General features: G+C 44.7%; 1 protein-coding gene and 1 pseudogene across 3 annotated transcripts; one reads left to right on the top strand and one right to left on the bottom strand.

The window, feature by feature from the left end:
* Nucleotides 1-3,563: 3,563 nt before the first annotated feature.
* LOC104301330 (elongation factor 2-like) lies at nt 3,564-19,028 on the bottom strand (annotated as a pseudogene).
* A 5,294-nt stretch (nt 19,029-24,322) lies between these two features.
* ST8SIA5 (ST8 alpha-N-acetyl-neuraminide alpha-2,8-sialyltransferase 5) lies at nt 24,323-130,514 on the top strand. 3 transcript variants are annotated; one of them, XM_054178415.1, is made up of 9 exons: nt 24,323-24,499; nt 71,761-72,469; nt 91,682-91,789; nt 108,903-108,995; nt 112,938-113,024; nt 116,206-116,350; nt 119,256-119,368; nt 125,110-125,202; nt 127,054-130,514. In XM_054178415.1, exons 2-9 carry the CDS (start codon nt 72,339-72,341, stop codon nt 127,520-127,522), a joined length of 1,239 nt encoding a protein of 412 aa, XP_054034390.1. In that variant the 5' UTR covers nt 24,323-24,499; nt 71,761-72,338; the 3' UTR covers nt 127,523-130,514. The 3 variants fall into 3 exon arrangements, with proteins under 3 accessions (XP_054034390.1, XP_054034392.1, XP_054034391.1); XM_054178416.1 differs by lacking the exon at nt 24,323-24,499 and adding an exon at nt 55,419-55,517; XM_054178417.1 differs by lacking the exon at nt 91,682-91,789.
* The last annotated feature ends 6,471 nt before the right edge of the window (nt 130,515-136,985 follow it).

The raw sequence follows: 136,985 nt of genomic DNA, 5'->3' as shown, positions 1-136,985 counted from the left end.
ACCCAGGTAACCAGAGTTGTGTTTAGGGTCCACTGGTGCTCTCATAACCACAGCTATTTTAATGCCATGGAGTAATTTTCTCCTGTGTCAGTGCTCTGACTGATGCTTTGCTGTGTACAATACCACGTACCTGTAAGGATCACCTCTGCAGTACTGTATGTGGCAGATATTGCAGCCCAGGAAGATCAAGTCTTTTCCATACAGCTGGAGTAGTGGTGGTATCTACATCTGTTGTTGACATAGCAGCTTTCCCAAGCTTTGTTTCTGCTGAGTAACTGTATTTGAGATTATTCCTTCCCTAACTGCTAGCTTTCATTTTGCCTAGTTTTGTGTTCTTTTATTTCTCTAGTTGGATGTCTGCTGCATTTTGCCTTCTATTACTGTTACAGTATTTGAACAATGTATGTGGATAGGAAATATTGAAGCAGGATGTATTGCAGCTCGTCTGCCCTGTACTCCCACCTTTAGTGCTGCATTACTCCTCATTGCCTTTTTTTTGTATGATCTTTCACAGCATTCTTCAGTTCATATATTGGTCTTAAGAAGACAGACTGTATGCAACATTATCTGATGAATTTCATTTGTACCTGTGAAAGGATCAGGTTTCAGTGTGATTTTTATTTCCAGCAAAGCAATGCTACTTATGAATTTTGTTCCTAATGGCCTGCAGCAGATCAGTGCTTTCTGCATCACAATTGCACAGTGACTTGAACTATAAATAGAATGTGGAGAGAGGTTCCAGAGTTGTTATGAATAAAGTGTTTTGAACTGGTATTGGTTGCTGAAGGTGCTGTTTGTACTCCTGATACTGAACCGAAGGACTTGGGTGATTGGTGAACTGACTGAAGGGATGGAAACATCTCACTCGTAAGGATGAGTGCTAGTGCCATTTTTAGGACATGGTCTCATAAAACAGGGCTGAAATTTTGTTAAGTAGCTACTAAATTGGGCACAATATTTAGCAGGGCTGGGTAGGGTTGTGTTCTCCAGCTGCTTTGGACAGGAATTTGGCTGCTGCCTTTTAGCTTTAAACAGTCTAGACCTGGGATGGCATTGCTAAATGCAAACTTAAAGCATCTGAGCCTTACCTGGATTGTTGCAGGCCATGCTGTTCAGGTGAACAAGGTAGTGTGATGTTCACACAAGTAATTACTAGGCTGGTGTAATGCCTACATCCTTTTATTCTCTGTGGGTCACAGAATGTCAGGGGCTGGACAGGACCTCGAAAGATCATCCAGTCCAAGCCACCTGCCAGAGCAGGATCATCTATACAAGGTCACACAGGAATGCATCCAGGCAGGTCTTCCTATGTCTCCACTTTCACCCATTGTCCCTTGTCCTGTCATTAGGCATCATGGAGAAGAGCCTGGCTTCATCTGCTTGGCACTCGCCCTTTACATATTTGTAAACATTTATGAGGTCACCTCTCAGTCTCCTATTCTGTAAGCTAAAGAGCCCCAGCTCCTTCAGTCTCTCCTTGTAAGGAAGATGTTCCACTCCCTTAATCATTTTTGTGGCTCTAGGCTGGACTCTTTCAAGCAGTTCCCTGTGCTTCTTGAACTGAGGGACCCAGAGCTGGACACAATATTCCAGATACAGCCTGGAACAACCAGGACAGAGTAGAGGGGGAGGAGAACCTCTTTCAACCTACTAATCACAGCCCTTCTAATCCACCCAAGAATGGTATTGGCCTTCTTGGCCAGAGGAGCACATTGCTGGCTCATGGTCAACCTTCTATCCACTAGGACCCCCAGGTCCTTTTCCCCTTCACTGCTCTCCCAACAGGTCAAGAGGTTGGAGTGGTGCAAGTGCAGTCATGTCACCCCTTTGTTACACCTTTCAGAAGACAACAAAGATTTCACTCAAACAGTGGGTAGAGAGAGGACTGGAGGCTGTGTATTTAATCAAGGCCTGTGTCACTTTAGAAGAGAATAGAATTAGAATAGAACAGAATTAAGCAGGTTGGAAAACACCTTTGAGATCATCAAGTCCAACCTATCATCCAACACTAATCAACTAAACCATGGCTCCAAGTGCCCCATCCAGTCTCAGACATCTCCAGTGATGGTGACGCCACCACCTCCCTGGGCAGCACATTCCAATGGCCAATCTCTCTCTCTCTGTGCTTCTTAGCTTCTTCCTAACATCCAGCCTAAACTTCCCCTGGCACAGGTTGAGACTGTGTCCTCTTGTTCTGGTGCTGCTTGCCTGGGAGAAGAGACCAATGAAAGACTTGTGTCCTCTGCATGAAAAGAGAAAACCTTACAGTTCAACAAGAACTTCTGCATGGGACAAAGGCTGCTGCTTCCTAGGTTAAAAGACAATTGCTGATTGAAAAAAGAGCTCCATTAGTCCTATGCAACTGATTTGATTGATTATTACTTTGTGTGTTAGACACAGACAACAGTGATCCCCAATTAGCATGCCACTTTGTTGTTGTTATCGTAGTAATGATTGTGCCATCATCACAACCTGTTAAACCTCTGTGTGTATTCAGTGTGACACCTATAAACTGCTTTTAAGAGGAAACTATCAGGACTAAACTTTGCAGTGCATCACACAACCTGAAACAGAAGGGATTGTAACTGATCTAGGAAGTTACCCAGATGTGAAATACTCTCTTTGTAACTGATCTTGAGAGAGCCACAGTACTGGCAGAAGGGCTCTGCACCATGCTGAAAAGTAGAAGTTTCAGAGGCACATATGAGGGATCAGATGATTAAAGGCAGCCTCAAGATTGGCCAGAGGGAGTAATGCCATTTTAGCTGCTCAGGCTGGCACTCTGTCCTTATTTCAAAGGTTCAAATCAGCATCAATTTTTCTAGGTTGCTGCCAGTGCAAGACCAATTCTTCCTTCCAGGCTTGCTTCAAATAAGGCCTTGATTTAAAATGATGGAAACTGAATTGGGTGTATGCTGAAAAGTCTTCATGTGCAGAAGCACATGGCACCTTCAGCTGGCAAGAAAGGCCAGTGAAGTAGGCTGCCAGGAAAAAGGAGTAAACTGATCTGAAGATTCAAATTGAGAGCAGGAAGGAGCTTGGAGCTAATAAAATGGGAGTTCTTAAGTCTCTTTGATCCTGCTGAGGCCTTTACTTAATTGCATGTGGGTAACTGGCATCATCTTGCCAAATGACTCATTTGCAGATAGACACATCTTGACCACAAACATTGGAGTTCCTGCCACTGGGGATTCTTCTAAAATACATCCCCTTTGCCTCTTCACACCACAGATCCCACTTGTTCTGGGTGCTGTAAGAAAACTTTGCATGAAGTGACATCCAAGGGGAAGATCACCAGTGATCAAACACAGCCAGGCACCATTAGGAAATCGATTCACCAAGACAGCTCCTCAGTGTTTTTCTCATGATGGCTCCTCACTCAGAGAAATGTGTAACAAGTGGCTTCACTCTCACTTTCAAGGGTGCAGGCAGCCAGTGGTACATCACAGCCTAGAGACTGTCATGCATATTGTCATGCAAACTCATTTCAACACACAGAACAACAGATGCCCAAATAAACCTTTTGGACAGCATGTAGAAGGCTATTATCTAGGAGTGCAATGTCAAACATTGTGACAGTGTGCCAGTTTAACACAGCCTTTTCCCTAAAACACAGAAGTGAGGGAAAAGTAACACACAAAAAACCTCCAGGTTGAGATAAAGAGTTAAGAGTTTCCTGAATGAATGAGACAACAATAAGCACCTTAGCCATTTTGGAGGAGCAGCAAGAAAGCAGCAGGAAGCAGAAGCAAGTGAGCTAAAAACCCAAGCCAGAGAGCTACTTTCCCATCCCTCCCTGTCTGCTGCCATCTCAGTGGAAGAGAGCCAACACCTGAAACCCCAGAACCCCAAAGCGGCAACATGAACAGGAAGCCTCTCATGTGACAATCTGAACTTCAAGCCCCACAATACTTTGCTCCAGCCACCACTTTCATTTTGAAGCTGGTATGAGGCAGGATGTATAATTACAGCAGCAAACACTCAGTTTCAACCATGCCAGACAGCCATTTAAAATTTCTCTCTGATGACTTAAATCCTGTTAAAGGCTATGACAAAACACTTGTCTAGAACAAGCAATTAGACCTTGTGTTTGAATTACTGAAAACCAGCACTTACCAAATTATTTTCTCCCTAAGGCCAGTGAAGAGGAAGCTTTAGATTGGATACTAGGAAAAAAAAATCTTTACTCAAAGGAGTGATTAGGCACTGGAACAGTGTGCTCAGGAAAGTGGGGAAGTTGCCATTCCTGAGGGTGTTCAAAAAACATCTAGACATGGCCCTTTGGCACATGGATTAATGGCCATGGTGAAGTAAAAAGGCCAAGTCACCTTAAGAAGGGGTTCTCCCTCTTCATCTCAGTTTTCAATGTCTAGTCTGGTATCAGGCTTCTCCATCAGTCTGACTTCCTTCTCTTTCTTAAAATTCATATGGCATCAAAGATCTGAAACGAGATCACAGCAACTGGAGTAAGTAATGTAACAGAGACAAGTTTTGCTGACCATTTAAAAATCAATCTTACTATTCTATGATTTCTTATCTCTGTTTACTCCAGGCTGATACATTAGAATAGACTAGACTAGACTAGACTAGACCAGGTTGGAAGAGACCTTCAAGATCATCGTGTCCAACCTATCATCCAACACCACCTGAAACCCCTCTGGTTACTCTGCTCTGGGCTTTCGCTTGACATAAACTATTCACAAGGATTATAGAGCTCTGTAAGGAGTTAAGTTTGTTTTCCTCATGTTGGCCTCAACATTGTTTGTCCCAAGGTGTTTTCACACCATTGCCCCAGGAAGATAGATGGTTATCTACAAGCTCTGCATTATAGCTCCTGATAGCCAGACAAGGCCACAGGTTCCACAATGGAGTGTTGGGATGCAATCTAGGGCTCACTGTGACAGCTTTTTGATGGAGAGGACCCAGAGAGATAACTGATGCAGCACTTTAGAACCAAAAGAGCATGCAACTTATGGTAGTACCAGGGCTGACACATGTAAGTAACTGTGGCACAGGTGCTGACACCCATCAAACATGCTCTAGATATGGCAACAGAATGAGGAACTGTGACCACATATGGGATTAGAACAGGTGTAAAACCTCAAAGGTAGGAGGGAAATTTGGAGTTCCTCCACTGATCAAAGCCTTCAGGACCAGCAAGACATCATCTGTGGTGGAAAGTATCTCTGTTGCTTTTGCTCTCTCTTGTTTTTTTTCCCCCCTCCTTTTCTGTATTTCTAACTTTTCCCCCTGCACATGTAAGGAGAAAAACAATAAATAACAAATTCGAGTGCTTTTCCCAACCAACTACTCAGTTCCTTCCTGGTTTCACTCAGGGGACCCACAAAAGGACCATCTTCTCTGCAAAAGTGGACTGAGACAAGCTCCAGATCCACAAATTATATAGAAAGTTTCTGATTCCAAAGGAAACTCCAAACTCCTGGCAGAAGAGGCTCACACACAGGACACAAATCTTTAATCTGGTTAGGCCACACCTTGACACACATCCTGTGTCCAGTTCTGGGTCCCTCAGTTTAGGAAAGATGTTGAGTTGCTGGAAGGTGTCCAGAGAAGGGCAACAAAGCTGGGGAGGGGCTTGGAACACATCCTTGTGAGGAGAGGCTGAGGGAGCTAGGGTTGCTTAGCCTGGAGAAGAGGAGGCTCAGGGGAGACCTTCTTGCTCTCTACAACTCCCTGAAGGGAGGTTGTAGACAGGAGGGGGTTGGTCTCTTCTCCCAGGCAACCAGCACCAGAACAAGAGGACACAGTCTCAAGCTGTGCCAGGGGAGATTCAGGCTGGATGTTAGGAAGAAGTTCTTCCCAGCAAGAGAGATTGCCCATTGGAATGTGCTGCCCAGGCAGGTGGTGGAGTCACCATCCCTGGAGGTGTTAGGAAGAGCCTGGATGGGGTGCTTGGTGCCATGGTTTAGTTGATTAGATGGTGTTGGATGATAGGTTGGACGCGATGATCCCAAAGGTCTCTTCCAACCTGGTTAATTCTATGCTATTCTATGAACACTGATCATTCAGATTTGCTGCCTTCCATTTCCATTCCACCTTTTTCACACTGCTCTTAAACTGTGGAGTTCTAGCCTTCACAGAAAGTAAAGATGAGGGATGGCTTTCCTAAGAGCTAACCTGCCAAACTGAAATAAACCAAAAAAAAATCTGCTACTACAACCTTGCAATCAAATCAAGACAAAATATTGCTTTATCTTAAAGACAGAATCCAGAGTAGCTGGCAAAATGTCCTTAGCAACTTCCTTCCACTTGGGCTGGTGGCTGACACACTGAATTCTCCAGTTGCTGGATCAGAATAACTAAGTATGTTTATTTTAACTTGTGCAGTTTGAGGCTGAGGAGCATCCACTTTTCCTACAAATTCCACTCTGTCATTTTTTAGCAGAACTGTTTAAAAACATTCACATTTCAGCAGAGATTAAACCTGTCAGAATGGCAGATCCTTAATCAAATGGAGCAATAACTGTTAGATGTTTAAGAAAGCAAAGGATGTAGCTTTTTGTTTGTTTATGCTTCTGAAATTGTTTACTTCACTAAAAAACACTGACTTCAATGTGCATTTTAGGCTTTCACAGGGAACTAGGCACTGTAAGCAAACCTGTTGCCAAGAATTCTCTTCCTTCACCTTGTTATCTATAACTGTCTTTTGAAGCCTTGCTAAAATAATTCAGCTAACACACCAGATAAATCTTGGAGTGCCCTGATGAGTGAGATCAGTCAAGGCAGGTTAACTTATTTTAAGGCACCAGAAGACAAGCAAATATATTGAGCTTTCACAAATGGATAAAGCATTCAGTGAACAACAGCAAGTTGGGTACACATCAAACACAAAATTAACTCCACCATTTCGAGATGCAATTTCAGGTTCATTAAATTCACAGAATCCACAGACTGGATTTGGTCCACAGCCTTTTAACCTGTGCAGTTCAGTCAAAGCTTTTATGTTCTTAAGTTCTGAGAGTGAATCTTCTCTCGGTGCTCTTATGGGGGAGGTTATCAGAACTCACCACAGAAGGCACACACAGCGTATCTGCATCACAAGCAACTGCCTTTATCAGATACATCAATATTTCTGCTGTAAGAGTCACAAACTCATGTCTCTAAAGAGAGGGCAGCTTTCTAAGCTGCCTGTGAAAGCATGGTGTTACAGAATCACAAACTCAACAGGCACTGGTATGCATCCCTGATATCCTTAGTGTGTCACTGTGGTATCTGAGCACATAATCTATATTCATTCCATGTGTACTGTGTTACCTTCTTATCACCCCAGAGTCTTTTCATCTTCCACTTTCTTTGCATGCTTAACTGGAGCAACTGGAGCTTTTTTCACCTGTGGCAGCAAGTTTAGTTACGTGCATCTCAGCAAACTGCTTTGGAGCAAACACCCAGTCATACAGATCGGAGCAAAACCCAGCAGTACTGATAATGGAATCAACCTTTGAAAGAGTTAAAAACGTGAATGCATTTGACAAAACATCAACCTGAAATGTAGAAACTGCTCTCAATGGCAAGTGAGATCAGTAAAGATGCCAGACAGTTTCTGGAACATAGAAAAAGGAAGTACTTCCCCTAAAGTGATCCACTAAATGTTACTTTGAAGAATCTTACTTTGTCCTACACAGTGGGAATATTGATGACAAAAGGTAAAACAAAACCTTCAGAAATACTTTTGTAAAGGCCTAAGCAGGATTAGGTATCATAGTATCAGTCAGGGTTGGAAGGGACCACAAGGATCATCTAGTTCCAACCCCCCTGCCATGGGCAGGGACACCCCACACTACATCAGGCTGGCCACAGCCTCATCCAGCCTGGCCTTAAACACCTCCAGGGACGGCACCCCAACCACCTCCTTGGACAACCCATTCCAGGGCTTCACCACTCTCATGGGGAAGAACTTCCTCCTCACCTCCAGCCTCAATCTCCCCACCTCCAGCTTCATTCCATTCCCCCTAGTCCTATCACTACCTGAGATCCTGAGCAGTCCCTCCCCAGCCTTCTTGTAGCCCCCTTCAGACACTGGAAGGCCACAATGAGGTCACCTCAGAGCCTTCTCTTCTCCAGACTGAACAGCCTCAACTCCTTCAGTCTGTCCTCACAGGAGAGGTGCTCCAGCCCTCTGCTCATCCTCGTGGCCCTTCTCTAGACACCTTCCAGCACCTCCAGATCCCTCTGGTAACAGGGGCTCCAGACAGTACTCCAGGTGGGGTCTCAGCAGAGCTGAGCAGAGGGGGAGAATCCCCTCCCTTGCCCTGCTGGCCACACTTCTCTTGCTGCAGCCCAGGATCTGATTGGCTTTCTGGGCTGCAGGTGCACACTGAGAGCTCCTGTTGAGCTTCTCCTCCCCCAGCACCCCCAAGTCTCTCTCCTCAGGGCTGCTTTCCAGCCAGTCCCTGCCCAGCCTGGATTTGTGCCTGGGATTGCCTCGACCCAGCTGCAGGAGCCTGCACTTGGTCTTGTTGAACCTCATAAGGTTGGCTTGTGCCCATCTCTCCATCCTGTCCAGGTCCCTCTGGATGGATCCTTTCCCTCCAGTGAGTCTGCTGTGCCACACAGCTTGGTGTCATCAGCAAACCTGCTGAGGGTGCACTCAATGCCACTGTCCATGGCACCCACAAAGATGTTGAACAAGCCTGGTCCCAGGACTGATCCCTGAGGGACTACACTTGGCCTCCCCTGGGACATGGACAAAGGTGAATTATGACTTTGTAAGTAACGTCAATGGAATTGTTAGTGAACTTTCCCTGAAGACTGAAATCTAGGTGGCTTATCCCTGCCACAGGTAAAACTGATCAGACGTAATGGCTGAGATTCATGAAAGGTAAGAATCAAGTGTACAGTCCTAGCCACGAGCACCTTGTTCCAGTAAGTAGATTAAGCTGCAGTCAGTTTCAGTCATAAAACAAACCAGTGCACTATGAACTCATTTAGACAAAGGAAACCAGGTCTGAAAACTTTGGTGGGATGGTCAGTTTTGTAGCTGTTTGGTGAGAAAAGCAGTATCTGAAGCAGCTCAGTTCTGACAATTCCCTACTCTAACAGCTGGAGCATCACAGAAGACTTGCAGTTGACTTTAATATTTTACCTACCTCAGCTCCAATATAAGAATTATTAGTTATCTTTCTAGTTTCAAACCATCCTTCCAGAGATATCCACATGGCCATGGGAGCAGATGGGATCCATCCTAGGGTGAGGAGAGAGCTGGCAGAAGAGCTGCCAAGCCACTCTCCATCATTTTTCACCAGTCCTGGCTCACTGGAGAGGTCCCAGAAGACTGGAAGCTGGCAACGTGGTGCCCATCCACAAGCAGGGCCGGTTGGATGAGCCAGGGAATTCCAGGCCTGTCAGCCTGACCTCAGTGCCAGGCAAGATCATGGAACAGGTCATCCTGAGTGCAATCACACAGCACTTACAGGATGGCCAAGCCAGCATGGATTTAGGAAGGGCAGGTCCTGCCTGACCAACCTGATCTCCTTCTATGATCAGGTGACTGCCTGGTGGATGTGGGACAGGCTGTGGATGTAGTCTGCCTGGACCTCAGCAAGGCCTTTGACACCGTTCCCCATAGCAAACTCCTGGCCAAGCTGTCAGCCCATGGCTTGGACAGCAGCACTCTGAGCTGGGTTAGGAAGTGGCTGGAGGCTGAGCCCAGAAAGTGGTGGTGAATGGTGCCACATCCAGCTGGCAGCCAGGCAAGAGTGGTGTGTCCCAGGGATCAGTGCTGGGCCCCATGCTCTTTAACATCTTTATTGATGATCTGGATGAGGGCATTGAGTCCATCATCAGTTAAGTTTGCAGATGACACCAAGCTGGGGGCAGGAGTTGATCTGTTGGATGGTAGAGAGGCTCATTCTGCCCCTGTACACTGCACTGGTTAGGCCACACCTCGAGTACTGTGTCCAGTTCTGGGCCCCTCAGTTTAGGAAGGAGGTTGACTTGCTGGAACAAGTCCAGAGAAGGGCAACAAAGTTGGTGAGGGGTTTGGAGCACAGCCCTGTGAGGAGAGGCTGAGGGAGCTGGGGTTGCTTAGCCTGGAGAGAAGGAGACTCAGGGGTGACCTTATTACTCTCTCCAGCTCCCTGAAGGGAGGTTGTATCCAGGCAGAGGTTGGTCTCTTCTCCCAGGCAACCAGCACTAGAACAAGAGGACACAGTCTCAGGCTGTGCCAGAGGAGGTTTAGGCTGGAGGTTACGAGGAAGCTCTACACAGAGAGAGTGATTGCCCATTGGAATGGGCTGCCCAAGGAGGTGTGGAGTCACCATCATTGGAGGTGTTCAGGAGGAGACTTGACAGGGTGCTTGGTGCCATGGTTTAGTTGATTAGGTGGTGTTGGATGATAGGTTGGATGCGATGCTATTGAGGGTCTCTTCCAACCTGTTCTGTTCTGTTCTGTTCTGTTCTGTTCTGTTCTATTCTATTCTATTCTATTCTATTCTATTCTGTTCTGGTATAATTACTGGCAGATACCATGGACTTACCAAATTCAACGCCCTATCAATTGTCAAGAGCAGAAAAGCCATGTTCCTTGTCATGTAAGTGAGTAAAGTCAGGCACAGAATCTTCTGGCTTCTGGTCCTTTGCTTTAGATGTCAAACCCTAACTTCCCTTCAGCAGTTTGCCCCAGGCAAATGTCTGTTGTTTTATGTTTGAATGACACTGAGCAACTGGCTTGAGGTTACATGTTTTGTGAGGAATTGCCATTAGAGGATGGTCTGCTTTGTGAATTCTGCCTTCTCTCCTTGTTGCTGTCACTCTCCAGTTGAAAATATCCCCAAAATAAAAAGTATGAATCACATGAGGTGGAAGGGGACTAAGTATGGCTCCTTCGGGTTGGTCAGAGAGCTGAACTGCCCTAAATGTATACAACTGTTCCTTGTCAAGGCTGGTATGCTCCAAATCAGTAATTCAACCACAGCAAAATTTCAAACCTTTCTTTACCATATTATGCTTTGGTCCTGTTTCACCCTCCTCGCAGGTGGAAACATTGACATTTTCCACAATACACTCAAATGTCTGATAAAATCCCTCAGGCTCCAGCTGCAATTTCAGCAAAGCACAATCCATTTTGTTCATCATCAATACTGGTTTGGTAACCTCTGCAAGAGCCTGCCACAGAACAGTCTGTGTCTATACACAAACCCCTTAAAAAACAAAAGCACAATTTAAACATGCATTATTTATATGGGCAAGGTCTCTAATCTTCTTTGTAAGGCAGACTGGGAAATTCAAACTGGGAGCCTGGTGGTAGTCTCAGCACTCCCTGAATGGTGGTAACTCAGTTGAATGCATTGCTCCATTTTTCCAGGTGGTGGAGTTGCTCTTTAAGAGAGCAAATGGAATGTATCGAGCCCTGCTTTTGGGAAGTGGAAGGAATCGAACGTGTGTGGGCAAGAACTAAGGGACAGGCTAATAAGGGTGCCAGTGTAGTGGGTGTTTACTAGAGGCCACTTCATCAGGCCTTCTATAGACAGCTTAAAGTAGTCTCATGATCACATTCCCTGGTATCAATGGGGGACTTCAACCACCCTGATACTTGCTGGAAATGTAGCAAGGCACAAAACAGTCCAGGAGGTTCCTGCGGTGAACTGATGATAACTTCTTTGACATAGGTGGTGGAGGACTCTGTGAGGAGAGGTGTGTGCTGCTGGACCTTGTGCCAACATAGAAAGTCTGGCTGGGGATGTAAAGGTTGGAGGCAACCTTCTCTGCAGTGACTATGGGATGGTGTTCAGGATCACATCAGGAAGTAGCAGGGTAGCAAATAGGATTGCATCCCTGGACTTTCAGAGAGACTACTTTGACATCTTCAGACACCTACTTGGAGGAATCCCCTGTGTTAGTGCTCCAGAAGTAAAAAGGGTGAAGAGAGCTGGTTAACAATGAGGTGCACTAAGAAGAGTGCAGCCAGCAGGTGAAGCAAGGGTCTCTGCTTCTGCTCTGCCCTGGTCAGGCCACACCTGAGTATTACGTCCAGGTCCAGGCTCCCTAGTCCAACAGGGAGAAGAAATACTGGAGAATCCAACAGAGGGCCACAGAAATGATTAGGGGAATGAAGCATCCAACCTGGTCTATTCTAATTCTATTCTATCATAGACAATGAGAGACCTAGGGCTCTTTAGCCTGGAAAAGAGAATACTTGAGAGGGGATCTTACAAATGTGTATCCATATCTACTAAAGGGCAGAGGTCAGGAGGCTGGGCTGAGCTCTTCTCAGTGGTGTCCATCAACAGGAGACGGGGCAATGGGTACTCATTAAAACACAGGAAGTTTCACTTGAACTTAGGGAGAAGTTTCTCTCCTTTCAGTGTGACAGAACATTGGAACAGGCTGACCAGAGAGGCTGCAGAATCTCCCTCTGTGGGGTCTTTCAAAACATGCCTGGATGTGTCCCTTTGCAATCTATCTAGGCAAACCTGAGTAAGCATGGGTGTTGAACTAGATAATCTCCAGTGGTCCCTTCTAACCCCTAGCATTCTCTGAGTGATTCTGTGATTATACCTGAAAGAGGAGAAGAATGACAGGCAGCTTCACTCTCTAGTATTTTACTGGAAGATTGACTTTATTTTCTCAGTTACTCCATCTTCAACCCACAAGCTGAATACAAAGTGGGTATGATGCTGTAAGACACATGAAAGGCCAGGGGCTAAGACTGCAAATCAGAGTTCACACCACTGGAAATGAAACTTTCAGAGAAAGAGGTGTCTTCCATCACTCATCTTTTGGGGTTTTGTTCGGTATTTTTTCCTAAAGTGAAGAAAATAAAATACACTGAGGTCATTCTTATTCAAGAGCATGCTTACCTGAAACAGAGTCAACCACAGCAAGGACATCATCAGTGATGCAGAGAGCTGCTGTAACTTCAGAGGAGAACTCAGTATGTCCAGGAGTGTTAATTAAGTTAATAAGAAAACCTGAGCTATCCCTACACTGTTTGGTGACTGCTAAGTCATTGTCTGGTGTGGTGGTTTGGCTCTGGCCTGGAGGCCAGATACCCACCAAGCCGCCCTATCACTCCCACTCTTAAGTGAACAGGGGAAGAAGGGAAAGAAAATATAAACAGAAGCCAGGGACAAGATAGGAACAATTTAGTAACACTAATAAGCAAACAGCAATAGACCATGTGGAAGCAAAAAGCAGAGAAAGAGAGGTTAGTCTCTGCTTCCCATCAGCAGGACGGTGGTCGGTCTCGGGAAGCAGGGCTCTCTAAGCTTGGGGGTTCCTTGGGAGGATAAAAGCCATGGATGAATCCCCACACTTGCTTCTTTCACTTCATTCTTATACCTGAGCTGACCTCATATGGTATGGAAGACCTCTTTGGCCAGTCTGGGTCAGCTGGCTCAGCTGTGTCCCCTCCCAGGATCTTGCCCACCCCTCAATGTACTCCTGGGGCAGGGAAATGTTGGAAGCACACAGCCTGGATACTGGATTCAGCCGTAGCCAGCACACTGCTGTGTTATCGACTACTGCTGCAAAACCCACAGCACTAGAACGATGCGGTGAGGAGAATTAACTCCAGCTCAGTTCAACCCAATACATCTGGGAATTCGGAACATATACAAATTGCTCTGTAAGAGAAGACAATTAATTTTAACAACTTTGTAATATTTCATCATTTGCTGATTTTTGAAGCTTGCATTGGTCATGCAACTATAACTGCTCTGTTACAGTATGTCTCAACATACTTAGGGGAAAAAACTTCCAATATTTCAACTTCTGAGGTTCTGATGACCTAAAATGCTGTCGTGGGTTGGGAGACCAATTCTCTCACCACAGGCAAAAGAAAAGACTCAGACAAATGGGTTGCAAAAATGGTGGAAAGTTTAAATGGAAAAACAAAAAACCAAACACCAGTGAAAGTTTCACAGAGAACCACAATCACCATGACACCATTTTCCTCCAGTCCTGGCTCACTGGAGAGGTCCCAGATGACTGGAAACTGGCCAATGTGGTCCCCATCCACAAGAAGGGATGGATGGAGGAACCTGGAAACTCCAGGCCAGTCAGCCTGACCTCAGTGCCAGGGAAAGTGATGGAGCAGATTATCCGGGCGGCAGTAACTGCGCACCTGAAGGATGGCCAAGGGCTCAGGTCCAGCCAACATGGATTTAGGAAGGGCAGGTCCTGCCTCTCCAACCTGATCTCCTTCCATGATCAGGTGACCCATCTGGTGGACATGGGGAGGCCTGTGGATGTGGTCTACCTGGACTTCAGCAAGGCCTTTGACACTGTCCCCCACAGTAAGCTGCTGGCTAAGCTGTCAGCTCGTGGTTTGGACCACAACACTCTGTGCTGGGTTAGGAACTGGCTGGAGGGCCGAGCCCAGAGAGTGGTGGTGAATGGTGCCACATCCAGCTGGCAGCCAGTCACCAGTGGCGTCCCCCAGGGATCAGTGCTGGGCCCCATCCTCTTTAACATCTTCATTGATGATCTGGATGAGGGGGTTGAGTCAGTCATCAGCAAGTTTGCAGATGACACCAAGTTGGGAGCAGATGTTGGTCAGTTAGAGGGTAGAAAGGCTCTGCAGAGGGACCTCGACCAACTGGACAGATGGGCAGAGTCCAATGGGATGGCATTTAACAAGTCCAAGTGCTGGGTGCTGCACTTTGGCCACGGCAACCCCATGCAGAGCTACAGGCTGGGGTCAGAGTGGCTGGAGAGCTGCCAAACGGAGAGGGACCTGGGGGTGCTGATTGACAGCCGCCTAAACATGAGCCAGCAGTGTGCCCAGGTGGCCAAGAAGGCCAATGGCATCCTGGCCTGCATTAGGAATAGTGTGGCCAGCAGGAGCAGGGAGGTCATTGTGCCCCTGTACTCTGCATTGGTTAGGCCACACCTTGAGTACTGTGTCCAGTTCTGGGCCCCTCAGTTTAGGAAGGACATTGAGACACTTGAACGTGTCCAGAGAAGGGCAACAAGGCTGGGGAGAGGCCTTGAGCACAGCCCTGTGAGGAGAGGCTGAGGGAGCTGGGATTGTTTAGCCTGGAGAAGAGAAGGATCAGGGGTGACCTCATTGCCCTCTACAACTACCTGAAAGGAGGTTGTAGACAGGAGGGGGTTGGTCTCTTCTCCCAGGCAACCAGCACCAGAACAAGGGGACACAGTCTCAAGTTGTGCCAGGGGAGGTTTAGACTCGAGGTGAGGAAAAAGTTCTTCACTGAGCGAGTCATTCATCACTGGAATGTGCTGCCCAGGGAGGTGGTGGTGTCGCCGTCCCTGGAGGTGTTCAAGGGGAGATTGGACGTGGCACTTGGTGCCATGGTCTAGTCGTGAGGTCTGTTGGAACAGGTTGGACTTGATGATCCTTGGGGTCTCTTCCAACCTTAGTTACTGTGATACTGTGATACAAAAGAGACAGATGCCAGAACATACCCAAGAAACATCCCATCCCCACCTGAGGGTACACCCAAGACCCCCAGGGCTCCTTCTTCCCCCCTCTTTCCACCCCACTGCTAGGCTAGTCTCAGCTGGCCAGATCTGAGACTGCCCATCCCCCCGTCTTGGGCCTACCCAGGCCCAAGGCCAGGAGACATCTCCCCCAGTTACCAGGTGCTGGTGAGGGAAGAAAGAGAAAGTGCCAGACCCTGCACTGGATCTTACATGCACAGAATACATAGAATAAACCAGGTTGGAAGAGACCTTCAAGATCATCGTGTCCAATCCACCAACCAATCCAACACCACCTAAACAACTAACCCATGGCACCAAGCACCCCATCAAGTCTCCTCCTGATGGTGACTCCACCACCTCCCTGGGCAGCCCGTTCCAATGGGCAATCACTCTCTCTGTATAGAACTTCTTCCTAACATCCAGCCTAAACCTCCCCTGGTGCAGCTTGAGACTGTGTCCTCTTGTTCTGGTACTGGCTGCCTGGGAGAAGAGACCATCATCCGCCTGTCCACAACCTCCCTTCAGGTAGTTGTAGAGAGTGATAAGGTCACCCTTATAGTGGTGCAGGGAATTATGGGATGAAAATACCTGGTTTCCTGTGTCCACCCCTCTGGGCTGGACTTTAGGACACAGGAAGTACACCTCGTATAAACACAGCAGAGGGCACCCAGCCTAAACTGCTACAACTGCTGATTTGAGTGTAATTAATTTTTATTCTTTTTCAAAATCAACACCTGCATCTGGGTCAGGCAATCCAAGCACCACTATAAGCTGGGCAGTGACTGGCTTGAGAGCAGCCTTGAAGAAAAGGGAAGGGACAAGAAGCCCAACATGAGTCATCAGTGAGCACTTTGCAGCCCAGGATACACTTGGCTTTCTGGGCTGCAGCAAGAGAAGTGTGGCCAGCAGGTCGAGGGAGACGATTCTGCCCCTCTACTCCACTCTGCTGAGACCACACCTGGAGCACTGCATCCAATTCTGGAGCCCCTGTTACAAGAAAGATATGGACATGCTGGAAGGTGTCCAGAGAAGGGCCACATTGATCAGAGGGCTGGAGCTCCTCTCCTGTGAGGACAGACTGAGGGAGCTGGGGTTGTTCAGTCTGGAGAAGGCTCTGAGGAAACCTTATCATGGCCTTCCAGTATCTAAGGGGGGGGCTACAAGAAAGATGGGGAGGGACTTTTGAGGGTGTCAGGGAGTGACAGTACTAGAGGCAATGGAGCAAAACTAGAAATGGGTAGATTCAGATTGGATGTTAGGAAGCTCTTCACCATGAGGGTGGTGAGAGACTGGCACAGGTGGCTCTGAGCATCACGATCTAGTGATTCTATGACCCCTTCTTTCTTTCTGCCCCTGTACACTGCACTGGTTAGGCCACACCTTGACTACTGTGTCCAGTTCTGGGCCCCTCAGTTTAGGAAGGAGGCTGACTTGCTGGAACGAGTCCAGAGAAGGGCAACGAAGTTGGTGAGGGGTTTGGAACACAAGCCCTGTCAGGAGAGGCTGAGGGAGCTGGGGTTGCTTAGCCTGGAGAGAAGGAGACTCAGGGGTGACCTTATTACTCTCTACAACTACCTGAAGGGAGGTTGTAGACAGGCAGACGTTGGTCTCTTCTCCCAGGCAGCCAGTACCAGAACAAGAGGACACAGTCTCAGGCTGCGCCAGGGGAGGTTTAGGTTGGATGTGAGGAAGAAGTTCTATACAGAGAGAGTGATTGCCCATTGGAATGGGCTGCCTGGGGAGGTGGTGGAGTCGCTGTCATTGGAGGTTTTCAGGAGGAGACTTGATGGGGTGCTTGGTTGCATGGTTTAGTTGATTAGGTGGGTTGGATTGGTTGAGGGGTTGGACACGATGATCTTGAAGGTCTCTTCCAACCTGGTCTATTCTGTTCTATTCTATGACCTCAAGATAGCAGTCACTGTGTAACACCACTGTCAGAAACTTGTGGAGTTATGTTCCAAATCACTCTACAACTTGTTAACTTTGCAGCTGCAGGCATTAAATGCAAAAATAACAAGACTACCCACCACAGTGGTTTGGAGGAACAGGGTATGGGTCTGTCAGCAATCCAATAAAACTGAAGGTTACTAATAAGAATCTTTCTGAAAGCATCTCTCTCTGTAGTGCGAAGCAGGTTAAGAATGGTTACTTGATACCACGTAAAAGCTCAACTCCAATACTGCCCAGCTTGCACTCTGAAGACTGTGAATTTCTGGAATGCACATATTGCTTCACATGTCAGCTCAAAAAAGATCTGACAATATGCAAGGGTTTCAGAAAATAATTTTTCTGTCTTCAGATGAAAAAGCTTAACAAAAAAAGGAAAGAGACTTAGATAAGTGAAACTGTTTGAGTAAATGCTTAGAATAGAATAGAATAGACCAGACCAGGTTGGAAGAGACCTTTGAGATTATCGTGTCCAACCTATCATCCAACACCACCTAATCAACTAAACCATGGCACCAAGCACCCTGTCAAGTCTCCTCCTGAACACCTCCAATGATGGTGATTCCACCACCTCCCCGGGCAGCCCATTCCAATGGGCAATCACTCTCTCTGTGTAGAATTTCTTCTGAAACTCCAGCCTAAACCTCCCCTGGTGCAGCCTGAGACTGTGTCCTCTTGTTCTGGTGCTGCTTGCCTGGGAGAAGAGACCAACCTCTGCCTGTCTACAACCTCCCTTCACGTAGTTGTAGAGAGCAATAAGGTTACCCCTGAGCCTCCTCTTCTCCAGGCTAAGAAACCCCAGCTCCCACAGTCTCACTTAGGTTACAGTGATGCTGTTTAAGTTAGGGCTGAATACTCCGCATTAGTTTTCTAAGGAGGACCATTGATCAGGGGCTTTATTGCATAAAGCTCATTACCTTGTATAGACAAGGCATGCAGAGCTAGGGACTATATCCTTGAGGATATGAAAGATGCCCATTAATTTCCAAAGTAAAATTAAAGGCTGCCAGAAGACACCAAGAACATCAAGACCTAAAGAAACAAGAACTTGTCAACAGAAGAAACTTTTTCTCAGCAAACTGTGAAGATGTTGCAACACATGTTCCTAATGAGTGAACTTTATTCATTAACACATTAACACACCCTCCTGAGCTGAGATATGCCTTGCCTTCAAGACCACCTCTCTCAGAGCATGCATTATTAATTTTGCAGATATTCCTGTGCTAATTGAGGGTGAAGAAGTTGTAAATCAGTCAAGAGGCAGAAAACCAGCAAATATGCATAGGTGTAAGGACTATGTTCATCAGACTTCTACAAATGTGTGACACCTTATAATTAGTTTGTGCTGACTTTGTGGGATACAAGATTTGCTGTGTGCAAATCTAAGATCAGTTAAACACCCCTGCTTTGTGTGTATACTGGTGTGTTGCACACCAGGTGAAAGAACCCACTCCTGGGACAAGTTCTTATGTAGACTTGGTTGTGGTACACCTTTCTTGCTCATCTTTCCATCTGTCTGTGAATTGTGTTTCTCCAGCTGCAGCTATCATGTCTGCTTTGCCCACCAAGGAGCTGGTCAAGGTTGATTTCCCATGCTCAACATGAGCAATCATAAACATATCCCTGTTATTTGACTTCTTGTCCATGATTGCTTGGATCTGTTCTACTGTGAAAATTCACCTGAACAGAGGAGAAACACAAAAATAAAACCAGATATTGCTTCCTTTTACTAAAGAAGAAATGAAGTTACTCACATTTTTAAGCTTAGTTTTACAGAAAGTAGTTTCTGTGACTTTTTTTAAGCATGAAGAGTGGAGGTACAACTTAAAATACAGTTCAGATTTCATATCACAAAATGTCATCTAGCACAAAAATGAAGAATGACAGAACAGCTCATCCCTGCCAAATGTTACATGAGAGTTTGTGCACGTAAGTGCAAGCTGCAGGTTCTGCATACATCTCTCCTCTCCTCCCACTGCTGACCCTTACTTAGCCAATTCTTCCTCCCACACCTGCTCTCTGTCTCTCAGGGCTTTTCAGGCAAGCTGCTCTCCCAGAAGAGGCTGGGTCTTACCCTTCTGCAGCCAGCAGCAAGCTCTAGGACATGGTGGTCAAGCTCAGTCAAAGTGGTGTTTAAAGACTTAAATTAGACAAGTGCAAAGATTTTAGGGCTTCTCTCACAAATGAAGTTCCAGAAATATATTTTTCTTATTTCCATAATTAATCTATCTCTTGCTAAGAACAATTCCTCTCCTTCAATTAGCAGAAAAAAACCCATCTTGACCCTCAGAAGACCTGGTAATTATCTATTAAACACATGACAACTAAGGAAAGGAGGATGAGACCTCACTAATCTCAGTCTGTTTCATTCTGTACCTGTAGGTCACAGGAGTGCAGTTAATGTGGTTATTTTTGCAAATCCCTTTAATGCATGAAGTGCTTTGCAGGGATATAGAAAAAGGCAAAACTGGAAGGAAAAAATAAGAGGGAATGTTAAACAAACAACACACAAAAATCACATACCACATCAATAGTTTGTATTAGCTGCTCAAATTAAGGAAAATATACTGTAAGAAACACTTCAATAGGTTCCACATCTGTGTTTGAATTGCTAATGACACAGAAATAATGAAATAACAATGAAGGTTTCTAACAAAGTCTGGGTCTTAATGAATGAATCTGAACACACAAAAAAAGCCCCCAAGACAATCCAGTCCAGCTCAAAATATATGTAGGAGACAAAACACGGGGTTTGTTTTACATGATCAGATACACTTCTGATTTACATCTTATTACTGCGTATTTTCATACTAACTTTTGATCTTCAGTTCAATTTCTTCATGACACATTTTCTCATGAAAGCAGTTCTTTCTCAAAAGAGGAATACTTCTGATTAAAATATCAAAGTTCTTTTTAGAGATGAGTAATATCCAGACGAAGCAACAGCCTGGCCTCTTCTAAGATGTGTTACTTCCCCACTCTCCCCTACAGTTAAACTTTTTTTCCTAACTCAAAAGTCTGCAATGGAGAAACCAACCCACCTCCTTCCTTTTTCTTTTCTTCCTGCTAAGGAAAATTTAGTACACACAAGAAAATGGTTAGAATATGCTTGCAGTTTCGTCAGTGATCTACCTCAAATGAAGGCACTTCACTTTTGAATTTTTCTGTTAGGTTACTCTTCAGTTTAATAAAAACCTGTGATATTTATTTTCTAGAACATTCTAGGCTGTCCTGGCATCCAAAGTTCCATGCTGAGCCATACAGATACTTCTTCTGAGATCCTGAAATGTTTATGTTCCATTTAAACACCACCACTGCTTTTCCTGCCTACTTTTGTAATTTCCAGTTTTTAAAGGGAAAGGGGGAAAAAAAAAATCAGTATTTTTATCGAGAAGTATAGTGCTAGGGCTGCTCTATATAGACTTGTTTAATAATCTAAGTAAACATTTAAATGCTGAAAAATAGAACTAAGTGCTCTTCATATTTGCTAATTATACACTTTCTTAAGGGAACAAGTGAAATCTACTTAGGACAAATATTTAACTAGCACAGGTACCCCATTTTGAACTGAAACCTGTATTTTTATCCTTGTCTCCAAGTTTCCAACTCACTTATATACACAGGCTACACTGTAGTTTTCTTCTGGGGCAAGGAGCAGAGATGACCATAAAAGTTCATTTCTTCCTCATATTTTAAGCATACAGGCTTCCTATGCACGTTCACTTAGTTAATTAACTTGATGCGTGTTTCCTTCCAATAGGCCTGGATGTTCTCCTGTGGACTGTTCAAGCTATTCATATAATCTGATACAGGATGGTAGTGGAGTTGTAAAAACCTTGATTTTTGACTAAAGTAATGAAGCCTTTGTCTCCAGCTGGGATAATTATATCCCACTGTTACAAAAGCAGAATGAAAATGGATACATGTGGTGACAATTACATTAAGACAGGTTAGTTTTATGGGTTTATTTGCTTGGTGTTTCAGTAAGTCATTAACATATTACCATAACTATCATTTAGACAATGGTTGGACTCTAAAATCTTAAAGATCTTTTCCAACCAAAATTATTCTAAGATCCTATGATTCTATTACTTTGTGATGGACCTGGAGAAAATCAGGTTTGAGACGGAAAGGAATCACTACAGAAGCATAATGCAAGAGCATGGGGAGGCAGCACGAGGAGAGAAGGTGGCAGGTAAGGCAAAGGACAAAGAAAATTACTACAAAGTTTAAGGGCTTAGACAGACTTTGGGACTCAAAGCTCTACAGTATCATTCTTCAAAAGATGTCCTCACAGTAAAGAGGCAGGCCTCAATTAAGTGATGCCAAAGCTTCTGCTGATGAGTCTCAGGGCAAGCTAGTGCCAACAACATGTTTTTATTTCAAACTTTTCACCTCTCTGCTCAACTACAAGACTGCATCCCTTCCCAGAAACTGAGGGCCCAGTGTGTTAGGTATTGCCAGGTCTACAACAGTAGAGCACACCTGGGTATGAAGCTTTCAGGTGTAGGAAGTTCATACTGACAGCCAAGTTTTGGTAAGTGGCACTTCTTAGTGTTTGGCTCAGCCCTTGGCCTAAATCAGTATTCTTAAGTACTTAACACTGCTGGTTCACTTTTAATTTACTTTGTTATATCATAGCAGATGTTTTTGATTATGTAACTAGATAAAGCATTCTTAGCTTTCTCCTAATTAGCCTGTTAATAAAATATAGTACAATAGTAAAGACAAAGAGCCCAGTTCAAGCATTAATATTAATGTCTTACCAGGCCTTCTGGCAAAAACTTTAGGATTATGTATTAATAAATTCTACCCACTTCCAAACATTTTACTTACCATTTCATTTAAACAAATGCCAAAACAGCTACCATATGTGCTCTTCTGTAACAGGGAGAGGCACTGGCATCATAATTTTTTGGTAATAATTACAACTGAAAACACAAAGCCTGATTAAAAATTAACAGTAATTTTAATTTTAAATGTTTTTCATTAAAGAGCTGTCACTGAGTTTCTGTTCTGCTGTGACAGACTGCAAACAGATCAGTTATTTCGCTGCGAAAAGCTTGCTGCACAGGGGTGAAGGTTTTCCATGTGCAACAGCATGCAAAAAATGGAGAGGAAAGCAGTGTTTGTAGAATGGAGAAACGCTACCTTTCCACTACAAACAGGACATTACTTTTGCCAAAACTTTCAAGTTTCATGGCCACTACTGTCTGAAAATGACCTTGCTCTTTTTAACAACTGCATTACATCACCTGGCTTGCCCCTACTACAGAGTCGCTTATCCCTGGCTGTCAGTAATGCCTCCAGGGCAGATCGCCTTCCTCTCTGGCAGGACATTTCTTCCTAAAGATGTTTAAATTCTTATTGCAATGAACGAATTACGTAGCTTAAATTCTGACACATGTATTCTAAAATCAAAGAAAAATGAGAACACTTACAGAACCTGACACGTGTAACCAGAACGTCCATTTCAGTAAACAGCAAAAGATTACAACAATAAATAGTAAGGGGGGAAAAAAGGAGAGTTCCAATGGCATTCATTATCAAGACATTAAAAGATGCTCAAGCATCTGTTCATCACAGAAACAAGCTCGTAAATTCTGATTCACTAGACTGAAAAGAGACTGAAACCAGGTGAAACACATTACCAGAACTGCAGTAATTTAAAATAATAGGGCAGGCTTGGTAAAGGGAAGAAAATAAATTAAACCCCAAACAACCTACCCTGCAGTGTTTCTAACAGATTGATCTCCCTGAGGAAATGCTGGTGACCCGATTCAGGTCAGAGCACTCCTCCTCAGGATTAGTAGAGTGCAGCACCGTATGTGCACACGTACGTGTAGCCTTTCCCAAGCCGCACTGGAAGCAATGCTTTTATCTCCGTAACGCTGACGATCGGGATTTAATCTCGAAGCTTTTATTCAATTTATTACACATATTGGTGGGAAAACCTACAGAAACGCTCGAAGCCGTGACCTATGTTGATGAGGTGCACTCTTCACACCTGCAGGCGAAGGAAAGCAGCAGCAGCAGCAGCATCCTTAACCATGCACCTGGCACCTTTCTAATAAAAGTGGATAAAAACAAGTGAAAAAAGCTCAGCCGCGCTCCAGGGCTGCAGCTGGGCCAAAAAGGGACGTGGCCAAGCACCGCCTCAGAGGTACCATACTCCGGCGGCCCCCCTGGACTCTGGAGAGGGAGGGTGGCAACCGCCTCCTCCCCTCCTCGACCAACACACAGAGCTGCGAAAGGAGAAACTCCTAAGGAGTACCATGCTCCGGCGAGGGCCAGCTGGGCTTCTCCGACCCGCCACCTCCTTCCCACCCCGCTGCGCCTAGCGGGCACGGCAAGAAAGATGGCGGCCGCGCCCCCCCACCTCCTGCAGTGCCCTCTGCTGAGAGCAGGCTGAACCTGGCTGCCTCGCAGCACGCTGCGGGTCGGGGGCTTGGTCTCCTCCCCGAGGGAGCACTCACCGCCCTGCTGTGTGGCTCCAGGTCCCACCTGCCGCCGCTATCTCAGCCGGGCTGCGGGAGGCGGGAACGAGGCGAGATCAGCTGTTGCCAAGCCCTAGCATTCCTCCCGCTTCCCCCAACGAGCGCTCCTCAGCTCGGCTGGTGCCTGAGGTGTGCTGGGGGGCGGACGGGCTCCGCTCACGGCGGCGGGACCGCGGCGGGGAGGGGTTGTCTCTGCCCCGCTTGGTTGCCGCCTGCTCTCGCTGCGACCCTTCTCTGGAGGTGAGCTGACTGCCCCCACTGCGACTCTCGCCGGTGGCCCTAGTACCTGACGCCGCCATGAGACCCTCCTGACATTGCCCAGCTCTCAGAGGGGCGGTGGGTCCCGGGCTAGCGGGAGGGGAGGGAAGCGGGAGGGCGCGGCGAGGCGGTAGCAGGCTGGCCGCCACCACCAGGGACTTATGGTGTCCCTATGGGTTCGTTAATCTTCCCGGGGCTGTGAACTCCAGGTTACTGCGTGTTGTGTGGAGAGGGAAGGCAGTCCCGGCTCCCGCGGCGCCCTCATCCTCCGTCGCTGCCAGCTCTCAGGGAGTCGTTAGGTGGAGCCCGGCCCCTTCCCCTCAGCCAGACCGGCGGGCGGGAAGCCGAGGCGGCCGTGCTGATCGCCGCACTGTGGCTCCGAGGACGTCCCGGTAGGTTTCCCTCTCCGAGGATGGTTTGATCGCTTGTTTGAAGAGGTAGTCAGGCTCAGTGCCATAACCTCTTATTAGTTACTTTTAAAAATAGGTTAAATGACTGATCGGTTACCTGTTGAAGTGCGAAGATGGTATCTCATCCCTTTAAAAATAACTTGCTGTCACGAAAGACACTGAAGTAGTAACAGCACTTCACATTTTTAATGCAGACTTCCACCCGAAAATGTCATTTAGACATATTAGGTAATTAAATTGTCATGCACATTGTGAGCGCATTCATGCTTTTCGCTGAAAGCACCAACTTCTGGGATCAAACTGAAGGGAAACTTGCTTTCAGAGTAATAGTTCCTAAGAACTGAAGATGAGAAAACCATGAAACTGTTATGCAAGAGTCACCCATGCCTGGGGGTCTGAAAGAGCTGGAAATGTGTTGCTGAGGGACAGGGTTTAATGGTGACTTGGCAGTGTTGGGCTTGACCTTTTCCAACCAAAATGAGTCTCTCATTCTCTTTCATATAAAGCAGTATGGATCAAATAAATAGAAACCTTCCAGCCTCAGAGGTCAAAAAATTCTGTCCTGATATTTTCAAGAGAGTTTCTGCCCAAAAAGAACTTGCAGGATTTTACTCCAATCAGATACTATGTTCAGTGCAATCAAATACATTTAAGATACCAAAATATCAAGAGTAAGCAGTCAGAAAGGAGTAGAAAGTGGGAATGTGACCAAGGAATTCTGACCTGCAGGTATTTTTTTTGTTGCTGCTGTTAAACAGCAGTTTCAGTGGTCATAAATACCTAGCAGTACAGAATCACATGTTGCCTCTAAAACATTTTATTAAAGAGCAGGTGTTAGTTGTACCATACTCTTCAAAACAGTAGTACAGCAGAGAAAAAGCTCAATCTGAGAGCTCCAGACCTTCTTTAGTCAGATGCTTAGCGAATTCATGCTGAATAGGCTGCAAGTCAAATATGCTTGCTGCCTTGTCAGTACCTGTATTTTAAACAAAATAATATATTTGGCTGAAGTCCAAATATATTAAAAAAGGAAAAAAAAAAAAAAAAAAAGACCAGAGCTTCTTGCCATTCAGCCCCTGTGTGTTACATGTGCTGTTTTATTAATCTGCTTTCCATGAACAAAAGGAAATGTTCACCAGATACTTTACTGGCTAGACTTTTCTCCCCAAAGGCTCAGTTTTCTTTTAGCATCTCTTCCAGGGCTGCAAAGCAGACATAGATTATTTCCTTTAGTCAATATGGTTCTGTCACAACAGAGGAAAAACACTTTTATTCTGAGGAGCTGGGCAGCACTTCTGTGGACTTGCTTACGCATACTGAACTTTAGCTGTGTGCAGAGTTCTTTGTCAACATGGAGAGTTCTTTCTGAAGACTTGATGGCTGTTTACAAAACCGGCTTTTCCCTGTGCCTGTGTGCATGCCCGCCTACAATTCAAAGGCCATTCTGCACAGCTGGTCCTCAGCCATGATCCTGTAAATACCCTTAACTTTATTTTGCTCCGTCTTTCACTGCATTCCAACCTTACAAAACTGTTGAAAAGTTTCCAAATTAGCAGGCTCCTTGTGAAAAAAACAAACCCCTTGGTGTTTACTGGCTTCGTGGGTATTTTATTGTTTGTATGATCTCCTTTTCATTTAAAAATGACAATTCTTACACAAAGTATCTTTCACTCTGTATACTGCCTACAAAAATCTCCTTACAGGTGCTAACCATTTGTCTTTCCTGCTTTTTCTTTACTAAGAGCACAGCTTTCTTTTGCAATTCTGGAGCAATTTCTGTTCTTACTCTCTCCTCCACAGCATCACCTTCAGCCATGCAGAGTGTTCTACTAACCCCCTTCTGATTGTATCTTTAGTAAAAAGCAATCAGTAGAGTCAATTAAAGTGTGCATGAAGAATGAAAGGTGTGCCTAATACCTGTGTGCCATTCAGGACTCATTTTAAGAGTATAAGTGAAGTGAAACATGCTTTTTGTATCAGCTGTCTGCACTGATGTGAATTTATTTTTATATGCTCTGATATACCTAGGAAAACTTAAAATTATTTAATGGAAGTGATCAATTGTTCTGTGTTTAGAGCAGTGTATATAAAAGCAAATTTTGGAGTTTGGGAAAACTTTGAAAAGAGAGGTTTGTAGAAGTGTAGCTGAGGCTTCATAGAAATAAGTTGATCCAAACTAACCAGCTTCACTGCTGTAATGAGAGTACAAATTAGACATAGTCCTTATTGAGTAAGATGTCAGTACCTGTCAGGAAAAGACCTGATGGAACAGAAATCATATCTTGATTGTAGCAATTCTCAGAGGTTTTAATCCATTTTCAGTTGGCATCTTTTGTTAGGATCCACTCTTTCTTGTGCATATGCATAAGTTTTTCCTATGTGGTGCCCAATACTTTGGTCTAGATTCTGTTTTCTGTTGGATTCAGCTAGATTTGGCTTCCTTTGTAGTGAATCATAGAATGAATCATAGGATGCACTGGGTTAGAAGGGACCATTAAAGGTCATCTAGTCCAACCCCCCCGCAGTAAGCAGAGACATCATCAACTAGATGAGGTAGCACAGAGCCCCATCAAGCATGACGCTGAGTGTCTCCAGGGATGGGGCCACCACCACCTCCCTGAGCAACCTGCTGTAGTGTTCCACCACCCTCGTAGCAGAAAAGTCCTTCTAATGTTCAACCCTGCTCTAGTTTAAAACTAGATTTACCCTGCTCTAGTTTAAAACTATTTCCTCTTGTCCTAGTGCTACATGCTCTTGCAAACAGTCCCAGCTTTCCCACAGGCCTCCTCCAGGTAGTGGAAGGCCACTACAAAGTTCCCCCTGGGCCGCCTTTTCTCCAGGCTGAGCAACCCTAAGTCTCTGTCTTCATAGTGGGGGTGTTCCAGGCCTCTGATCACTTCGTGGCCTTTCTCTGGACATAATCCATCAGGTCCATGTCCTGCTTGTGTTGAGGGCCCCAGAGCTGGACCCCCTACTCGAGTGCAGTGTCACCAGAACAGAGCGACACCACTGCCACTGTCGGTCTGCTGTCTGCATGTCTTTTTAAGCAGTTCAGGATGTGATTTACCTTCTCTGGCTGCAAGTGCATGCTACTGGCTCATGTCCAGCTTTTTGTCTGGTGGTACCCCCAAGTCCTTCGCTGGAGGGCTGCTCTCTATCTCATCATCTCCCAGCCTGTATTGATATGGAGGACTGTCCCCACCTAGGTGCAGGACCTTGCACTTGCCCTTGTTGTACCTCATGAGGTTCAATAATACATAGAATAGACCAGGTCGGAAGAGACCTTCAAGATTATCGTGTCCAACCCATCAACCAATCCAACCCACCTAATCAACTAACCCATGGCACCAAGCACCCCATCAAGTCTCCTCCTGAACACCCCCAGTGATGGTGACTCCACCACCTCCCTGGGCAGCCCGTTCCAATGGGCAATCACTCTCTCTGTGTAGAACTTCTTCCTAACATCCAGCCTAAACCTCCCCTGGTGCAGCTTGAGACTGTGTCCTCTTGTTCTGGTACTGGCTGCCTGGGAGAAGAGACCAACCCCCACCTGGCTACAACCTCCCTTCAGGTAGTTGTAGAGAGTTATAGAGGTTCACCTGGACCTCCTTCTCCAGCTAGTCCAGGTCCCTCTGGATGACATCCCAACCACTGCTCTGCTTGATGTCATCTGCAAACTTGCTGAGGGTGTACCTGATCCCACTGCCTAGATCATTGATGATGTGAAACACCACTGATCCCTGTGCGGACCTCTGGGGAGTACCGCTTGTCTGAAGACAGCAGGTTTACCCATGTTTCAGTAGATTGCCTCTTTGAATATGATTCCTAGTAATGATACGTAATAATAGTAAAAAGAAACAAGTTTATTACTAAGTCGCTGTATGATAAAAGCTTTCATACCTGTAAGATGCCTGATGAGGCAACTGTTCCTTTTACAACTGATGATTCACATAGTTTTTGGACTGGTAGCAAGGACTGGTCCTGCAAATTGCTCATCAAGTAGGCAGTGCACTATTTACCTTGATGTACTACTGTGAATCTTCTGCTGTACAGTACCTCTGTGTGAATAAAAGCCTGTGATGGATACACTTACTACAGCAAAAAGGTACCTGAGTAATTTAGTATTAGATAATCTATAGACTAATGCCAGTAAACTGTGTAAAGAACAGAAAAAAAATTGATTTTTCAGGACTGTTAGTTGTAAGTTGAAAATGTATGGCAGTACTTTGAAAGGCAGTGTGTAATTTCACTACTAGCTTTTGGGGTTTTCCAGGGTAGAATTGCTTTTAAAGCTGTGATTTCCTTAATCTGTTGCCATAGGGTTTTTTTAAACCTTGTAACCTCTCATCTCAAGCAGCCTGTGGGTTTGAACTTATGACTATCTCACTAGATGTCATCTCAAAATTCAGATAATTGAGAGTGTATAGATACATAGTAGGTGTGACTTTAACTTCTCTCTCCCCCACAGGCTTTTTCCTAGCAGCATGTAGTTCCTTTAAAAACCATTAATCAGGAAGCTGATGACTTGTTCTGGTGTTTTAAAAAGATATATTTTGTTACACACTGCCTGTAATCAAGCACTCTCTTCCAGTTTTGCTTGCACTTCAAAAATGCATGTGTCCACCTCACAAAATATTAGGCATTTAACAGAGACACCTACATTGGAGGCCTTACTTAGGGATGAAGAGAGACAGGTACTTCAGGAGGGCATTTCAGCTTTTTTGTTTGCCTGTGATTTTTTGTGACTGAATGACTTACAGACTTATGACATGTATTATTCCTGCTCATTCACTGGATGGTTTATAAGAGTATCTGGTGTTAGTGCTAACTCTTAAAAGCAGCACATAGGACTTTCAAAATCTCTGCCCCTCTCTTGCCATTACGCTGTTCTCCTTAGCTGGATTGCTGCTGTCATTGGTTCAAAATAGTTTGCCCCCAGATGGCTGTTTCTGGAAGCTCAAACTGTAAAAATGAGCATTTTGTGAAGACTAGTGTGTGTAAATTTGAAGTGGATCTTGTGGTAATTTCTTCTAGTAAAACACACTTGCATAGATAGATCAAAATGACAAGAACAAAACTGAACCAAGTTCTTTGACAGTTGCAGGCTGATGTCATAAAGCACCTGACTTGGTCTGGGAAATGGATGAAAGACATTGCTGGAAAATTACATATTTATTTTTTCCCCCATGAGGTTTGTGCTTTTGAATGAAATGAATAATTGCTTCCCTGCCCGGTAGTAATTTATTGTTACGGCTATAATTAAGTATGATTTTAAATTATATTACCATATTGAACTTTGTGATATGGATGTGTTGTTTTATCAAAGATTCTTTGATGCAAGAAGGTTTAGTTGTAGTGTTTCAAAACAGAATGTAAAGGAAGGGGAGGTGGATTGACTGAAGTGTTGTTCTGCTTCAGGAATAATGCAGGCAGATTTTCTACAGTGAATTAAATAGGGGCTACCACTCAGCTTTCTGGTAATTTTGCTACACTGAGAACATCTGCCAAATTGCACTGAAAAGGTCACATCTGTTTCATCTGGGAGAGGGATATGATGGAAAAGAATGGCACAGGCCAAGTGGCAGTGCAATAAAGCTGTCCTGAGCAAAACTGAAGTGGAAGCAAACACCATTTCAAGAAGCTCTGTCAGGAATGAACAGTCTCGGTGAACCCACATGTACAGGGTTTGAAATCTGTGAGGAGTCTTTGGATCTTTATCACTCAGGAAGTGAACAGATTAAGACTGAAAACTCCCAGACTGAGCCAGATCCAGCAGCAAAGTTCTCTCATTGGTTAAACTGCTGTGAGCACTTTCTGGTCTGGGAAGGAGGAGTTGAAACTTCAAAGCTCAGTGGGGTCAGCTGCCTACGGCATTCAAACTTTATCCCTGGCTACAGCCTGCCCCTTTGGGGCAATGAGTATCACAGGGATAAAGTGCATTGTGAGACAGACAGAGGAAAGGTACCCTCAGTGAAGTGGGGTGGCTGTGAAGCAAACCTCCACGATGATCATGTTAATCCAGACTGCTGCAGCAACTCCAGCATTTCACCATCATCTGTCATACCACAACTGTGGTGAGGCTTGTAATACTCATTTACACACTTTTTGGGAAAGGTGACTCAGTATAACTTTCTTCAAGCAGAAAATATCCAAGATGGCTCTTACAGGTACTGTTGGGAGGTGAAAAGCATTACTGCTACAGTAACACCACTGTCAAGTATTTCTGCTTATCTGAATGATGATAGGAAAGTTACAAGAGCTTCTTGCATAGCATCTCATTCTTCCAGGAACTCCCATCTTCTGACATCTCCTTCCTTCATTTAGCAGCAGTTGTGGGCAGTTTAATGATGAATGTGTTCACAGTAAAAAAATGGTACAAAACTGGACTGTGATTGGGGTTAAAGCATCTCTTTTGGTACTGAACATTTATTCATGGTCAGTTTCTTTGCAAAAGAAACTGTATTTTTCATTATACAATCAGAAGGATGATTTCTATCATGTCTGTTATACTCTTTAGTGTTCTTGACATAATTGTGAGGCATCAGGTTTCTTCAGAGCTGACAATTTTGTCAGTGATGTGTAAGACAAATTAGCATCCAACCCATTCTTTCAAGTTTTTATTTGGTCATAATGCCAGCATTTCAATGGACCTGTTTCTGTTGTGAGCCGGAACAGAGAGGAACTACTTTTATGCATGTTTCATAATCAAATGTTCCCTTAAAGTTGGAAAATCACACTGAAATTGAAAGAAAGTGGAAGAAGTGATCTCTTAGGCGTTGCCATATGTCTTTCCAGGTGGAAATACAACAGGGTGCAGTAAAGCAAGGATCGTGGAGAGATTCTGTTGTGCTTGGCTTTTGAAAGCATATGGTACAGTAATATTCCAGCTCTGACTGTGAATTTTCCTTCTCTGGCAAATAAGATCATTCTAATATATATTCAGCTATTCTGTTTGTGCTTAGGAATAGAGCAGTACTCCATCTTCAAAAATACTTACTAGATCAGGTCCCACTTCAGAGAGAGCTCCAGAAGAAACAGAGAAGAAGTATGAAAAAGTAACTCACTGATTGTCTGAATCATCCTTATAATGTAGAAGAGCATTTGGGGCTTGGATTTCAGTGGCCTTGGAGGTTTTAGTATGCTGGAATTCCATGACAAGGAGACTCTCCCCAGCTTGAAGTGGCAGCTGCTTCAAAGGAAAGCAGTGCTGGTCCTCAGGCAATTTTTGTGCCCCTGCAGTGATGCTGAGCTGTGGTTACAGTACTTTGGTCTCAGTGCTTCTTTCCTGGCCTTGAACGTGGCTGCGTGGAAAGCATTGCATTTCAGGACTTGTTATTTATGGTTTAACTTTTCTACTGCACTCTTCAGGCCACGATGCTGCGAAGTGTTAGCAAAACCTGAGTTGCTGTCATCCTATTATCTTGTTCCTCTGCTGCCTAGGATTATACAGTGAGCTTTGCATGTCCAAGCTTTGCCTTCCTTTTTGTGAATCTAATGAAATGCTTCAGATACACGTGTAATTAGCAAGTGCAGCAAAATGTAGAAGTAGTTTCATTTGTTTCAGTATCATTTTTTGATATCAAGTCAGCATACAATATGGTTCCTGAGTGATGCTGTTGCTGACAGCTTCTGAAGAAAAAGGTGTAAATCTTGGGCGCTTGAAAGCCCATTGTTACAGGGTACTCCAAACCCCCCTTCCCCCACCTCCAACAGTGGAAGTTTACTGTGGGAAGACAAAGGCAAGAAATTGCCTTCCCCTCCCCCTGGGGGACAGGTATGACAGTATCACCAAGGTTGGAAGAGACCTTGAGGATCATCGAGTCCAACCTGTCACCACAGACCTCATGACTAGACCATGGCACCAAGTGCCACGTCCAGTCTCCTCTTGAACACCTCCAGGGACGGTGACTCCACCACCTCCCTGGGCAGCACATTCCAATGACGAACGACTCTCTCAGTGAAGAACTTTCTCCTCACCTCCAGCCTAAACCTCCCCTGGTGCAGCTTGAGACTGTGTCCTCTTGTTCTGCTGCTGGTTGCCTGGGAGAAGAGACCAATCCCTTCCTGTCTACAACCACCTTTCAGGTAGTTGTAGAGGGCAATGAGGTCACCGCTGAGCCTCCTCTTCTCCAGGCTAAACAACCCCAGCTCCCTCAGCCTCTCCTCACAGGGCTGTGGTCAAGGCCTCTCCCCAGCCTTGTTGCCCTTCTCTGGATACGTTCAAGTGTCTTGATGTCCTTCCTAAACTGATGGGCCTAGAACTGGACTCAAGGTGCAGCCTAACCAGTGCAGAGTCCAGGGGCACAATGACTTCCCTGCTCAAGGTAGAAAGGCTCCATTCTTCCTGCCGGGAGCTGAAGCCCCTCGCATGTATTCACCCATGGGAGGAAGCCCGCTCTGGGCTTTGGAACTGTGCTGGGTTCTTCACACCCAGGATGTATTGGCACTGGATGCATTGGCTAGGGAAATCTTAGAGTGACTAGAAAGCAGTCTGCACTCTCATTTTGGCAGTTTTGGTGCTCACTTTGGGCTCGCTCTGGATTCGTGGTGAAATTGTAGAGATCATCTTTGGGACCTGGCTTCTCCCTGGACCTGCCTACCCTGGGGCCCAGCTCCCTGCCTTGCGCTGGAGTGACCCTGCCTGCCGTAACGCTGCGGCTGTCGGCTGGTGCAGGCCGGCAGTGCAGCTTCGCTGGCACTGCTCAGACACTGCTGCTGCTCGAGTTCTGCCTCGTGGCAGCTGTGTCTGAGGACGCTTTGGTTTTGGTGTGTCCCCTTTCCTTTGGATTTGTGCAGCGTTATCCACAAATTGGATTATAAATTTGCAGTTCTGGAGCATGCCTCTGAAGAGAGATCTGGGGACTATCTCCAAATTCCTGCTCCTTTCTCCTGAGTACAACCTGGCATTCTCATTGGCTTGCCCTAAGGTTCCTGGCTGGCCTCTGTGTTATCAGTGGCATGAAGTTATTTTGTGGCTTAGCCTTTTCCATTTTCTGAATTCTGCAAAATGTACTAAAGTTGCCCAGAAGCATCCTGACAGAATTGGCAACCGAATAGAACCTGTAAGTTTATCAGCTTTGTACCTGGTTTTGGGCTGGGGTTTTCTAACTGTATTTTTATAATTCCCTCCTCATTAATTTAAACCCAATCAAAACAGAATAGAATAAACCACGTTGGAAGAGACCTTTGAGAGCATCGTGTCCAACCCATTATCCAACACCATCTACACCAACTCCCTGTGGAAAGGGAGAGGGAATAATAGAGAGCTTGTGTCTACAACTACCTGAAGGGAGGTTGTAGCCAGGTGGGGGTTGGTCTCTTCTCCCAGGCAGCCAGTACCAGAACAAGAGGACACAGTCTCAGGCTGCGCCAGGGGAGGTTTAGGTTGGATGTTAGGAAGAAATTCTATACAGAGAGAGTGATTGCCCATTGGAATGGGCTGCTGGGGAGGTGGTGGAGTCACCATCACTGGTGGTGTTCAGGAGGAGACTTGATGGGGTGCTTGCTGCCACAGCTTAGTTGATTAGGTGGGTTGGATTGGTTGATGGGTTGGATGTGATGATCTTGAAGGTTTCTTCTAACCTGGTTTATTCTATGTATGTGCTGGTTGCCTTGGGAGAAGAGACCAACCCCCACCTGGCTACAACCTCCCTTCAGGTAGTTGCAGACAGCAATAAGGTCTCCCTTGAGCCTCCTCTTCTCCAGGCTAAGCAACCCCAGCTCCCTTAGCCTCTCCTCACAGGGCTGTGCTTCAGACCCCTCCCCAGCTTTGTTGCCCTTCTCTGGACACCTTTCAGCAGCTCAACATCTTTCCTAAACTGAGGGGCCCAGAACTGGACACAGGACTCAAGCTGTCACCTAACCAGTCCTGAGTACAGGGAAGAATGACCTCCCTGCTCCTGCTAGCCACACTATTCCTGATGCAGGCCAGGATACCATTGGCCTTCTTGGCCACCTGGGCACACTGCTGGCTCATGTTCAGCCCACTCTCAACCAGTACCCCCAGGTCCCTCTCTGCCTAGCTGCTCTCCAGCCACTCTGACCCCAGCCTGTAGCTCTGCATGGGGTTGTTGTGGCCAAAGTGCAGCACCTGGCACTTGGACTTGTTGAATGCCATCCTGTTGGACTCTGCCCATCTGTCCAGCCTGGCAAGGTCTCTCTGCAGAGCTCTCCTACCCTCTCATAGATCAACTCCTGCCCCCAGCTTGGTGTCATCTGCAAATTTACTGATGATGGACTCAATCACTCATCCAGATCATCAGTAAAGATATTGAACAGGATGGGGCCCAGCACTGATCCGTGGGGGACACCACTGGTGCCTGGCTGCCAGCTGGATGTGGCACCATTCACCACCACTCTCTGGGCTCAGCCTCCAGCCACTTCCTAACCCAGCTCAGAGTGCTGCTGTGCAAGCCATGGGCTGACAGCTTGGCCAAGAGTTTGCTGTGGGGGACGGTGTCAAAGGCCTTGCTGAAGTCCAGGCAGACTACATCCCCAGCCTGCCCCACATGCACCAGACAGTCACCTGATCATAGAATGAGATCAGGTTGGTCAGGCAGGACCTGCCATTCCTAAATCCCTGCTGGCTGAGCCTGATCCCTTGGCCATCCTGTAACACCCATGCTGGGAAGTTTCTTTGTAATCATAAGGAGTTTAATGGCTGGCTTCTATGCTGAAGCTGAAGTGAGTTTTATGTCTCCTAAAACATCATTACTGTCTCTAGAGCGATTATCTCTAATGCATCTGTGGGTATTTGCATTGCCCAATACTTTAAAAAAGTCCTGTTAGGCTTTTGGTCTGTCATTTCTATCTGCACAAATTCCCTTAGAGCTAAGTTAAGCACTTAAGTTCCCTGCACATGGACCACTGAAGGTGTTTCTAAAGTGCAGGCTTTCTGTGTTGTAGTGTCCAAAAGCTGTTTCTGTGGCTGAAAGGAAGTGCTGGATCCACATTTGTGCAAGGCTGTAATCTGCTAGCCCTACAGTGCAATTGTAGTCCAACTCTAAGTAACAGGGCTGAAATACTGAGTTCCTCATACCTACTGTGCCTTGTGAACATCATCTGATGTGTCCTGGCAGGGGGATGCAGAGCATTGGTCAGGTTGTTTATCTGCTCTGCTGCAGCGTCACTATTGACACCTGTATGTGCTGGCTCAATGAAATGGGCATTGTCATTGCTGCTGTGTTTTACACAAACTACTTTCTTTTAGTTCACAAATGTTGAGCAGAATACATGGAAATGTCATTTGTGAGATGAGCAGCAAAAGGGCAGTGCTATCTTGCTTTCCCAGCAAGTGCATGCCCTGTTAGCACTCTCCATCTCTGAGTTTTTAATTCCACTCTGCTCTAATAATTTCCTCCGTGGTCAGGGTACTGATCCACAACCAAAGGAAAAGAAGGTACAAAATTTTCTAATGGTCACAGTGAACACTGCCATGTTGATAATGATACCCCTTGGCAGCTGTAGGACCCTAGCATCATAGAATAGAATCATAGGCTGGAGGTAAGGAGGAAGTTTTACACAGAGAGAGTGATTGCCCATTGGAATGGGCTGCCTGGGGAGGTGGTGGGGTCGCCGTCTTTGGGTTTGTTCAGGACGAGGCTTGACAGGATGCTTGGTTGCATGGTTTAGTTGATTAGGTGGTGTTGGATGATAGGTTGGACACGATGATCTTGAAGGTCTCTGCCAACCTGGTCTATTCTATTCTATTCTGTTCTATTCTATTCAAATGGTTGGGGCTGCAAGGCATCTTTAAAGATTATCTAATCCAACCCCTCTGCAGTCAGCAGGGATGTCTTCAACTAGATGAGGTTGATCTGAGCCCCATGCAACCTCACCTAGAATGTTTCCAGTCACAAGGCTTTTACCACCTCTCTGGGCAACCTGTGCCAGTGTTTCATCAACCTCATTGTAAATAATTTCGTCCTTATATCTGGTCTAAATCTCTCCTCTTTTAGTTAAAAACCTTTAGGCCCTGTCTTGTCACTACAAGTCCCAATAAAAGGATTGTCCTAATCTTACTTATAATCCCCTTTCCTCCTTTTAAGTACTGGAAAGATACAATAAGGTCTCCCCACAGCCTACTCTTCTCCAGGCTGAACAACCTGAACTGAACAACACCAACTATCCAACACTATCCTAATAGTAAAGTTCCATCCTTCTGATGTTTTTTTTTTGTGGCCACACATGGATTCCTTCCAGCCAGGTCCATGTCTTTCCTGGGCTGAGAAGTCCAGAGCTGGACACAGCACTGCAGGTGGAGAGCTGGACACAGCACTGCAGGTGGAGCCTCATGAGAGTGGAGTGGAGGGGCAGAATCTCCTCCCTTGACCTGCTGCCAGGCTGCTTTTGATACAGCACAGGATAGTGCTGGCCTTGCAGGGTGCAAGTGCACATTATTGGCTCACGTTGAGTTTTTCGTCCAAGTACCTCCAAGTCCTTCTCTGCAGGGCTTCTCTCTCTTCATCCCCGATCCTGTCTTGATTCTGGGGATTATCCCAACCCAGGTGCAGGACCTTGCACTTGGTGTTGTTGCACCTCATGAGGTTCCCACAGGCTCACTTCTGGAGCTTATCCAGTTCCATCTAGATGACATCCTGTCCCTCGTATGTGTCAACTACACCATGCAGCTTGGTGTCATCTGCAAGCTTGCTGAGCCTGTACTCTTATCCCTGCTCATAGGCATCACATCTGTTCAGCAGCCTGTGTGTGCATCAGTTTGATGTCTTTTATTTTTCATTGCTCCTTTGACAGACATCTCTGTGTGAGTAATCACTCTTAAGATACTTAGTCTGAATTTACTAACTATCCTTGCTTCTTGGGATCTGATGACAACATTTTTCTCCCCTTCTGTTTTACTACTTTTTCTGTGGAAGAAAATAAAATTCTGAAAATTTCAGAAATGCCACCTTAAAGAAGTGTATAATCCTTGCTATCTCCTGCTGGCCCACTGCTATCTGTAGTGATAGTGAAGTCATGTTTGTGTAAGTCTAAACACAGGAGTAAAAGAATAGAATAGAATAGACCAGGTTGGAAGAGACCTTTGAGATCATCATGTCCAACCTATCATCCAACACCACCTAATCAACTAAACCATGCAACCAAGCATCCTGTCAAGCCTCGCCCTGAACACCCCCAGTGACAGCGACCCCACCACCTCCTCGGGCAGCCCATTCCAATGGGCCATCACTCTCTCTGTGTAAAACTTCCTCCTAACCTCCAGCCTAAACCTCCAGCCTAAACCACAGCCTGAGACTGTGTCCTCTTGTTCTGGTACTGGTTGCCTGGGAGAAGAGACCAACCTCTGCCTCACTACAACCCCCCTTCAGGTAGTTGTAGAGAGCAATAAGGAACACATGCATAAGAAACCTTCACAATGCTGATGAAAAAACCCAAGTCTTTCATGAGAAGTTTTGAGAAGCAATCCTATGAACTGTAGAGCTCTGAGGTACCAGAACAAGAGGACACAGTCTCAGACTGCAGAAGGGGAGGTTTAGGTTGGATGTCAGGTAGAAGTTTTATACAGAGAGAGTGATTGCCCATTGGGATGGGCTGCTGGGGAGGTGGTGGAGTCGCCGTCATTGGAGGTGCTCAGGAGGAGACTTGATGGGGTGCTTGGTGCCATGGGTTAGTTGATTAGGTGGGTTGGATTGGTTGATGGGTTGGACACGATGATCTTGAAGGTCTCTTCCAACCTGGTTTTTTATTATTATTATTATTATTATTATTATTATTATTATTATTATTATTATTATTATTATCTCAAAGGTTTCTTCCAACCTGTTCTGTTCTGTTCTATTCTATGCTATTCTATTCTATGCTCTTCTATTCTATTCTATTCTACTCTATTCTCCTGAGCAACCCGCTGTTGCTGCAATTACTCTGATCAGGGGCTTGGACTAGATGATCTCAAGAGATGTCTTCCCACCTCAGGCAGTCTTTGATTCTCAGAATATTAAGGAAAAAGATTCACATTTACCAGTTGTGTCAAGGCTAAATATAACATTAAGCTCATTTCAGCTATACAAATACAGAATTTGGATTTGGAATCTTAGGTCATAAAACTGATAATAAGTTGGTCATTTTAAATGAAGAGAAGTCTTCAGTGATCGCATTGCATATTTGCTAGCCAACAGAAGTGTACATCTGAAAGAAAAACACCATTTCTTTTTACATACCTTGTTTTCCCAGCACATGAAGTGCTGTGCCAAGAAATTCTCCATTTTCAAATCAAAGAAACAGGTTTGCAACATGGATTCTGGATTTCTCTCTGCATATTGCTGTAATAATGTTGATGGCTATGACCCCTTTTCCTGTCAATCTTTATTTTCATATGGCAATTGAATGACTGTCACATTTCCTACAGTTCCTTTTATATTTCCTCAATTATCCAAGCTTTAAACCCATGTAAGGTTATTAAAAAACAGTATGACAATAATGCAAATAAAGCATGCAGCTGTTAGCAAGCATATGAGAGAGACCTTATTGCTGTCTACAACTACCTGAAGGGAGGTTGTAGCCAGGTGGGGCTTGGTCTCTTCTCCCAGGCAACCAGCGCCAGAACAAGAGGACACAGTCTCAAGCTATGCCAGGAGAAGTTTAGGCTGGAGGTGAGGAGAAAGTTTGTCACAGAGTAATTTGCCATTGGAATGTGCTGCCCAGGGAGATGGTGGAGTCACTGTCCCTGGAGGTGTTCTAGAGGGGATTGGACATGGTACTTGAAGCCATGGTTTAGTTAGCCCTGAGGTGTTGGGTCGTAGGTTGGACTTGATGATCTCTGAGGTCTTTTCCAACCTCGTTGATTCTATGATTCCATGTGGAGCATAAGGTTCTGGATGCTCCTTATGACTATTGACCTTCTATCAAGTGCATACCTGGGTGGCAGAGAAACATGTTATCCCTCCTATATTCTTCTCCCAGGGAATCCTGTGAATGTATTTGTGTTGGAATTTTGTTATACTTTGAGGCTGGATGCTTTTAAGAGCCACAGAGCTGAGGACATCCACGAGGACCAGGAAGGTCCAGGGATGGACCAGAAAGTGTAATCTTTTGTTATTTAGTATAGAATAGAATAGAATTAACCAGGTTGGAAAAGACCTTTGAGATCATTGAGTCCAACCTATCACCCAGCACCATCTAATCAATAAAACCATGGCACGAAGTGCCTCATCCAGGTTCTTCCTAAACACCTCCAGGGATGTTGACTCCACCACCTCCCTGGGCAGTGCATTCCAATGGTCAGTCTCTCTTTCTATGAAGAATTTCTTCCTAAGCCTTGCCACCCTTTATACTCAGGCATTTGTAACTGTTCTGCCATTTTTCCTCTCTCTCTCTTCTTCTGTATTTGTGGAGGCCTGATCTCTGGTTGTGTGGAGGAGGTTTGCAGCCTGACTCTGGCCTTGGCTGAGCTAATTTTTACTGTATCATTCAGGTCTGGGTAGTGAGGTATGGGGGGATGACAGTGGAGGCCTTGGGACTTTGAGGCCTGGGGTATGAGGCCTTGTGGTGGGAAGGTTTTGGGAAGGTGATGATCTGGTGAGGTTTTTGGAGAAGCCCAAACTGCAGAGCTGGGCTGAATATGAATTGTTAGTGTATTTTATATGCTTTTGTGCTGTTACATGTACTTATGAATAGTACTTCCATTATTGAATTTGCAATTCTTTCCAATCCTGTGTGGAGCATTTTTCTTTTAATTCCTTTGAGAAGGGTTAAAGAGCATCTGTCTGCTCTTAAAATGAAGACAGAGTTCTAGTCCACCAACAGGAAAGATGGAGTATGGTATGGTCATTAATTTCTGTGTGTTACACTGCAGATTTAGTGGTGGTGTGTTTTAAAGAGAATGAGTTGCCCAGAGCTTGGGGAAAGCACTTTCTGAGTGGGAATGTCAAGTAAACTTACATGTTATGACAGAATTGCAGAGATCACAAATTGTAACAGAAATGGAGAAGTCCTGCAATGTAACTTCTTTCCCATGCCTGTATGACTGTATCTAACCAGGCTCTCACATTTATCCAGCTTTTAAACTTCAAGCCTGATTTGAGGTGTAAAATGTGATGGAGAGTTGATAAGGCAGGAACATTGTTCTGGATGTCATCAGCAGTCTGTTGTTATTGTTCAGCCTTGCTGGAGATCTACCTGGAGGCTTTTAGCAGGAGAAGAAAGCTGCTTTTTTCTGCGTGTGAAATTAACAGTAGCAGGCAGTCCTGGCCTCAATCAACTGTTAATCTAACAGCCCAGATTCTGCAAATTTTAACCAATTTTGTGTTATTATACTCAAGTGAATGGCCCCAAACAGATCAGTGTTTCAGTCAAGTTACTCATGAGACAGTTTCCAGGATTAATCTGTAGATTCAATATTTTACTCAGGAAGTCAAGTCTTCTGCCCCCTTTCTTGCTTCTCAGCACTCAAACCTATAAAAAGTTGCATTGATTTACAGTTTTTAGAATCTTCTTCATGTTTTAAGAGAAACAAACTTTTGTTTCAAAGACAGTCTAAATGCTTGTTTTAGAAACCAAAGTAATGCTTCATAGTAGAAATGCTGCCTAGAAGTTTTATTGATTCTAGGGGATTTCAGTATCACTGGAAAGACTGAAAGGTCTGTGTCCAGGAAAGGCAGGGGTTTAGCTCAAGAAAGAGGCTTCCCCCACCACAATCAGTTGTTTGTCACGTAAGAGAGAAAAGCTGCACAAGGACATAAAGAATGGGGTGAGTAGAATTGCCACTCCCCTGCAAACATCCTGTAGCGTGTCTGGAGCAGAGGAGGACTTTCCAGCTCATGACGCAAGAGCCAAGGCAGGGGGTGGGTTTTGTGGGCTGGGCTGGAGTTTGACATCGGGAGGAAATTGAAACCAGGCATTGGTGGAAGCTGTCTGTGATGCAGAGGTGAATGCTGGATCTGGCTTGACGCTTAGGAGAGGTGAAAGGGGGGACTGCTTGTGATTCAAAGAGTGAAAGAAGCAGGAGTTCATGAGTGGCAGTGGAGGATGAACAGAGAGGAAGGGGCAATCTGGCGTGATAGGAGGGCAGCCGCAGCATGCGTGGAAGGTAACTGAGTAATCCTCGTAAATTAAGGGGCAGTTTGATTGGAAAACATCTGGTTGCTGCTCCTCTCCTGGTTTGGCTGGGTTTCTCACGCATGGTATGTGCTGTTCTCTCTACAGCACGTTTCTGATACATTTGTCCAAAGTTTTACAAGAAAGCTAGCTCCAGAGTGATCTGCTTTAATCTCAAGCTTTGTTAGAAACTGTCGACCAACTCCAAATACAGAATAATTAGTTTTCAAATGGTGATTTTATAAGTGAAACACATTTGTAGAGAAGAAAATGAGAGTTCAGACAGGCTTGGCAAAACCATTAAGATGCCCGTGTGTTGTGGGGGTGGGGAGGATTGCAAGCTAAAGATCATTTGTAATTAGACACTGAACTTCATGTGTGCTTCCTTTAGATGTGTTAGCAAGCTGTTAACACCTGCACTGAATGTAGTTGCCAAAAAACCCTGGAATGTCTAACTAATTCTAATAATAATTTCATATGCTAATACAATGGTGCAGAATTATAGAATTAGGAAATAAAGAGGGATCATAATGGAAACTGACTGTGTGATGAAGTGTAAACAAATCAGAAGTCAAATTAAGTCCTATTAAATCTAATTCAGATGCCATTTGACTCTACTTGACTTCTCTGGGGTTGCAGTGTGGTTTTTGCTGTGCTACCTAAATAGTTTTTGAGCAATGTGCAGATGCTGCCAAGTTAATCAAATGAACAGTCATTTGAGCATGAGTTTTAGGGATGAGTGATCAGGGCATTTGTTGATGCTGCAGGTCATATGGGACCCCTTTAAACAGTAGTGCAGATAGTCTTGTGTGTGGATGGGAGAAGAAAGAAACCTGTGTCTTAGCATCTGACCCTGCAAATGTTGCATTGGCTCTGCCCTTGAAGAAAGAGATTTAAGATCTTATTTCCTGTTTGCAAGTAAATCTCTTATCTCACATCTAGTATCCACTATCCATCAGTATGGTGAGAGTTTGCAACAGGGGAGGCTGGTAGCAGCACTGCACCTCTCTGACATTACATGCTCTAATTACTTGCAAGATTTTCAGGAGTGCTAAACCATCACAGAAAAAGATAAAAGCCAAGATTTCAAAAAGTGACAGCCTGGGACATGTCAGATCAACTCAAACGGAGAAAATGCAGCTTGTTTCAAGTGGAAACAGTTGTTTCAGAGGGGGAAAAAAAACCAGAATACCTACCTATTTGTGCAGGACAAAAGCCACAAACACAGGCTGCAGTAGTTGCAATAAACTGCTCTGCAGAGAGAGGATGCATCATCCACCTCCCACTGCAGCTTTTCTTTGAAGAACTGAATGACTCTCCAGCCTCCCCTTGTGCCCTGTGCTCTGTACTGTTTTGTGCTGGGCAGAAGGCCAGGATGCATATGTACATAGCTACTTTCTTGAAAGACTATTCCGTAGGTAGATCAGAGTGAGGTATTTAATGGGGTAGTTACATGTAGTATTTAAATTAACAGTGACCAAACAACTTGATTTTCACTAGAAAATGGTCCAAATTCTGTAGTGGGCAGGGCCAAAGATAAGCTTGCTTTAGGTTCAATGTGCAGAAGCACCTAAAACTGTTTCTAGAATAATTTTAAGTTTTCTGAAACATAGGAATATGTGAACACATCGTGGTTTTGAATGACTGCAACTTTTTTTGACTAAAGTTTTTGAAGGCTACAGGTATCTCTGACCACTGCTGATGGTTTCCTCCAGTTCCAAATCTCTGCTTTTACAGACTGATGTTTTTGTTCTTGGCTGTTTTTCTAGTTACTGTAATATTGACCTTATTTGTTGCAAAGTTGCTGGGTTGCCTTTAGAGCTCAAGTCTTGCATCAGTACAGCTGGGTTACTATAGACAGCATTGGTATGAGATTTAATTAGAATAATCCCTTTTTATTGAATTCAGGGAATTTCAGTTTGCTAATTTTACCTCTAGCTCCCTCTCAAACCAGCTTTTACTTAGAAAATATTTTTTAAATGGGGATGTGGGAGGCTCTGAAAGTGACAGACTAGAGATTTAATCCATAGTTTATTGTTGGGAAGGTGGGTGCTGGAGAAGGTGTTGCAAGTCTGGGGAGTTGCTCTAGCAGGTCTCAGAGTCACAGACCAAGAAAATGATTGCATTTGCTCATCCTCATCAGTTATAGCCCTAGATGTTAATTTATCAACTTTCCAATGATCCCCCAAAGAATTGGGATGCCTCACAAAACTCTCAAGAGTGTGATTCTTACTCTGTGGGTATTAATTTATTGCTTAGAACTGTCAATACAATCTGTGTTAGGAAAATTAACTTTAATTAGTACAGGAGAAATAGCTTACTGAAAATCTGACTGGATCTTTCTGGGCATTACCAGTGAGGGTGTAGGCCCACTGAAGAGATTTTGGCTCACTTTTTAAAGGACAGAAGGAGAAGTACAACCTCAGAAGTAAATCTCACCCTACCATCTTTGCCCTTCAATGCTAAGTTAGAAGAGCATCTTTTGATCTGCATGAGGGTAGGGAGGCTCTACAGAGGGACTTAAATTGGATCGATGGGCCAACTGCCAGGTCCTGCACTTGGGTCACAACAACCCCAGGAAGTGCTACAGGCTTGGGGCAGTGTGGCTGGAAAGCTGTCTGGCAGAAAGGGACCTGGGGGTTCTAATTGACAGGCAACTGAATATGAGCCAGCAGTGTGCCCAGGTGGCTAAGAAAGCCAATGGCTTCCTGGCTTGTATCAGAAATGCTGTGTCCAGCTGGGGCTGTGTCCCCTTGTGCTCAGCTCTGGTGAGGCCACACATCCAGTGTTGAGTTCAGTTTTGGGCACCTCAGTACAGGAGAGATGTGGAGGTGCTGTGGAGCCAGTGCAGAGGAGGGCAAGGAAGCTGGGGAATGGCCTGGAGAATAAATCCTATGAAGAGTGACTGAAGAAGCTGGGGATGGTTAGTGTGGAAAAGAGGAGGCTGAGGGGAGGCCTCATTGCCGTCTACAACTACCTGAGAGGACATTGTAGAGAGGCTGGTGCTGGGCTCTTCTCACAGGTAACTAGAACAAGAGGGAATGGCCTCAAGCTGTGGCTGGGTAGGTTTAGACTGGACATTAGGGAAACATTTTTTCAGGGCAAGAGTGGTCAGGGATTGGAATGTGCTGCCCAGGGAGGTGGTGGAGTCACCAACCCTGGATGTAGTCAGCGGTCACTTGGATGTGGTGCTTGGGGATATGGTTTAGGGGTGAACCTTGTAGAGTAAGGTCAAGGGTTGGACTTGGTGATCCTGAGGTTCTGTTCCAACCTGAATGTTTCTTTTATTCTGTGATTTTTGTGAGAGAAGTTTAAACAATGACAGTATTTCTGCATCATTGGCTACTTGTGTGGGTTTACCAAAATGCTTTGACACCAGGCAAATCAGCAGTTCCAGTTTGTGAACTCAGTTACATATATCCTGACATGAGATCTAAGAAGGAAATAGCTGCTGGCCTGCTGTTTTTATTGGCAACATGAGACCTATGTGCTCAGGTTATCAGCACTGCTTTAATGTTGCTCCTGTCAGCATCTTGTAAGAGGTTTTATGTGTGAAAATTGGGTGATCATCTTTGCTGGGGAACTGTGTGTTCCATGTGATCCTGGCAAGCATTCAGTATTTTCTGCTTCTCAAACTATTAATTGTGATCTCCTTTTTTAAAGCAGTTTCTTATTTTCCAGTGGTATTTACTTTCCAGTTAACTTAAAAATTCTGTCAATTTTAGTGTTTCAATTTCTGTGTTGTTTTTTTTCAGTGTCCTAATCAGGGCCTTAATCTATCAATGTTTTTCCTGTGCTCAGGTTGTGTAGTTTATGTGTCTTCTAGAACGCGACATTCCGTTCTGAATAGAGAAGCAAGCATCCTTTGATATTAGTCAGTATCTATGTTTGTACTTATTGATGTAAAGATAACCATATACATATTAAGAACCTCCAGTTCAATGGATATGTAATTTCTTAAAATGAAACTACAGTCAATGGGATTTTCTTAGCATGGCCAGCTTCCTAGATCTGCAGTATGTGTATATATATATATACACACATATATAAATGTATCTATATCTATCTATCTATCTATCTATCTTTTCCAGTTGGGCAGGTATAGTAAATACCAGCTTCAAAGACTAGATTGAAAGCACTGTAGATATTGATCCCCTTCACACTTCAGTAGACCTATCCTGCAGTAGTATCATAGTATCAATCAGGGTTGGAAGGGACCACAAGGATCATCTAGTTCCAACCCCCCTGCCATGGGCAGGGACACCCCACACTACATCAGGCTGGCCAGAGCCTCATCCAGCCTGGGCTTAAACACCTCCAGGGACGAGGCCTCAACCACCTCCCTGGACAACCCATTCCAGGGCTTCACCACTCTCATGGGGAAGAACTTCCTGCTCACCTCCAGCCTCAATCTCCCCACCTCCAGCTTCATTCCATTCCCCCTAGTCCTAGCACTACCTGAGATCCTGAGCAGTCCCTCCCCAGCCTTCTTGTAGGCCCCCTTCAGATACTGGAAGGCCACGATTAGGTCACCTCGGAGCCTTCTCTTCTCCAGACTGAACAGCCCCAACTCCTTCAGTCTGTCCTCATAGGAGAGGTGCTTCAGCCCTCTGCTCATCCTTGTGGCCCTTCTCTGGACACCTTCCAGCACCTCCAGATCCCTCTTGTAATAGGGGCTCTAGAACGGGAGGCAGTACTCCAGGTGGGGTCTCAGCAGAGCTAAGTAGAGGGGGAGAATCCCCTCCCTTGCCCTGCTGGCCACACTTCTCTTGCTGCAGCCCAGGATCTGATTGGCTTTCTGGGCTGCAAGTGCACACTGAGAGCCCCTGTTGAGCCTCTCATCCCCCAGCACCCCCAAGTCTGTCTCCTCAGGGCTGCTTTCCAGCCAGTCACTGCCCAGCCTGGATCTGTGCCTGGCATTGCCTCGACCCAGCTGCAGGAGCCTGCCCTTGGTCTTGTTGAACCTCATGAGGTTGGCTTGTGCCCACCTCTCCAGCCTGTCAAGGTCCTCTGGATGGATCCCTTCCCTCTAGCTGTCAGCTGCACCACACAGCTTGGTGTCATCAGCAAACTTGCTGAGGGTGCACTCAATGCCACTGTCCATGGCACCCACAAAGATGTGGAACAAGCCTGGTCCCAGGACTGATCCCTGAGGGACTGCGCTTGTCCCTGGCCTCCCCTGGGACATGGACCCATGGACAGCCACTCTTTGGGTGCAGCCATCAAGCCAGTTCTGTATCCATCTAGTGGTCACCCATCACACCCATGTGTCACCAGCTTGGAGACCAGGATGTGGTGTGGGACAGTGTCGAAGGCTTTGCTCAGGTCCAGTATTTTTTACAAGCAAGTATTTTTTATCTTCTATGATGAACCACCAAAGTATTGTTGTGTTATATATTGGAATAATCATCAGCTTTTAGAGGCCTATGGTATTAAAATCACATGAAAAGGAAGAGTATTGTTTCTTGCAAAACATCTTGAGCCCAGGAAAGGTGGCATAGCTCCTACTGTTTTTCATCTAAGCTTTTGACATCTCCTAAGGCTTAGAACAGAATGATAGCTATTATTAGTTAGGTAAATTAATCCCACCTACAATGCTTTTCATTCTGAGACACCAAAAAGATTTATTTCAGTTAGGGGTGAAAGCAAAATAATGGTGGTCTTAGACCTTGAAGCACGTCAGGTTTTCTAGGCTATATAGCAAATTGTTTCTTAAGACTTTTTTCCAAGATTGGTTCATTTTTGGCAGCACTGCATCAGTAAGGGGGGAAGAAAACCTGTCCTGAGGAGAAAAATTCCTAAAATTCTGTAGAATTTCAAAGTGAATTTAGCAAGTGGACTCCTAGGAGCATTCATTCAAACATTGCAGGAGGCTACAATGAGAGACACTGGGATCTCTATCTTTGGGATACTCAAAACTTCACTGGCGGAAGCCCAGTTCCAGAGCAGGCCTTGTTCTGAGTGGCACGTTGGACTGGAACACTAGAAGTTTGTATCTCAGTGTCTCGGTCCGGAGAGGGAAGGAGACTCAGTTCTTTTGAATATTTCCATGTTGTGAAATGAGAGGCACAAGCGAGGCCAAAATATCAACAGCTAGGCTATTTATTACATAAATAAAATGGAAATAAGAAAGGGAGAGGGAGAAAATAGAGAGGGAGGGAGAGAAGAGAGAGAGAGAGAAGAAGAAAGGAATTATATTACCACACCCCTCACCGTCCCCAAGACAGTTTGAGTCTGTGGAGGAAAGGTGCTGCAGTAGATGCTGGGTTTGTAGAGAAAGGGTGCTGAAGCTTTGGCTGGAGAAAAGATGTGGTCCTCTGGGCAGCTTCTTCAGCTCCATGAGTGGCAGCAAGCGGGACTTAGGACACGGAGAGAGGGTTCAGTCTGCTTCTCCCTGGCTCCACAGCCTCTTTTCTCTGACGCAGCCTTGGCCTGGGCTTTTCCTTCCTCCTCAGCGGCATGGTCGTCCTTCTGCGTTTTTCCTCTCCTAAGCCAGTAGTGGTCAAGTCTTTTATACAGTTTTTAGTCCTTAGGTATGTGTCCAAGCATTGTCCCTCAGGAATTCAGGGGCCAGGAAATCCTCCTTAGGTAAATATTCAGGTATCGTTCCCCAGGAAATCTTTCTGTGCCTTTCTCTGTGTGTGGGCAGGAGTCTAGATGGAGGAGGGAGGGGGGCTCCACCCCCTCGTCTCCATCTACCTGCCCACACACTCATTACACATCAGGAAACAGGTGGTGAGTCCATTGTCTCCCCATCCTCCCTTCCTGGGGGTATCTGATAGCTGGAAATGATCTTGTCCTGAAGGCGTGATGGCTGGGTCCTTGGGCCATTGTTGTAGGCCAGCTGCAGTCAGTGTTATCATGCAATACAGGCAATGGCAAGGTGATTTGCATCCAGGATTGGTCTTTGCACCTTCTTTCCAGTGGCTCTGCCCAACAACATATTGTCTGGGCAAGCAGCAAGTGATTTTATCTTTGTTGAGTCACACAAGGAGTTTGGACTCTCACACTCAGTAAATTAATCTGTAATTGTTGGAGTTTTCTGCTCTATGAATGCAGGAGTTCAATCCCAGTCTAGCCATTGGAATCTCATAGTTTGGGCTAAGTAGATGTGTCACCCTGATCTTAGTTCCCATTATGTATTCAAAGCCAATATTGATGCTCCTGGTCTGTTTTCCTGTGTTCATAATTCATTCTATGAAGCTTCTTCAACTGATATATTTCCTTTCTTCCAAGAATTTTTATGATTAAATTTTAAATTATGGCATTTCAATTAAATTATGACAGATGAAAACATCCTGTTTTTGTGGTTTCTCTCCCTACCAGTAACAACTAGAATGTTTTTTAAAGAGGAAAGAGAGTAAAACAGGGAGGTGGTGGAGTCACCATCCCTGGAGGTGTTCAGGAGGAGACTTGATGGGGTGCTTGGTGCCATGGGTTAGTTGTTTAGGTGGTATTGGATTGATTGATGGGTTGGACGTGATGATCTTGAAGGTCTCTTCCAACCTGGTTTATTCTATGTATTCTAAAACAAAGGTACAATAAGGAAGGAAGGCAGTTTAGTGGATGGGTGACAATGTCATCAGTGCACTGAGTTTAACCCATGTTAGCTGTTTTAGTATTGGTTCTGCCATGTCTTCATTATGGGATCTTGAAAAAGTCACTGTCTCTGGACTCATCAATTTGCCCATGGTTTGGGAACAAAGCTTTCTACAGATAAAACTGTGATGGGGACACCAAGCCAGCATGGAGGTCAGCAGCATGGAAGTTCACATACTGGAGGACTTAGTTCAGCTCAACCATCAGGCCACAAAGGTGCAGGAGGGCTGAGGTGAACCATGGCACAGAGTGATTTAGGAGGCTGCTATGTATTTATTTTTTTCTTTCTTTCTATCTATCTATCTGCCTTAAGCTATATAGATATCTGCTCTTCTGCATCATTGTGTAAACTGTTATGACAGGGCAAGGGATAATGATTTAAAAGAGGGGAGATTCAGGCTATAGATAATAAGGGAAAAGTTATTTACAGTGAGGGTGGTGAAACACTGCCACAGGCTACCCTGAGAGGTGGTAGAAGCCTCATTCCTGGAAACATTCAAGGTCAGGCTGGACAGGGCTCAGAGCAACCTGATATAGTTGAGTATGTCCCTGCTCACTGCAGAGCAATGGAACTTGATGACCTTTAAATGTTCCTTCCAGCCCCAGCCATTCTATGACTAATCTCAGTTTTCACAGAATCACAGAATGGTCTGGGTTGGAAGGGACCTCTGAAGGTCATCTAGTCCAGCCCCCTCTGCATTAAACACAGGCATCCTCAACTAGATCAGATTTAGTTCATCTAAATTTAGAGCTCATCCTAGCTGGTCATCTAAACAATTTTCCTGTAGTCAGTGAGGGGAGAGAAGCACACTGAGTGATTGATTTTGGCCATCTATCTTACAAAGCAGTGAAACATCTCTGGAGACACCAGTTTTCATCTGTGTCTGTAGCAGGAGTTTGCTAACAGCTCTTCTGGAGATCTGTCGTGGGACAGCCAACGTTCAATCAAATGAATTTTGCATTTCACATACCACATGTGTGTTCTGAGCAGACCTATAGCAAGAACTTTTCTTCCAGAAAGAAAGCTGGATTTAATAGAAAAAACAAAGGAAAAAAGAAAATAAGTTTAGAAGCAGCACACTATATAGCCTTAATTAGGTGTGTATGTAATTAATGCTATCAAGACTGGGCATGAGCAGATGTTTTATTTGCCACTTCTAATACAATATGGTGGGCTTCCCCCCCCCTTTCTGAATAATGTGCACCCAGAAAATTCAGTTGCTATTATAACAGAGTAAAGACCCATAGGTAAAGCAGTCTTGTGCCTGAACTCTAGAATTTTGACATGTAAAAAGAGGACACTTAGGAGTTTGGGTATGTTTGGGTCTAGGTAGTATGGTCTTGGTGTGTACTGCTTGGTGTACAGAAAGTCTCAGCATACTACTTACAGTTCAGATATCTGAGTGAATGGACACTGCATTACTATTTTCTGTCAAGAACTAGCTGTATAAAGAAAAAATAGGGCTTTTAGTTCTCCTTTATCTGCATGTGGGATGTTCATTGGTTCCCAGGGAAACCGTTAAGGTAGGATTTGAAGAATTCAAATGAGAAAATAGGATAAAGCAAAGTTGGAGGCAGAATCTCTTACAAAAGCCTCCAGGAGTGAGTGAGTAACCCTAACCATTAACGAGATTTGAGGTGGAGGTTTCCATTAGTGAATGAGAACCTAAGAATTGATCCTTACAGTATGAGAGGCATAAAATCATACACAGCAAAGTAATTTTAGAGATGTGACGTGGTGTTTTCAGCCTACATAATACTTTAATCCTCAGACCTGGTATTCTAAAGCCATCAGCTGGGGTCAGTCAGGAATGTTTACAGCAGTGGGTAACGTGGCCAGTTCACTTCTTTTTTCCAATCACATTTTGCTCTCAACTGCACTGCTATCCTCTATGCTTGTGGAAGTGGACATCATTTGAATCTTTTCACTGCAAGACAAATAAAAAATTGCATTTGACTCACTATAAAGTGAATATTTGCTGTGTTTGAATGCTCTCTCTAGACATTTGCTACTCTGTAATAAAGCCTCTTAGTTTTTAAGTGTTTTTAAATGTGTTCTCAATGTGTTTTTAAGATATCTGGACAAAGTTTTGAGTCATTGTTCCTAACCTGGTCCTGTACTGGAGATGCTCCTTAGGATGAGGCTATTTCAGTCTGTCTGGTTTGTACCGTTTAGCTGGTGCCTTTGACTTCCAGATACCGTCCTAGCTTCTTAAACCTACTTCCTTGGACATTTCCTTACGCAAGGCCAGAAGGAACAAACCGGGCTGCTAGCTTAATCCCTCCTGGGGACAAACAGGAAGGCAGGTGGTGGTACACATGCCAAGTGACACAATTTCATCACCACCCTCTTTAGCTATGGGGAAGCTACATGTGGTGATTCTCACCATCCTTTCTGAGTCAGATTAACTCTTTCCTTGAGGCTGAAAGGAGCTGCCCAAGCATCAAAACGGGCAGAGTGCATGACTTTCTCAATAGTTTGGCTGTAGTTTAGCTCTTTTTGCACACGATAGTTGACTCTCCAGACTGTGAAAGAGCAGTTCCCTCTGATACTAGGCCAGCACTTGAGCAATAGGTGAAGTCTGAGGCTGTAGGTTTCTGTGTGAAGTTCTTTTCAAATCAGGCAATGTGAGTTATCTTTCCTGGGAAGGAACAAATGGTAATAACGTGCCATAGCCAGTGCTGGCCATTACAGAACTGCACTGAAAGTTATCATTGAAAGGATGGATTGAAAAGTCTTAAGATTGATACTAACTTCTGGTGTTGAAAGTTTTCCCATCTGGAGCTGACAGGTCTGATCCTCTCTCTGTGCATGGGTAATATGCAGGATGCTGCTGGCTACCTCTTCTTTTGTGCTAGTACATCCCTCCCTGACCCTTGCTGAAAATCTTTGTTGCACACTGGCATGTTGTGAGCTCCCTGGTGGCTTGTGTGCACTTCTCCACATGCAGTGATGGCCGGCAGACAGGCAGGAGCTGCAGTGCAGTATGGCTTTGCAGTGGGTGGGGATCACAGAGTGTTACTCTGAAGGTTTTCAGGAATTGAAGTGTCATGGCTGAATTCTTCATCCACTTCCAGCAGGTGCTATTTCGTTTATCTTCAGAAATACTTGCTTTTCAAGTGTTGATTCCTTTTCAGCCTGTGGTGGAAGACTTAAATAATAAAAATCACATCTTGTTACCTTATTGTCATATTGAGAACTCGTTCTCTGAAACCCATAGTTCTTGTTTTGTCTGAATCTCACATTGCAAAATACAGAAGAGTTTGTGTCCTTCGGTGTCCTTCAGACTGGCCTTAAATGGCAGTAGCATGAAGCAAGCAATCAGATGCCATTAGCAGCCTTCTGCTGGATTAATGGCCAGTGAAATCTGGTGAAGGTGCCTGGAGCTTTCTAGCCTCACTGTTGTGATTTTTGTACATAATTGCCCACAAGCAGCTACCCAGCGTCCAGCTCAGCCACACAACATCTACATCAGCCACGGCATCCTGCTGTCGGGCTTGTGCACCCACACATCCCTCCCCACCAGCTTTCCAGCTAAGGAAAATTGAGGCCAAGCACCTCTGCCAAGGTTACACAGAGAAGCAGTAGCTCTCCTGCATTTAGAAATCTCCCATCTGTATATGGCTCTGGGGCATTTTGTCCTGGCCACTGGTGTGACACATCTCTTTATTCTCCTGTCCACTTGAACAGAGGCATGATACAATGTTGTCTGAAGATTTCATCAGGGCTTGCTTGAGAATGCCACAAGTCACTTTGTGGCCATCACTTTGCAAACACTTTCAGCTGACAAAAGCCTGCACAGCTGCCAGAAGAGTCTATTCTTAACCCTTCTCTCCAGCTTCCCTGCTCATACCTTCTGTATAGCCTTCCCTCTTCTGTTTTTTGGAAGTGTTTATGTGCTGGACTGGGATGCTGATCCACAAGAAAAGTAACCTTTTAAATTATTTTTCTTCCTGATTTGTTCTAAACTGTATTCCCTCACTGATAGTCATGGCACATCCATGCAAGCACTAATTCTGTACCTACCTTTGTTTACAGTGCAACAGAATAGACAGGTGGCTAACAGCAGGGCAGGTTTGCTTTGAGTACCAGTTTAGGCCAAGCTGTAGTCATACTGCAGCTTCATGCTCCAGCCATTAAAAAGCCCATACTGTCCTGTCACACCATGAACATTTCCATAGAATAATGTAGTCTGTAACAGCTAGTTGTAAGTGCTCAAGGGAGCAATATTTTTTGGTTTTGTTTTTAATCAGGGGCTGTTAAACCAGATGCTGCGCTTTCATTATGTGACTGTGCGAGTCTCAGAGAATCAAAGAAAACCCTTTCTGTACCCAAAATAGATGTATTTTAGTCTCTTTCAGATTGAGGAGATGCTGTATTGCCCCAGGATAGCATGCAGGCAGTAACACAGTGCACAGACCAGGCTGTGGATGCAGAAATTGCGAGGGGAGGAGAAAAGGCCTTTGACAGCCTCCCCAAGCTGGGAGGCAGAGGTCAGAGAGGGGAAGGGAGCTGTTGTGCTTTGGATGTTCGACTTGTCAGAATTTGTTTAGTGAAAAAACAGAAATGTTTCCCAGAGCTCTTTTTCTGAGCTCTGAGCACATCTGTTACATGTTCAGAAAAAGAGCTGAAATAACAGGGAAAAAAGATAACTCCCTAGCATGGAGAAGGAAAGATACCCATTTCTGGCTATCCAGTTCCAGCTGTGAGGTGGGGAAGCTTTACTATCCCAAAAGAGTTTGAGACAAAAAGGTTCCTGGTATCATATTCAGGATGTTAATGCTATCATGGATCCCCTGGAGAGCATGAGCTGACCTGAGAATGCCTTATACCCAGCTCAGTGCCTATTATATCATTGTAGCTCATTGTTAACATGGGCAGAATTTTCAAGGGGAAATAGAGGTTTTTGGCAGCACTAGTCTGTTTGGAACCAGTGAAGTAACAGAATCATAGAATGCACTGGGTTGGAAGGGACCCCTAGAGGTCATCTAGTCAAGACCCCCCTGCAGCAGGCAGAGACATCAGCAACTAGATGGGGTTGCACAGAGCCCCATCAAGCATGACCTTGAGTGTTTTCAGGGATGTGGTCTCTACCACCTCCGTAAGCAATCTGTTGCAGTGTTCCAGCACCCTCATAGTAAAGAACTTCTTCCTAACATACAACCTAGATCTACCCTTCTCTAATTTAAAATCATTGCCATGTGTCCTATCACTAACAACAGTCCCTATGCAATTTTTTTGTAGGCCCCTTTCAGTTACTGGGAGGCCACTGTATGATGTTCCCAGAGCTGAACAAACCCAACTCTCCCAGCCTGTCTTTGTAGCAGAGGTGTTTCAGTACTTGTCCACTCTTGTGGACATTCTTCATCCAGTCCATGTCTTTCTTGTGTTGAGGGCCCCAGAGGTGGACCAGGTCTCACCAGAGAGGAGTAGAGTAGCAGAATCACCTCTCTCAATCTACTGGCCGTGCTTCTTTGATGCAGCCCAGTATGTGATTTGTCTTGAGGGGTGTATGTATATATTGTTGACTCATGTCAAGCTTTTTGTCCACCAGTAACCCCTTCTCTGCAGGGCTGCTCTCTGTCACATCATCTCCTAGCCTGTATTGATAATGAAGATAGTTCTGACCCAGGTGCAGTACTTTGTGCTTGTCTGGTGGTGTTGGATGACAGGTTGGATGCGATGATCTCGAAGGTCTCTTCCGGTCTGGTCCATTCCATTCCATTCCATTCCATTCCATTCCATTCCATTCCATTCCATTCCATTCCATTCCATTCCATTCCATTCCATCTCACAAGGTTCACCCAGGCCCACTTCTCCAGTTTGTTCACATCCTTCTGCATGAGATGACTTTAGCATATTGACTGCACCACTAAGTGTGGTACCATCTGCAAGCTCAAGATCTCAAATCACCTTTCATCTTACTTTCCACCAAACATCTATAAAAGGCCGGAGTCCAAACAAAATGAGTCAGAACATGTGGGGTTTATGGTACCAACAGAGCCTTTGAAATGGTCTGGAACAGGAATTGGGATAGGGAAAACATGATGATGTCACTTGGAGCCAAGGAAAAATTCACCTACACTTAAAAATGTCTCCTAAAGAGCACAGTCTCTTTTCCATGCTTGCTGCCAATTGTACTTGATTAATCAGGTTTCTGTGGGGGTGTCTTCCTTCACTCTGTTCCCAACAGCATATTTTTCATAAGGGATCTTAATCTGTTGCAGATCATTCTTTGCCTGGAAGAAGACAGTTTTCCCAAAGAGTTGCAGTATTTTGTCCTCAGAAATGAATACAGTTCTTGCTGGAAAGCCATAAATGCCTTCCCAGGGCATCAGCCCCACAAAGGTGTTTCTTCTTTTAAATAATTGTGTGTTGTCTTCCTTGCAAAAGAAAGAGTGATGAGAGTACAGCTGGCTTTAATCCTGAGGAGCTGAAGTTTTCCTGGTAGAGACTATTAGATAGTTTCAGAGCAGGGAGCATTTATGTGCCATACACCTGTTTCCAATAGCTCCCCCACTTCCATAAAGGCAGCTGCAGCTGAAAGTCCTGTTCAACCTGGGGAAAACACATTTTGTAATGATTTTCCACCCTGAATCTAGATGGGGTCAAACTGAGGCAGCTGCCATCCATATCCCATGAGAAATACTACAAATGGTGCAATTAAAATAATTAGTTAATGCCTTTTTTTATGCGTCATGGGGGAAAAAAAGCTTGGAATGGCTACTCTGCATATTGGTCTAATATGATAGTGGATAATTCCCAGGATTGCTGTAAGCTTTCCCTAGGGCTTTAAAAGAGCTTGTGGGTGCTTGGCCAGGTGCAGAATTAAGGATTTCTATTATTGGTGGTAAAGGGGTAGTTTAAAACCATTTGTGCAGTAGATTTTCCTGTGAGAACCACAAAAAAGGAATCTGAACTGATAATAAAGTGGTTTGGATTCTGCATTCTTCCTTGGGAATCAAAATTGCCTCCCATTGATTTAAGCATGTACTGGCTTAGGTTCTGATTAAGCAGAATTTGCTTGATGATTCAACTTTATGGGGGATGTACAAATGAAAACTACATGGCCAAATACGCCCCTGGCACAACTCACTGAAGTCTGGCATAGACTCAGTCGTTAGTTGCTTGTTGTTTGAGGGTTTCTCTGCAACCTTCAAAGGGTGCAGCAAGTGAAGATTTCTTTTGAAGGTATTTTAGCTCCTTCTCCTGAAATGTTCACAACAAACTAAGAACCACACCTGGAACTCTATCCCCGGTATTTGTTAGTGCCATAGCAGGTGGTATTTAGTCTACAACCAAGTGACAAAAGGGTGAGCTACATCTAAAACCCAGGACAGATTCTCTTAACGATCATTAGCTTCCCTGATTTCACTCCCTGATTCCATCCAGGGGCTGCTGCTATCTTCCACCTTCCTGACGTGATTACAGAATAGCCTAGCTGAGGAGGTTCTGAGTGGCTCACACAGTGATTCTGGGATTTAAGTACACATTCTGTGAAGCTTTCAATGCTTTTGCCTGAATCCTCAAAGGAGTTTTTAAGTCTTAATGGGATCATGTGGTAGGGACTTCAAAAGCTGCATGCTATGTAACTGGGCATTTCCATTTTAGTAGTTTTAAACTATTTGTGTTGATTTCTAAATTCTTCCAGTTCAGGAATAAATGGTGTTTTAGGGTATCTGATTTTATTATGTTGTATAGAAATGTAAGGCCAGACCATTTTTAAATGCTACTGGAGGGGAGAGGAAGTATTGTGATCCCCCAGACTTCACTTCTTTTTAACTGTGAGAGGAGAGTTAATAGTACAAGTGGGAAGAAGGGTTAGCAAAGGGGAGTGCTAGTCATGTGAACAGAATGCCAGCAGCAAAGCTGGCACATGTTGTTTCATTTGCATGAAAGTATGTTTTATTCATCTGCTGATGGTTGTCTACTGTATCTATAAGAGAGGAAAAGAAAAGGACCAGAATATTACTGGAAGTGCAGGTGAAATTCTGTAGCTTTGTCCCCCTTCAGTGGTAGCTGGCTGTAGGAAATACAAACTAAAAATTTCCCTGAAATTAATACAGGTATCATTCAGTGGATTAACTATTAAGGGGGAAACATTCATAGCTTATTTCCTTGTGTTAGTGACTTGGCATTCGCTTCAACTTGTTTTCATGCTGTTTTCACACCACCTCTCTCACCAGCGTTTAGGCATCCAGCGTGCAGATACCTGCAACAGAGCTGGTCATGCCAAGCTCCCATTACAGTCAGAAAAGACAAATGCATTTTTAGGTTGTGATTCATCTGACATAGCTTAGAAATTTAGTTTGGGATGAAAAGAATGACTAGACTCTGTGGAGTGTATTGGCTAAATCTCAGCTTACTGCATGGAGGGTTTCAGCAGGCTGTGGGTACATCCTTTTATGGTGGGAGTCAGGTACATCTATGTTTAGTGCTGTTCATGACTAGACTTCCTGTTTCTCACAAGCTGTGTGTGATACTTGTCTTAACCAGATGATCCTGGAGCACGTCGAGTAGTTCAAGATGGCAATGTTTAGAGAATTGAGTCCTGTGCTCAGTCAGGTGAACCCTGCTTTGCAGTCCCCAGACTGACAAAATCATACATTAAAAGGCAGAAGAGTCTTTTTCCTTAGGCAGTAAGTGGAAAGCTTCGTACAGTTGCCCTTGCTACTCCTGCAATGATCTGCCTGCATGGCCAAGAAATGCCATGATTGCTAGTTCAGAATGAGGGAGGAGATGCTATGGAGGATCAAGCTACTCATCTGCAGGGCAGATGGAGTGTTAGGTGAGGTGAGTAGGTGGCAGATTACTCCAATGCACCATGCAGAAATCCCAGTTCAAGTGGTGGAAGGAGCCATGCTTTCATAAAAGTACCATTTTGCCTTCTCAGTGCATCTTGGAGAGCTCAGCACTGCAGTGTAGCACTTTCTGAAGTCATGAAGGAAACCTGATGACACATGGAGCTGAACCTAAACCTCCTTCCAATTAGTAAATGATAGTTAGGGCTTTTGTCTCCCCGAGGATGAAGATAAGGATGAACTTGTCTTTTGGCCTGCTGGGAGGAAGTTTATGTTAAGAAAGCACTGGGTAGTTCTTCAAAAATAGTAAACTAGGGATTAGTTAATGATTTTTTAAATTGATTCTCTTACTCTTAATAACCTGTTAAAACCAATGGGCTATGAAACACTTGGAGCTGATGTTTGAAGTCAGCTCGGATGAATATTATTGAACTGTAACTCTTTTGTAGCTCTGTAACTTTTCACTGGCTGCTGGGAAAATAATCCTTTTGGCAAGAGTATGTAAGTTCTGGAGCACAGAATTGCCTTAATGGCAGAGTGGGGAAGGGCAGCAGACGTGAATGAGGTGTTAACAGCTTTTCTGCATGTTTTAGGGAAGGATAATGTGCTGGTTCCGGGCAGTAGCTAGTGAACTCAGGTACAAATTTAACATGCAAAGTCAAGCTCTACTCTGTGCAGAATTTGCAGGGACTTACCAAGTGTGTGGCTAAGAGCAAGATACAAATCTTGTGAAGCTGGTGACCATCTAAACTGAGATCATGTGACACAGCACAGTGTTTATTTTGAAAGTACTGATTTTTGCAGTGACAGCCAATTCCCCTGCTTCATCAGCTAGAAGAAGCAAACCTTTGTCCTCACTTTGTCCAGAGCAGATGGATGCTGTATGTTTAAACTTCATTGGATTTCCAGGACAAACCTGTAATAGCATCAAAGGCAAGCACCTGAACAGGAGGGAAATTGATGATCATGCCACAGTGTACTCTGTGCTGAAAGGCCTTAATATCACTGTTGCTTTGTATTTGATACTGTATGTTTTCCCAGATGGGAAAAATGAATGAAGGAACTCGGGGCAATGTGTTGTGAGGATTGGTTCCAGACCTGAAAGAGAAAAAGCAAGAGAAAGTGGGAAGCTAGAAAGCTGTGAATTAAGACATAATGACAGTATGCACCAGTATAGCATATATCCTGCATGATCACAGTAAAAAAAAAAGGGGAATTTAGTGTGGTTAAGTCCCATTTTATTAAGCAAATACTCTGCCTGTGATTCCAGTGGAGCTGAACTCAGCAGTCTTCTTGTTTGCCTGCTACTCTCATTTACCCACAAACAGTGCTAGTTACGATTTTTGTGATCACATCAGGGAAGAGCTTTCCTCATCAGTTAGCTGTGAAACTTTCAGTGTGAATCTGGCACAGTGGTTCATGTTTTTAAAGTGCCTCATGGGTTACAAAGGAGGAATACTGATTTAACTGTTCCTGTCTAATCCACAGCTGTGAAATGGAAGCCATGATAATGTCACAAAACGAAAATCCAAAATGATTTAGAAACTCTATTGGATTTAGAATAAACCAGGTTGGAAGAGACCTTCAAGATCATCACGTCCAACCCATCAACCAATCCAACACCACCTAAACAACTAACCCATGGCACCAAGCACCCCATCAAGTCTCCTCCTGAACACCTCCAATGACGGCGACTCCACCGCCTCCCCGGGCAGCCCATTCCAATGGGCAATCACTCTCTCTGTATAGAACTGCTTCCTAACATCCAACCTAAACCTCTCCTGGCGCAGCCTGAGACTGTGTCCTCTTCTGGTACTGGCTGCCTGGGAGAAGAGACCATCATCCGCCTGTCTACAACCTCCCTTCAGGTAGTTGTAGAGAGTGATAAGGTCACCCCTGCGCCTCCTCTTCTCCAGGCTAAGCAACCCCAGCTCCCTCAGTCTCTCCCCATAGGGCTTGTCTTCCAAACCCCTCACCAACTTTGTTGCCCTTCTCTGGACTCGTTCCAGCAAGTCAACCTCCTTCCTAAACTGAGGGGCCCAGAACTGGACATAGGACTCAAGGTGTGGCCTAACCAGTGCAGTGTACAATGCAGATACAGTATTTCATTTAAAACTGATTCTGGAAAGAAAGAAAGCAACCATCTGATACAGCATATCTTAAATGTTGACTTTTTGCTGGTCTGAATCACAATTGTCATCAGCAAATTTGCAGATGACAGCATGCTGGGAGCAGATGTAGATCTGTTAGAGGGCAGAAGGGCTCTGCAGAGGGACCTCGACTGACTGGACAGAGTCCAACAGGATGGCATTCAACAAATCCAAGTGCCAGGTGCTGCATTTTGGCCACAACAACCCCATGCTGTGCTACAGGCTGGGGTCAGAGTGGCTGGAGAGCAGCCAGGCAGAAAGGGACTGGGGTTGCTGATTGTGAGTAGGCTGAACATGAGCCAGCAGTGTGCCCAGGTGGCCAAGAAAGCCAACAGCATCCTGCCCTAGATCATGAATAGTGTGGCCAGCAGGAGCAGGTAAGTCATTGTGCCCCTGTACTCAGCACTGGTTAGGCCACATCTTGAGTCCTGTGTCCAGTTCTGGGCTCCTCAGTTTAGGAAAGATGTTGAGATGCTGGAATGTGTCCAGAGAAGGGCAATGAGGCTGGTAAGGGGCCTCAAGCACAAGTCCTATGAGGAGTGGCTGATGGAGCTGGGGTTGCTTATGCTGGAGAAGAGGAGGCTCAGGGGAGACCTTATTGCTGTCTGCAACTACCTGAATGGACGTTGTAGTCAGGAGGGAGTTGGTCTCTTCTCCCAGGCAACCAGCACCAGAACAAGAGGACACAGTCTCAAGCTGTGCCAGGGGAAATTTAGGTTCGAGGTGAGGGGAAAGTTCTTCACAGAGAGTTGTTCGTCATTGGAATGTGCTGCCCAGAGAGGTGGTGGAGTCACCATCCCTGGAGGAGTTCAAGAGGGTGTTGGATGTGGCACTTGGTGCCATGGTTTAGTCATGAGGTCTGTGGTGACAGGTTGGACTTGATCTTTGAAGTCTCTTCCAGCCTTGGTGATTCTGTGATTCTGTGAAAGTTAGATGTATTGAAGTATGAGTTTGCAGACTCTGAGCCCAAATAGTCAGGTGTTTACTGTGCTTGAGCTCCAGATTTATCTTCCTCCTTCACCCAGGTCCAAAGCCTTACTCTTTTCATTGCCACAATATGCTTTGTTGCTGCTGTTCACTCATGCAGATCTTACTTATTGTCATTTGACAGAAACCGAAAATGCTTTACCAAGAACAATTTGTTCCCAGCAAGACCTTTCTACACAGTAATGTGAAAGCATCAAAGTGCCAGGAGAACTTTTCAAAAATAAACTGCCCTGATGCTAAAATAAGCTTTAATTGATTGAGAAATGCTCTGAGCCTGACAATCTGAACCATTTATTATTATTTTTCCTTTCAAGCTTCAGCTTCATATGGTTTCAAGTGACTGAATTGCAGTTCCCACATACCTTCCTACCCACACTGCATGAATAAACCCCCCACACAAACTTCTTAGCTCCAGTGGAGCTGCTGGATGCACCTGGAAGAAAATAAAAAGCTGATTGAAAGTGAGGTTTAAATAAAGGTGATGATGATGGCAATGTTCTGCAAAAAAATCCTATTCTGACTAAATGCCATGCTGTTCTTACTTCTCAGAAGAGAGCTGTCTTGGGAATCTCTCTCCCTTGTAAAAGGGATTTCTTTAACGCTGCCTTCTAGAGCACTAAATCCTGTAGGCCAGATGCTGTCACAGTTCCCTACTAGGAGATGAATAACAGGCTGTGGATAAACTACCACTCTGTCTTCTCCATTTCAGGATTTTAAGGAAAAAACACAACTTCATGGCTGTCCTTGGCTGCTTAAATAACCCATTGCAGGGTTTCTAGCAAAAGGTCAACACCCCCACCAAAGACTGCTGACAAATTTGCAAAACTTCCTGGCCAGTGGAATGGAAACTGTAGCAGCAGTCCTGTGCTAGAGACAAGTAAGCATTGGAAGTAGGTGGAATACCTTATGGGGCCATTTATGACGTTTCTTCTTGGCAATATGTTGTGGAGGATGGCAGTCTGGGCAGATATTCATTAGTGATAACTAGTGGTACTTTTAAAAGTATGTCAGCTGTGCCCATGGCATGTTTGCGTGTGTGAGCAGGCAAAGCAGGGATGACTGCATTCAGCCTGGTGAATCATGCTGGGATGATTGGGCTCATGGGTCATAGGCAGAATCATAGAATGGTCTGGGTTGGAAAGGACCTCCAAAGGTCATCTTGTCCAAGCCCCTCTGCAGTAAGCAGGGACATCCTGAACTAGATCAGGTTGCCCAGAGCCCTGCTGAGCCTCACCTTGAATATTGGCAGGGATGGAGCCTCAACCACCTCCCTGGGTAACCTGTTCCAGTGTTCCACTACCCTTAAGGTAAAGAACCTGTTCCTAACATCCAATCTAAATCTGCTCTTGTCTTCTTTGAAGCCATTGCTCCTCTTCCTATCCCTACAGGCCTTTGTAAACAGTCTCTCTCCATCCTTCTTGTAGGCCCCTTTCAGGTACTGGAAAACCACTATTATGTCTCCTCAGAGCCTTCTCCAGGCTGAACACCCCCAGCTCCCTCAGCCTGTCTTCACAGCAGAGGTGCTCCAAACCCCTGATCATTTTCATGGCCCTCCTCTGGACCTGCTCCATCAGCTCTGTGTCCTTCCCATATTGGGGGCTCTGGGCCTGGATGCAGTACTCCAGGCAAGGTCTCACCAGAGCAGAGCAAAGTGTCAGAATCATCTCACTCTGCACTTCTTTTGGTGCAGCCCAGGATGTGATTGGTCTTCTGGGCTGTAAGCACACACTGTCTGCTCATGTCCAGCTTCTTGTCCATCAGCACCCCCAAGTCTATTTCCACCAGGCTGCTTTCTATCACCTCATTCCCTACTCTGTATTGATAATGAGGGTTGTCCTAGCCCACCTTCAAATGCTCCAAGGGCTGTGCTGTGTTCAAGTCAGAACAACTTCCAGGCTAGCTGCAAGCTTCAGCCAAGTTTAAGATCTCACTATAAGACCTTATCTGAACGGTAGCCTTGGACAACTCACTGCAGCCAAGAGGAAAAAGAGAATTTTCATGTAGCTCCCAGAATTTCAAGAGGTAAATGGTGCTTAAGTATCCTTTTGGCTGCAGCCTTCAATCTGCCTGTTTTAGTGCTGTGACATCTATGCCCACGGAGTTAGCAAAGCTCAAACTGCTGGTAGAGGTTCCTGGTGATCCAGGCCCTATCTACAGAGGAGTGTCTCTGTCTGTGTGGTAGCCTGTCCCTTTAGGACTCTTAGACTTGTTTGTCAGCAAAATGCACCGTCACTGCCATGGGTTTGCAACCTAGGATGTATTTGCAAGCTAAGCAAGTTGCATGCTATCACACATTACCTCCAAGCTGCAATTCCTTCTCTGTGTGAATAGGGCTGATAAATCTCTCTCTCACCTTTTCTTCTTGATTGCTTAAACTATAAATCCTCATGGCAAGAATTGGCTCTGCTAACACTCAGCTGCAGCTTCTAACACAGTGGCCCCTGTTTGCTATCCTAATACGGATAAGCATGACCCAAGAATTCACAGCAGGTTGCAGAACCAAGGGAAGGAATTTGAAAGGGTCAACCAGGTTTATTAATAGCCATCTCTGTGACCACATGCAGGTCAGACCGGACACTGTGCAGAGCTTGAAAGTTGAATCCATGCTACCACAGGAGGGGCAGAAAGATGTGCCTGGTCACACCACTGCAGGAAGAGAGAATTCTCTTAGGATTGATTGTGCAGATTTGCAGTGAGCACTTCCCCAGTGCCAGGAAAGTGAAATATTTCAGGATGACTGGGGACTTTGGAAGAGGGCAGGAGCCAGTTGGATTTTGTTTTTATTTATCCTTATTGTCATGGACTGAAATGAAAATTGACTACTGTAATGGGTTGGGACAAATCCCCTCCCCACCACACACAGAAATAACGACTCAAACAGATTGCAAAAGTGATGGAAAGTTTAAATAGAGAACAGTGAGTGCATGCAGAAAGCTAGAAACACAGTGACCAGAGAGACCCCAAAACACTCCCAGAAAGATCCCATCCCCACCTGAGGGTGCACCCAAAAGCCCCAGGGCTCCTCCTTCCCCCCACACTGCTAGGCTCGCCTCAGCTGGCCAGATCTGAGACTGCCCATCCCCCCGTGACCTTGGGCCTAGCCAGGCCCATGGCCGGGAGATTTCTCCCCCAGTTACCGGGTGGCAGAGAGGAAGGAAAAGAGAGAGTGCCAGACCCCGCCGTAAAATTTATAGTGGTGCAAGAGATTATGGTAGAAATACCTAATTTCCTGTGTCCACCCACTGGGCTGGACTTCTGGACACAGGAAACACCCCTGTAGCAGAGGGCACCCAGCCCAAACTACGACAATTACTTAAAAAACATGATGTACCTGAAAACATACTGGTTTGCCTACAAGAATGACTCAGGTGAACAGACTACCCAAGGCAACACTTGTTGCCTGCAGTATGTAGTTGGTAATGTAACCAGTGCTGTAGGAGAACATAATGAAAAATGATTTGGAAGCTAAGTGTCTGAACTGCTTGAAAGTTTTTATAATTGAAGCTGATGGTTAATTCAGGAGCAACATTCTTCATTCCTTCAAATGCAAAGTCAATGCAGAACTGTGGTACAAAAGCATGGGTTTTCTCTTCTACATCTTGGTTATAAGCATAGTGTAAATTTTAAGTACTTAATTAGCTAATTATTCTGAGGAATAATTTCTTTTTCATGTTTTTCCCATTCTGATTAGTACCAGTCACTGGCATAACAAGATGTATTCCAAGATCAGATTCACTGTCTTTGAATGATATCTAACTTCATATGTTGTATTCTAGTTCTTAAATACCTGGCATTAACATTTAAAATAGAATAGAATACAAGTAACCAGGTTGTAAGAGACCTCAGAGATCATCAACTCCAACCTATCATCCAGCACCATCTAATCAACTAAACCATGGCACCAAGTGCCTCCTCCAGGCTCTTCCTAAACACCTCCAGTGATGGTGACTCCACCACCTCCCTGGGCAGCACATCCCAATGGCCAATCTCTCTTGCTGGGAAGAACTTCTTCCTAACATCCAGCCTGAACCTCCCCTGGCACAGCTTCAGACTGTGTCCTCTTGTTCTGGTGCTGCTTGCCTGGGAGAAGAGACCAACCCCCACCTGGCTACAACCTCCCTTCAGGGAGTTGTAGACAGCAAGAAGGTCTCCCTTGAGCCTCCTTTTCTCCAGGCTAAGCAACCCCAGCTCCCTCAGCCTCTCCTCACAGGGCTGTGCTCCAGACCCCTCCCAGCTTTGTTGCCCTTCTCTGGACACTTTCCAGCAGCTCAACATCTTCCCTAAACTGAGGAGCCCAGAACTGGACACAAGACTCAAGGTGTGGCCTAACCAGTCCTGAGCACAGGGCAGAATGACCTCTCTGTTCCTGCTGGCCACACTGTTCCTGATACAGGCCCAGGATGCCTTTGGCCTTCTTGGCCTCCTGGGCACACTGCTGGCTCGTGTTCAGCCTAGTCTCAGCCCGTACTCCCAGGTCCCTTTCTGTTTGGCTGCTCACCAGCCACTCTGACGCCAGCCTGTAGCATTGCCTGGGGTTGCTGTGGCCAATGTGTATTTAGATTTAGACTGGGTATTAGGAAGAGATTCTTTACTGTGAGGGTGGTGAGACACTGGGACTGGCTGCCCAGGGAAGCTGTGGATGCCCCTTCCTTGCAGGTGTTTGAGACCAGTTTGGACAGGGCCTTGAGCAGCTTGGTCTAGTGGAAGGTTCCTTTGCTCATGGCATGGAGGCTATAACTAGAAGATTTTTAAGGTCTCTTTTAACCCAAACCATGCTATGAATCTATGATTTTTATTTTTGCTGTAAAAATGTGTTGTTGAAACAGTGAAGTACTTTTCAGTTGGGTTTTACAGCTTAGGTAATGTGTGATCCTTATTCTGGCTATGGGAAATTCGTTGCAGTATTAATGATAACATATTTTCAGCAAAAGGAAGTATCTAAAGTTTCAGCTGTCATTAAACTTAGTTAGTGCCACTGACTCCAACTCTTTCCAGGCTTTCACTAGAAGGCTTTAAATGTGGTTCTGATGACCTAGGTGGGAGTTATGAGTAGCTTCAGATAGGGCGTTCCTTTTCTGAGGACTAGAGACTCTTGGACCCCTCAGTGGTTCTGCCAGCCTCTCAGTCCTCTTGATTTGGTGCTAAATTCAGGGCTCCCATGCAGTGCTCTGCAATCAAACTAATGTTTTTAGCAGATGATTCCTGTGAAAGCAGTTTTGTCCAGTTTCCTTCTCCTTGTGGAGAAACTAATCTTCTACCATGCTCTATTATTTTCAGGGTTGTTGTCAGCCTGTACAGGGTCATAACAACCACACAGAACTTCCTGTTTTTTCTACGAATCTGGAAACACCCCTGGGAAAGCTAGGCTGTCCCTAGCATTGAGCTCAGTTTTGCACTTTTCTCTATGTTTTGGCAAGCTTTGCTGTAAGGAACTGTTTGCAGTAAATGTGCAGCCATGGAAGCCTCTGCATTAGAGCTCTCTTCCAGCAGGAAGACTTCATTCCTTTTCCAACAGAGATGGTGTCAGCAGTGTAGAAAAGGGGTATGCCAGGGCCTAATCAACACATAATTTGAAGGATACTGGTCATGATTCAATAGATGATGTAATGTATATCTGGTGTACAGACCATATGTTATCTTTAGGACACTTGCTCCAGTTAAGGCGACTCCACAGGTAGGAGGCCTGGTGCCAAATTAGCCCTTGTCATCTCATGGCTTAGCCCAAGCCAGAAAGAAAGAAATATTTACATCTTAGCTGAATTCATAGAATCACAGAATTGTAGGTTGCAAAGGACTTTGGGAGATCATCTAGCCCAACTCCCCTGCTAACACCTAGATCAGTTTGAACAGGAACACATTCAGGTGGGTTTTGAAAGTCTTCGGAGACAAGACAAGAAGACTCCACAACGTCTCTGGGCAGCCCATTCTAGTGTTCTGTCACACTCACAGTAAAGAAGTTTATCCTTAGGTTCAAGTGAAACCTCCTGTGTTCTAGCTGAGGCCTATTGCCACTTGTCCTATCACTGGCCACCACTGAAAAGAGACCAGTTCTTTTCTCTTTTCCTCCACCCTTTAGATATTGATAAGCATTGGTAAGGTCTCCTCTCAGTCTTGTCTTTTCTAGGGTAAAGAGCCTCAGGTCTCTTAGTCTCTGTAAGAATTGCTCCAGTCCTCCAGTCATCCTCCTCACCCTCTTTTGGGCTCTCGCCAGTATTTTCCTGTCCATCTTGAACTGAAGAACCGAAAACTGGACACAAGACTCCGGCTGTGGCCTCACCAGGGCAGAGTAGAGGGGGAGGAGAACCTTCATAACCATGCTGGCCACATTCTTCTTAATGCACCCCAGAATACTGTTGCCCTTTTTGGCCACAGCAGGAGATTTCTAGCTCATGGTGAACCTGTGGTCCACCGGCACTCCCAGGTCCTTCTAGACAGAGCTGCTTTCCAGCAGGTCAACCCCTAACCTGTACTGGTGGACAGGGTTATTCCTCCCCAGACAGTGATGGGTGATTAGACATTGTGTTAATAATTAGATTAGGCTAATAAATTTGTGTTTAATATGTACAGTGATTTAAACAACCAGTAGACAAATGCTGTCCAGGACACCAAGTATCCTTGCTTTTATCCAAAATTAGAATGTATAAGCAGTCAAACACTGATTGAAATGACAGGTTCCATGAAAGGCACGTATGGAAATTCCCAGTCAGACTTGCCTAACAGATGTGAACTTTTCTGTTTCATTCACATTAAAAAATGCAGGTTAGAATTAATGGCTGTACATTGTCCTTTCTTGCAGAGACAGATGTGCTTGTTCCCTCACGAAAGAAGTAAGAGTCTGACAAGGACCAGGGGGTGCTGGTGGATGAGAAGCTCAACATGAGCCAGCAGTGAGCACTTGGAGCCCAGAAAGCCAATCCCATTCTGGGTGCAACAACAGAAGCATAGCCAGCAGGTCAAGGGAGGTGATTCTCCCCTTCTGCTCCACTCTGCTGAGACCCCCACCTCTGCTGGAGTACTGTGTCCAGTTCTGGAGCCTCTGTTACAGGAGGGATCTGGAGGTGCTGGAAGGTGTCCAGAGAAAGGCCACAAGGATGAGCAGAGGGCTGGAGCGCCTCTCCTATGAGGACAGACTGAGAGAGGTGGGGTCATTGGTCTTGAGAAGGCTGCAAGAAGACCTAATTGTGGCTTTCCAGTATCTTAAGGGGGCCTAAAAGAAAGCTGGGGAGGGACTTCTTAAGGTGTCAGGGAGTGATAGGACTGGAGGGAATGGAAAGAAACTAGACATGGGTAGATTCAGATTGGATGTTAAGAAGTTCTTCCCCATGAATCTGGCACAGGTTGCCCAGGGAGGTGGTGGCAGCCCCAGTTGCTGGAGGTTTTGAAGGCCAGGCTGGATGTGGTTCTGAGCAACCTGTTCTGGTGTGAGGTATCCCTGCCCATTGGCAGGGGGATTGGAACTGGATGCTCCTTGAGGTCCCTTCCAACCCTAACAATTCCATGACTCTGTGACTCCTGCCAAGTTTTGTCTTTTTTGCTAATTCAGCTTTCCTTGTCTGGAGCTTCAGAAACATGGCCTTGGTGGCTAGCCAAGGTTTCTTTGTCTTTGAGATTCAATGTGAACTTTTCTTTCTTTCCCCCCCCCCCTTTTTTTCTTGTTCTTTTTCTTTTTTAATTCAGTTCTGCTTCATTTGGACTTCAGTGCAAACACTGAGCTCCCTTTGGAGGGTATCACTGTCTGGAGCACATTCATGTTTGTGTTAGAGGTCTCAGAGTCTCACTGCTCAGACTGGAGGAGTTTCTTGTTATAGATTATCTCTGATGATGTTTAGCAGGCAGCTCACATATGAAAAATAAAGGCCAGGAATGTGTAAGACAGACTGCTGCTGGCAGATTCATATTATGATAGTCTATAAGCAGCTCCATTTTGCCACTTTTGCTTTACCTTCTCAAGTACATTCTCCAAGAAATGATACAGGAATACCTTTTCTGAGCTTGTGCATGTCATGCAGCTTATCCATCTCTCCCTCAACAGCTCCTAAGAGGTATTTTGAGTAGCTGGTCCTAGTTAAGTGATACTTGATCCTCTGGTGAAGGAAGAGATCCTATTTACTGATTCCTGTGCTCTGGCATGGCACTGACTGGAGTGTCATCTCTTGTGGTCTAGACTCCCTGTGCCATTGTAGCTACATTACCTGTTGCAGGATCAATGCCTGCGTTGCTAGCAGTTGGTGCTGTACACAGTCCTCTGTCACACTCAGCAAATCTATGTTTGCAACACAACTTAATGCAGTGTCCTTTCCCCCTTCTCAGATCTTGGAGGGGCTCTTTTGTTGCCCATTGCTTGCTTAAATGCAGGATGCAAGGTCATTAAAAAAATTAATTTGCTCTCTGCAGAGGCCTGATGCTTTCAGTGAGGCCTGTAGTTGATAAGTCAGACTCTCAAAGGGCCTCCTGGAATGAGTGCTTCCATTGCTCACTCAGCCCTTCTGCATGCCCTATATGACTGTTTTCACTCACAATGAATATTGCAGGTAACCTTGAGCTTCCTCTGAACATCTGTTGACAGACACCCTATTTCTTATGCTTGTGGAGAACTGCTCTGCTTCCAGTTCTGCAGCACTGTTGCAGTACTGGGCTGAAGGTAGCAAACAGATTTCTCGAACATTTGACATCAAGAATGGTATCTGTGCAAGGTCTGGCACAGAAAACCCTCTCCACTTACAAAAAATATCTCTGTATTTTGCTTTTTGCCATATGTGTGTAGCTTTCCTGCATGTAGGCCTCTCAGGTGCTGTATCTTCTGGCCAGCTCTGATATAGCAGAGAAGGATACAGGACACACAAATCCAAAGACCTGCTGAGAGTATGTGATGCTTCCAGGATGCTTACTGCAGGTCAGGCTGCTCAGGAGAAGGAGTAGCTGCTAAGCTTATGAGTTTGGTACACTAGAGTAATGGAAATGTGCTTGTATTATATGGGCTTACATGAACTGATGGTTAGAAGAAACATCTTTACCCCCAGAGCTTGTGACTTTGATGAGAGGGATTCAAACTGCTTTTCGATTTAATTTGCAGTCCCCTGGTATGTGTATTGTTCCCAGTACAGTACAAATGAGTGCAGCCAGCTCAGTTATTTTTCTTCTCCCAGTTCAAGAAGACCCTGAACTACAAAATCACAGAATGCTTTGGGTTGGAAAGGACCTTTAAAGGTCATTTAGTTCAGTCTCCCTGCAGTAAGCAGGGACATCTGCAACTAGATCAGGTTGTGTAGAGCCCCATCTAACCTGACCTTGAATGTTACCAGGCATGGGGCATCTACCACCTCTCTGGGCAACCTGTGCCAGTGTTTTATCATGCTCTTGTTTATCTCCGGTTTTAGTGTATCAGTATGTGCTTGCCCTTCTCTTCTACTTTTCTCTGTGCATCCATTGCTGGCCAGTAGCAGGGACAAAGCACAGGGCTGGGTAATTTTGATGTGACCTGGGATCATTACTCTTATATATGCACAGGTGATAACTGAAGGATTTAGTGAAGTTCACAAAGGCATTTGTGGGAGCTTTGGGAGAGACTGAAGAAGGATGTATCAGAGAATAGATTCCTAAAGCCTCATCTGCAGAGTCAAGGGTACCTAAAGGGCTGGTCTGTGGGTTTTGGCTGCAGGAATTCAGGGTGAGCAGGTTCCTAAACATTCTTGTTACTTTCCTTGCTTAAAATTAGGTAAGGGAAGGCCTGCTTTAGCCCCTGATTATCTCACTGAAATTGCCATGGGTCATTCTGAGGACTATCTCTGGTGTCAGGATCTGAGTTCAAAAGTTTGCATGAAGTTACCTCTGGCCCTTTTCCCTGTGTAGCACCAATTACAGCTAAGCAAAGTCCAGAAGCAGTCCCTGTTTGCTATTTCACACAGCTGGGCTGCTGGCACACCAGAACATTTTGTATATGCTGATTTAAGTGGTGGAAAAATTATTTGCACAAAAATCTTCCCTTTCTCGTAGACAAAGGATTTTTCTCCCCACATTTTGTTGTCACAGTCCTGTTCCCATCTGTGACTGGGCCAAAACATTCTCCTAGTCAGAACATTTTTCAGTCATGGATAAAGCTTTCATTGGAACTTACTTTAAGAAGCTCAGTGTTAAGGGCACGTTTTGGTCCCAGTTAAATTAGTGAAAAAAACTCCCACTGATTTGCCTGTAAGATGAACTGAGCCTTGGGTGACAATGGGGAGATTCTTAGAGGGGTTATGATGACCATGGAGAAGGTTTTGTTTCTTTCACCTTTCAAAAGAGAACTGTTTTTGGTGGATGAACAATCAGAATATTTGTCTCTTTAAACAAATGGCTCTTGGAGCCTGCACTGAGAGGCAGTCTCCCTCGCTGCGGCTGTGAGGCTACTCAGAGCCTCCAATAAATCAGCATGCAGGAACTGAGAGCTCTGTCCTTGAAGAGATGCACAGTGACCTTGCTTATGCTTACTCTGGAGGAATAACCAGAGGAAATGCAGGAGCCCAAATAGTGAGTGGTGTATGACTAAAGGCACTGCATTCTGCATGCAAATGCTACCGTACTGAAGGCGCGGTACGACTGGCACGCTGCTACATAAAAAGCAGCTTTCCTGCTAGCCTGACCAGATTGCTGCTGTTGTTTTTTTTTTTGCAGGGGACTGAATGAAATCCTCATGATCGTTACATGCTCGTTCAATAATAGCACACCCCAGTCACGTCTCCTTGCAAGCACATTTTGTTGGAATCACTGAGCAGAAGCAAAGAAGAGCTGACGACTATGTGTTTCCAATGCAGGTTGCCGGAGCCCTCTCTTTGCCATTGGCTGCAGTTTTCTGGTTTATTTGCAGCTTCCCCCATCTGGAATATGAAAATGGGATTGAAGTAGATAATTGCTAGCAGCGGGTTTTCAAGAGAGGCTTAGAGGGAACAGAATGCCTCTCACACAGCACAGGCTGCCGGCACTGAAAGAGCTCTGAGAGATGATTTTAGATGTTACCCACGTCTGAATCTCCTGGAAACTTTACCATGGAAGCGAGCAATTGCGCACAATCCTGGAGCTAACATCCAGAAGGGGCAAGGAAGGGGCAGCAGGGCCAAACAATGGGATACCTTGTCCTTGGATTGTTCACAGAAAAGCCAGCAAGCGTTCCCCTCCACTTCCCAGCAAAAAGGGCATGAAGGCGACAATGAACTGATTTTTCCTCAGTGGAGCTTCAGTGGCTGTTGAGAAGAATGGGATACACTGACCCCTCGTCGAGCAGGGATTTGCTGGGGAACAGAACTTTGTTCTTCATATTCATCTGCGCCTTTGCCGTGGTCACCTTGCTGCAGCAGATTCTCTACGGGAGAAACTATCTCAAAAGGTAAGGGGGATTTGAGGGAGTAGGAAAAGTTGTTTGATCAGACTGAATGGAGACAGAGACCCAGCCATACCATTGTAACAGTTCAAAGCACTTCTCCCTGTTGACAATTTTAATACCTTGTCAATCCAGGAAGGTGCATCCAGCATCTGTAATGCCTGTTAGATTGTTAACAAAGTAGAATGTTAGGCAGAATGTTTTGATGTATGTGTTTGTTAGATTGTGTTTTAGTATCAGCTTTGTAAAAATCTGGATCTTTCTTAACTTAAACTAGACTGACTTGTACCATCCCAGTATTTACCTCTGATCGAACCCTGCCATATAGGCTTTTCACCCTCTGTAAGTTCAAGCTGAAATGGCTTGAGAGCTTGAATTAAGGTAGCACACTCATCACCTAAACTTTAACATCTTTAGAAACAAACATGTGGATGCAGTTCCTAAAAGGAAAGTGGCAATATTTGTAGTCCAAATAACAGAGAGAGCACTTCATTTTTCACTGATGTATTCTCATGAATTACTGCTGAGACTGCTTTGGTGTAGAGCACATCAGTCTTTGATCTCAAAGTGGTACTGCTCTTTTTACAGCAAACATCAGTGGGGATCTTCAAGTGTTTAACCTTGACCTATGCAGAGTTTATTTTACTTTAATCTAGCTGGAGGTGTTATGGCTTGTATGATTTTATGGAGGGTAAAGTCTCTCTTACATACTTTGAGGTAAGTGGATTTCAGTAGTGTAGGCAGCTGCTGTGGAATTTTATACTGTAATTTAGCAGCATTTTACCAGAAGAGATCAGTGGTTTGTTTCCTGTCTGTTTTGCAGCTCATGTAGTTCTTTGCCTTGTGCCAAGAGCAAGCAAAATGCTGACATATCAGGAAGTGTTTTTGCTGGGGGTGGGGGTAACAGCAAGCATGATATTAATATGCATAGACAGGAGTGTTGTAGTTTATTCACAGAGCAATTTGTGTGCCTTGCCTAGCAGTGAGGCCTTGGATGGGGGACTCTGATTTTGGGTACCTCACTTCCAGAAAGATGTGGCTTAGCAGGAAAAAGCCAAGGGAAAGCATCAGGCATGTGCAAGGGTGCAGCAAACTTGTGTTTGTTTGGCTTGGAGAAAATTGAGGAGGAAACTGTCTTGAAATACCCAAAACTGCTTCTGACAAGAGAAGGGTGAAAAACATATCTCTTGTATAGACTCATGACACAACAAGAATCCATGGACTCAAGCTGCAACAGGAAAGATTTTAATTTTAGTGTGAAAGGAAACTTTTAAAGGAAAAGGCTACCCTGGGAGGTATAAAATTTCCATCTTTGGGTGCTTCAGGAACCTGGTAGGTAGACAAAGGGTAGCACTGAGCTGCCTCAGTGTTGAGAGGGTAACTTTATGACCAGCTGTTTTCATTGTCCCTTCCTTTCTCAGGTTTTCCCATTTGTCCTGGAGGCCTTGCAGCCCTGCCAGTGCTTGGTTTTCTAAGTTGAAATGACTGCAACAGGATTAGAGAAATGAAAAATAAATCCCTAGTGTAAAATTGAAATGAAAAATAGCAATGCAAAGATAAAATGATGAGAAGATACAATTATAACTCATCCAGAGAGTGAGGAGTGAAAAGAGGATGATGTCCAATTCTCAGGCTTGCTAGGACTGCTTGTGAGCACTCTCCCTTCCAAGGGGCTCAAGCTAGGAGATGCATTTTATCACTTTCACTGGAAGACATTGAGTGATTTTGGGTTTTTTTGTTATTATTAATTCCAGCTTGTAATGTTTTATTTATGTTTCTTTTTTTCTTTAAATCAAATGAAAGAGTCTCCAAGAGGATTTTCCTCCCCACTCACTGCACTGTAAAAGGATTTGTCTCCTTTCTGCTGGCAAGAGGTAGTTCCTATCTTCCGTGGAATAAAAAGTTCAGGATGTGCCAGTCTCAGGCTATCAGTTATTAATGACAGAAAGTTGATTTACATAACAACCTACACTGCTGCCATAATATTATGCTAAGGATACTTTTTCACATTTTCTTTCCTACTCTCTTGCCCCTGCAGTAGATTACATTAACCATTCCTGGGTAGTTTGACTCCGCTTTGCTCTGTGCAGGGGTAGTTGTGACCTTTCATTACTCTTTCCTTTCACAAACCTCCAGAGTTAAATCTCATGTTAGAAGCTGATGCTGTCTGTGAGGTTCCTTGAACACCTCATCGCTCAGATCTCCAGAGACCATGGTGGAGCTGCTGGTTTTGGAGAGCATCCTTGCAGAAGAGAAGAGGGATATTTATAGCTTTGGTGCTGCTTGCCAAGCTGGAGCTTGGGGATGCTACCTAAAGCTAACGCCATTTACTTGCTGGGATTCAACATGCTGCTTGTTTTGTGGTAGCCTTTGCTTGCCTCCCAACACCTGCAACAGTAATGGGCTGCTGAGCCTCTTCCCAGGACAGCAGGAAGAAATTCCCTGGTGTATTTAGAGAAACATGAAAATTGTCCTGAAGTACCTTTCCAGTAAATGTACAATGCTTTTAAGGCTAAATATAACACAGAGATAGCATGTTTCTTTCTGAGAAAATAGTGGAAATGGGCAAAGGCCAGCAAGGCGGGGGGATCTGACCTAAAACAAGCAGCTTGGGCACAACACAGGGGACAGCATAGACTAGGGACTGTTCTAACAAGTGGTGTGGACAAGGGCATCCTTTTCTGGGAAGAAGGTGGAAAAGCTGGCTGGCTGTAAGGTGTGCCATGCCACTTCCTCTTACAAGCATGAAATGGGCAGTTTTGTTGCCATAAAGCCCTCCATGGCGGGTGCCCTGGAGACTCATCATCCTTTATTTGCCCACAGTCATGCTTCTAAATCCTGGCTGTGGGGATAGCCAGACTGCAGACAGGAGAGTATGCTCCAGGAAACAAATTCTGCTCAGTGAAATTTGATAACAGGGCCAGGCTTCGATCAAGTCTTCTCCTTCTCCTGAATGAGATATTAGTGAGCTCCTGGCATTGCTGGAAGAAGGGGAGAATACAGAGATTGAATTATCCTGGTGCTCACATGTTTTTCAACCACCATATAAACTTTTCTTCTTCTTCCCTTGCTATTTTGTACCATGTCATTGGAAAGCAGAATCCTGTCCTGCTTCTCTTCCCTCTTTCAGTTTTTCCCCCAAGTGTGATGGATGGGGCCAATGGTTCGTACCCATAGCAGCTAAAGCCCTAGTGAGAGAGTTAAACTGAGTGCTGGAGAGTGATGTTGGGAAGCTCTGGTCTCTGTGGCTGCTGATCCTGAGTAAAAAAGGATGATGAAATGAGATATAATTAAGAGACTTTAATACGAATCTCTGGGGTAATTATTTTTATTTTAGGATTAATGTGATGATTAAAAATCTGCTGCATTGATCTGCTAAAGTAGGTTAAATGTTCTGGACTTCTGCTTAAATCCAGAGCTGCCACTTGCTTTTGTATTGACTCGTCTTTCCAATGCTTGGCTTTCAGCTGAATTTTCTTTTGAATCAGATGCTCAGTCTTTTTTGTGAGCTCTTGTTTGGCCAGCAGGGAATAATCCTGGATTACATCAGGAAACTGCCACTACAGTAAAAAATGTTGATATAGTCCCTGTTTTTGTCTCTCAATCTGTAGCACAGGAAAGATCAATAGGACAGTCCTTGCCTGCTTTGGCAAGGAAGGAATACCACGGCAATAATTTGCTATATGCCAATATTCAATTGGCAGGAAATTCACTAGATACTGATTTTTTTAACAGCACAGAGTGAGAGTCAGCCAAAGGGAATCTGCCCCTTTAAAACTATTTTATATGTTTTTTATTTCATCCAAGTGAGGACACATTTTCAAAGCTATCAGAAACTTTTACACAAAAATGATCCTGGAGTGAGTCAGAGCAGACATATACAGTAACTTAAAACACAGGAAGAAATGCCAAATGTTCCTATTCAGAAAGCCTGCTTTACTTGAAAACATTACATCTTTTAAATTAGAATAAAACATCCCTCCAGTGTGTGTGTACCATGTAATTAATATCAGACTCTCATAACTTCAGGTTACACCACCATTTTTGGTGTTTCTGGAGCAGATTTTATTTGCAGTGGCAATTCAGTCCCTGGATATCTTCACTCCTTTCCTTACCTCACTTTAGGAAGGACATTAAGACACTTGAAGGTGTCCAGAGAAGGGCAACGAGGCTGGGGAGAGGCCTTGAGCACAGCCCTGTGAGGAGAGGCTGAGGGAGCTGGGATTGTTTAGCCTGGAGAAGAGGAGGCTCAGTGGTGACCTCATTGCTCTCTACAACTACCTGAAAGGTGGTTGTAGCCAGGAAGGGGTTGGTCTCTTCTCTAGCACCCAGCACCAGAACAAGAGGACACAGTCTCAAGCTGTGCCAGGGGAAGTTTAGGCTGGAGGTGAGGAGAAAGTTCTTCACGTAGAGAGTTGTTGACCATTGGAATGTGCTGCCCAGGGAGGTGGTGGAGTCACCGTCCCTGGAGGGGTTCAGGAGGGGATTGGATGTGGCGCTTGGTGCCGTGGTCTAGTCATGCGGTCTGTGGTGACAGGTTGGACTTGATGATCTTTGAGGTCTCTTCCAACCTTGGTGATACTGTGATACTGTGATACCTCCAAAAGAAGGAGAGCTTATGATTATTTTTTTACCACATGGCCAAATAAAGAATAAACCCACAGCAAATATTGCTGCACTATGCCCTGAGAGATCAAAAACATCATATCTTAGAATCATTCAGGTTGGAAAAGAACTTTAAGGTCATTGAGTCCAACTCTTAACCCAGCATTGCTAAGTCTGTCACTAAATCATGTCCTTCAGCACTTCATCTACACCTCTTTTAAATACCTCCAGGGATGGTGACTCCACCTTTTCCATGGACAGCCTCTTGCACTGCTTGACAACCCTTTTGGGAAGAAACAAGCTACTTACCTATCTTACATCTCTCTTAAACCAGTGACAGTAGTAGTTGTGACTTGGACATTGAGGCTGCATGTGGCCTGAGTTGTATTTTGTCCTAAGCTGGACTCTTGAGGAACTACAAGCAGCTCATATTGGTTGAGACATGCTCTGTGTTCCTCTGGCCTGTTCATAACACCCTCTGAACATGCTAACCATAATCTGAGACCATGTATTCCAGTGTCTTAAATACTTAAAAATACTTGAAGTGCTTTAAAATACATACAAAGTGTACTAAAGCATCTTTCCATTTAAAAATTTTTCCCTAGAGATGTAATTTGAAGGTCACTTAGCAAATCTCTAATGCATGGATTTGTGTCCCTTCCATTTGTAACTAGAGTGAAATACTATCCCATGAGTCATCTCTCTGAATCCCTGATGAGGAGGCGGAATAGGTTTTGGGTTATGGGCAGTTTTCCTCAGAAGGGGAGAGCACTGGAAACATAACAAGTCAGCAAAGTCATGAGGTTATATACACCAGTCTGTGTGTGCATGGAGGTAGTCATTACCTTAAAGGATCTAGTTTAGCACAGCAGAAGAAGCTGAGACTCTATCCTTGCTGTTCTTGCCACAGGGTATTCTCAAGAGCATTTCAAGGGGATGGGGACTGGAGAGCTGGCATTACCACCAAACTAATCTTGCAAAGAGATGTTGCTAAACCAGCTCCCCAGGAGGTTAGAAGAGCTCTGGAGCCTGTGCTGGGTGAGAACTCAGGAGAGATGGCAGCGGGGCAGAAAGGGCAGAGCAAACAGGGAGCTGGGAGATTAACTCAGATGCCTGCAAAAGTCATCCCCTGCTAGTCATCCCATTCTGGTTCTCATTGGTGCTGTTGATTGCTTTAATGTGAAATGCTTCTGCCTCTCCACATCAAATAAAAGGAGGGACCTTTTATACAGGTACATGGCACGGGAATGAAAACTCTGCAAGACTTTGCAAACAGTTGCAGCTTTATTGCAAGCTGTCACAGAGACTTTTACTGTGAAAAGTGTCCCAGAACCAAAATCTTGCTTTCTGCTACTTGAAGGGTTTTTTCTGAGTCTTAATTTCAATTTCATTTTAAAGAAGAGCAGCAAGTGAGTAAAGTTTTAGTAGTGAAGCATGAGGGTATGTTACTGCCACTCTTGTGGTCCCTGGCAGTGCTCTCAATGGCTCTGATGCAGAAAACAGGCAGAGTTTGAAGCCCTGCTCCCTCTAAACTTGCTTTATTACTAGCATTGCTGTCTTGCACTTGTGCTGTTACAATGGCAAAACCACTTACTGATGTAGTCTGTGAGCTGCCAGTCCTTCTCCATTCTTCAGATGCCAGTAAATAGCAGCAATGGAAGTCAGTTCACTATTTTACATGTCCAAAGTGAATTATCCTGAGTGTGTTACACCATGGTCCTTTCTGAACTCAAACTGCAAGGAATGTGGGTCACTACTATAGACATCTGCCTCTTTTGCTATGCTCTGGCCACCCAGCAGCCACTAAATCAATTCCCACAAGCCTACCTTGCACAGGACTTGATGGTTTTCCTAGGATTTAAATCATGTTGGGCTGTAGCTCTGCAGAAGCTTCTTGCCCTGGAACTATAGCTGTCCTACTTACCAGCCAAAATGTGGCCACCATCTTCACTGATTAATACAGAGATATCTAAAAGCTAATTCACATAACATCCCAGCAGCAGCTTGTTTGTCTGATATTGTTGTGGGGGAGTTCTAGGACTGCTTCTGTCCATGAAAACAGCTGGTTTTGACTGTTTGGCTGAGTGTCTTGGCTAACTCTGCTTTCTGCACTTTGCATGGATCTGTTGCCTCTGTGTGACAGGGTAATGGCTGGATTTTGCCAGTGCCCAGCACTCCACAGCTGCTAATCAAACCCCTTTAATCTGAAGTGGTTTAAACCCAGTGATACTCCTTTCAGAAACATCTTTCTTAGAACCTGTCATTCACTTACTGTATGTAATTTTGAGAAAAGCTCAAAACTGTCTCCTTGCCTTCTGTGTGGAGTATTTGGGGAGTTTTAGATTGAATATTAAGAAAAATTTCTTCACCTGAAGGGCTGTCAGGCACTGGAGCAGGCTGCCCATGGAAGTTGTGCAGTTACCATCCCTGGAGGTGTTTAAAAGACATGGGCATGTGTTGAGGGACATGATTTAGTGGTGTACTTGGCAGTGCTGGGTTAGCAGTTGGACTCAATGATCTTAAAAGTCTCTTTCAACCTGAATGATTCTACATGTGTGGGCAGACACAGAGTTCAATCTTACCTACCTTTGCAGAAAGCCAAACCTAGAACACAAGTCTTCCTCTGAGTTGTGCTATACCTCTACCCCCGCAGCCCCAGCTGTGAGTGATCACATCCTGGACTGCTGAGCTCCATGGCTCATGCTGCAGCCCTCCCATTAATTCAGTCTTTTATTTTTGACCTGATTGGATTTTCCTGATTGTTCTTTTGCTTGCTGGAGTTGGTTCAAACATAATCACTGTGCAGAGCTTTGTATTTTCTTACTTTCCTTGTGCCTCATTCTTACCCTTAATTGCTTTTTCGTTTCATTTATCATTTTTCAATTCAAGTGTGTTCATTGTTCAGCAGTCCATGCTTTCCTTAGGCTAATTGCGGACTTAACCTCTCATTTCTTTGAGACATCCTTGCCCTCTGTTGCTTGCATCCATTTTGCTTTTTTCATCAGCCCCACAGATAATCACTGTCCATCCATATTCTATTTATTTAGCTAGCTTTATGTTTTACCTTAAAAGAAAAGAAGTCTCCATCTCTGGTGGAATCATAGAATCAACAAGGTTGGAAAAGACCTCAGAGAGCATCAAGTCCAACCTATTACCTAACACCTCATGGCTAACTAAACCATGGCTTCAAATGCCACATCCAAGCCTTTTTTTAACACCTCCAGGGATGGTGACTCCACCACCTCCCTGGGCAGCACATTCCAGTGGCCAGTTCCTCTTTCTGTGAGAACTTTCTCCTCACCTTGAGGCTAAACTTCCCCTGGCACAGCTTGAGACTGTCCTCTTGTTCTGGTGCTGCTTGCCTGGGAGAAGAGACCAATCCCCACCTGCCTACAACCTCCTTTCAGGGAGTTGTAGACAGCAATAAGGTCTGCCCTGAGCCTTCTCTTCTCCAGGCTAAACAACCCCAGCTCCCTCAGCCTCTCCTCATAGGGCTGTGCTCAAGGCCTCTCCCCAGCTTTGTTGCACTTCTCTGGACACCTTCTAGTGTCTCAATGTCCTTCTTAAATTGAGGAGCCCAGAACTGGACACAGGACTCAAGGTGCAGCCTAACCAGTGCTGAGCACAGGGCAGAATGACCCCCCTGCTCCTGCTGGCCACACAGTTCCTGATGCAGGCCAGGATGCCATTGGCCTTCTTGGCCTCCTGGGCACACTGCAGGCTCATGTTCAGCTGCTGTCAGCCAGTACCCCCAGTCCCTCTCTGCCTGGCTGCTCTCCAGCCACTCTGACCCCAGCCTGTAGCTCTGCATGGGGTTGTTGTGGCCAGTATGTAGAACCTGGCACTTGGATGTGTTCAATCTCATGCCCTTGGACTCTGCCCATCTGTCCAGCCTGGCAAGGTCCCTCTGCAGAGCTCTTCTGTCCTCCAGCAGATCAACTCCTGCCCCGAGCTTGCTGTCTTCTGCAAATTTACTGATGACTGACTCAATGCCCTCATCCAGATCATCAGTAAAGGATGGGGCCCTGGGGGACACCACTGGTGACTGGCCACCAGCTGGCTGTGGCACCATTCACCACCACTCTCTGGGCTCAGCCTCCAGCCACTTCCTAACCCAGCTCAGAGTGCTGCTGGCCAAGCCAGGGGCTGACAGCTTGGCCAGGAGTTTGCTGTGGGGGACAGTGTGAAAGGCCTTGATGCAGTCCAGGCAGACTACATCCCTAGCCTGCCCCACATCCACCAGGCAGTCACCTGGGCATAGAAGGAGATCAGGTTGGTCGGGCAGGACCTGCCCTTCCTGATTCCATGCTGGCTGGGCCTGATCCCTTGGCCATCCTGCAGGTGCCCTGTGATTGCTGTGGCACTTTCCATAACAAGAAATACAGCCAAAGATAGGCTTTTCACAGTACTGTCTGAAAATCTTTGGCAAACCACAGTTTGGAAGGCTTGCACAAATGGCAGGACAAGATTATGACATCCTCTTCTGCACAGAGAGAGGCAATACTGCCTGCTTGTCTGGCTGATACTGGATACAGACACATTGACTCTAAATGTCATTTTGTTCATCGTCTTCAGCATGAGTTCTCAGTGCAGATGGGGCTCTGTAGGTATGTTTCAGCTACCAGCTCAAATGTCAGAATTTGCTGGTACCTTAAATTATTCCTGATCTTCTGTGAGTCTCTGTGCCTGAGGCTCTATTGCAAGCAACCTGCCTCACCGTCAGCTCGTTCTGTTGTGGGTTTTGTGTTGCCCCTAATCATTACAAGTAGTAATATCTTGAATAATATGAATAATTATTTACAAATGTAATTGATACAGGTTATATATTACTGCTTGGATGTTTATCTTCCTGACATAGATGAGAAAAGGAAGGATTGTGTTGCTGCTTTGAAAAGTATCCTTGATGTCCTTGACGTCCTCGTCAACGCTTTGTCCCATTTAAGCAGATTAGCTGAGTGCTGCTGCTGAGTCTGTTTTATCTTTCCTGGGTAGGGATTTTAGACAGGTTTTCCTGACACTACGTGAGAATATCTGATGCAAGGTTAAACACAAATGTGAAATGTGCTACATGAAACAAAACGTTTTTCTATGTAATAGTGGTTCTAATCCACGAGCTTCCCACCTATGTTTCCAGTTTTGCTCTTTGTGCTAGTCACAATACACTCCTTCACTACTTTATTGCTGCCATTGCCCTCTAACATGCAGAGCCAATCTTGTCTCTTGTGTAGTGCTCTATGGCCAACTGTATGGTGTAACCTGGAGTGCCCATTTCTCACATCCTTCATCCATATTTTGCTTTTCATGGGACCCATATGATTTAATTTCTTACTTTTGCTGTGAGTATACCATTCCTGCTCTCCTATACATTTTCATACATTGTATTTTCATACATTGTAGAGAGCAAGCAACCATTCCAGCGGTTACCTGCAGTCAGTTGGCTTGCAAAGCTGTAGGTCACTGAGACAAAGATGGGTCTCAGTAAATGCAGTCAGTGGAAGCGTGCATGTGAGTGCATCTGGATATGTGAGTGCACCTGGACTGAAACTTCCATTTTGCAAATTTCTCTGGAGAAATAAGTATTTTTCTGCACTAGATGGCTCCTATTTCCCTCTGCTTACACTGAAGCAAATGAAACTTTTATTAGGGACTCATATAAGGAGAGCATCCTGCTGAATCACAGAATCACAGAGTGTCAGGGGATGGAAGGGACCTCAAAAGATCATTCAGTCCAACCCCCCTGCCAGAGCAGGATCACCTATACCAGGTCGCACAGGAATGCAACCAGGCAGGTTTTGAATAGCTTGAGACAGGGAACCTCCACAACCACCCTGGGCAGCCTGTTCCAGTGTTTCAACCACAGTGAAAAAAATTTCCCTTCTGTTTCCGTGGAAGTTCCTATGCCTCAACTTCCACCCATTGCCCCTTGTCCTGTCATTGGACATCAGCAAGAGGAGCCTGGCTTCATCCTCTTGGCACTCACCCTGCACATAAACTTTAATGAGGTCACCTCTCAGTCTCCTCCTCTCCAAGCTAAAGAGCTCCAGCTCCCTCAGGCTCTCCTCATAAGGAAGATGTTCCACTGCCTTAATCATTTTTGTGGCTCTGCACTGGACTCTCTCAAGCAGTTTTCTGTGCTTCTTGAACTGAGGGGCCCAGAACTGGGCACAATATTCCAGGTGTGGCCTCACAAGGGCAGAGTAGAAGAGGAGAACCTCTCTTGACCTGCTGACCACAGCCCTTCTAATACAACCCCAGATACCATTGGCCTTCTTGGCCACAAGAGCACACTGCTGGCTTGTGGTCAGCCTTTCATCCATCAGGACCCCCAAGTCCTTTTCCTCTTCACTCCTCTCCAGCAGGTCAGTCCCCAACCTGTCCTGGTCCATGGGGTTGCTCTTTCCTAGGTGCTGCAAGACTCTCCCCTTGCCCTTGCTGAACTTCATCAAATTTCTCCCTGCCCAGCTCTCAGCCTGTCCAAGTCCTGCTGAATGGCAGCACAGCCCTCCAGTGTGACAGCCATTCTACCCAGCTTGGTGCCATCAGGTGCTGACAGTGCTCTCTGTTCCCTCATCCAGGTTGCTGATGAATGTATTGAACAGCACTGGTCCCAGTGTTGACCCCTGAGGGACTCCACTAGCTACAGGCCTCCAACTAGACTCTGTTCCACTGACCACAGCTCTCTGACTTCTTCCCTTTAACCAGTTCTCAATCCACCTCACTCCCTGATCACCCAGACCACACTGCCTCAGTTTTGCTGCAAGGATGCTGTGGGAGACAGTGTCAAATGCTTTATAATGAAGACATTCATTGGCCCTAGAAAGGTTTTCTTTGTGCTATGACTGGTAGGGTTTTGAGCATGGATTCTTCACTGGATGATGCCAATGCACACATGGTTTTTTTCTGGCATTGTAACACAGGTGAGTTGGACCTGGGCTGTTACAGGCAGATGTACATTTCTTTCTTTCATCCATTTCTGTTATGCCTTTCTAGATTGCTTGTGTATTTATTTCAAAATGGATTGGACTTTTTAAAATTACATTAATCTATTCCAGTAAGCATTTGCCTTTCTCCTGTCATCTAACTTCCTGTCTTCACAGGCTGTCTGGGCTTCTTGTACAGGAACAGGGAGTTTTTGGACTCAGAGGCTAGTGTGCCTTGACTCTGCTGGGTTAGATTTGATCTCAGTGTCTCATTGTTATCTAGTGGATGCTTTACTCCTTTTGAGCCCTTCTGATGCCCTTTCAAGTTCAGTTTAAATAAACTTGCTATTTCTGGCCTGCATAAAGGAAAGGAAAAAAAAAGAGTCCTTGTTTTTTCTCCAAAACTCCTCTTTCTGTTATCTCTGTTCGCTGCCATGCTTGTCTTCACTTCTGCAGTCTACCCTGTTCTTACCCAGCCTTCTCTTAAATTCTGATCCATTTTAGTGAGTGTTTTCAACCACTCTCATCTGCAGGTCATTCATGCATACCACTTTTTTCATTTTATTTTCCATCCACCCTGTGGACACAGTGAGTCATAGTTTCCATGTTTTGCAGAAGGAAGGAGCTGGAGCTTCAGCAAGATTAACCATCTAACATTCAAATACATCTGTGACATCCCTGTTAGTAGGCTAGGGCCATCATTTTTTAATTTTCAAAGGCAGTAAGATGATCAATTAACACTGAAATCTTCATTCCCTCCTTTTCAAGGACACAAGAATTATGAAATGGGGGAGCTAAGGTACAACAGAATGCAGTGATTTCTCACAGGCTTTGGGAAACCTATTCATGGCTGGAGCTGTTTGTCAGGGATTGTGTGTGGCTTCTGTGGTTGGGTACTATGCTAACAGTGTAATGCAGCACCATGACCAGGCTTGTGGAAGTATGGTTAGAAAATTATTAATCGTGTATAGAATTAATGGATATACTGTGAGCTTGTAATTAAAGATGTATATACTAAAAGCTTGTAATTGGACAGGAGGCAGAGTCAGAAAGGCTGGTCTTGTTTGCTAGTGAGAATGCATATAGAGAGGGAAATGAAAACTGGGAATGGGAAAAATGAGAACAGATGAGAAAGGAAACTCTGGAACATTCACGTTTCCCTTTCACCTCTTCAGAGAAGGAGTCTGTAGAGATATGGTTGGAGTCAATGATCTTAAAGGTGATCTTTCCCACTTAAATGATGCTGTGGTTCTATGACTCCTCTGCTTCCCCTTGCTTGACCATCCGTGGCAGGTCAGCAAGCTGACTCAGATTTTGGCTTAGCCTCTCCAATATAAAATTGCAGCGGTTTCTGTCTGGTTTTGCATGCTTTGGGGTTTAGTCTGCCTCTGGTAGGTGCAGGATGGGGGTAGTGGTAACTGTCACCTTGACAGACAAGTGAAAATAGCCTGCTGGCTGGAACTAAATGAGATGAGCTGGCTGTTCTTGCGGAATGGGTTGATGCTGGAGTGGCAGGTGCTCTTCCATGCTCTCTCTTTGCACTGCCTGCATGATGCCCCTGTTGCCACTCAGTCCTTGTTACTCATAGGTGCTGATCACTGTGTTACTCAGCTGCTTGCACTGAATTGCTCTTGTGTCTTAAAGTACATGGGTCTCTTCTGAATAAATTCTGCTGTATACGTGGTCATGGCCTTGCTTTCTGGTCAGAACCCAGACAGGACTGACTGGCTTAAAGTATTTTGTATCTTCCCTATTTGTTGGCTGTAGAGTATCTCCTGTTCAAAAGTCTTGCCCTCTTGTCTGAGGTGAATTTTCATCTTGCCTTTGCACTTCAGAAGGGCAATGGGATGCTTCTGAGGTGGGATCTCAGTGTGATGACAGCATGGATATGAAGCTTCTTGCTGCAGTGCATCCACTTGTTTATTCTTGCCTTACAGTTCAAAACCCTCATAACTATTTGGCATCCTCTGCTACCACTTGTGTGGTAGTCATTTCATGTTTGGATTGCAGCAACAGGATTTTCCCTTTGCTTCCTGCTGCTTCTTGACAGTTGGATTTGACAAACCCTTTAGAATTACTGCTGCTTTGCTAATTTTCTGGGTTTTTTTCCCCCCTCCCATTATTCTTATATTACAATAGTGTTTATTTGACCACACACCAATTCAACACTTACAGTTATCAATTAGGATCAAAATACTGCTTTGACATTTACCTGAAACTCAAGGTCTTTCTCTTATGCAAGGTACAACATTGCTTGTACTCTTACTTCTTAGAGGAGGGTCCTATGATTAGTGGTGTATCAGCAACAGTGTGGCCAGCAGGAGCAGGGAGGTCATTCTGCCCTGTAGTCAGCACTGATTAGGGCACACCTTGAGTCCTGTGTCCAGTTCTGGGCCCCTCAGCTTAGGAAGGATGTTGACTTGGCTGTAGCGTGTCCAGAGAAGGGCAACAAAGCTGGGGGTATTTGGAGCACAGCCCTGTGAGGAGAGGCTGAGGGAGCTGGGGTTGCTTAGCCTGGAGAAGAGGAGGCTCAGGAGAGACTTTATTGCTATCTACAGCTACCTGAAGGGAGGTTGTAGGCAGGTGGGGATTGGTCTCTTCTCCCAGGCAAGCAGCACCAGAACAAGAGGACACAGTCTCAAGCTGTGCCAGAGGAGGTTTAGGCTGGAGGTGAGGAGAGAGTTCTTCCCAGAGAGATTGGCCATTGGAATGTGCTGCCCAGGGAGGTGGTGGAGTCACCATCACTGGAGGTGTTTAGGAAGAGCCTGGATGAGGCATTTGGTGCCATGGTTGAGTTGATTAGATGGTGTTGGGTGATAGGTTGGACTTGATGATCTCAAAGGTCTTTTCCAACCTGGTCTGGTCTATTCTATTCTATTCTATTCTATTCTATTCTATTCTATTCTATTCTATGTCCCAAGAACTTGGTAAGAAACATTCTTACAGTGACTGGACAAAGCACAGCATCTCCTCTCTAAGAGTGTTTCTAGGTATTACATTTTTAATAAAGCCATCATCAGTATCATGTGTTAGGGAAATGCACTAATTTTAGAAGGAAATAACTTGCGGGCAAATGGAGAAAATAGCAAAGTCCCCCCGTTGGCTTTGCTTTTCTTTAAAACTCCTTGACATGAACTGTCTAAATTATATGCGAGACCTTTATGTCTACATCATTTCCTCTGCCGTCCTTCCCACCTTTTAATCTTTGCTTACCCTGTTTTTCAGTTCTGCATCTTTTCCTTTCCATGTCTGTGTTTCCATCCTGCCTGTGCTTTTCTGTTGCAGTTCTGATTCACAGAACCTCACTGTACCTCTTCTCTGTTTGCCTGTTTAAATGTTGTTAGTGCTGAGAATGAACACATTAGAATTGAACTACAGCAATATGACAAAGAAATATACTGATAGAGCAGTTCAAGTCTCCTCACTGTTTTCTCAGGCTGTTTGCAAATTTGGCCTGGCAGATTTTACTAGCTTATGATTCATAACTGAGAGGATTAGAAAAAATTGTATTTTTTTTTTTTTAAATTGAAATATCCCAACTCAAGGCTGATTGAAATAAATGGTACAATTCTCAGTAATCTTGTTAGAAACAGAATTAATTTGGGTCTGTGTTTTTAAATGTCCCATCCTTGATTTCTCATATTGCAACCCATTCATTATTCATTGGAGCTGTTCTTACTAAGAGGTTTATGGTATCATCACTTCAGAAACTGCAGAGCAGCAGCGTGGTCTCAGTCTTGCAGATTCATGGTGTGCCATGTAGTCCTGTAAAGCCATGTAATGTTGCTTCCTAGTGTGTTGTTTGTGTATGTGCAAGTCTGTGTCTTTTTAACTTCTGGAATAACTGTGGAAGAAGAGCAGTTTGTGGTCCCCTTCCCCTGTCTGATTCATGGTCAGACACTTACCTTGCTCCTGACCCTAAGCTCAGCTCACAGCTTTGTCCTTACCAGGTGGAAGTGTCATACCCAGACCCTTGCATGCCCTTGCCAGATATCTTTTTATCTCAGTTAGATCCCCTATTCTGCTATTTCAAAGCTAAGTATTTTAAGCTGTTCCTCTTAGGACATACCTCCCATTCCTCAGTGTTAGTCTTCTTTATCTCCTTTTGGATCTTACCCAGAATGTGCATGTCCTCCTTTAAACTTGGTGCCTCAGCTGCAGTACACAGTGTTCCCAAAAAAGGATTGATGAGAGGAGGGTATTAAAGAGTGGTTTTATCATTTCTTTTGCTTTGTGCACAGATTCAGCCCCCTCTGCTTTTGAGTATTTACTTAGTTTTCCTTTCAGCTGTTACCTGAGGAAAGAAGATGTGCAAAGGGAAAGGAGCATGCTGAATGTTTTAACTCTACGTTTTATCTGCCTGATTATTTGTTATGCCTCAGGACACTTCACCTCTGAAGGACGCACTGACACCAGCTATTTGTCTAGATTAATGCTCTATATTTCAGTTTGCAAGTAAATATCCAAGCCCAAGATATCTATTTTAAATCCAATTACAAAGTGCAGTTCTCCCTTGATATTCTCACACGTCTTCCATGTATCATTCAGTGCTGCCCTTGGTGATTAAAACATATTTTTAAGGCTGTATATTTAGATGCCTTTTAAAAGGCATACAAATTCGGAAGATGCATGTTTCCATACCAGTTACACTGTGGAAAAAAATGTGTTAGACTGTGCTGCATGGGAGAGGATCACAACTGTTTATTTCAACAAGCCTTAAAGTGAGTAATTTTCTCATGTTTTCTTCACACCAATATTCTACTTGAAAGTCATACCTGGGATAGCCCCAGCTAATTAAAACTTGTCAGAGCAGCATAAAAGATACGGGACTCCCTGACACACCATAGCACTGCATTACCCTTTAGCCATTCTAGCATAGTATCATAGTCATAGTATCAGTCAGGGTTGAAAGGGATCACAAGGATCATCTAGTTCCAACCCCCCTGCCATGGGCAGGGACACCCCACACTACATCAGGCTGGCCAGAGCCTCGTCCAGCCTGGTCTTAAACACCTATAACCCTTTACACCCTTTGCTGTGTATTCTCCACAGTAGCTCTGTCCAATCTTTTACTGTAAGATATAATATCATCTCTACTTTGTTTATGGCAATCAGCATAATCACTTCCACTTGTTTTAATTTTTTTTTTTTTTTAAACAGGAGAATTGCATCCATTAATTTAAACAAAAAGAAACCAGAATGGGTCTCCTGTAAGCAAAAATTCAGCTTCTATATTTGGAATATTCTCATCTTTAGGCTTAAAGTGTTTTTCTTTGAAAAAGCAAAATTTCAGTGCTGGAGAACATACAAGAAATGAAAGTGCATTTGAAAGATTTGAAGGAAGCTTTTTCAATATTTTTATAGCGATTTTGTCCCACATTTTGTGGTGGGAGGTAGCTTGGGAGGGGATGGGGCAGCTTAGGAGGCTAGCTCCCTACCTGCTTCAGGATTCATTCTCCCACAAAATGCTTTTACCAGAAAGTCTGTTTTCAGTAAAAAACAAACCAACGAGTAAACAACAATAACAACAGCAGCAACAATCAGAAATATCAAGAGGCACAAAACATACAGGAATAAACTTCTTAAATTCTTGGAAAATATCTTTGGTTTAGGCTAGAAAAAGCATTGGTGGTGGCAGGTGCTGCACTTTACTTGGGTGGTGGAATCCTGTTGTGCATGTCCGCACCACAAGCAGCCCTGGGTTCCCTGTACTGCTGAAGGAGGAATAGTCTGGGAGATGGGTCAGTTCACCCTAGGGTGAAGGCCAGTCTTTGGGACAATCTTTCCCTGAAATAGGAGCCAGCAGTGTGCCCTTGTGGCCAAGAAGGCCAGTGCTGTTCTGGGGTGTATTAGAAGGGGTGAGGTCAGTAAGTAGAAAGAGGTTCTCCTTCCTTTCTGTCCTGGTGAGGCCACATCTGGAATATTGTGTCCAGTTCTGGGCCCCTCAGTTCAAGAAGCACAGGGAACTGCTTGAGAGAGTCCAGCACAGGGCCATGAAAATGCTTAAGGGAGTGGAACATCTTCCTTACAAGGAGAGACTGAGGGACCTGGTGCTCTTCAGCTTGGAGAGAAGACTGAGGGGTGACTTCATTAATGTTTATAAATATATAAAGGGTGAGTGCTGAGAGGGTGGAGCCAGGCTCTTCTCTGCAATGCCCAATGACAGGACAAGGGGCAATGAGTGGAAGTTGAGGCATAGGAAGTTCCATGGAAACAGGAGAATGAATTATTTCACTGTGAGGGTGACTGGAACAGGCTGCCCAGGGGGCTTGTGGAGTCTCCCTCTCTGGAGATATTCAAGACCTGCCTGGATGCTTTTCTGTGTGACCTTGTATAGGTGCTCCTGCTTTAGCAGCGGGGTTGGACTAGATGATCTCTCGAGGTCCCTTTCAGCCCCTGACATTCTGTGATTCTGTGAGCTAACTCTACAGAGCCAATCTCTACTGAGTTTTAAGAATGAGGACAATTAGCTCATGTGGAAATGCCTGCACTGTAGATAATTGAAGGTGGACAAAGTTATTGTTAAAGAACTATGACAACAAGAAGTGATGCGCACACACTTCCACTGTACAGAGCAAACAAACTCCTACTGTACGTTTTGGAGCTGTTTAGAGCTGATCCCCTTTTCTGCTACAGGAAGCAAAGAGGCCTTATTTTAAGACTCCATGTTGTGCCTTCTTAATTCCCTGTGCTTGTAACCAGTGAGACTCGAGGATGGATATGGTCTAAGAGATTCTCCAGTCCTTGTAACAAGCCTGTTGACCAGGAAAACTGGGTAGGGGGAAGGAGTCCTGGATGCCCTTTCTTTTGGACAAAGTGGGCTGGCAAGTTGCTTCCTGGCTGTACTTACACAGCCCAGCCAGGAAGTTAACTTCACTATTGGCAGCACCAAATGTTCGTAAGTCAGCTGCCAGGCTTCTGGAATCATGAAATTGGGTTAGAATGGAGAGGACTAAAAATAACTATCTGCAAGATTCTTTCTCATTGGCGTCCAAGCTGAGGGAAGGATTTGACTTGTGTTGTCAAATATTTCTTCAGGCTCATATTTTTTAAATGCATGTAAGACTTATGCACAATTATAGGTGTGCTTTCCAGCAGGTGTCTTAGGGCTTGGAATAAATTTGGGGAAGTTTAGAAAACAAGGAGTGTGATGACTGTGATATGCATTGGCTTAGAACAATATCATCTTCCCAAACAGGGAAAATAAGCAGTGTAGTGTGACTTAGGAAAGTCAGCAAATGACAAATGCTTTGCTAGCATGGCCAGTACATTTGAGGAAGGACATAGTGCCCAGCACATTTAACAACTGCTGGAGATGTGAAATTGAAGTTTGGAGGGTTTGCTTATTTAGTCCTGAAGTTTTCCACATAAGTCTCCATCATTTTACTCTTGTGTCTCTGAGAATTAAATTCCAACCTTGCTACACATATGATCATAGATGATTACTGCCCTTCCAATTTGGTTGGAGAGTCTACTGTTGTTTTCAGCCACAAACTTCTAGAGTCTATGGGAACTGGAAAATAATGGTTTCCACTAGTAAGATGATGTCTTGTGGTTTTTGGTATCTTCTTACCATTTTGATCAATGTGTTGTAGTCATGTTTCTGTGTTAAGAAAAAAGACATGAGAACTCATGCTCATAGACTTAACCTAATGCGTGATATAAAATATCAACTGCCTCATTTTCTTGCTAGAGGGCTGCAGTTTAGCTGGCAGAATGGAGAGGAGTTGGCAAATTGGACCACCACCTTTAATGTCACGGATGACGGAGCTGTGAAGAGTGGCAGTGACACAGGCACCAGGTACCAACATTGGAGGGAATGAATACAGAGATATCTCTCTCTTTGTGTGAGCCACACATGTGGGCACAGGCTGTATGGAAAATGAAATGCAGTTTTCTCTGGCTCCTTGGTACTCCCCATGGTACAGAATATGTCAGGGATTCCCAAGTGCCATGCTGCTTTCCACCTTCAAGGCCTTGGGGCCATTTGGGAATATACCTTAAGCATTCAAGCAATATGCAGGCGACTGACTTCTGTGCCTTAGTCTCTTCTATTTCTGCTTCCCACCAATGTTATGGGAGAGTGGAGCTTGGGTGGGAAATATCACAGCATAACACTATCCAGGTATATAGAGCACAATGGAGAAACTGACCTAAGCTTTCTTTGTAACAAAACAGGGACTCTGCAAAAACAGAGTCTAACTGAAGTCTTTCCAGGGCCTACCAGGGAAAAAGTGTTCTCTCAAGAGAATAGCAGAATAGCAGAATATTTCCTTTGTTTACACTATTTTGATAATGTGAGAAGCAATGTTTGACTTATGATACTTATTAATAGTAGGGTGTTTTTGACTGCCATATCTCAAGGGTCATGAGAAACTGTGTGCATAGTCAGGAAGCTAGCTGCAGTTCTGCCTAAGGACCTCCAATTCTCTCACAGCTGGTCTGCATAAATCCAGGTAGAGGTATAGGGCAAATATTTGGGGTATCTTTCTGGAACCTCAGTTGCAGAGGTTAGAATTCCTGAGCTGTGTGTAGTATCAAGTTCAATAAATAGGAGGGAAATTTTAGAAAACCTGTAAGTTAAAGAATAAAAAATAAAGATGCTTACATTTAATATCTATGTATAAATAAAACTCTCTCTGGATGAACTATCTATGTTTTTTAAACACCATCATTGTGCTAACTGTACACCACTACAGCTGTGGGCTGGTAGCATTTCAAAGGCAACCAGAAGTACAAAGTCTGACCTGCCAAAAATCATCCTGTACCAATGAACTGCAGCAGTGCTGCAATTCCTGTTAAGCTCTTCCCTGTCATGCAATACTGTATGAGTACCACTGCCACTTGGCTGGTTTGACTAGATAAGATCCTGTATAAAAAGAACCAACTTAAGCTGCAGATTTTCTCTCAGAGCAAGGGTGAAGTGGTTCTTTCTATGTATGTATGTATGTATGTATGTGTCTGTGCTTCTTTCTGTATCTACTTCTGTTGCCTTTTTTTTAGCATATGCACCTGTACTCTGTACATGCAGTATGCAGTCTTCATTTTAAGCATATGGCATAATAAAAAACCTGTGGCAGAAGCACAGATATGACAAAATCCTTATAGATAGATTCCCCCTTTAGACACCCGTAACAGAGACAATTGAACCGTCACTGGTTGCAGGATGAAGAACCAAAACCTTTGACTGCAAAATCATAGAATGGTAGGAATTGGAAGGGTCCTCCAGAGATCATCGAGTCCAACTCCCCTGCCAGAGCAGGATCACCTAGGGCAGGTCATACTGGAACATGTCCATGTGGCTCTTGAAAGTCTCCAGAGAAGGAGGCTCTACAACCTCTCTGGGCAGTTCCCTCATAGCAAAGAAGTTTTTCTTATGTTGTGGTGGAACTTCCTGGGTTCCAGTTTGTATCCATTGCTCTTTGTCCTATCACAGGACACCACTGAAAAGAGACTGGCCCCTTTTCTTGACACCCACCCCTTAGGTAGTTATAAACACTAGTAGGATCCCCTCTCATTCTTCTCTAGGCCAAACAGCCCCAGGTCTCTCAGCCTTTACTTGTGTAACACTTAGGTGTCTGCTTATGCAAGGTCTCATAGAGCAAACACCAGTCAGCATCTGTGTTTGGCTAACCCCAGCAAGCAGAACTAGTTGCGAGGCACTGCGTAGCAGTACTATTCTCAATCTGTTTGTCTTCTTCAAAGACAAAGTGCTTTGTATACACACAGACTCAAACTGCACAAGTTAGGTATAAATTTCAAAGGTTACTATGTCAATAAAAGATGCAAATTAGAAATATGAAGCTGAAAGATGGAGATTCTGAGTTAGGGATGTCTAGCTGCAACATATGTCATAAGTGTGATACAGTTTTTTATCCATTTGTCTACTGTCTGAAAGCTGAGTATATAGCAAAACAAAAACTGTATAAATGTAGAGGTGGAACTGGAGGTGAGAATGTCTAATGAGTAACTGCAAAACCATGTCATAAATTGTTTACTATTTACCTTTGATCATCTTTCTTACTGTGTTATCACTAGACATCTCCTGAGAGCCTTAATCTGACACCCAACTTCAGGCTGTTGATATAAATTGAAAATAAACCTTCCTCTAATGAATAATTCTTTTCACCAAGTGGAATGCTTGAAGACTGCATTTTACTGACCTGATTTTACTTGTCTGTATTTACAGGTCTCCAAAGAGATGTCTAAAGTGCACAAAACTAATTATATGTCAGCAGATGCACAGTAAATACCTTTCACTGTGTGGCTCTGCACTCTATTGTGTGTTGTCACCTCCTTGTGAAAGGTTGGGTGTTTAAAGTTGTTAATTGAAACAGATACTAATATATCCTTTAGTTATTTATATATGTATTGACATGTTTACCACGTGTGTGGTGTCAACTCCTGGCTTCTATAGCTACTCTTGATCTTTTAATCGTGTAACTTCAATGTACCATGTAACTGTAACAGCATGTTGTTGAGACATTGACAACTCATTTTGAGGAGTGGTTTATTAAATGAAAATTAAGAACTTCCAAAGCAAAGGCACAGTAAGAGACTAAGTTCATTGCGGTTGCAAGACAGCCAAACTTCACAGAGTAGTGGCTGTATCAAAACCAATGAATAGTGAAGATTAAACATTGCTTGTAAAGGTTCAAGTAGGACAGAAGTGCAGAATGTCATGTTACCTAATTTCAATTAACACTGATTCAGACTTTAACAAATGTGGGAAGTTAAAAGAGTAGCTTGCAACTGGGATGTTTTTTGCTGTCCAGGGGAGTTCATTACACAGTTTCAGAGTAACCAAGCTAACCAAGGCTTTTAATCCCAGTGCCAGACATTTCTTCAGATGTTGTAGAAGAACCAGTCCATGGAGATAAAATCTAGTACCATGACTTCAGCTCAATATGTGGCACAACTGAGGGTGTGGATCATGTTTGTGGCATCTAATATTGTTGTGGGTAGATGCCTGACAGGGGTCTCTATTTGCTGTGGGCTTTTGGGGCAAAAAAAAGCTTAATTACAATGCATATTGCATTGCTGCAGATCTTCCAGGGAGTACAGAAGTTGCAAATACTTTCAAGGAGCAAAAGTGAAACACTTTAACAACTCCCTAAAGCCACACGCATTTGTGTTTCCAACCAAAAGAGGACTAGATGGGCTTCAGTCTCTTCGAAACACCTACTCAGATGCAGTGTAAAATGCTGGGGGTTTTTTGATACTTCTGTATCAGCCATTGCCCTGATTTCTACCTTTTGCTTTTCATCTTGTGCTAAGTATTACAAACCTTACAGCATCCTTGTGGGCAATCAGGTAAAAGATTCTATCTGCTGCTGGTTATAAATAGTATGTGCAAATACTTCTGGAGCTCAGATTTCTCTCTTCTCCTTCTAATATGCTTTGCAACTTACAAAGATTGTAATTCTTAATGCTTAAAGCATTTTCTTTGCCAAGAAGGTGCCTTAATGATGCAATGATCTATCTGCTCTGTCAGTTGGGTTATGGTGTTCTGTGGCACCTTTAGTCTGTCTGAACCGAAGGTAAGGTTCATTGTAGGACTTAGGTGGTTAGACCACAAAATCACTTCATGGGTGAGAGAAGATGTGATTTTTGTACTTGTGGGCCTGTCAGTTTGTACATTGAGTTCTCCAGTATGACAAATCTGGAGCTTTGTCCCCAGTGGATACAAAACAGAGAGTGTGATCAGATGGATTCATCAAATACACATTTTACAATAATGAATCTATGGGCTTGAGCCATCAGACCTCATTGGCCAGGCAGCAGCTGAGGATGTTCCTTAAGTCAGAATGCTGAACTGCTCATACAAAGATAGAAAAATCCTAAGCACCACAAGGAAAAGAAAACCATTGCTTGCAATGATAAACTAGAATGTGGGGTTTGAGATGTTATTGATGTACAAATGTTGTCATGCATTGTTTTGTGCCTCCCAGGTGGTCATATGGGTAACAACATCAGCAGCTTATTTAAAATAGAGTGATGGGAACAGGCTTGATTAAAACAGCCAAACAGCACTTCATTAAAAATGCAGGAGTTCTGAAATGACCTTGGTGCAATAAGACTTCCTGCAGGATGTAGCTTGGACCTCGTTCTGTCATTTAGGGCTATTTCTACTTTAGCTCCTGCTGCTATACTCACAGCTGTCGCAGTAGAGCTGTATTGGGTACTATGTTAGACTGGAATTTTAGAGAGGCTTGGGTCCCAGATAAGTGGACAGATGAGAAGGGAGCTATGTGGCATTGGCAGGAGTGCGTATCTTGGCAATTCACACTCTTATTGGGCAACAGAGCTAAGCAATCCCAAATGATCCGTGTGCTGAGACATGAAGACAGGCGATCAGAATTAGAGTGACAGTGAGCAGCCAGTGCCAGGTTGCCCAGGAGCTTTCATAGTTGTGATGAAAAACACATCCTCAGGATATCACAGCTATCATCTTAACTGTACAGATGTGTAAGCTGTCTGTGAAATCATGAGACCAGATCAAATAGGGAATCAGAAGAGGGGCACCTGTCAGGTATTGCAGATGGATGTGCATGCTTTTCTAAGACACAGAGAGCTACTGATGAACTGCTTTTAATGATCAGTAATACAAAAGCCACTGTGGAAGATCAAATGTACATATTTAGGGCAGATTCATGGAAGCACTTTTGTTCTTTCTAATTTGGAGGATAGGCAGGAGATACTGGAAAATTGCCCTTGTCTTAATGGATGGACACCGTCCCTCACAGCAAACTCCTGGCCAAGCTGTCAGCCCCTGGCTTGGACAGCAGCACTCTGAGTTGGATTAGAAACTGGCTGGAGGCTGAGCCCAGAGAGTGGTGGTGAATGGTGCCACATCCAGCTGGCAGCCAGGCACTAGTGGTGTGCCCCAGAGATCAGTGCTGAGCCCCATCCTGTTCAGTGTCTTTATTGATGATCTGGATGAGGACATTGAGTCAGTCATCAGTAAATTTGCAGATGACAGCAAGCTGGGGGCAGGAGCTGATCTGCTGGAGAGTAGAGAGGCTCTGCAGAGGGACCTTGACAGGATGGACAGATGGGCAGAGTCCAACATGATGGCATTCAACAAGTCCAAGTGCCAGGTGCTGCACTTTGGCCACAACAACCCCAGGCAGTGCTACAGGCTGGGGTCAGAGTGGCTGGAGAGCAGCCAGGCAGAGAGGGACCTGGGAGTGCTGGTTGACCGCCTAAACATGACCCTGCAGTGTACCCAGGTGGCCAAGAAGGCCAATGGCATCCTGGCCTGCATCAGGAACGGTGTGGTCAGCAGGAGCAGGGAAGTCATTGTGCCCTGTACTCAGCACTGGTTAGGCCACACCTTGAGTCCTGTGTCCAGTTCTGGGCTCCTCAATTTAAGAAGGACATTGAGACACTTGAAGGTGTCCAGAGAAGGGCAACAAAGCTGGGGAGAGGCCTTGAGCACAGCCCTATGAGGAGAGGCTGAGGGAGCTGGGGTTGCTTAGCCTGGAGAAGAGGAGGCTCAGGGCAGACCTTCTTGCTCTCTACAACTCCCTGAAGGGAGGTTGTAGCCAGGTGGGGGTTGGCCTCTTCTCCCAGGCACCCAGCACCTGAACAAGAGGACACAGTCTCAAGCTGTGCCAGGGGAAGTTTAGGCTGAATGTGAGGAGAAAGTTCTTCCCAGAGAGAGTTGTTAGCCATTGGAATGTGCTGCCCAGGGCGGTGGTGGAGTCACCATCCCTGGAGGTGTTCAAGAGGGGATTGGATGTGGCACTTGGAGCCGTGGTTTAGCAGTCATGAGGTGTTGGGTGACAGGTTGGACTTGATGATCTCTGAGGTCTTTTCCAACCTTATTGATTCTATGATTCTATGATTTCTGATGCTATATATTATCAAAGGGCAGAAATCTTGTGATACAAGTCTTCATGAAACAAATCTAGGCAAACATCTCTCTATGTGCTAGGTGCATGGTCAAGAGGTTCATGAGTTAATAGCTTTTAAACTCACCTACATGAATCTCTTGGAAAGAATGAGTTCCAGTCCCTCATTCATGTTTGATTACTCTTTGTTTTTCTAGAAAGGAACCCAGCCTTGAACTAAAGAAACCATTTCTATCTTTAGCTTTGAGGCATCAGATACTATTTTTCCTTGCTATACTGTATTGGAATGTTTCCTGCCACTAGTAATTGCTTCCTGGTACAATGGCTGCTTACGCAGTCACCATATGCTTAGATAAAGATTCATCAATCTCTTAAACTTTTTAGAACCCACATAGTTTCTGCTGGTCCTTTTGTAGCATCCCATGTCCCTGGAGATGAAATATCAGGAGTGGATGTATTAATGCAGAAGACCTATCACAGTATCACCAAGGTTGGAAGAGACCTCAAAGATCATCAAGTCCAACCTGTCACCCAACACCTCATGATTAAATCATGGCACCAAGTGCCACGTCCAATCCCCTCTTGAACACCTTCAGGGATGGGGACTCCACGACCTCCCTGGGCAGCACATTCCAATGGCTAACAATTCTCTCTGGGAAGAACTTTCTCCTCACCTTGAGCCTAAACCTCCTCTGGCACAGCTTGAGACTGTGTCCTCTTGTTCTGGTGCTGGTTGCCTGGGAGAAGAGACCAACCCCTTCCTGCCTACAACCTCCCTTCAGGTAGTTGTAGAGAGCAATGAGGTCTCTCTTCTTCTCCAGGCTAAGCAACCCCATCTCCCTCAGCCTCTCCTCACAGGGCTGTCCTCAAGGCCTCTCCCCAGCCTTGTTGCCCTTCTCTGGACACCTTCAAGTGTTCAGCATTATTTATGCAAAGATACATGGCCATCCTCTCTTGCTTATATTTTCATTCTTTCATGTTACACATTTTATAGTGACATATTTTATTCCTAGCTACAGCCACATACTGAAAGTTAGACATCTGCTGTGCCTAGCAGCATTAGAAATGAAGATGGTAAAAGATTTAAACCAACTAATGCAAGTGGCATTGGCAACAGCCAGTGATAGCCAAGAGTAAACATGTTTTTTATGTGTTTGTTGTGCCCAAGGAGAAGGTAGTCAATTTGTTTCACCAACCTATGTAATAGAAGACTATTGTTTCTCCAGCCTCCCACTTCATGCCTGCAGCACCTTCTCATTCAGTTCAGTCTTTAAAGCACCATACTTTAAAGTCTACAAGTCAACTCAGGCTCTCAAATAGCAGGAACAACACTTGCAGTTTTGTGCCACAGCCCTAGCAAAGCATAAAGTAATCTAAAGACATCGAATATTTCTGCTTCACTTGCCAGTTCTAACAGCAGGGAAATCTCATTTAACATCACCATATCCACAGGTGTTTTCTTTAGCAAGGTGTAGTGTGAAAGGTTGTTAGGGTTTCCGTGAGCTTCAGCAGGTGCTCTTGTGCTTGGTGGTAATTGTGTAGTCTGAGCAGCGCCTGGGAGAGCAGAGCCCAAGGTCACTCCTGAGCCAGGAGAAGAGGAGACTCAGGGGAGACCTTCTTGCTCTCTACAACTACCTGAAGAGAGGTGGTAGGCAGGCAGAGGTTGGTCTCTTCTCTCAGGCAACCAGCACCAGAACAAGAGGACACAGTCTCAAGCTGTGCCAGGGGAGGTTTAGGCTGGTGGTTCGGAGGAAGTTGTCTACAGAGAGAGTGATTGCCCATTGGAATGTGCTGCCCAGGGAGGTGGTGGAGTCACCATCACTGGAGGTGTTCAGGAGGAGACTGGACTGGGTGCTTGGTGCCATGGTTTAGTTGATTAGGTGGTGTTGGATGATGGGTTAGACATGATGATCTTGAAGGTCTCTTCCAACCTGGTTAATTCTAGTCTATTCTAGTCTATTCTAGTCTATTCTATTCTAGGGACTTCCCTGTCAATCAGTCTCTACATCAGCTTCTTTATCTGCCAAATGGGGATCATGCCTTTCAAATGGGATCAAAGTAATCTTAGTAGAATGTGCTATGCAAGGTGGTAGGATGCAGTCTTTGAGGGGAAAAACATCCTCTCTTGTTGTCAGGCCCTTAAACCTTTTGAACAAATCTTGGAATTTGTGATGCTGTCTCACAGGAATGTTAATAAAAGTGAAGGCCAGCAGGAGCTGGTGGTTCATTCACTGTGGGCTGTCTGATGAAGTCAACACCTAGCTTGCTCTGCTCTGGGTGTTTCCAGAGCCCCTGTAGTCATGATATGCTCTGACTCAGCAGTATTTTTGCCACGAGGGTCTGAAGATCCCACATTGGCATTGTGAGATGAAAATGAGTGCCTGTGTGCTTTGTGGAGTGTGCTCTGACACACTCACAAAGTTCCAGAGTAGGTAAGGTGAATCTTGACCTGAGGCTGGCCTCGGATCTGCCCGTACTGATGGGTGCAGGCACTGCTAATTGGACAGTTCGTTGAATAACTATTTAGCCTGCAGGGCTGGGTTCATTTGTTCTCATTTCTTAGTAACTGGATAATGTATATTTTTGGAAAGATCTTTGTTTTTCCTGCAGGGTAGGTGGAATCCTTCCTGCAATACTCTGCTCTCGCGCAGTGTAAGTGCTGCAGCCTCACTGCAAACAGTGAAGAGCCAGCACTGCAGGAATGAGTGAAGTGAAATGAAATGGAAGGCAGCCTGTGCAGGAAAAAAAATGTTCTTCTTTAAAAGATGCCTGACAATTACACTCAATTAGATCTTAAAACATTTGTTCAATATATCAGACAAATTAGGGCCTCAATCCAAGTGCCAGGGATTGAAGTCTCAGGCTTTTTAACTCATGTAGCACTATCAAGAAAACCTTAGTTTTGATCAAAGCAGGAGCAGCCTAACTGCAGATGATCAAAGACCCTATGAGTTAACTGGTGGACTGGGATACCAAATTATCTAAGTGAGCTCAGTAAGCTGCTCAGCTGGAAGTGAGGTTGCAATAGCAAGCATGAAGGCTGGAAAAGAAGAAAGACTTGGTTAGTGAAAAATGGAAAATTGGAGTGAATAGCATCTCATTTCTGGGTATTGAAAAGGGCCATAAAAAAGGCTACTTCTGAGCAGTTGCAGCTTGTGTGGCTTTCAGATACAGGATTTGATCCTGGATAAATGTTGTAGATTTGAGAGCTACAAATGACCTGAATGGTCACAGAGCAGTGAGCCACATGCAGTTTGTGGTACCCTGGAAAAACACAAACCCACATTTGTTGTGATTCAGTTGTTGTTCTGTTCCCTATTGTAAAGAATCATGAATTCTTGTGTGTATTTTCCCCTCGACTTGTGACCTTTGAAGGTCAGCAGGGGAAGCAAAGGCAATGCAGGGAGAGGACACTCTGGCAGTGACATTTCAACTCTGTTTTATGTATATAAAACATGACTTGCAAAGGTGAAGCACAGCCCTTTTCTGTAGCAAAGGAGCAGCTTTGTCAGGTTTGTTACTTGTCACTAACCCAGAGAATAAATCAAAACAAACTGCACTACATCTTTGCTTCTTAGCTGGATATCAGACTGAGAAAGATGATGGGGAGGACAGTTTCCATTTGTGCTAATTAAGCCTTCTGACAGGCAAATGTATCTTCGTTTACAGGGAACTACATGGTTTAGAGTGGGAGTTAATAGGCAGAAGCAGCACTCAGAGCCCAGGGAGTGGGCGAGACTGATGCTTCCTCTGGGAGAGCACGAGGGACTGGTCTCCAAACACTCCCAGTAGGACCCGACCCTGCTGAGCGGAGGAGCTGAGTTTAAAGGACATCTGTGGGGGTTGAGGGAACCCATGTGCCTTATGCTAGAGCCCAGTGTTGTGCACAATCTGTATTCTGGGAAAGTACAGCTTGGAACGCTTCTGTGGGAAGAGGTTGGCCGGTGCTTTGGGGAGCTGCCTCTGCTAATTTGCTTCGATGTCTGTAGCAGGAGGGGGATTACTGTGAAGCCAATAAATAGCATGAACATGCCTGGGAGAAAGAAAGGAAACTGGTTCTTTTTTCAGGTTTTTTTTCAGTCTATTGACCAGAGACTGTCTTACAAATGCTTTAATTCTGTGGTAGCATCATTAATATTTGCAATCAAAGTGCCGCAGCATTGGTGACATTACACTAAGGAGGCATAGTGCATGACTGTCTGCTTCAAATGTATTTCAGGTCTTATGAATGACTACCCAGATGATGAATATTCAGTGGCTCAGGCACACTGAGATGGTTTCAGTCAAGCTCACCTCATATCCCAGCAGCATCTTCTCCCTGCTTGGTGCAGAAGTGACACTGCTGGCAGTGTCCCTTGCCTTCACTGCAGGAGGCACGTGTCTCATCAGCAGTGTGTCATCCATCCTGTTTCACAGGTTCTTCCTCTGCACTTCCAGAAGGTGTCAAATGGTGAATTCAACACTCACACTGACTCTGCTGGCAAAGCTATTGTAAGAGTCAGATATGTGCAGGACAGTCATGTGCTTTCTGAAGCTGTCTGTTAATGCAGTAACTGCTGCAAATACAGTGCTACCTTGTGGATTTCCTTTCAGATCTACAAGTATTTTATTTTTCACCTAATCTTTTCTTCCTTGTATTTCTGTCTCTTGGGTGACATATCCTTTTTAATTTCTGTTCTTGGTTTGTGGGTTACTTGAACTGATTTGTAAGAAGCCTTCCAACCCATTCTGTGATTCTGAGATGGGTTGAACAGGTGATAATCAAAGGGAATTTCTGCAACTCAGGAAATTTGATCACTGTTTCATAAAATATGTGTTTGTCTCTAGTTCCACGGGCTGAAGCCAGCTTTCCCCTGCTGCAGCACTCCCACGTGATAGCATGTGCTGTTTGACATCTGAGCTGCAGTTCTCTGACTTAGAGCAGAGCCAGAAGCACACAGGAAAGATGAAAGCACATGTTAGTTTGCATTTTTGCTGTTACATCTTACATGTCCTGAGGCACGTACAAGGTACTGAAATCCAGGGTCAGGTGAAAGGCAGGGATGAAGCTTGCAGCCATTGCTGTCCCCACTTATGCCCAAAGAGACAGAAGCGTGGTGTAACATGCTGAGTGTTGCATGGAGGTGTGTACTTGCCCCTAGCTGTTGTGTAGAACATGCCTGTTCAGGATCCAAGACTTGTCTGACTCAAGGAACATAAGTAAAGAATGGCTAGACACCAAGCTATGGTGGTTGATGTGCTGGAGGGAAGGGATACCTTAGCAAGCTTCAAAGGTGGGCTTGCATGAACCTCATGAAGTTCAACAAGGCCATGTGCAAGGTCCCACACATGGGGTGAGGCAATCCAAATTACCTGTGCAGCCTGGATGATGAGTGGATTGAGAGCAGCCTTGTGGAGAAGGACTTTGTGGTATTGATTAACCCAGCCTGACAATGTGCACTCACAACCCAGAAAGCCAGTTCCATACTGGGCTGTATCAAAAGCACTATGGCCAGCAGGTTAAGGGAGGTGATTCTGCCCTTCTGCTCTGGTGAGACCCCACCAGCAGTGCTCTGTCCAGCTCTGGAGTCCTCAGCACAGAGAAGACTTGGACCTGTTGGATTGGGTCCAGAGGATGGCCACAAAGATAGTCAGGGAGCTGGAGCACCTCTCCTATGAGGATAGGGTAAGAGAGCTGGAGAAGAGAAGCCTCTGGGAAGACCTTGTCACATACTTCTAGTACTTAAAGGAGGCCTAAAGGAAAGGTGGAGAGGACTGATTTTCAGGGGATATAGTGATAGGACTACAAGGGTAACAGTTTTAAACTGAAAGAGGGTAGATTTAGATAATATATTAGAAGTAAAGTCTTTACTGTGTGGGTGGTGAGACAGAGGCACAGGTTGCTTAGAGAACTGGTGGGTGCCTGCTCCCTGGAACTGTTCAAGGTCAGGCTGGTTGGGCCTTTGAGTAATCCAGTCTAGTGGAAGGTGTCCCTTGTGGTGGCAGGGAGGTTGTAACTAGTTGGTCTTTAAGGAGCCTTTCAACCCAAGCCTTTCTATGCTGCAAAATGCAGTAAGAAAAATGAGGGTGAAAAGGTTATCTGGACTGGTAGCCAGAGGAGATTTCTGCAGCCCCATAAAGTTCTGTGACCAGCAAGAAGCTTGATGTTGGTAGCTCCACAGCGGGAGACTTCAGTTTACTTTGGGATTTTTTTTGTAGAGTACATTCACAATGGGCTGTGGCCTTGTGCAACCAGGTGGACTCCTAATCCATTTTAGAATAGCATAGCATAGCATAGAATAGAACAGACCAGGTTGGAAGAGACCTTCAAGATCATCATGTCCAACCCATCATCCAGCACCACCTAATCAAGTAAACCATGGCACCAATCACCCAATCCAGTCTCCTTCTAAACACCTCCAGTGATGGTGACTCCACCACCTCCCTGGGAAGCCCATTCCAATGGGCAATCACTCTCTCTGTGGAGAACTTCCTCCTAACATCCAGTCTGAACCTCCCCTGGCACAGCTTGAGACTGTGTCCTCTTGTTCTGGTGCTGGTTGCCTGGGAGAAGAGACCAACCTCCGCCTGTCTACACCCTCCCTTCAGGTTGTTGAGCCTCCTCTTCTCCAGGCTAAGCAACCCCAGCTTCCTCAGCCTCTCCTCACAGGGCTGTGCTCCAAACCCCTCCTCAGCTTTGTTGCCCTTCTCTGGACACCTTCCAGCAAGCCAACATCCTTCCTGACCTGAGGAGCCCAGAACTGGACACAGGACTCAAGGTGTGGCCTAATCAGTGCAGTGTACATTTTCAGTTGAAGAAACTTCCAAGTTACTGAGCTTCAGCTCAACAAGGCAAGAGTGCAGGTCATGTACCAGTACAATGAGCTATGCTTTAGTACAGGCTGAATGTCCAGGTGAAACAATTGAGTTAGAAGAGCCCAAGCCTTTTGCTGAGAGACCAGGTGGAGGTTCCTATTACATGACTTTACTTCCCTTCTGGAGAGTGAGGAAGTCTTTTCAGAGATCTGTCACCAACCATGAAGTGCTTTCAATACATCATTTCTTCTACAGTACTCATAGAATTGTACTGTTGTCTTGAAGACTATGCAGTTACATTTCCAACCTATCATGTATTTGAAACATTGCTGAGCTATTGTGTTGCTTTTTTTTCTTTCTTTCTTTTTTTCTGTCAGTAAACAGTTTACTTTATGAGGAATTTATGGTGTTCTCCTCCTCCCACTGTCTAGCCATGGGCTTTCTACTCTCAGTCTCAATGTTTGTGCCCCTCACTGGATCACAGAAGTGTTTGGTTTGGGATTTGGCAGATCTGAAGTGCTGAAAACCTCAGGGAGAGGTGAAGGAGACACTTCTAATGCAGCATTTGACAGGATAGAAATATTCCCAGTAGGTAGCAGATTGCTTTGGGAGACTCTTGGGGGTTTTTTCCAGTTACATCCTGTAGTCCTTTTCTCCCTGCTATGGGTTTGTCTGTTTCCTACTTTATCACATTCATTTTTGAATGTGCATCACATGCAAAATTCAGAAACTGATGGCTTTTAGATGCTTATGGCCTTTGGAGGTCCTGTTGGAAGTACCTGGACATCTTGGTTTTTGGATACCCTCTTCTTACAGTTTCCCTGGGAGGTGTGAGTGCTCAGCCCTTCTCCAGAACAGATCAGAATTTGAATCCTCTAGAATTCACTATAGCAAATAATGAAACTAACAAGGCTTTCCTACTTAAGGGTTATATATTCAGAACTGAACACTCAGGTCAAACATGGAATTTGATGGTTTCAAAAATGACACAAGCCCCAAATGTTAAATTTCCAGTAATGGTTTTGAATAAAGCTCTTCCAAGAGTCTTGTATTTTTGTTTCATACTGAAAATTCAAAAGGTGGTTTGAAGTTGCAGCCTCATGAATTCTGAGGTGTTAAATGATCTATCAAAATAACTTGACCTAGTCTTGATTGTCATAGAATCATAGAGTCATAGAATTGTTAGGGTTGGAAGGGACCTCAAGTTCCAACCCCCCTCCCATGGGCAGGAACACCTCACACTACAGCAGGTTGCTCACAGCCACATCCAGCCTGGCCTTCAAAACCTCCAGCAACTGGGGCTGCCACCACCTCCCTGGGCAACCTGTTCCTGTGTCTCACCACCCTTGTGGGGAACAACTTCTTCCTGACATCCAATCTGAATCTACCAGCAGAGCAGCTCCAGCCCTCTGCTCATCCTTGTGGCCCTTCTCTGGACACCTTCCAGCACCTCCAGATCCTTCCTGAAACAGAGGCTCCAGAACTGGACACAGTGCTCCAACTGTGGTCTCAGTAGAGTGGAGCAGAAGGGGAGAATCACCTCCCTCAACCTGCTGGCTATGCTTCTGTTGTTGCACCCAGAATGGGATTTGCTTTCTGGGTGGCAAGTGCTCACTGCTGGCTCCTCCCCCAGCACCCCCAGGTCCTTTTCTTCAGGGCTGCTCTCAAGCCAGTCCCTGCCCAGCCTATATTGGTGCTTGGGATTGCCCTAACCCAGATGCAGGTCCCTGCACTTGGTCTTGTTGAACCTCATGAGGTTGTCATGGGCTCATCTCTGCAGCCTGTCCAGGTCCCTCTGGATGGATCCCTTCCCTCCAGCTGTCTGCTGCACCACACAGCTTGGTGTCATCAGCAAACTTGCTGAGGGTGCACTCAGTGCCACTGCCCATGGCACCAACAAACATGTTAAACAAGCCGGGTCCCAGTACTGATCCCTGAGGGACTCCACTTGTCTCTGGCCTCCACTTGGACGGGGACCATTGACAGCCACCCTTTGGGTGCAGCGCCTGAGGAGGTGGTGGGGTCGCCGTCGCTGGGGGTGTTCAGGGCGAGGCTTGACAGGATGCTTGGTTGCATGGTTTAGTTGATTGGGTGGTGCTGGATGATAGGTTGGACATGATGATCTCGAAGGTCTCTTCCAACCTGGTCTATTCTATTCTATTCTATTCTATTCTATTCTATTCTATTCTATTCTATTCTATTCTATTCTATTCTATTCTATTCTATTCTTAAGCCAGTTCTGTACCCACTGAATGCTCCATCCATGGAACCCAACCTGCACCAGCCTGGAGCCAGGATGTGGTGCAGGACAGTGTTGAAGGCTTAGCAACTCCTCCAAGCCATCTCCTCTCTTTCTTCTTTATACTTGTAACTGCTGTAGGGATATGCAGAGTTCTTAGGTTTTAATCTAGACTTCTCATGATAAGTGGGTGAAACTGATGCAGCTTGGTTTAAACCCTGAATCCTTTTTGCCATTTCAGTACAGTCTCACTGAACTCACTGGGATTTTTGTCTCCTCACACTCAGTAGCCACTACAGTGATTTGTTTTCCTTTCACTCCAGTATGGTAGCTAAGGTGGAGGTACTTAAACAAAGTAAATATTTATGTGCATACTTTAAATAAGCATTGTCATTTGTGCTGTGTATAGACATTAAAATCTTTTCATTCACAAAACTATATGAAAATTGTTATAAGGAAAAAGAAGTAAAATGGATCAGCTTCCTTTGCTCTCCAAATATACCAGAAGAGGAAATCCCAAAGACAAACTCAGTGTCAGAGACCTATGTAACAATCTCTACAGAGAAGATGCAACCTCCAACAATTTACTTTCACCTAAATGCAAAGTCTAAGGTCCTGTTTTTCAAACCTTCAGCACATTCAGACACCCAAAGGATGGGAACAGTGTTCCTTAACTGATCAGTGCTTTTCCCCTGGCTTTCAGGGGCAGTTGTCACATGCTGACTGCTGTAAAAGGTAGTTGGTCTTGTCAGTGACTACAGGATAGATGAATTCTTTTATGGGCAGACAAACTGGACATGGGTGGCTGTTCTAGAATCAGTAGCCCATGGCTTGGACAGCAGCACTGTGAGCTGGGTTAGGAACTGGCTGGAGGCTGAGCCCAGAGAGTGGTGGTGAATGGTGCCACAGCCAGCTGGCAGCCAGGCACCAGTGGTGTGCCCCAATGATCAGTGCTGGACCCCATCCTGTTCAATATCTTTATTGATGATCTGGGTGAGGGCATTGAGTCCATCATCAGTAAATCTGCAGATGACAGCAAGCTGGGGGCAGGAGTTGATCTGTTAGAGGGTAGGAGAGCTCTGCAGAGGGACCTCAACAGGCTGGACAGATGGGCAGAGTCCAACAGCATGAGATGGAACACATCCAAGTACCAGGTTCTGCACATTGGCCACAGCAACCCCATGCAGTGCTACAGGCTGGGGTCAGAGTGGCTGGAGAGCAGCCAGGCAGAGAGGGACCTGGGGGTACTGGTTGATGGTAGGCTGAACATGAGCCTGCAGTGTGCCCAGGCAGCCAAGAAGGCCAATGGCATCCTGGCCTGCATCAGGAACAGTGTGGCCAGCAGGAGCAGGGAGGTCATTCTGCCCTGTACTCAGCACTGGTTAGGCCACACCTTGAGTCCTGTGTCCAGTTCTGGGCTCCTCAATTTAAGGACATTGAGACACTTGAAGGTGTCCAGAGAAGGGGAACAAAGCTGGGGAGGGGTCTGGAGCACAGCCCTGTGAGGAGAGGCTGAGGGAGCTGGGGTTGCTTAGCCTGGAGAAGAGGAGGCTCAGGGGTGACCTCATTGCTCTCTACAACTCCCTGAAGGGAGGTCTTAGCCAGGTGGGGATTGGTCTCTTCTCCCAGGCAATCAGCACCTGAACAAGAGGACACAGTCTCAAGCTGTGCCAGGGGAGGTTTAGGCTGGAGGTGAGGAGAAGATTCTTCATAGAAAGAGTAATTGGCCATTGGAATGTGCTGCACAGGGAGGTGATGGAGTCACTGTCCCTGGAAGTGACTTGGAGCCATGGTTTAGTTGTCAGGAGGTGTTAGGTATTAGGTGATAGGTTGGATTTGATGATCTCTGAGGTGTTTTCCGACCTCGTTGATTCTATGATCTGTTTTTTTTCTATGTGCCAGGCAGTATAGTCTCATGCTAGGCATAGATTGTGGATGACAGTGTTAAGGCAAACTTCTGTTGATGTGTAAGACTGCTCTAGTCTAAGCCTTATTTGGAATCATGTTTTCTTGTTCTTTTTCAGGTATTTTGAGTTTTATGAAGGGCCTTTGGAATACAACTCAACCAAATGCCTGGAGTTACGGCAGGACATCATTGAGGTGAAGGTTTTGTCTATGTAAGTATGAATGAATGCTTGCAAAAAGAGGTTAATTTTCAGGCAGGATGGAAGTAACATACAGTGAAATTGTCAAAAGATGCAAGGCTCAAGAGATCTTACCAATAGGAACCTGAGTTCAAGGATTCCTGGTGTTCTCTACATGGGAATACATGTGAACTTGGCCTGAGTTGCATTTGCTAAAAATTGATGCATTTCATACACATTGAGGCATCTTGGTCAGGTCTAGTATCCCTGTTTGGAATTAAATACAGTGTGTGTAATAGTATTTGTAATATTGTATTCCAGGGAATCAAAGACTAAGAACAGTCAAACTGACTCATAGCTCATGTCTGTCTAGCTTAAGGCGTAGTCATTGGCAGCAGCAAGTAGTGAAGTCTAAGAACTGAAGCAGAAGAGCAGTCCTTTCTGGTAACAAACTGAGTGATAAGTGGTGAGTAAACTGCAGTACTCAGAGTGGACAACACACCTCTCTATTTATTTAGATGTTTTCTGAGCCTGTTTAGGATAGGATAGGATAGGATAGGATAGGATAGAATAGAATAGAATAGAATAGAATAGAATAGAATAGAATAGAATAGAATAGACCTTCAAGATCATTGCGTTCAAACTATCATCCAACACCACCTAAATAACTAAACCATGGCACCAAGCACCCCATCAAGTCTCCTCCTGAACACCTCCAATGATGGTGACTCCACCACCTCCCCAGGTAGCCCATTCCAATGGGCAATCACTCTCTCTGTGTAAAACTTCCTCCTAACCTCCAGCATAAACCTCCCCTGGTGCAGCCTGAGACTGTGTCCTCTTGTTCTGGTGCTGGTTGCCTGGGAGAAGAGACCAACCCCCACCTGGCTACAGCCTCCCTTAAGGTAGTTGTAGAGAGCAATGAGGTCTTCCCTGATCCTCCTCTTCTCCAGGCTAAGCAACCCCAGCTCCCTCAGCCTCTCCTCACAGGGCTGTGCTCCAGACCCCTCCCCAGCTTTGTTGCCCTTCTCTGGACACCTTCCAGCAACTCAACATCTTTCCTAAACAGAGGGGCCCAGAACTGGACACAGTACTTGAGCTGTGGCCTAACCAGTGCAGTGTACAGGGGCAGAATGACCTCCCTGCTCCTGCTGGCCACACTGTTCCTGATGCAGGCCAGGATGCCATTGGCCCTCTTGGCTACCTGGGCACACTGCAGGCTCATGTTCAGCCTACCATCAACCAGCACCCCCAGGTCCCTCTCTGCCTGGCTGCTCTCCAGCCACTCTGACCCCAGCCTGTAGCTCTGCATGGGGTTGTTGTGGCCAATGTGCAGAACCCGGCACTTGGATGTGTCCAATCTCCTGCTGTTGGACTCTGCCTATCTGTCCAGCCTGTTGAGGTCCCTCTGCAGAGCCTCTCTACCCTCCAGCAGATCAACTTCTGCTCCCAGCTTGGTGTCATCTGCAAATTTACTGATGATGGACTCAATGCCCTCACCCAGATCATCAATAAAGATATTGAACAGGATGGGGTCCAGCACTGATCATTGGGGCACACCACTGGTGCCTGGCTGCCAGCTGGATGTGGCACCATTCACCACCACTCTCTGGGCTCGGCCCTCCATCCAGTTCCTAACCCAACGCAGTATGCTCCTGTCCAAGCCTTGGCATTTTGACCTCCTCACTCAGCAGTGGGTTTCACAACTTAATAACATCCAGTAAAAAGTAAGAAAATGTGATTCTGAGAAACAGTAAAATTATCGGTCTTTTGTGGGACCTCCTATGTACACACCAGGGATCCAGTGAGCTGAGTAAGATGTATCTGTGAAGGCATAATGATGGAATAGTGCAATAAAGTGAGGTCATAAGTGGAACTGATTTGATAGAGCAGAGCAGGGTATTTTTGGTTTGCATTTTTAACATTGCTCTGAATTTAGGTGCTTAGATTATGCTTAATCTCTTACTACATCTAAAATCAGTGGTTTAGTAATCTTAGCAATGATCCACAGGGCTTATTGAGGCCTGTAAATCTCACAAGAACCTCTTGTTGATAGTGTAGCTGTAAAGTGCATAGCATTAAGCAATCAAAGCTACAGAAAACACAATTTGCTGCTCCATGATTTTGAACATCTCCCTCACTGACTTTATGCACAGAAAATGTAGGTTATGTCCTTGTCTTCTGTATTTGGTGCTGGATGAAGGGTACACGAGTAACAGCTTTGCACTGCTTGCTGACTTGCAGTGCTTAAAAATAAATAGAAGGGGTGAGAATGTCACACTTCTGTCAATGTTTTGCTGAAGATGTTTTAAACTGCTTTTCTGCATACTTATCAGATGGTGCAGAGAACTATTCATTTCTCTTCATGTTACCATGTGGTACACAGAAGGTAGTGGACTCCTGCTCAGCTGGATGGAGTTGGTCTTATTCTTATGATAGATGCCATTTGACACTATGCTGGGATCTTCTGATGTGCTTGCTTCCAGTGTGCTACATTTCCTAAGTCAGCCCTTATGGTAATGGAAGATTTCCAAGTTAATGCAGTCTGGTGGGCTGTGGAAAGTACAATATGACCTAATTCCTTCCTCTAACTTCCATAGCCTGGGAAATCCTAAGTTCTACTTACTTTAAATAAATAATTATCTTAAAAGTCTTTGCTTTATTCAAACATCCAAACCCCTCAAGCCTGAAGTGAACTCATTAAGACCTGTGATTCTCAAAGAAATCTCAGGCTTCAAAAAGTCTTAGATTATGACATAGCTCTTGATATTTGCTGCTGCTGTTATGGTGACGGACAGAGGCGACATACACACACTTGTGGTAGTGAGCAGAGTACACACTACACTTTATTTCTTCAAGCAACACATATTTGTATGTTTGTTATGCCAGTGTGGCTACTTCTAATTGGTTAATAAGTTCTTGTTAAGATTCTTATTGGTTACTGATACATTGCTACAATTATATGCTGAGCTAGCCCAAGTTTCTTCTCCTGCAGTTCTTCTGTCTCAAACAAGTTGCACAGTAATCTGTCACAAGCAGCCACAAGCTATTTGTATTTTCAGCTCAGGGACTTTCCAGACATTCAGGGGTACATGGCAATGTGTTCAAGGTCAGTCTCTTCTTGGCCCATCAAGGGGTCCACAGATTGATCACAGTTTCCCACAATTTGCGTATCCCTAACTCCAGGTATTTGCAAAGCCTTCATTGTCCCTGTTCTCCAGTTGCAGAAGAAGGTAGAAGTGGCTGGGATTCATATCACCAAAATGTGTCATCCTGTACCAGTCTAGTAGAAATAGGAGAGTATTTTATATATATATATTATATATAAAGTGTATTTATTAGCAAAGGGGGAAAGAGACATCCTTATGTAAAGAGCTTTTCATGTCCACTTACTGTCACGGATGATTATCCCATGCAGTTTATAAAATTAGTTTACCAGCACTGCTGTCCTGTAGGATCTCATGAATTAAGATAACCTCACCAAAGTGCAATGGTAGTTGGCCAAATTATCTTAAACATCCTCTTTTCCAGTAGTCTTTCTGCTGGGTCATTCCTTTAGGTGCAACATTCCCCTCCCTCACAGAGGGAGATGCAACATTCCCCTCCCTCACTGCAGCTGCCAGAGACTCATTAGCTTCTTCAGCAGACTGTGGAGAGACTGGTACAGTAGATGATTCTTGCTCAGCATTACAGTTTTTGTCCTGAAGAAATGGAGAATGCATATGAGGGAATAGAAATCTGTCCCAAACATCTGAAGAGCTTCATCAGTACCTGTGTATACCTTAGCTTTGCTGTATGTGAGCAGAAGAAGAAATAAAAATGACAAATTTTGCACTGGATAGGCTGACTGCTTTGCCTTATCACAAGCCTACTGCATGGTACACTTGCTGCAGCTGTATTAGGAAATTAAACCCCTGTAAATAAAGTGAATTTTTAATTTCCTTTTTCTCTTTTTTTTTGTCTTTTGTCTTTTAGGGTGAAACAAACAGAATTGTTTGACAGATGGAAGAGCCTACAGATGTGCAAATGGGAGATGAATGTCACAGAAGCTAATTTGTTCAAGTAAGGATGGTCCACGTCCTGAGTAAGATTTAATTTAGTTTGAGTTTAGCTTCCTGCAGAGAGATCAAACCTTCACATGGGCAGAAAGAGTAAGCATTATAGCACTGATACTGTTGGAATACCATGCTTTTGAATAAATATGGACTTTTCTACTTTAAAAAAGTCAGCAGCAATAGTGAAAGAGAGCTCTTCTTGCATGTGAAACAATCTATCAAGGAAAGATGAGGAATTTGGTGCAGGGAAGACTTCTGGATATGATTCAGGCAGAAGTGAGGATGGAGCCAAGATTTAAGGACTACACCAAGTTCATCAACCCAACTCTTTGATGGTATAAAATGATGATGTCATTGCTGACACTGCCAATTTGGCCTACAAAATGTTGAAACTGGATTTTTGATGTCGTGCATTAGGTACTATCAAGTGTGTGCACTTCAGTGTGAAAAGAGAGCATTGACGTATGGAGGCAGTCACAGAGCAGGGATCAGTAGCAAAGGGCTATCTGAAGACTATCAGAATGACCATCACTCCCTCTCAGGCCACCAAAACTAGCATGTTAAGCAAAATGCCCTTTCCATCCTAGGCAGTACAGTGAGAGAAAGAAGAGGGTAGTTTCCTGTCCACTTACTATACCTGCCTGACTGATGAAGAAGTTCCTGCTCATGCCTAGATGTGACCCCTGGCGCAGCTTGAGACTGCGTCCCCTTGTTCAACCAGCACCAGAACAAGGGGACACAGTCTCAAGCTGGGCCAGGGGAGGTTTAGACTGGAGGTGAGGAGAAAGTTCTTCCCAGATGCTGCCCTGGAGGTGGTGGAGTCACCATCCCTGGAGGTGTTCAAGAGGGGATTGGATGTGGCACTTGGTGCCATGGTCTAGTCATGAGGTCTGTGGAGACAGGTTGGACTCGATGATCCTCGAGGTCTCTTCCAACCTTAGTGATACTGTGATACTCTGACCTTACCTTTGTTAGCTGGTTCCACGAACAGCAGTCATGCTAATCATGGAAACACTAGCGTTCAAAGTCTGTTTCATTTGTGTCTTATGGGACAGAGACCTCAGTGTGTAAATGTATGGGGAAACTGTAGTCCCTTTAAAGCAGACCAGCCTGAGCTTGGAGGTAGACTAGTAAAGGCTGAAAAATAGTTTTGTAACAACACTGACCTATGGGATTTTGAATTTTGCCTGTTATGGGCTATCATCTGAGATGGGGAGAAACCAGGGGAAGTTAAATAGCAGGTACATGACTTAGCAGCCATGTGAGAGGAAGCATAAAAATCACACTTGCTTTTATAGCTGGAGATAAAGGAAAAAAATAATTTCTTTGACTTTCTTCCTCCATCAGGTAGCAGACATGTACAGGAAAGAATGTACTGCTGGAAAACCAATAGGACATTAAAGAGCAACATCTCTTTTAATTCCTTAATGCAGAACTAATTGAAGAGGGTTTTGTTAATATCTCAAATATCACAGTTCCATCCCACTACCTTCTTGTGATCAATGATTTTGTTATTAGAAATTATTCATTGACTTACTCAGTCTCTATTGGTGCATTAGTCCAATCATTATATTGTGTCATTGTGAGTAAGGTAAGTGAAACAGTAAAATGTTTGCAAAATAATGTATGTCCTTCTGATGCTTGTACTAAAGCCTATAAAGATTAGTTTATTCTTCCAAGGCATAATGAGTCCACATACTCCTGAGGTAAGGTTTTTAAGCTAGGTTATTTGAGAGCCATGTGCCTTTGTCTTCATGTTTTTGCATTTGCCATGAGGTATATTTTTCATTCAAGGCATAAGATGCACTTACTGAGGAAAAAAAAAAATCTTACTCTGGAGTAAGAGTAAGCTGAAATCAGGGCTTTCAGTTCCACCAGTGAAAGGACAGAAACATTCAGGGAAGGGTGGGTGCCCTATTTGGCAAGCTGCTTTTCCTATTTAAATTTTGTATGAAATTTATGGCAAGGGGATCAGAGCTGAATGCTTTTTCTCTTATGCTGTGGATCTCATCTTTGAGATTTCAAACTTCTTTGCATCAGAACACCTGCTGTTTCATCCCAGGAACAAACCAAATTTTGTCCATTTGTCTGAGGTTTTGAGGTCAAAGTCATAATAAGTCCATCTGGCACCCATGGAGATTGAGACACTTGAACGTGTCCAAAGAAGGGCAGCAAGGCTGGTGAGTGGCCTTGAGCACAGCCCTGTGAGGAGAGGCTGAGGCAGCTGGGATTGTTTAGCCTGGAGAAGAGGAGGCTCCCTGAAGGGAGGTTGTAGCCAGGAGGGGTCTCTTCTCCCAGGCAAGCAGCACCAGAACAAGAGGACATAGTCTCAAGCTGCACCAGGGGAAGTTTAGGCTGGAGGTGAGGAGAAAGTTCTTCACTGAGAGAGTTGCTGGCCATTGGAATGTGCTGCCCAGGGAGGTGGTGGAGTCACCATCCCTGGAGGTGTTCAAGAGGGCACTAGACGTGGCACTTGGTGCCATGGTTTAGTCATGAGGTCTGTGGTGACAGGTTGGACTTGATGATCTTTGAGGTCTCTTCCAACCTTGGTGATTCTGTGATCTGTTGGGGCCACATCATACTCCAGATGCATATATGCAAGGTCAAACCAGAGCTAAGACCTTTAAATTTTTTTTGGTAATCAAAGTACTCTGTGCTCCACAGTAGCTTGGTAAGTGGACTAGTGTCTTTAGGTGTGGCAGTCTTTAAGTTCTTGCCCTGTCAAGCTTCCACATACACAGAAGAATACTTCAACCTCTACATTTCCTGCTCAGTGGTGAGTAAATAATTTGCAAAAAAGCAAAACACCTCTAAGGCAGAGAAGGACTACTTCATTAGGATAGTTTCCCCACGGTGCTAGGGGCAGGAGCCCAGCTTTGGGATCTGGAGCAGGGCAGAATTTACACTTGCAGGCTAGAAGAGGCAGTTACAGGCTTCTTGTTTTGTCTTTATCTTTTTGGTTTGGTTTGGTTTTGGTTTTGTTGCACCTGAAGTTCATCAATCAATGAAAATGTTACCAAATGGGAAATTTTCAAGAGGAAAATCCAGTAAACCACCATTCTACCCCACCTAGAGCAAAAATGTTTCTTCTTTTTTTTGCTGAAACCCACATTGCTAGAAGTAATAGTAATTGAAAATCCCAAAGCATGTTATCAGCTCCTGCATCTTGTATGTCTTTCATTCCACAGGTCTACTTTGTCAAGGTGTTGCAATGCCCCTGCCTTTCTGTTCACTACACAGAAAAATACTCCCTTGGGAACTAAACTGAAATATGAAGTGGATACTAGTGGAATCTTCCATATCAACCAAGAAATCTTCAAAATGTTTCCAAAGGTACCACCTGCCTCTGCCCATTTGCAGAATCAACTTTGCTCTACTTGCTATATTAGATACTATCCTATAGCCAAGCATTTAGTTGGACATTTCTATGAACTTCATTGGTTACACTTTGAAAATGGTTTTTGTGGACAGCATACTTTAGCTGTTTATCCTATTGTCTACTGGTCATCTGCTGTAGTATGGAATACATGTACTTTTTTTTAACCTGTGGAATATTGGTGCTTGGTTGCATGGTTTAGTTGATTAGATAGTGTTGGATGATAGGTTGGACTCGATGATCTTGAAGGTCTCTTACAACCTGGTCTATTCTATTCTATTCTATTCTATTCTATTCTATTCTATTCTATTCTATTCTATTCTATTCTATTCTATTCTATTCTATTCTATTCTATTCCTGACCTAGCAGAAAAGTGGCTAATGAAATAACTGAAGAAAGCTGAATAAAAGAGGCACTTGCTCCTCAGAACTTTGTAACAGTACAATTCTGACATACAGTAAATGCAACATATGGGCTGTGTCTGCAGTTTTAGGGGCACGATGATTTTATCTTCACATTCACAGTGTGAATATTTCATATTCACCATGTCTGCTTTTGTAATTACTGATATTCACAGCTTATCTGTGAACAGGCTGCACAATTTAAAAATGTATTGATCACAATGATTATTCAAAAACTTTTCAGCAAATAATCTTTCACCTGAGGATCTTTCAAAGTTATAACCAGTAGGAAGTTCCCAGTGCTGGGCGTGTGTGACTGATGTTCAGAAATGGGCTTACGGGGCTACTGATTTATCGTGGAGTGCACCTCTTGAATTTAAAGTGGCATATTTGGAGGGAGTAACTGAAATTTATCCCTTTCAGAAAGTCAGAAAAATACTTAGATTTGAGTCATTACAGTAAACTCCTTTTAACTGGTTTGCCTTCTGAGCGCTGCTAAGAGGTAGGGTCTGTTATCTAAATGTGCGTAGGAGCAGCTGGGACAGAGCAAGGGAAGGGCTCAGATCCAGGAAAGCACTTTCACATCTGCAGACATGAAAAGAACTGGTACATCCAAGTCCAAGATTATAATTCCCAAACCCCTGCCTGATTGTGTGAAGGACATTGAGATGCTGGAATGTGTCCAGAGAAAGGGCAGTGAGGCTGGTGAGATGCCTCGAGCACAAGCCCTATGAGGAGAAGCTGAGGGAGCTGGGATTGTTTAGCCTGGAGAAGAGGAGGCTCAGGGGAGACCTTCTTGCTCTCTACAACTACCTAAAGGGAGGTTATAGCCAGGTAGGGGTTGGTCTATTCTCCCAGGCAACCAGCACCAGAACAAGAGGACAGAGTCTCAAGCTGTGCCAGGGGAAGTTTAGGCTCAGGGTGAGGAGGAAGTTCTCACAGAAAGAGGAATTGGCCATTGGAATGTGCTGCCCAGGGAGGTGGTGGAGTCATCATCCCTGAAGGTGTTCAAAAAAGGCTTGGATGTGGCACTTGGAACCATGGTTTACTTAGTCATGAGGTGGTAGGTAATATGTTGGACCTGATGATCTCTGAGGTCTTTTCCAACCTTATTGATTCTGTGATTCTATGAATGCATGAGCAACTAGATACACTTCTGCTAGGAGTGTCCTGTAGCTGCTGTTGGATTTATTCATATATGCCCTGAGGATAGCAAGTGCCATCTCATACCAAAGTGCCTTTGGAATTCACTGGGCAGCACCTACATGGCTAAAGCCATCCTCTGCCTAGGACTGAGGATGCAGTGTGACAAATGCAGGAGATGAAGGGCTGAAAGCACAGGAGCAAGACTATAAGGGCAAGAGCATTGCACTAAGTGTGGAGACCTGGCTTGTGATCTCTTTCAGGACTGATGAGGCATTGTGTGTTTAAGAAATTGCTGGATGAACACAGATGACTCTTGTTGCCCCTCTGTTAAGGCAGCTGCTGCTTTTCTCAGACAGGTGTAATTGCATGCCCTTTTGCCTCGTAGCTTATGAGTGCTGTGGAAGGATCCTGGGAATAATCACCTAGAAATGTCACGCCACTTCTGCATCTCTCTGTAATCTTGCAGTATGAAGTTATTGATAAAATATGTATGTACCAAAAAGAACACTCTCATGCTTATATAAGCACATCTTTACATATTCATAAGGTGTAGTGTGGCTCAGTTCTGCATCACTCCCCTCTCACCCTAACGGCCCAGTTCTGTTGCTGGAGATGTGACTTCCGCTCACGCTGGCCTCAGCAGCAGCTCCCTGTCTGCACACAAAGGTAGAATGTTGCCTAAAGATGAGTGAAGATGCATCCTGCACAAGTCCAGAAATGTGCCTGATCGAAGGCCGCAGGCACTGCTGCTGGTACAAGTGCTAATTGACGAGCATTAGTACTCTTAGTATAATTTGTGGTAGCAAGCACTAAAATTTGAACTAGGTTCTGCTAAAAAGCTGTAGTGTGCTGTCTAACTTGGAGAGACTTTGTGAGTTTGACTAGCTGCTGTGGAACTGTGTATGCAGACTTCTCGAAAGCAGGACATCACAGCCTGAGGAGCGAGCAGTTTGCAGGCAGCTCGGAAGGCGGTGCCTAGGTATGCTAATTTTATGGTTCATGCCCTCATGTGGAAATCTGAAGGGAAAGCAGGTTTCTAAAATTACTTCTTCTATTGCTAAGTCTGCACAAAACCATGGTATTGCTTTTTCTTCCCCCCTTGAGTTATTGCCCATACTATCTGTAATTGCGCAGAAAACAATCGCATCCATTTATGCACACCATGGGAATACTGCAAGCCACAACCAGCGTCAGCTTCCTCTGATTAGTGCCTCTGCAGCAAGATGCAGCTGCACAAAAGAAAAAGTGGAAAAAAAGAGACTTGTTGCCTCCATGGTTGAGGACACTTAACCCTTTCCTTGCTGTGATGTTGCAGGATATGCCCTACCGCCGCTCCCAGTTCAAGAAATGTGCAGTGGTTGGGAATGGAGGAATTCTGAAGAACAGCAGGTGTGGACGGGAGATTGACAGCGCAGACTTCGTGTTTCGGTAATCATCGCAGCACCTAGTTTCTTTTTGCCCCTTTCAATGGCAAACAAAGGATTGCAAAGCTCTTTCACATGGAAACACAAGATTTACAAATCCATGGAAGCTCATGGAATCCACACGGAAACATGAGCTTAACAAATCCAACTGCTGGCTGCCGCACTTCGGCCACAGCAACCCCATGCAGAGCTACAGGCTGGGGTCAGAGTGGCTGGAGAGCTGCCAGGCAGAGAGGGACCTGGGGGTGCTGATTGACAGCTGGCTGAACACAAGCCAGCAGTGTGCCCAGGTGGCCAAGAGGGCATCCTGGCCTGTATTAGGAATAGTGTGGCAAGCAGGAGCAGGGAGGTCATTCTGCCCTGTACTCTGCATTGGTTAGGCCACACCTTGAGTACTGTGTCCAGTTCTGGGCCCCTCAGTTTAAGAAGGACATTGAGACACTTGAACGTGTCCAGAGAAGGGCAACAAGGCTGGGGAGAGGCCTTGAGCACAAGCCCTATGAGGAGAGGCTGAGGGAGCTGGCTTTGTTTAGCCTGGAGAAGAGAAGGATCAGGGATGACGTCATTGCCCTCTACAACTACCTGAAAGGAGGTTGTAGCCAGGTGGGGGTTGGTTTCTTCTCCCAGGCAACCAGCACCAGAACAAGAGGACACAGTCTCAAGCTGCACCAGGGGAGGTTTAGGCTGGAGGTGAGGAGAAAGCCATGGCTTAGTTGTTTAGGTGGGTTGGATTGGTTGAGGGGTTGGACATGATGATCTTGAAGGTTTCTTCCAACCTGGTTGATGATGATTGTTATTATTATTATTATCATTATCATTATTGTTGTTGTTTTTGTTGTTATTATTGTTATTATTATTACTACTATTAAAGTTCTTCCCAGAGAGAGTTGTTAGCCATTGGAATGTGCTGCCCAGGGAGGTGGTGGAGTCACCATCCTTGGAGGTGTTCAAGAGGGATTGGATGTGGCACTTGGTGCCATGGTTTAATCATGAGGTCTGTGATGACAGGTTGGACTTGATGATCTTTGAGGTCTCTTCCAATCTTGGTGATTCTGTGATTTGCCTAACTGGCTGTATGAAGCTTGCTTCTTGCACAAAAAGCAATGTTTAGTTAAAACCACCTCACTGTCTATTATTTATTTTAAGAGTATACTTTGAGGAGTTATTTCTCTCCAACTCAGTGTGGGTAATCATTGACTTTTGAGAAAGTTTAATGTCCTCTTTCAAGACATTTGCTGCCACTCAGGTTGTGGATATGTCCTTCCCTGGACATCAGCCCATAAGCAGTGTCCTGTGAATACAGCTGTGATTTTCTGGGGCAGTTCTGAACCAGAGGTACAACCTCTATGGTGTGACAGCCATCAGGCCATGTGTTAATAGCTCCATCCTCCTCAGCACACCTGCCTTGGAGATGTGTTTCTGTAGTAGTACAGAGTTCAAGTGCCTGATAAGGGGAGTTACAACAATCAGTGCTGTAGATTCCAGGGTGTGTGGAGTCGCCTGAATAACTTTGAGAGGTCTTCATATTGTGTTTCCCACCATATTTGGAGTTATCCAGGTTTTGCATAGATTGGGATACCCCATGTTTGTGTCCCTGGATAATGGAGTTTAGCAGCATTTTTATTATCCTTAATATATGTATGAAAGATTTTTTTTTATTATTCATATGCATGACTAATCCCTCTCTAAATCCTGTTAAGCTCTTTGCCTGGGTCATGGCATGTGACAGCTGGCTCACAGATCCATGACCTGTTCTTTAAAAAATAAAATCTCTTTACTTCTCTTGGCCTATTTTCTGATCTTGGGTACACTACTGTCAGTTTAGAATAACTGTACATAAATCAATTAATTCTGATTTCATACCACGAAGGATTAGGTTGGATTGTGGGTCATTGCATTCTTAATTTAATTTGGCTTCAAAAGAGAAATAATATTTTTCCTGCTCATTGTTTTTAGACCCTTGTGTCTGCCTCTTGTTTCTGCTTTATAGAGAAGTGTTGTCTCAGTTTTAATCTTTTAAACAGCCCAAGCTTCACAAATTTGCTTCTTAAAGCCTAGTGTATCCCATATAGATTAAATAATTCTTGTAGATTCCCTTCTCTTGTGACAGCTGACAGTATGGTGGAAAGCAGCAATACATGTTACGTGTGGAGATGAGAAGCTGTTGAGTGGAAGTGGAAATACAGGCAGAAAATGTCATTATTTATGTGTAATAACTTCCAGCAGTGGTACTTTTTCATCACTGTTACTCTTCCTTCAACTGTACCAAAGCTGATTAAAAAGAGCAGATCAGATCACTACAGAACATAGAAAATGGGTTGAGTTTGTTACCAGTAATTAATTAAATAGAACTGAAATATGAGTAAATGCATCATTATTTGTGCAAAAGAAACCCCTGCTTTGCCATCCCCAAAATGTGTGGGACCAGAGTTGTGCAAAAATGTATGCTAGTGTTTAAGGTCTCCTGACATCAGATTTAGAGTGAAACTTGTGTTTAAGGTCAGATCTGCTTTCTGGTCTTACACTAGTTCACCAAAATGTCAGGAACAGTCCAACAGGATGGCATTCAACAAATCCAGGTGCTGGGTGCTGCACTTTGGCCAGCAACAACCCCATGCAGAGCTACAGGCTGGGGTCAGAGTGGCTGGAGAGCTGCCAAACAGAAAGGGACCTGGGGGTGCTGATTGACAGCCGCCTAAACATGAGCCAGCAGTGTGCCCAGGTGGCCAAGAAGGCCAATGGCATCCTGGCCTGCATTAAGAGTAGTGAGGCCAGCAGGAGCAGGGAAGTCATTGTGCCCCTGGACTCTGCATTGGTTAGGCCACACCTTGAGTGCTGTGTCCAGTTCTGGCCCCCTCAGTTTAAGAAGGACATTGAGACACTTGAATGTGTCCAGAGAGGGGCAATGAGGCTGGGGAGAGGCCTTGAGCACAGCCCTGTGAGGAGAGGCTGAGGGAGCTGGGGTTGCTTAGCCTGGAGAAGAGGAGGCTCAGGGGAGACCTCATTGCTCTCTACAACTACCTGAAGGGTGGTTGTAGCCAGGAGGGAGCTGGTCTCTTCTCTCTAGCAACCAACACCAGAACAAGAGGACATAGTCTCAAGCTGCACCAGGGGAAGCTTAGGCTTGAGGTGAGGAGAAAGTTCTTCCTGGAGAGAGTTGTTAGCCATTGGGATGTGCTGCCCAGGGAGGTGGTGGAGTCACCATCCCTGGAGGTGCTCAAGATGGGGATTGGATGTGGCACTTGGTGCCATGGTTTAGTCATGAGGTCTGTGGAGACAGGTTGGACTTGATGATCTTTGAGGTCTCTTCCAACCTTGGTGATACTGTGATATTTCACAAACTGCCTGTGGTGCACTGCTAACATTCAGGGATACCTTCAGGACACCTGGGAAAAGATTTGATTGTCAGGAAGCTTTCGGCCAGCAGGATACAAACCAGGCTTTTCATTAAATAAATCCTGATAACAATTAATTATAGTGCAAGGGAAAACACGAGGTGTGCACAAATGAGCTGCGTTTGCTAGTAGCTATTGTCTGTCTCCATCTGCTGGCCGCAGTAGAGATCTGCAATGGAACGCTGAGTGCAGTGGGAGATGGGACTTCTCTCTTGTGCAGGGATGAATTTTTGGAGTCTTAGGACAAAAGTACAGTTTGTGCAGATTGTATCATTTTTATAAGGATTTATCCTCTCAACAAATTCGTCTTTCTTAATCCTGGAGGGAATTTACTGTTCCAAAAGACTGAAGTCGAGTATTTGAAAACCTTTTTTTCCAAGTGGGCACAATGCCTGGATGCTATGTGCAAATCATAGTATCATAGTATCAGTCAGGGTTGGAAGGGACCACAAGGATCATCTAGTTCCAACCCCCCTGCCATGGGCAGGGACACCCCACACTACATCAGGCTGGCCAGAGCCTCATCCAGCCTGCTCTTAAACACCTCCAGGGACGGGGCCTCAACCACCTCCCTGGACAACCCATTCCAGGGCTTCACCACTCTCATGGGGAAGAACTTCCTCCTCACCTCCAGCCTCAATCTCCCCACCTCCAGCTTCATTCCATTCCCCCTAGTCCTATCACTACCTGAGAGCCTGAGAAGTCCCTCCCCAGCCTTTTTGTAGCCCCCTTCAGATACTGGAAGGCCACAATGAGGTCACCTCAGAGCCTTCTCTTCTCCACACTGAGCAGCCCCAACTCCCTCAGTTTGTCCTCACAGGAGAGGTGCTCCAGCCCTCTGCTCATCCTCGTGGCCCTTCTCTGGACACCTTCCAGCACCTCCAGATCCCTCTTGCAATAGGGGCTCCAGAACTGGAGGCAGTACTCCAGGTGGGGTCTCAGCAGAGCTGAGCAGAGGGGGAGAATCACTTCTCTTGCCCTGCTGGCCACACTTCTCTTGGCTGCAGCCCAGGATCTGATTGGCTTTCCAGGCTGCAAGTGCACACTGAGAGCTCCTGTTGAGCTTCTCCTCCACCAATAATGCTGGAGGACTTCAGAAGGGCATTACATGACCTGGCACAGAAAAGTTCTGGAAAAAAACATTGCCCAGAAAAAGGATGAGGTGAATAAAAAAATTTTCTCTGACCTGATAAAGAGGCACTCTTGAGGGCAGATGTGAACCTCCTGAGTCTGAGAAGGACTTTGAAGGATTTTTGTGCATTCTTCTGCTCCCTGCCTTGCCTTCTCCCTGTGACTGGGAAATTATGCTGACAGCTGAACTGTACCATTATGAAAACATTGAGCACTGCTTACTCTTAAGTACCTTCACAATTCTCCCCTATTCAGCCATGATCTTCATAAATGCAGAGCTGTTTGGGAAGTTAGGCACAGCAGTATGGTTGAGATGTGGAGATCTTTGCAGTGATGGTTTTTATTGAAGCTTGTAGATCACTTCAGAATTTTCAACATGTCAAAATGGATCTAACACTATCTACAACTGAATGTGAAATTTGTGGCAAGCCTCTGAATGCTGAAGCCTCTCTTCTAGCTGGATTTCCTATGGAAGAGAAATTTGTATGAAGACTTGTATGTGTCTTTCAGTAACTTCAGCATCTCTTGAGGGATGCTCTAAATTTGGTGAGATGATGAATTTAGATCAAGGCCAAGGTGAGTGGAATCTGGGCAGAGTCAAGGTTTGAAAATCCTCACAAGTTGCTCCTAAGAGCTTTGACATCTGATGAATCAGTGGAGTTAGCTGCTCTTACACTGCATTGGGAGATAATTATAAAGGGAAAAGAAAGGGAAGCAGATGGTTTTGGATTAATTAGGAGTGGACCACCTTATCTCTTGTGGAGCATTTCCCCTAAATTCCCTTGGGTATAAACCAAAGCACATTAAAGGCAGTGTTATAGTTGATCTGTTAATTGTTGAACACAGCTCAGCTGTAGCTGAGGAAATATTTGTTTTTATGGGCCGATTGTCCTTGAGACTTCATCCCCTTTCTCATCCTAAACTGCTAAATTAAATAGCTGAATTGCTATTAAGGAAGCAAAATAAATGCTTATTGGCTACATCTGCAGAAAGAGGCCCAGCTCTGGTAGACTCAGGGAAGAAGAAAGGTCTTCTTCACACAGTCCTTAAGAGCTCATTACTTCACTTCCTAGTTTGGGCATCAGCATGTTCCATACAATTTTAAATTCTCAGTTTGTTTTTTGTTGCTTGGAAGTAATGCTTACATGAATTCTACTTACTAGTCCTGAAAAGGTGCAAGGAATTGTCTAACTTTCTTCAAACTTTCTTTCCTTTATAGATGCAACTTGCCACCTATATCTGAGAAATACTTCACGGACGTTGGGGTGAAGACGGATGTCGTTACTGTCAATCCCAGTATAATTACTGAGAGGTCATTTCTGGCTTTTGTGTCTTCATCTCTATTACTTTTCAAAATCTGCCTTTCATCTAATTCTAACTGTCACAGAATTTTCCTCCCAGCACTGCTTTCAGCTGGCACTGTGAATCATATATTCATTTCGGAATTGAAATTCACTATAAGGAATCAGTAATAACTTGTAAATCTGGACAAATGTCTTAGAAACACTCAGGGTGGAAGCAACTGAATCCTACCCTAAATGCTTAAATAAATAATTGTCATAGGCTGAAATAATTGTAGGGTTTTTTAACCCAAATTTGGTGAGGGGTCTGGAGCACAGCCCTATGAGGAGAGGCTGAGGGAGCTGGGGTTGCTTAGCCTGGAGAAGAGGAGGCTCAGGGGAGACCTTCTTGCTGTCTACAAGTCCCTGAAGGGAGGTTGTAGCCAGGTGGGGGTTGGTCTCTTCTCCCAGGCAACCAGCACCAGAACAAGAGGACACAGTCTCAAGCTGTGCCAGGGGAGGTTTAGGCTGGATGTTAGGAAGAAGTTCTTCATAGTGAGATTGGCCATGGAATGGGCTGCATGGGGAGGTGGAGTCACCATCATTGGAGGTGTTTAGGAGGTGACTTGATGGGGTGCCTGGTGCTATGGGTTAGTTGATTAGGTGGTGTTGGATGATAGGTTGGACTTGATGATCTTGAAGGTCTCTTCCAACCTGGTCTGGTCTGGTCTGGTCTGGTCTAGTCTAGTCTAGTCTAGTCTATTCTACTCTATTCTACTCTATTCTAAAGTGCTAGTTAAACTATATGGTTAGGATTTTGTAGGTGATTTTAGTTTAATGTTTGTTAATACTTTAACACCACCTTGCTTGCAGATTTGGGGCCATGGGGCTAGTAAGTGTTTTCCTTTCATGCTGAGAAAATGGAGCTCTTTTCTCAACTACCATAAAGTCATTTGCTTGCATTTTAGATTTCTTTCAAATGTTAGAGAATTGCTCTGCTTTGATGTATTCTACTTGTTTCTGTACTGCATAGTGCATTGTACAGCTGACCAAACCTTGGAAAAATGACATACTTCTCATAATAACATGAGAAGTGAGACATGAACAGAACTGTCTGCACAGTTTGTTCACTGTTTAATGCATGTATTGCCAAAGAGAGAATATATACATTTTTTATTGCCTACATTTATGCTCTACCTTTCATATTGATATTTCAGATATAAATCCAAACATAATTTGTGTCCAGTTCTGGGCCTCTCAGTTCAGGAAGGGCATCGAGACACTTGAATGTGTCCAGAGAAGGGCAACAAGGCTGGGGAAAGGTCTGGAGCACAGCCCGGTGAGGAGAGGCTGAGGGAGCTGGGGTTGTTTAGCCTGGAGAAGAGGAGGCTCAGGGGTGACCTCATTGCTCTCTACAACTACCTGAAAGGTGGCTGTAGACAGGAAGGGGTTGGTCTCTTCTCCCAGGCAACCAGCACCAGAACAAGGGGACACAGTCTCAAGCTGTGCCAGGGAAGTTTAGGCTCAAGGTGAGGAGAAAGTTCTTCCCAGAGAGAGTTGTTAGCCATTGGAATGTGTTGCCCAGGGAGGTGGTGGAGTCACCATCCCTGGAGGGGTTCAAGAGGGGATTGGACGTGGCACTTGGTGCCATGGTCTAGTCATGAGGTCTGTGGTGACAGGTTGGACTCGATGATCTTTGAGGTCTCTTCCAACCTTAGTGATACTGTGATACTGTGATAATTCCTCTTCTTAACTGAAACATATTTAAGTTACCTCTATGTCAGGAATATTTCAGTGAAAACTCATTGGAGGGTGCTAGTCTGCTTGAGTTCAGCCTGAGTCTGTCCTGGTCTGACCATCATTTGCATTCCTTTTCCCTTCAGGTTTCATAAGCTGGAGAAGTGGAGGAAACCCTTCTATGACGTGCTCCAGGTCTACGAGAATGCTTCTGTGCTGCTGCCAGCCTTCTACAACACTCGCAATACAGACGTCTCCATCCGGGTCAAATACGTCCTGGATGATTTCGAATCTCAGCAAGCTGTGTACTACTTTCACCCCCAGTATCTCATCAATGTCTCACGCTACTGGCTCGGCCTCGGGGTGCGGGCCAAGCGGATTAGCACTGGGTTGATCTTGGTGACTGCTGCCCTGGAGCTCTGCGAAGAGGTCCACCTTTTTGGCTTTTGGGCCTTCCCCATGAACCCCTCAGGGATTTTTATAACTCACCACTACTATGACAATGTGAAACCTCGCCCTGGTTTTCATGCTATGCCCTCAGAAATCTTCAACTTCCTGCACATGCACAGCAAGGGGATCCTGCGGGTCCATACGGGGACCTGCAGCTGCTGTTAGCAGGGAAGCTTCATTCTCTGACACAATAGTGTAACAGGAACTCAATGCCTGTATATGATGTAAGGGGTTTTATTACATTCTAAGATTATGCAATAATTGTTTGATATAAATTTCCTCAAGGCATTGCATCCCATAGGATCTAGGATACCAGCATCTTTCCTGACAGCAGAGTTGGATCCGTAGCAGTTCAGGAGAAACAAAACTCCTCTGTCCCAGGGTATTCACTGCCCTAGAAAGCAAGTCAGATAAGAAGCACATTTCCAATAGGTTTAGGGACAAACAGAGCACATTAATAGAGTTATCATTTCACTATGAAAAAGAGCACCAAGTTTTTGAGAAGAACCAGTGCTGGAGAATTTTAGCATAGGCTGTCTGATTTCACATAGGTTTCTGAATCAAGTACCTTGTGTCATTGCCAGATTTTATTGGAAGCAGTCTTCTCTGGCATTTGGGGTTTTGAAATACTCTTTAGCATTATAGTTTTAAGAGGAAGTGTCTATCTTGAGGTGTTTGTTCTGTAATCTTACAAAGTAGTGGTGAAAAATAGCAGACAGATGTGACAGGAATAAACCAGATCACTTTGTGAAGTTTTTCAGCCAGGGTAGAAAAGAATGTTAAACTGCCATTCACAGCAACAAGTAATTATGTTGATCATGGTGTGCAGTTGTTGTGGAGTTCCTTTATTCTTCTTCCTCATGTCTTATATATCTGGCTTCCTCTGCTGATCACATTTTCTTTCCCATTGTCTGTAATGCTTCCCTCCTACTTTACACATGAATAATGTGTGCGCTTCTTCCTACAGTGACCATCTCAGCTTCAGACTGGAGTCCTTGTTGAAGATACAAGCTCCTTCGCGCTTCTGCAAGCTTTAGTTGGGGCTCAGTAGCAAGGAGATTTCATAGTTGTATTTTCTGAGCTGAATTTTTGGTTTCAAATATCACAGCTCAATCTAGAAAAAAGCATTTCTTCTTTGATTCTTAGTTAAAGACTTTGTAAGAGCATCTGAATGTTGGTTCACTGTCGTGCAGGGTGAGTTAAATACTTTCAGGTATTTCTGATGAGTACTGGCTGGAAATGAAGTTAAAATACAGTGAATGTACTTTGTAGCTTGGATTGTGATGCTTGTTTTAAAATTATGCATCTCAAGATGTCAGATGTCTTAATGTGACATTTTTGTGTGTTTAGAGTGCTGTTAGGATAGTAAAAGGGCTGGTGTACTCTTAAAAAAAATGGTTGACAGTGTAACTCTGTTAGTTATGCCAAGCTTAATCTTTCACCTGATACAGCTGAACTGGCAAGATCCTGATGCAGAAAAAATGCTACATATTGCTGGAGTTGGTTTGGCTGCTGAAGTGTGATGCACTAGGCCGATGATATATGCTCTTTCCTACTGGCATGGCTGCGTACGCAGAGGGGTGAGGTTTGCTGTTTCAGCTTTGCTGGCATAGTTCAGTGAACAAAGTTTCCTCATTTAACTTCTTAGTCTGAAGCACTTGGACTGTTGTCCAGTGTCTTGTCTTGTCTTAGGTTACCAGATCAAGGATTTGCAGTACTAGTTCTAGGTGAGGGATACCTATTTTCACTTTTTTTTCTTTCTCCTCTCTCGGGTGAGTTTAAATCCAAATACGAACTTGGAATTTGATTTTGTAATGCATGAATGCACAAAGCTGCTTTTAAAAGCCTCTGTGCTATGCTGAGAGCTGTAAAAGTTGCTCAAACTGTAGACAAAATGATCTAAAAGGAAGTGAAGCACCATGGTCACCATTTCAAAAGTCCCTGCTGACCAGCCGTGATCTGGGTGGTATGTGAGTGTATTTCCTTAACTTTACATACAACTACAGAGGTCTGATTACTTTACAAGCCACCCACATGCCTGACAAAGGTGTCAGAGCTCACTTGGGAAGTACCAGCCAGGGACAGGTGAAGGACCTGTGCTTAAGCTTTATACACTTGTGTTGTTGTGCTTTTGATCTTAGACTTAATACTGTGTGTTAATGAGCACCACCTTGTATCAGCTAGCTGTGAAATGTGCAGCACACTAAGAATGAACCTGCAGATGAAATGGTTTCCTTGACTTAATATGCAAAAGAGATCTTTGTCTTTGTTGTGTTTTGTAAATTTATGTGCAAAGGGCTTTGATATTGAAGTGCTGTAATGAAAGTGCTATTTAGAGAGCAATGTGACCCTATGGGTTGGCCATCTTGCTGTGCATTAAGCTTTATGATAACAGGAATGATGCTGAAGCCAGTACCTGGAGCCCTTGCTCTTTATTATGCCTGAGTATGGGACTAGTAGTGACTTCAGTGTTGCTTTGCTGCTGCTGCTTTGCTAAGGTTACCTTCTTTAGTAAAGAGTGTTTCCTTAATATGGTGATGGAAGTGAACAAAAGCAACCAAAAGGAGTCTGATATGTTCTGAAAGATACTTCAAAAAGAGAAGGGAAAGCACTTGAGAAGCACCCATATGTTGGAAAGAAATAGTGCAAACCCCTCTTTTTAGTTGCAAAAAAAAAAAATCCCTTTGGACTTTTTGGATAGGAAAAATGACAAGCAGAGCTGTAACTACAATTCAACTGTAACTACAGCATCACAGACATTTCCTTTCCTTTGTTTGCTTCCTATGAATCAGCAATGTAAATCCACCTAGTCTATACTGTAATAAGTGCAGTTTTACTGTGTTTAGATTTTGATTGGTTATAAATCAATAGCCACTATATTTTTTTAATGATTTTAAAGTGTGTGTGCAGGATACTCGTACATATGCACCAAAGGCCCAGTCTTGCCACAATTTGTCTGAAAAGAGCTCCCATTCAGGGGGTTGGGGTTTTTATTTGTGTAGGGACTGCAGAAACAGGCCCCTGTGTAGATGTACATAGGTCTATAGTTAGATGTGAGGAGCAATTTGCAAGCCAGAAAAATACTTTAAAGAAATATATATAAAAAGTAGTCTTTGAAGTGAAATGCATGTTTCAGTGTGCTTACTTTCCGATTTTTTTTTTTGGTTTGGGGGGGGGTGGGTTTCTGCTCAAAAAAATGGTTGAAAAATGATGGCAGTTGTCATAAATGCCATGTGCAGAAGTTTGGGGTTATATTTTTTTGGTTGGTGTTTTATTTTTTCCCCCCCAGAAGATGCTTTTCGGCCTCCTTACTGTCCACTGGGCATTGAAAAATTGTGTTTCTGCTGCCATACCACTGCCTCTATAGGGAAATGCATCTGAGTGGAAATGGCACATTAGCATCTTGCAGGAGCAGGAGGATGGACCCTGCCTGCTTTTCTGTTTTCCAGGGGTAGCAAGCGAATGCTGCCCAGGAGACTGCCAATGCAGAGGTCACTACCAGTGCAATGTTACAGTGGGATGGGTGAGCCAGCATTGGCCAGCATAGGCTTCTGCCTGACAGACTGAAGGGCTGTTGAATAAAAAAGGACCCTCCTTGTTTTATGCCATCATTGTTTTGTGTGCTGAGCATAAGAAAGTTCTCTTTTAACATCAAGAGTTTGTCTGAGTTTGAGGTTGTCTTGTTTACCCTTCTCCAGTGTGGTCAAAGTTCCCAAAGTCCAGTCTGAAACTTCATTGAATAATGGGATACCTGAGTGGTAAGAAGTGACTGTCAGGAAGCCAAGTGCTTTTGCTACACAGTTAGTGCCAGTGAAGCAGCCAGTGAAGCATGTGCATAGCATGCTGTGCTTTCCAACAGGAAAGCCTGCAAACTCCAGAGAAATCCCCTGATAGAAAAATTTGATTTGCCCAAGGGAAAACATTGCCAGCTGTCTGGTGCCATATCCTGAGCTCAAGCTGTAATCCCAGCTCTGTTGCTGAGGATATGAAATCTGAGACAGTGAGAGGGAAAATTATAATATCCTGGTTTAATCCCCAGCTCCCATGTTATACAGGAGAATCTCTTCAGAAGTTCCTGAGATCTGCAAACACTGGCAGTGCATGTTCATAAGTAGGACTGCTTCTCATTTATTGTCAGATCAACAGAAGAGGCTTATGAATCTGCCACTGCTTTCATCAAAGGGGAGGAAGTATTTAGTCAAAATAGTCTAGCTGCCTGCTTTTGATTTATGGACTCTAACTTGCTGTTGGACAGAATGGATTAAATGGTGATAGAGCCATTAACATTTTTTAGCATATTTCTTGTAATTGCAATAGAGTTGTCAAAGCCAGCTCATGATTGCAAAGGGAGAGCCATGCTGTGGCAGCCTATCCTGCTGCCATCTCAGGGAGGGGAGGCACCATGGTGAGTAGACCTTGTTGTCACCTGGAAAACCAATGTGAAGGAAATAGATGAGATTGTAACCACAGCTCTGGTCCAGACCCTTTGGCACTGTGTAATAGCATGACAGAGATGATACAAGCTCACAGTGGTTAGGAGTAGCTCCCCTGCTAGCTGTGATGGTAAATTAAAAGTGATGCGAGTACATGGGTGCCCTGCCCATGCTTGGCTTTCTCTGGCAGGAAGGAGCAATTTCTGGTTTGCACATAGGGGAAACTGAGGTAGGTAAAACCATGTTCAACTGAGACATGGAATGAGAGGGAATTTCTCCTCCTGAGTCTCCTGAGGTGGCCTGGCTTGTCAGCAATGCTCTGATTGCAGAGAGCACAGGCTTGGGTGGTGAGAATTCTGAAATGGTCCTTCCCCACTGTCTTGCTTGCATCTGAGAGCGCAAAGAACTTCAGAGCTTTTACAAATATGTGAAGAAGGAAACAGCAAAATGCAGCAGTTCCTAAGGGCCTCATTCCCTGGGAAGATCTAGAGTGAGCTGAGGCTTTAGGGCCTTTTTCAAAAGTAATTGAAGTCTGGGGAAATTTGAGTGTACTTTAGAGCAAGCCCACAGAAACAGACCCTGGTTACAGGCAGGAGAAGCAGCCTCTTGTTTCTTAGTCAGTTGATTTGCCGGAAGATGAGACCTGGGGCACATGGCCTGGATGGGCAATGAGCTTCTGAGAGAATTAAGGGGAAAAAAGAGGGTGTATCATCTTTGGAAAGAAGCAGAGGTGACCCATGAAATGTTTAAGGAAGTTGCTAGGTCATGTAGGAAAAAGAAAGGCAAAAGCCCATTTAGAGCTCAGCCACTGCTGTGAAGGACAACAAAAAATCAGGCCTGTCAGCCTGACCTCAGTGCCAGGCAAGATCATGGAACAGGTCATCTTGAGTGCAATCACACAGCACTCTAGAGGATGGCCAAGGAATCAGGCTCAGCCAGCAGGGATTTAGGAAGGGCAGGTCCTGCCTGACCAACCTGATCTCATTCTATACCCAGGTGACTGCCTGGTGCATGTGGGGCAGGCTGGGGATGTAGTCTGCCTGGACCTCAGCAAGGCCTTTGACACCGTCCCCCACAGCAAACTCCTGGCCAAGCTGTCAGCCCCTGGCTTGGACAGCAGCACTCTGAGCTGGGTTAGGAACTGGCTGGAGGCTGAGCCCAGAGAGTGGTGGAGAATGGTGCCACATCCAGCTGGCAGTGAGGCACTAGTGGTGTCCCCCAGGGATCAGTGCTGGGCCCCATCCTGTTCAATATCTTTTTTAATGATATGGATGAGGGGATTGAGTCCATCATCAATAATTTGCAGATGACAGCAAGCTGGGGGCAGGAATTGATCTGTTACGAGGGTAGAGAGGCTCTGCAGAGGGACCTCAACAGGCTGGACAGATGGGCAGAGTCCAACAGCAGGAGATTGGACACATCCAAGTGCCAGGTTCTACACATTGGCCACAACAACCCCATGCAGAAATTCTTCATAGAGAGATTGGCCATTGGAATGTGCTGACCAGGGAGGTGGTGGAGTCGCCATCACTGGAGGTGTTTAGGAAGAGATGGATGGGTGCTTGGTGCCATGGTTTAGTTGATTAGATGGTGTTGAGTGGTAGGTTGGACACGATGATCCTGAAAGTCTCTTCCAACCTGGTCTATTCTATTCTATTCTATTCTATTCTATTCTATTCTATTCTATTCTATTCTATTCTATTCTATTCTATTCTATTCTATTCTATTCTATTCTATTCTAACACATTTTTTAATATATTGTAGATATGATGCAGTATCAATACTGTGGTTTTAATTGTGTGCATAACCAACAAACTTACCTGGAAGCAGAAATGTTGTGACTGTCACTTAACTTCCAGATTTTGACTCTTTTCATCTTTTCAAACTCATCTATGCAAAGCATTTCATCATGGTGGTGTAAATCTCCACACGAATCACAGACTCTCTCTACCTGACTCTATGTATGTGAATCACATGCCTTGAGAAGAGAGTTTTCCTGCTTGCTGTAAAATACAAGTGTGGAATTCGTCACTGATAGCAATTTGTTCAAGATAGGATTCAGCCTGTTCCCTCTGAAGCCAACACAGTGTTTGCTTTTGGCTTCAACAGGAGAAAAATACCAGGTCCAATGCTTATAGGTCAAGCCAATAATCTGCATCTCCCAACCCACCCCCCTCCTAGACTATTATCATTTTATGTCTTACTATCATCATCCTGTCTATTGTGGGTGAGGCTGCTGGGCATCCCTGTGTTGTTTGCATGGTATTCAAAAATCAGCAAGCAATTGTTCTTAAGTGCTATTTTAAATAAGGGAAACCCAAACGTGTGCTAGGCATTAGAATGGGAGAGCTTGAATCCCAGGCCATGAGCATCACAAAGCCCTGAGCATCTGAGAAGCATCAGAAATGAAGGACTGGGCCATGATGGGAAATGTAAAAAGGGAGACGAATCTGCCTCAGTGCTTGGAGGAGCAAAAACTGTACATATGTTACCAACGTGTCTGACTTTCCCTTTAGAAGCCATAAATGTTTTGGTGTTTGAGAAATTGATGTGCATTCTTAACTGTGCAATTCACTGTAAAACGTGTTAGCATGTGAAATGATGACCAGCCAGCAAAAAACAGATGCTGTGCTGGCTAGTTCTCAACATGTCTGTTCTATCTGACACTGTCTGACGGACCGTGACACTGAAGTGTCTCCAGTGCTCCATACAGCTCTGGTTATTACCTGTTGGGGTTTGCCTGCCTGGAAACACTGGAGCAATGCTGTGTGTCTTCATGCTAGGGGATCTTGGGCTTTTACAAAAACATAAAGCTTGATTCATGTTTGTTACTTCTGTAAGGGGATAATGGTGGGGGTGGAGAGATCCAAGCAGAGGCATGGTAGTTTCATGCTGATGTTAATCCTTTGTTTCCATTGACTCACCTTTCTTTTTTCACCCTCCCACCCTGTGATTTTTGCTTATTGATTCTGTAGCTGTATTATGGTTGTAATAGAAAGCCTATCAATTGATGTAAGCCATAACTAAAGCAGTAATCAGGGTATTTTTTTGGTCTGTGTCACTGTGTTTGGAAGATGATTTAATTCTATTGAATAAACCACTTTAACAGTTTTATGGGAAAAGCAATCCTTGTACTTTCAAACTCATTTTATATTTTCTACTCTTCTGGGTCTCTGAATACAGAGAGTTGGAAGCTCAGCTCATAGAACCTGGTTCATACAACTAGAGAATAGAACTGTAGAATTCTATAATGATATAACATTTATATATAGAATGGAACGGAACAGAACGGAATAGACTGGACTAGACTAGACTAGAATAGACCAGGTTGGAAAAGACCTTCAAGATTATCATGTCCAACCCATCATCCAACACCATCTAATCAACTAAACCATGGCACCAAGTGCCTCATCCAGTCTCCTAAACACCTCCAGTGATGGTGACTCCACCACCTCCCCGGGCAGCACATTCCAATGGCCAGTCTTTTTTTCTATGAAGAACTTCCTAACATCCAGCCTGAACCTCCCCTGGCACAGCTTGAGACTGTGTCCTCTTGTTCTGGTGCTGGTTGCCTGGGAGAAGAGACCAACCTCTACCTGTCTACAACCTCCCTCCAGGTAGTTGTAGAGAGCAGTAAGGTCACCCCTGAGTCTCCTCTTCTCCAGGCTAAGCAATCCCAGCTCCCTCAGCCTCTCCTCACAGGGCTGTGTTCCAAACCCCTCACCAACTTCGTTGCTCTTCTCTGGACTCGTTCCAGCAAGTCAACCTCCTTCCTAAACTGAGTGGCCCAGAACTGGACACAGTAGTCAAGGTGTGGCCTAACCAGTGCAGTGTACAGTGTCATTTCTGCTGACCTCCTTCTTCCCAGCAACTGAGAACTCTTATCATTTCATGCTCGCTGTGCCCAGGATGGGCCCCAGCTGTTGTGTCTTCCCTAAGTCTTTCTCTGTTCACAAAGAGCAGGTCCAGGCTGGCACCTTCTGTAGATGGTTCCCTCATCAGCTGTGTCTGAAAGTTGCCTAGGGACTGGTCTCTGGGACTGCTCTGTGCTGTATTGTATTTCATGAAAATTAAAAGCTTCTGCAGTCCTTCAAGTCTGCCTACTTAACACCTTCCTAACAGCTCTGTCCTCTACTGCCCTCACTCATCTTCTTCAGGCCTGGTCCATCTAACATAACCACAGGCTTGCAGATGTACACTTCCATCCCTATTCTCAGGACAGTTAAACTGTAAAACAGTATTTGTGGAAATACAGAGTAGCAGATGAAGCAACCATTTATTTTTTGAAATTGGGCATTTTCCTGTGGCATTCTGTTGTTCCTAAATTATGCTCTGAAATTGGAAGTAGGTAGTAGAAACAATACCATCGTGATATTAGCACTGGTGCAAGAACAATGTGGATGACTGAGGATGCAGAGCAGTGGTGAGTGCTGGAGGAACCAGTTCTTATTCTTGCTGACATTAAAACTGATGGATATACTTCCTTCCTCCAGCTGCTTGTGATTATTGTTAGTGATTATTCAATCAAGAGGAGGAAACAAGTGGAGAGGGAAAAATGAATAGACAAATTGGCACAGGGTGGTATAATTGCTGTCTGTCACAGTGAAAATTGCTCAGCTAAGCAAGCAATCAAAGAATGGTTCATTTCCTAAGGACTGCAGCATCCCTCATTTTCCATTGTGGCTTTGCAGCCTTTCCACTGAGAAAGCCTCAGTAAAAAAAGTCAGTTGCAGAGATGTTTCATCACAGTCTGACAGTGCACAGGAGTGGATACTTAGGAAAGGAGCAGAAGAAATGGGGAAAGTAATGAATGGCCTTTCTGCTGGTGTTGCAGCACCTTCAAACTGGTTCTGCCTGTTTGTATTTTTGTCCTCAGCAGTGCTATGTGGTACCAAGTGTCAGATGTTCGCTCTGCACTTCTGTGATGCCTTTTGCTTTCATGAGCTGCTGCTTTCTCCCAAACACACCCAGAAAGATGTATTTGGGTGGTGGAACCAGGGTAGAAAAAGACTTTGCAGAATCACAGAAGCATTCAGGTTGGAACAGACCCTCAGGATCACCAGGTACAACTAATAAACCTACGCTACAAGGGTCACCCCTAAACCATATCCCCAAGCACCACATCCAAAGGACCTTTAACCACATCCAGGGTTGGTGACTCCACCACCTCCCTGGGCAGCACATTCCAATGGCTG

This window comes from Dryobates pubescens, chromosome Z (genome assembly GCF_014839835.1).
Source record: "Dryobates pubescens isolate bDryPub1 chromosome Z, bDryPub1.pri, whole genome shotgun sequence".
Taxonomy (NCBI): Eukaryota; Metazoa; Chordata; class Aves; order Piciformes; family Picidae; genus Dryobates; species Dryobates pubescens.
Note: the sequence above shows the minus strand (reverse complement) of the source record. Positions and strands in the feature narration are given on the sequence as shown.

What these genes read in the sequence shown, in the direction of transcription:
- ST8SIA5 (XM_054178415.1), top strand. Translation starts at nt 72,339, where the DNA reads ATGGGATACACTGACCCCTCGTCGAGCAGGGATTTGCTGGGGAACAGA. An exon ending in ACAGAAGCTAATTTGTTCAA is followed by an intron (nt 113,025 to 116,205) that starts GTAAGGATGGTC and finishes TTCATTCCACAG; the next exon opens with GTCTACTTTGTCAAGGTGTT. An exon ending in CCCAGTATAATTACTGAGAG is followed by an intron (nt 125,203 to 127,053) that starts GTCATTTCTGGC and finishes TTTTCCCTTCAG; the next exon opens with GTTTCATAAGCTGGAGAAGT.